The 119611-nt window shown below is 32.0% G+C and overlaps 10 protein-coding genes across 11 annotated transcripts; 6 read left to right on the plus strand and 4 right to left on the minus strand.

Moving 5' to 3' along the window:
• Window positions 1–8616: 8616 nt before the first annotated feature.
• On the minus strand, window positions 8617–9538 carry LOC130449582 (uncharacterized). The gene is made up of 3 exons (XM_056787511.1): window positions 9458–9538; window positions 9184–9381; window positions 8617–8991 (listed from the first exon to the last, which is right to left on the minus strand). Exons 2-3 carry the CDS (start codon window positions 9358–9360, stop codon window positions 8752–8754), a joined length of 417 nt encoding a protein of 138 aa, XP_056643489.1. The 5' UTR covers window positions 9361–9381; window positions 9458–9538; the 3' UTR covers window positions 8617–8751.
• A 9468-nt stretch (window positions 9539–19006) lies between these two features.
• LOC130449855 (neuropeptide SIFamide receptor-like) lies at window positions 19007–35069 on the plus strand. Its single transcript, XM_056787897.1, has 6 exons — window positions 19007–19085; window positions 24017–24116; window positions 29154–29436; window positions 32046–32362; window positions 34655–34847; window positions 34987–35069. The coding sequence occupies exons 1-5, from the start codon at window positions 19007–19009 to the stop codon at window positions 34815–34817; spliced, it is 942 nt and encodes a 313-aa protein (XP_056643875.1). The 3' UTR covers window positions 34818–34847; window positions 34987–35069.
• Window positions 35070–38739: 3670 nt separating this feature from the next.
• On the plus strand, window positions 38740–44622 carry LOC130449466 (uncharacterized). The gene is made up of 8 exons (XM_056787299.1): window positions 38740–39147; window positions 39215–39340; window positions 39570–39700; window positions 40224–40324; window positions 41111–41260; window positions 43312–43543; window positions 44083–44275; window positions 44535–44622. The coding sequence occupies exons 1-8, from the start codon at window positions 38914–38916 to the stop codon at window positions 44583–44585; spliced, it is 1218 nt and encodes a 405-aa protein (XP_056643277.1). The 5' UTR covers window positions 38740–38913; the 3' UTR covers window positions 44586–44622.
• An 8031-nt stretch (window positions 44623–52653) lies between these two features.
• LOC130449856 (proline-rich nuclear receptor coactivator 2-like) lies at window positions 52654–55321 on the minus strand. Its single transcript, XM_056787898.1, has 2 exons — window positions 55147–55321; window positions 52654–52877 (listed from the first exon to the last, which is right to left on the minus strand). Exons 1-2 carry the CDS (start codon window positions 55319–55321, stop codon window positions 52654–52656), a joined length of 399 nt encoding a protein of 132 aa, XP_056643876.1.
• A 1156-nt stretch (window positions 55322–56477) lies between these two features.
• On the plus strand, window positions 56478–59356 carry LOC130449625 (non-homologous end-joining factor 1-like). The gene is made up of 5 exons (XM_056787570.1): window positions 56478–56736; window positions 56791–56994; window positions 57113–57251; window positions 58614–58746; window positions 59151–59356. The coding sequence occupies exons 1-5, from the start codon at window positions 56593–56595 to the stop codon at window positions 59263–59265; spliced, it is 735 nt and encodes a 244-aa protein (XP_056643548.1). The 5' UTR covers window positions 56478–56592; the 3' UTR covers window positions 59266–59356.
• Window positions 59357–61283: 1927 nt separating this feature from the next.
• LOC130449619 (glutamyl aminopeptidase-like) lies at window positions 61284–83943 on the plus strand. Its single transcript, XM_056787562.1, has 14 exons — window positions 61284–61372; window positions 65524–66173; window positions 66542–66850; window positions 67409–67592; window positions 69221–69383; window positions 71499–71580; window positions 73609–73783; window positions 75123–75312; window positions 76475–76752; window positions 78181–78362; window positions 80529–80702; window positions 81313–81459; window positions 82377–82446; window positions 83683–83943. The coding sequence occupies exons 1-14, from the start codon at window positions 61355–61357 to the stop codon at window positions 83899–83901; spliced, it is 2841 nt and encodes a 946-aa protein (XP_056643540.1). The 5' UTR covers window positions 61284–61354; the 3' UTR covers window positions 83902–83943.
• A 2253-nt stretch (window positions 83944–86196) lies between these two features.
• LOC130449656 (post-GPI attachment to proteins factor 2-like) lies at window positions 86197–91511 on the plus strand. Its single transcript, XM_056787605.1, has 5 exons — window positions 86197–86548; window positions 86600–86761; window positions 86925–87030; window positions 88401–88622; window positions 88675–91511. Exons 1-5 carry the CDS (start codon window positions 86378–86380, stop codon window positions 88818–88820), a joined length of 807 nt encoding a protein of 268 aa, XP_056643583.1. The 5' UTR covers window positions 86197–86377; the 3' UTR covers window positions 88821–91511.
• A 99-nt stretch (window positions 91512–91610) lies between these two features.
• LOC130449655 (surfeit locus protein 6 homolog) lies at window positions 91611–95147 on the minus strand. The gene is made up of 2 exons (XM_056787604.1): window positions 94934–95147; window positions 91611–93978 (listed from the first exon to the last, which is right to left on the minus strand). Exons 1-2 carry the CDS (start codon window positions 95040–95042, stop codon window positions 93200–93202), a joined length of 888 nt encoding a protein of 295 aa, XP_056643582.1. The 5' UTR covers window positions 95043–95147; the 3' UTR covers window positions 91611–93199.
• A 279-nt stretch (window positions 95148–95426) lies between these two features.
• Window positions 95427–102744, plus strand: LOC130449654 (alcohol dehydrogenase class-3). Its single transcript, XM_056787603.1, has 7 exons — window positions 95427–95943; window positions 97031–97274; window positions 97336–97556; window positions 99395–99611; window positions 99708–99974; window positions 100429–100567; window positions 102652–102744. The coding sequence occupies exons 1-7, from the start codon at window positions 95926–95928 to the stop codon at window positions 102692–102694; spliced, it is 1149 nt and encodes a 382-aa protein (XP_056643581.1). The 5' UTR covers window positions 95427–95925; the 3' UTR covers window positions 102695–102744.
• Window positions 102745–103237: 493 nt separating this feature from the next.
• On the minus strand, window positions 103238–111392 carry LOC130449658 (uncharacterized). Of its 2 annotated transcripts, none has more exons than XM_056787606.1 (9): window positions 111212–111392; window positions 110470–110891; window positions 108890–109153; window positions 107458–107732; window positions 105845–106448; window positions 105481–105658; window positions 105274–105422; window positions 103938–104141; window positions 103238–103496 (listed from the first exon to the last, which is right to left on the minus strand). In XM_056787606.1, exons 1-9 carry the CDS (start codon window positions 111303–111305, stop codon window positions 103257–103259), a joined length of 2430 nt encoding a protein of 809 aa, XP_056643584.1. In that variant the 5' UTR covers window positions 111306–111392; the 3' UTR covers window positions 103238–103256. The 2 variants fall into 2 exon arrangements, with proteins under 2 accessions (XP_056643584.1, XP_056643585.1); XM_056787607.1 differs by having other exon boundaries at window positions 110470–110819; window positions 111212–111360.
• Window positions 111393–119611: the final 8219 nt, after the last annotated feature.

Genomic DNA, 119611 nt, shown 5'->3' on the forward strand with positions numbered 1-119611 from the left:
ACACTATTTAAAATCATAAATATATAATTTTATTTATATAATTGATATATATTTTATAAAGTCATTGGATCTCACTTATATGTAATCATACTTCGACGAAAAACCATTTTGTTTTGAGACAAATTCTGGTGGTAGTCTTAATGTCAGAAAGTGACTTTCTTTTTTAGAATGATGATTTTTCCATTAGTTCTTTCTCTAGAACTCCTCACTACACGTAATGCCTTTAAACACATCCTAATAAACAGATTCAATTTCTTCCTCATAATTTTAGACACTCTAAAGGCATAACAACACATAGAAAAACCCATTTTCGATTACCTTACTTTTACCCAAACACATAAAGACTTAGATCTGGCAATAAGTCATTTTTAAATACCACCATCCTTGAGTATTAAGCTTTGAACGCAGGAATTGCTGCTATTACAGATTAAATAATGGAACATACGATTTTATATGACAATATGAATTTGTGGAAAGAACATGTGGACTCTATATCATGATTTCAAGTCGGTTTAAGTGAACTATTAAATCTTGTTGTTACTCTTTGGGTGCCACATAGGATTAACGATGTCCAAAATGCAGAGCGAATAGAATCAATCGTAAAGGAAATGTTAGAAACATTGAATAATAATGGTTATCGTTTTCGAAGCGAAAACATCATACGATTAATGAAATGGTATCACAGAGTAAAAATAATGGAACTAACGTATAAGTCGAATGACAGTCGATAGATTGGTAAAAATAGCAAGGGATAAATCTCTTATTGGAACACGGAGTGATGGAGTGGAGGTGGAGTGATAATCTGGAGCGAAGATGAAGGTAGATATCGAAGAAGGAATAGGCGTTTAACCTATTATAGAAAAACGAAGAAAAGGAAGAGTAAAGAAAGATTTACGTTTACATTCCAAGAAAGGACGAGCTTCAAGCAAGATAATTTTCTTAAAAAAAATGTGGTGTTCTTTTATCTGTAAGTATATCTAGCTTCACCTATGTATGACTTAGCAATGTAATCATTATTTTCATTCGGGATCATATAAATTTTCAATAATGAAAGAGGAGACCGAATGGCAAATAAAGAATTAACATATGGCTCACGCAGCTTATTCCACTAATTGAAAGAATCCCACTCCATTCTCTTCTCGATCCAAAGAGCGATATGAGCCATCGGTGTCAAATGGTAGAAACAAATTTATGAAGGTTGAGAACAACTATTCTGAAGGAAACATACAACAACAATGATTATGCTGAATTAAAAATGAAACAACAGTTAAAATACTTCACCTTGCTTTAATTGAATCAATATTAAGGTCTCCTTGGATGGAGTGGAAGTCTTAATTGTTGTCTAAAACAATTAGAAGTATTGCCAAAACCCAGGGTGAGTCTACTGTATTTATACAATCTATAGTGAGCAAAAGGTGACATTTTTCTATGTGTTTTTCTCATAGCCATATGAAAATCAATCACGACTACCATCATATTTACTAAAATTATTTCAAGCCATACAAGATGTCCTAAAAGTAGTTAAACAAATCGAACTCACTCATTTTTTAATGGAAAGCCGTATATTTAAGCACATTTTTAAATTCTAAATGAAAAATTAGCTCAACTTTGAATAAAGTTTCATGTACCCACGTTTTTTCTTTCTTGAAATATTCTACTTTTTGTGGAAATGAAAAGTTTGCATAAAAGTTTAATCCCGATAAATCCGTTTAATTTAGATAAGTGAAGTTCACAACAATTCTTTAGGATACTGTGACCATAAATTTTGTGATATTTGTTGTTTCGTATTAGGATGGTCAAATATTTAAAGTCATTTTGAACAGTTCAAACATATTATTTTGAATTGAACACCTCATATGTTTTCAATGCATTGAGTAGCACCGTTAATTTTCTATCGCATGATATTTTTTCCAACGTAACAAATAGACCTGTTGTTCATATTTGAGCCTGTCATTTTAGGTACCATATTGTTTATTTCGGTTAGATAATTTGGTTTTTTTTTGTTTTTATTCAACAATAATACTTTGTAATAACATTTTGAAATGTTATTACAAACAATATTCTCTTCAGGAAAGAATTGACATAATTTTAACCATGCCGTGAAAAAATCTTTCTGGTCTCAAGGATATTTGCACAAAAATATACGGAACTTAACCATCCCCGAAAGTTCTGACATGATGTCAATATTTTGTACTACAGAAGACGATATCGCTTACCACCGATGAAGAGATTGATCACTAGTTAAAAATCTCAACAAAAGCACCACAAAACTTACCAGACATACAGCTATAATTCAAACCAGGCCAGTATTCTTAGAAAACTCAAATCCCGTTCTAATCACATTAGGGAGAGAGAGACACGTTCGATGGTTTTTATATTTTAAGTTTGGACCTAAATTTTCTTCCGATGGAATAATCATATTCCGATACATCAGTATTCATACTTTCACTATAGAATAGGCTTTTGCTTGTGAATCTTGTGAATAATGATCTTGAAATTGGTCATAACGATCTACGAACTGATGCCCCATATACCATATTCCCCAAAATTGGCCCCAGACAACTTCTTTCCGTTTTTATATCGAAAAAACGTAATTTTCAAACGATTTAAAGTAGTTGGAGTATGGTTGAGGTAAGGGTGTTAAAAGAACTATATTGGAAAACACATATAACTTTTCCAAATTTTTTTATACAATAAGTACATATCGACCGCCCTCGGGGTACACATAGTGCCAGCTGAACAACATATGTATCCCATCGGAACGAGTTAAATATATGTTTATTGCGATTTTAGCGACCAAAGTATTTTTTATCTCTTCCCGCTTCCCAACTTTCTGTTCAGTTCAGAATGAAATAATGGAAACAGCCATGTTATGATGACCTACTCAATATTTGAATATGAATAATTTTTTGCATTTGCTCTTATAGCAATTCTGTGTTAAACTAGGTTACTGTTCTCTTATAAACGCCACAAAACCCACCAGCATTGCTTGTTATATTTGCTCAAAGAAACCTTACCACAATAGCTAAAGACCTTCAACCCTTTTGTGTTTTGCAGTTTCAGAAATAATGTCACAGATTCCAGTGGCATTGAATGAATAACTTGAAATATTAATCAAATGTTCAAATGCTTAATAAAATTTGTGACACAAAATACACAATGTAAAACCTTTCAATTAAATCTTTCATGAAATTATTTCAAAACTTAACGAAATGATCTGTATTACTCAACGTTATTTAGTTTCTTATAACAATATTACATTTTTTTTATTACTTTATATACAGGGTGTCTTTGAAATAACGACATGCATCTAGTGTGGAAAATATGTCGATGTTTACAGGGTATCTCATAGCTACGTAACATCCCTCTATAAGATGGCTGCTACTTAAGTTTTGACATATGGAAACACTGTGAATATGTTAAATCATTATAAAGTTTCACATATTTTATGGTGAAAATACTCAGAACGTGTTGTCGTAAGAGTGCTATTTGAGTTGTTTACAGATACTTGAAAGATTCATCTTGGTCAAAAAATAGAATTAAATCGCGTACGATGATTTTCTATGACTTTCGACTTCTAGTGAAGAAGCACCATCTCAAGTCACAGTGTTTCGCTGGTTTTCCGAATTCATTTGGGGTCGCACTTCGCTACAGGATGAATTTCGTGAAGGTCGAAAACATCGATGCTATACGTGAACTGATATTGTAAAATCGGCATGTGATGTACCGTGAAATTGAGGCATACTCGCATAGATTCAATATTTCATGAAAAAAGCTCGTGTTGATTGGTGCAAAGAAATTCTGAAAAAATTCAATCGTGGTTCTTCAAAAGACATGACGGGTGAACGAATCATGAATCTATGCTGTATGGGTCTTTCAATATGAGCCAAATCCATCAAAACTATCAGGGAAACAAATCGCAGAAAACGAATCATTCTCCATCACGACAATTCGAACTCTCACACATCAATTCAAACAAAAACGTTTCTCAACAGTCATTGAATGGATGGGTCATTCGCCGTACAGTACTGAGCATCCAATGATTTCTTCTTAATCCCGCAGATCAAAAATATATTGCGAGATCAACGTTTTTCACATCTGAAGACGCGGTTGATCTTGGTGGATGATATTTTTAAAAACAATAAAGTCATATCCAATTATGAATAATTGTTAAACTTATGAAGCAACCCTCTCATTACCACATATTTCAAGTTCCCTTATAATACCCATTTTTACAACACGCAGTTTTTTTCTATTTATTTCAGATAATGAAAAGATATATATAAATTAGTTAGAGTTTTAAAACATTCTTATTCTAGCCATGATCTCACCATTTGCGAATAAAAGTTTATGTCATACGAAGATGTTCCTCAAGATGTTGAGAAATCGGTAAGAGAAATTATAGGAATGCAGTCCATTACTGGTGGACAATGTTTAAATGATGCATTTGTAAAGGAACATGTTCCTCAAAAAAATGCAGTTGTAAAAATGCTGGAATATAATGTAATTCCAAGAGCCACAATAGCAATTCTTGTTTAAATAAAACTTTTTTCATTATGAAATTTCTATATGTTCCTTTATAGTTGTATAAAAATTAACTGTTATAATAAAGAAAAGTATGTTATTATAATTATTTGTTTGATTATTATCGTATTGGTCCTGAAAAACTAGGACGAAAATTGTATTTAGGAATATTGGGATCATAAACTATGACATATTATATAATATGCAAAGAAAAGTATGTTTTGTCATTTACATTTTTTATTTAAAATAGTTTTCGTTATTAAAGACTTTTGTATTATGTTTATTTAAATAAATATTCTCTTACTGCAACAATATTTTTAATTTATTTGTACCTATTCCAACATTTCTTGAAACATGAACGTAAAAGTATACATTTACCAAAACGTGAAATGTACAATATACATTATATTCACATATCTTTAGGCTACCGTAGAAAAGAATATTTTTCTTGTTTTTTTTTACCTTCAATGGTTTGTATATGCACAAAGTTTGTAAGACATTTGTGTTTAATACAGTCGTAATAACAGCAATGTTGTGACACCGAAAACTTAGCCTAACTTTGGATAGGTAATTGTATTTGCAGAAGATTGAAGACTTTAAAATAAGCCATGGTGGATTAAACCTCATAAAATTCGTGTAGTTTTATTCTTATTTTATCAGACTTCTATAAAAAAATAATACAAACATGAATCTTGCCGTATAAACTTTCTAATCAAACAAATGTATAATATGAACCATACCTACTTTAAAGTCAAAAACTTTAACCCCGATTTCTGAAAATATCCTTTTGATCAATAAATTTAAATTAATATTGCTATTGTTTAACTTCTTTTCAATCATTTTGAAGCAATAATAAGAAATGTGTAGTAATTTTAAGTGATTTTTAATGAGTAAAAAAATAAAAATAAAAACATTGCAATAGAACCAAAATTTCTTAAAAATAAAATTTGCATTCTAAACAATAATGTTCCTTTTTTTAAAACGCTAGTATATTTCCGCTTCTGGATGTAATTGCTGCTAACATTATCCTGGGAATGCTTTCAATTAGGTGCTGTATCATTTCTTGAAGTATGTTCTCCCATTCCTCTAATGCCGCTTGCTGAAGCTCATTTAAATTTTGAGGAGATGGATTTCGACGACGAATTCGGCGTTTTAAAATATCCCAGGCATGCTCGATAGACCTCATATCTGGACTTTAATTACAAAAAACGGTCATCTCGAGGAGTTAAAACTGAAGGACGTCCTTGGCTTCCTATAATAATGTGAACCGGTCTCTCGAAATCTTTGCATCCATGTGCCAATGGTTCAACCATTATAGTTGTGTGGGGTACGCTAAACAGATTTGCCACTTCACGATAACTTTGTCCCTATCCCTGTCTCAACTTTAACCCACCTTTATTGACTGGTGATTACTGCTGTCCACAAGTTGGTACAACAAAAGAATGAAAGAAACATTAAAATAGGCATAAAATTAAAGTTTTTTAACAAACCACAAAAACAGTTATTTTATTGCTAACATTTAGGATACTTTAACTTTTTTTGATAGAAAAAAAAAAAGAAACCCGAAAGATTTTGATATTGAAATAAAGGGTAGTGCATTATTACGGCCACGAGTTTATATATCTAAGAGTTTCATCTGTCGAAATTTCTCAATATACGTTTTTGTTTTTCACATAAAGATATAACAGTATCTCTTTTTGTTTTTCATCTACTTCATAGGTTTTCCCACAGCTTCTAAAAAGAGTTACTGTATCTTTATTATCACTATACAAAATTGCCATACGTGAAAAGCGTTAAAACGAATTGCCCAAAATATTCCATTCAAGCTACTAAGTGCTTACGACGCTTTTTTTTATGAATGTATCCATTGATAGTCGGTTCGTGAAAGTTGAAAGCGTAGTAAGTTCCTCCTTAAAATTTACATTTCAGCCATATAAATTCAATAGAAAGAAGGTATGTGGTGTGTCATATTAAGATGACAGGGGATGATTAGATTTGATAAAAAGGATACGTCGGAGTTTTTCGCGGAAATAAGTTCAGTAACCTCCAGAAAGTTTTATATCGGCTGTCTTAATATCTAGACACAATTTTTTGCATCATTTGCAATCTGAGAAATAGTTACATTAAGCAAATTGGTTGTCATAATCAACAAGATATGTAGGAAATAATCCATTGACTATTTCCTCTTATTTACAATTTTACATAAATTATTGAGTTCGGTATTGGGGCTATAATATCCTAAATACTAAATTTATGAGTCTTTTGAAATCCATTAGTTCTAAAATCTAGTAGGAACGTCACATGGTAATGTCTACTTAGCCTCTGCCGATTGGGTGGCACCATTCGTTTCCTTGTCCTTTCTAGAATTTCGATGTTGTATTTGGACGCTAGGCCCCAGAAATGTATCCCTTAGGCTTGTTCCACACTTACCCGACTGTCGTCTAAACGATGTCGTGTACACGATACTACGGACGAAGAGTATACGAGAGACTACTCACTTGATCGATAAATGTCGGGGTGGGTTAAACGACACCCGACTGTCGTGCTATTGGTGAGGGAAAGCCGACACCCCCCAGTCGAGAGCCGATGTCGGCAGTGTCACAGTTTGCTATAATTTCTACTTTTCCTCGCAGAATTGTTGTCATTCTTTATTTCAAAAGATTTTTTGTTTTTCAACATGGAAATTGATCTCGAGCTCCTGATACAATTAGTCCATGATCGCCCGATTTTGTGGGACAAGACAAGAAAGCTCCAACCTCGACTCTATTAAAATTGATTGGATGAACCCAGTGCATCCTGTTTTCTCCTCTTCTTCAAACGCCTGTACAGGATCATTAATGCTAGTAGCTTATTTCGATCCATCACTCAACGCGAACCTGTGTCGAATGAAGGTCTGATGTCGGTTCCTCGACAGTCGGTAAAATTTGAAAAGATCCAACTTGCGTGTCGGCGTCGGCCATAAGTCGATTAGTTGTCGTTTAAACGACAGTCGCGCAAGTGTGAAACAAGCCTTAACTCCATATTGGTTACAGAATCGCTTTGTATACCAATAAAAACCAAGTTCTTGGTTAACATAGGATAGTTTTTTATGGTATAACACTTTTTTTAAGGTATAACAAATAACTCTATAAGAAGGAATCTAATGTTTAATCACACGATCTAGGAGGCCAAGTCTGATCACCGAAATGAGAAAGTGTAGAACCTAAAAATATCTAATGCAGTAATTGAATTGTGTCATGGTCTGCATGGCATGTGGCACGGGCTTGTTGAAACCGCATATTGGTCACATCAATATCATCCAATTTCGGCAAAAAATACTGTTATCATGTCGCGATACCGGGCACCAATAACAGTCACTGCTTGATCAACCTAATTTTTAAAAAAATTTGGTCCAATTATGCCTCCACCCCAAAATTCACACTAAACAGTGACAAGTCGTGGATACATTCGTTTTTCAACAACCACATGTGGGTTCTCAGAACCCGAACAGAGGTAACTTTAACGATTTATAAACCCATCAAGATTAAAATGTGCTTCGTCGCTTAGGATGATTTGGCTGGAAAAATCAGCATCCACTTGTTAATGTTCAATAATTCATTCAACAAATTCTCTTCACTGTACATGGTCATTAGGCTTCAGTCGTTGTGTTAATAGAATTTTATAAGCATGCAGACGCAGATATTTAGTGAATATACGCTGTAAAGAGTTTCTTGAAACTAGCAATTTTTGTTCACTCTCACCGGTTCGATATTGACATTTGAACGACTTGTTTTTGGACGACCAGTGTTTTTGGTATTGCCAGCGGATCCAGTCTCCCGGAATTTTTTAATATTATAATTAAATAGTCCATTCCAAATGACTAACTAGCTATTTTTCTCCAATAGTTTACAAAATTTTTTGCAATTCTGCAACTATAATGAAAGAGGTTGTAAAATACTTTATTCTATTCCATATTACACATTTATAAGAAAATTTGTCTAAAATTAAAAATGTTTTTTCTATTATGCATTCCATTCAATGATACATTGTAAATTGGAAAATAGAGATTTCACCGATACTGAAATAACGATTCTTGAAAGATTTATGATGATTTATTAGATATTACTCTTTAATACAAATTTACAATAAATATTATATTCTTGAAGATATGAAATGATTAACAGTCTTTTTTTTATACATCAAAATAATATTATTTAACCTTAATTAATTTTAGAATATGTGTTTATATTAAGAACTACGTACAGAACTAGTTACGTGGTCATTTTCAGAATCAGATGATGTTTCACAATTTATATCTTTTTCGGCATCTGTATCGGTATCTTCATCGTTTTGTTCTACATCAGTAATCTCATCCATGTTGCTCTCATTACTATCATAATTATCTGCAGTTTGTTGCCAAGCTAAGATAATCTTAGCTTTATCCAAATCAGATATTGTATATTTAGGATTCGTAATATCTGGAAAAACCTGGATTCAAATGAATTAATCTGTTTACAAAATACTCTGTGAAAATATCTGATAAATTTTCTTTCAAATTTTAGGTTATAATTTTTTTAAAGCTATCCATTTAACACATGCCTAATAATTAAATAAATTAAACCTCAGTATTTTAGGATGTATCTATTATGAATTATTTTTAAATAATTAACAAGCAAATACCTTTTTCTCAAATCGATTTTGGAGACTTTGCCAACTTCTACCTTCAAATAAGTTAGAACGGGAGAGATCCATCCAAAAATTTTTACCTCTCAAAGTATAGAAAAGTTTTGTTTTTACTATCCATTCCAGTATCAAATTATCTTCCTCTAATGTATAAAGTCGCCGAGTATTAATCATAATTATTTTGGCGGAATGAAACTAAAAAAGAGCAGATTTCATCAATGTTAATTGATTGAAAAGTTGGTTTTGGAATAATGAGCACTTTGAAATTTACTTTCCAATATATTTTTAACCAATTCTCAAGAATTTTTTGGAAATTTAAATGAATTTAAATGTTAAATGTTTTTATTTGTTTGATTACAATCATAGATAAATAACTTATTTATAACTTCATTAGCCTTTTACTTGTTAAGATTAGTAGTCACAAACCATCGACAATATAATTTTCGAAATTTTGCAATTGTTGTCACCAGTGATTTGTGTCTTCTAAAATATGAGTGCCAAAATTAATGAGGCCATAACAAATTTCATTATAAATTAATTAGTTTGATTTAGATTTGAATAAAAATACATTAATGAATAGTGATTCATTTTAATGTAACTGTTATTTTGACAGATGTAAACAGTGATTAAATCGCAATGAATTTGACATTATATTCTACTTCTCATTAATTACGTCATATTATGAGTTTGGCAGGCATAGAGATGCAGGTGTATCTCTTGTGGAAGAAAAGTTTGGATAGTATTATGTTGAAACGTCAATCAAAAATATAGTTTTTCTACGACCGTGCGTTTTAACCCACTTTCCCGCACGCATTTTAGTTTTGAAAGTGTCACTTTCCCGCACTAGTGCAGGAAAGTGACATTCTTCAAAGGAGAAACAACTGTCAAACCACCCGGGTTTGATATCAGTTGCTGTGAAAACCCAAGCGTGTAATTGTTAGTAAAACGTCAAAGTGGTTCAAAACGTCTTGGAAGTGACCGAATAAGTACAATCTTCTTCTAAATTAAACCACATTAAACCGAATCCGATACAATAATATTAATGGATTCATCCGACGAAGAACTTCCCGAAGCCATTTTGAAGGCTGCAAATGAAGCTAATTCCGAGCTGTTACCTGCCAAATCTAGACTAAAGTATGAGAAGCAATACGACCATTTTGTTACATGGTATAAGAAGAAGAGGACCAAAACTTATAAGGAAGAGGTATTTCTGGCGTATTTTTCAGACCTAAGTAAGGTTTTGAAATCTAATACATTATGGTCCCGCTATTCGATGGTAAAAAGTTTCTCTGTTCTACAAATGACTTAAAACTGTCACCGTCATCGTCATCTTTATGCGACCTGCAACCGATGCCATCCTCACGACGTCATCCACCTTCCAGTTGAAACCAAATAACTCCACTGGACCGGTAATTCTTACTAGTCTACAGAATAAAACAAATTGTGTTTTCAATATTAATTTTTATAATAATTAGTAGTTTTTAGTTAAAATTTCGTATATTATTATGTTTGTTGAAATAAAATAATTTTTGAAAAATTGGTTGGTATACTTTTTTGTATATACGGTCGTAGAAAAAATAATGTTCCTAACTCATGCCTAAAGTGTCTTTCCCGCACTTGACCGCTCCGCGTCGTTCGGGACAACTGCAGTCGCGTGCGGGAAAGTATCACTTTCCGCACTTGTTAGGAAAATAACTATTTCGTATGTCACGTCAGGCGCTTAATTATTTCCTTTTAAAAAAAAAACTTTTTCTGAAATGTTTCCCGAACATTGTAATTTGATCATTAGCGCAATCAATGAGCATTTTTACTAGGAGTCTTGCTCACTAGAACCTTGAATTGTATAGGGGGTGTCTCATAAATAACGTTGGTTTACGATGTTCACTTTGTTTTATAAATCATCATAAGAAAAAAACTCTTAAGTTTTAATTTAAGTTCTAACACAACGTTCAGCAAGCTTTTTGAGATCATTTCTAGGTCTTTGGATTCAGTTTTTTTCCCTTTCGCAATGGACCAGTATAAATAGTAATCTGACGAGGAAAGGTCCAATACCATCAAGTTGTGTGATCTTATTCCACGTAACTTTTGCAATATGTGATTTAGCTTTGTCTGTAAGAGAACTCACTTTCAGATAACTTCACACGGATATTTTTTCGATAAAACCTCATACCTACGTACAGTTATCTACTATATACTTCGAGCATCTGGAATGATTTCAGTGTACACCAAATCTCCATAATCTCAGTTAATTCGTGTAGCACTATTCGACAATTTTTATAAATCTTACTCAATGATTTTAAATGTAGATGTATGGTATCTTTGGAAGGTAGAAGGGAGTCCGATAATCAGCTAGTGCTAGCACTAGGTTGGTTTTTAACGACATCTGTTGTAAATTCAATATCCCACGAAGATGGACGTTCGAGCGCCGATGGTATGCATAGCCTACATTTTTTATGACTATTCAATCCATGACTCAAGTTTTTTTTCTTTTACTAAACGTTTATTTGTATGAATTATTGATTCTCGGTTCATTCACATCGCATAGAGATCCTTTTTTTGTTGGAATTTGTCTTGTCAAATTGTTTTTATTGAGATATATAATACCTAAAACCTACACAGTATCCTTTATACCGACAAAAGAAAAGAAAAATCTAACTAAAACGTTTTTTTTTTATTCTGCGGCCGTTGCCCCAAGATATTCTCTGGTAACACAATCTGGTATCCATTTAAAATTATTCCGAGTGCTGTTTGCATAAATTCTCCCGTTACAAATTGAGCAAAATCGACATCCCGGCATCGTGCAGTTTTGCCACGACTTTACGAATATCGAACAATATTATAAGTCTTTCCATATAAATAGGTCAGTATTTGAAGGTGGTTTATGTATAAAAAATACGTCGATTTATCCATATCATAAAATCCAGTGGATTATGATTTCATAATAAAGGATATTGCAATTTTGTTTTCTCGATTGAATGTACCGTTTTTTCGGGATAGAATTACTAAAATTGTGTTTCAACTTCTAACAAGTTTGTTTTATTCTTGTTGAAAGTAGAACGTTCTTCAACCTAACCTTACCATTGTGTATGTTGATTGGTTTATAAAAAATACCTTAGATTTTATGCAAATACAAAATGCACTGGAATCTCAGTACGTCTTCTCATCAACTTCAGTTTGAGCAATGGCTAATATTCCAATTAATAGAAATGTGTTGCTATGGAAGCTAGACGTAGGGAGAACTCTCATATGAGATTTAACTCTCAAATGTGCCCCTCTGAAGGCAAAAAATAGTATAAACAGTTCAATTTCTTTCCATAATAGCCAGCAATTCGGGCATATCTAAGTTTAAAATAAATACTCTATAGGTATAAAACATGAAATTTTATCGAATCATTTGTACATGAAAAAAAAAATACAATCATATTTTATGGCCAACTAAAAGAGTTGAAACATTCGACTCGAAAAAAGACAAAAAGCGTTCTATCGGTAAATAAAGTCATGACCAGAATATTTGAGTGTAAGGGTGTAATCTAGAATGATCTATAAAAACGTAAAACGATAACTTATCGATATTATACTGATTCGCTGACATGTTTTGATGTCGAACTTAAGGAACAACAAGCACATTTTTTGGAGAAAAAGGCTACGATTCATCACAACTGTGCTTCTGTCCAGTAGTCGATCGCTATTGTTGCAGTAACCAAAATACGATATGATTCATAGTCTCGCTCACCATGTGCAACTGATTTGGTTCCATGTGAGTGAAAGAGTCTAGCTCAAACATTCTACTTGTCGTACTCCTTCTGTTGTTTCAAATCTTCCCAGTTCCATGTTGTAAACTAGTACCGCTATTTCTTCTGCAATCTCTCTCAATTATTCTCATATACAACAAAATGACATTGGTGATTGAACTGGATATTAATAGTGGGGTCAAATTTGGCCTGTTTATTCGTTATTGAATATTTCTGCAACCAAGTCATATCAATAACTTCTGTTTCCATTTCTACATTTGGTGTTTCAAAGTCTATCTTCAAGAAAAATTAAGGTATCCATAAAAATATTGGCTAACAACAAAATTATTTTTTCTACTACTGTGTGTAAAGTACGCATTTTGGACTCACTTTATTTCGCGTAAAGAAATATACAGTAGCGCATGAAAAAACGTATTATTAAGGTCTCCGTGAAGTGGCTAGAGTACGAGGCTCACATACGGGAGGTCCCAGGTTCAAGTCTCGCTGATGCCTTTTTTCATTTTTCTACTTATGTAGTAATAATTATTCTAAAATGGCATTTATATATGCCGAAAAGAAGAGTCTTTTGTTTTGGTAATTTGTTGTAATCTTGATTAAAATGTTCAAAATTTTAATAAAATATATAATATATTTTATAAGGAAAATTACCATTAAACTTATGTATTTTGATAAAATTTTCTTTAACAGTAAAAATATTGTATGCAAATCGTGTGCAAAGGCTTTTTTTCGGCTCATGGGGTTATCGCAATATTCACATTCGTCGAAAAAAGGCTACTTTACACACTTGTTACATAAATAACTATTTCTTCGATTGCTCTAATGCAATTCATTATAAAAAAAAACATGAAACTTAGCCAAATATTAGAATTCCATTATAACCGGACATGGCCGGCTTCATTTCGGGGACGAATTCTTAACAATATATAGTCGAAATAGGTAATCAGAAGCTGATCTCTTTGTTCAACATTAAAACAGAACTAACCAAAAATATCTCAATTTCCTAGATAAAGTATTGGAAGGATAGATCTGTAATGGATGATCTTGAAGAGACACAAAGAGATGTCAGTAACCCTTAAATCTGTACGCCATTGTTATCAACTTTATTTCTGTCAAATGTTCTGTTATAATGTTGAATATTTAAGCAATTGAAACAATACGTACAACAATAAAAAAATATCTATTCTTTTACTCTGATAGAGTGATATCAAATATCATTATGACCCTAAATTCCTGTTTAAATTTTCCTCTTTTTTGTATACCGCAAATAAACACGTAAAACGCGAAATAAATCAACATGTAAAAGGTACATTATTTATGTTGATATTGTCCCAAATACCGGGCTACATTCTGTAGTATTACGTACAGCTGGGGTAGTAGAATTGCGGGGGCATACTAAACAATATAGTAAAACACATTGCGAATGCGTCGTGACCCGCGTCTTCGGCTGCTGACCTGGTTTGGCTGCGACCGGCCTCTTCCTGTACAGGTGCTCATTTTCAAACATTGATTTATTATAACCCACCACGTCATCTTGTCATCGTACCATGCTAGCCAAGTTGATAGATGGAAAAACAGATATGGAAACATTTCAAATGAATTATATAGCTTTTATTTCTTCTTATTTACAGGAATATCCCAAAAAAATAAATTGTTTGTCATTAAACAGTGGTCTTGGCATGTATGTGAACCAAAATAAACACACAACGTTAATTTATAAAAGAAAATGGATAATGGGCTTGGAAAATTGACAAAAAAGTTTATTCTTTCTCAACGATACAGTTAATCTTACAAGAATGGTGTTCAAGTCGATAGTATTAGTATAAAGAAACGTATAAAGTTTAGAAGTCTCCGTCCGAGATCCGTTCCAAATAGGTACTAAGTCATCAGCGCCGATTGTGTAGAAGAGCGTCCGGCCTATTAGGCAAAATGCAAAGTTGATTTGTTGATAGAAATGGAGCAGGAGTTTTTCGTGGTTCTTTAGACAACTTGCCTCAAATAGATTCCTTACAATAGCTACTTATTTTATCAAAAATTTCGATTTTATGACTGTAAGATACCTCACAACGAACTAGTTGAACAGACAGATTAGTAACATGACGTATTCGTGGAACAAAAATAAAAAGATTTTATGTTCACGCAACCCCTTAATTTTGAATGTTAAAGTTTACACAAATATATTATAAGTAATTAGTTCAAAAGAAACAATGTAAACTAATCGCCTATTATGATAAAAATTTATATAAAAAACATCAAACTTAGCCAAATATTAGAATTCCATTGTAACCGGACAGGGCCGGCTTCATTTCGGGGACGAATTCTTAACAATATATAGTCGAACATGATGATAGGTAATCAGAAGCTGATCTCTTTGTTCAACATTAAAACAGAACTAACCAAAAATATCTCAATTTCCTAGATAAAGTATTGGAAAGATAGATCTGTAATGGATGATCTTGAAGAGACTTAATGCCCTTATAATGGAGCAAAATTTATTGAATCTGCTTTATTCCAAGAATTGAGAAAAAAAATAGTTAATAATGGTCGATATATCTCAATTGTTGCATCTAAAGTAAACAGTTAATCTTTGAGATTTTATGTTTTGTGTTACCCACTCTGTATCATGAATTGAACGTACCAAGCTTTTCATTCAACCTCCAATTTGTAACAGTCAAAAATCTCTGTTCGTAATATTTTCATTCACATAATACCAGATGATGAATTCATTCAAAATGAGTACGAAGTACTGTTACCATTGTTACCATTTAATGAAAATATAATAGTTCATCATTCATTTTTATCATTTTTACGGTAGAATTTTATGAATTTCAATTGTTAAAAGCCCAGTTATTTTTTTTTTTGTTTTTTTTTATTTTCAAAAGTTGTGCCACTGGCATTGTGACAAAAATATTAGGATTTGTGGGGTTTTTAGCATGCAAAATAAATCATCATTCGTAAATTTCCCGGTCTTTAGACCATTCACAGATTCCCCTATTTTTATTCTCAGTCTTTTTTATATTTTTAAGGGCATTGCTCTCTAAAGTGCGATTTTATAGAGATGAATCAAAAATGTTTTGGTGAACTTTAACATTTTGATGCTTTTTTAGTGAATTCCTTATTTCTTGAAAATAAGTTCCAGAAACCAGTTGTTAGTAAATTGGCTGTGAAAAATTATTGTACCATTTATTATAATCCAAGGACAAAATATTTAAAAATCTACGGGGTGTGTGTGAGCATTCAATTTCATAAAAACTTGGTACCTTCGACTTGCTGCCAACTTATTTTGAGTCGATTTCTAGAATCGTATACGAAGAGTATAAAAAAATTAGCTTAAGGAGTGGCAGTTGGACGAAAAATTGTTTTTCTTATTTTTCAAGATGTGAACTATGGAATAGTGGAAACGTTCATTCAACCCAAACAAAAAGCTCGATAAATTACTTTATTAATATTCATATTTTATTATCGACAGCCTCCACCTGTCACTTTTGTTAAAATTGAATGTCGTCAAATTCCTAACCTCACATTTTATTTGATATTTTGTGACCGGAAAAAATGAAAATAACAAAATTAATTAAAGTAAACAAGAGAAAAGTGGTCAGTGGAGTACTGGCAATATAAAGTTTTTTTAAAATTTGGTGCAATCATAACTGAGAAAATTAATTTTTAAGATGTAAAATAGGCACTAAAAAGTTAATCAAAAAAATCTATATAAACCTCAACATTAATTGTGCCTCCAAAAAAATAAGGGCCAATAATTTAATTCCTAATGATACCAGCCCAAACGTTCACTTTTTTAGAATATTCAGTAAGGGCCTTACACATCCAGTAAGGGTTTTCTCTGCTCAAATATCTACAGTTCTGTTTGTTAACCGTTCCCTTTAAATGAAACTGCGGTCATTCTGTCTATCAACAATTCACAGAGTTCTGGACTTCTATCAGCATCATCTTTATTCAACTCCTGAACCAACTGAATTTTGTAAGGGTGGTTTTTCCTTACGCAAAACTCTCAAAATAGATGATTTATTACATTATTGTCGGTGGCAAGTTCTCGAGTTGTCTTATTTCTAACATTTCTACCTGGTTTTTCAATATTTTTTTCATGTCCAGTTTGACGAAAGTTTCCTAAATGTAGACTTCGAAACGTGTTGACCGGGGTATTAATTATTGAAAATTCAACAAACGTCTTTTTGAGTTCTTTTTTATTACCACAACTGACATTATACTGACATCTTTTAGTAACTTTGAATACTTAAATGAGAGAAGCTTACTAGATTTATATCAATTGTTCATTTGGGTTTTTGACTAATATTTCAGTATCTTCAAAGATCTATTCCTGATGTTTAGCAGAACAGATACGAAATACCTGATTATTTCTAAAGTATATTCTAATAAACCAGACAATATTGGTGATTTAAAAATTAGTATAACGGAAGAAATTAACCAAATAACACCTGAGATTATATAAAATGTTATACGAGAATTCCAAAATCGCTCCGGTTATTGTCAAGAAGTGAATGGTGGTCATTTTGAACATTTAACTTAATTGTAAAGTACATTCTAAATATTATGCGACATTATTATCTTCATTCTACGTGAAGTTTTGTGATAGAAACATTATCAAAGTTTTACATCTTAATAATTAATTTCCTCAGTTATGATTGCACCAAACAGAGGACTAAAATCCCTTTCCAACAAGGTGCCAGACGATCACCTTTCTTATTTAAAATTATTTTCAAGGGGTTGCTGGATAATATTTTCATACAGTAAATTGTCAATTTAAGAATAAAAATCGGCCTGTTAATGATTTTTTTCACATAGTACATAATAACGATAAAACTGAATTCACTCCATACATATGAGATCAGAATTAATCGTACACTACATTAGTTTCTACGAAATTTGAGATAGTTTTTTATTAAACAAGATGTTTAATCCCGCAATTTCATATTATATCAAGTATGGTTTTCTTTTTAAAAAGTTCTAAGCTGATCTGAAAATCTGAATTGTATTATTTATGACTCTAGTATTTTCAGCCCCCAATATAACGACACCAATTCTATATTGCCTCACAAACAACAGGAATAAAATGAGATATAGTGCTCTCTAAAATAGTGCAATTAAACTGGAAGCTTTGAAAACTTTTTCCTGTAGTTAAGTACTTCAGGATTACAATGAGTTCTTGAACTGCTGATATCACATTTCTCGAAAAAGATTTTTCATTTATTGTATGTTTTATTTTTCCTAGGAGCTTTTCAAGTGTTTCTTGACCCATTATCGAATAGTTTTTGTATGTTTCTCGTCCAATACTATAACTAACTTGCCTATCATCAACTGGGTGCTCTTTTCAATTCATCAGTCTCGAAAAGCAAGACAGCAGTGGATATAATTATTGCCAATGCTCCACTGACCACTTTCTTCTTGTTTACTTTTATTAATTTTGTTATTTTCATTTTTTCCGGTCACAAAATATCAAATAAAAACTTCTAATTGTTGAACATCTCTTTCCAACGAGGTGCCACACGACCCCCTCTGTTATTTAAAATTTTCGAGGGGATACTTATAATTCAGAGGGGGTGCTGGAGAGGGATAATATTTTCATACTAGAATTGTGAATTTGAGAATAAAAATCGACCTGTTTCAGGTTGAATTTTTCACATAGTACATAGTAACGCTAAAATTGAATTTACTCCAAAAATATTATCACCAAAGATAATATTTTTAATCAAGTCTAATCTCTGTTTTAATTTAATTAATCAAGGTGATGGAAAAGAGAAGTTTCTAAGCTGAAAGGTCATTGATCTAAATGGGAAAGATCAAATGAATACAAAACTTCCTGTATTCCACCATTTTTCGATAGATAAAGAGTGTGAATTATGAGTTTTATGTGCCGTATTTCCGGTTATTCAGTTCAATGCGATGTAACTCTGAGTTATTGGTTTCGGTAAATCAAAAACAGCAGAATATAAGCATATAACTATACTTTTTTTGTTCATATTTATTATTATATTAGCAGATTTGGAATTTTGTATTATTTTTACCATGAAAAGAAAGGAGACAAAATGAACTGCAAAATGAGTATTGGATTAAAAGTATATAAACGGGTGTTTGACAACAGATTGATAAAAGAAATAGAACCGCGGTTAGAAGAATGTAAGAATGGGTTGAGGAAAGAAAAAAGTATACATGACCCTATCTCTACTATACGATGTGAAGAATAGAGAACGTCATACTGTACCAAACATTTATAGATGTAGAAAATATTTCAGTACAAAGAAGGGTCAGGTCAGAACCTATAACATACAGACAAGCTATTTTCCAGTGAATAAAGATGTTAAACAAGGTGCAGTTTTAAGGGCACTACTATTTAACATCTTAATAGACAACTTGATAGATTAAGCGAATAAAAAGACAACTAAATAGTACGTTGGTTAGAGAAACTTAGAACCATACCATTTCTCGAAATATTCTTTCGCTGACGATGTCGTGATGTTTGGCAGAGGGACAACAAAATCTACCAAAAATCTCCTACTATGGAATAAAGAGTAGAATGATAAATATTTGTTAAGGATTTCGATAAGTGGAAAATATACAGGGTTATCCATTTGAAATAACAAAATGTTTCTTCTTGCTTTGCAAACCAGACCTCCACAGCTTTTATTATTTTTTGAATGGCAACATGAGATTTGTGTGCAGGGGCGTTGTCCTGAAAAAACAAAACATCTTTGGATAGCTTTCCGCGTCTTTTTTCTTTAATTTTTTACCGTAGAGTGGTCAGTAATATCGAATTGTAATCTCCAGTTATTGTTCTACCTTTATCCAAAAACATAATTATTCTATGGCAATCCCAAAAAACGGAGGTAAGAACTTTTCCAACAGATTTTTGGACACGAAACTTTTTAGGTCTTAGAGAACCAGAGTGACATAATTCCATCGATTGTTGCTATGTTTCTGGATCGTAGAAATGTACCCAAGTCTCATCCATAGTAACAATTCGGCTTAAGAAGTCTACATCGTTTTCAAATCGAGCACAGATCGGACGCGATGCTTCTACCCTTGCACGCTTTTGGTCAACATTCAAACATTTGGGGATACATTTTGCAGTAATTTTTCTCATGTCCAAATTGACGTGAACTATATGATGAACGCTTCAGGTATCCGTTTTAGCCCAATTCGACGGTCTGATAAAATCATGTCATGAACTGCATCGATATTTTCGGGGACTGAAACAGAAACTGGCCTTCCCTTCTCGGTCATCATCTTCAATGGAAAATTTACCTCTTTTGAAGCTTGCAGTCCAATTTTTCACGATCGCATACGAAGGACATTGATGACCAAGGGTATTAAACATATCTTCGTAAATCTGCTTACCTCTTAAACCTTTTAAATACAGTTACCTGATGATGGCTCGATACTCCAATTTTTCGATTTTCACAATTCCGGTGGACATCTTTTTTCTTTTAATTTATTGCGTCACTCTGGTTTACTTTTTTGACGTCAAACTTTACACTTACACTTCTAATAATTTATTGTTCGTTGCTATGGTAACGCAATATTTTTTTATGCATGGAACTGGTCTAGGTTATCTAGATATCAATACATCCTCGTAGTTTAAGAGCGACTGTGATAGTAGGTAGGTGGCACTCTCGTTAGAGACTAATTATAGACGAAGGCATTCAATTTATACATGAGCGATAGAAAATTTTAAAGGCGGAAATCAAAGATTCGAATGAAATAAATTAGTTAGCTTCATTAAGACAGTGGTCAAAAGAGGATCCTAAGGAAAGCAATAACACGCAAGTATTGCTGAATATGTTTTTACCGTGCATTGAACTTAAAACACTCGTATTGTTGATGAGTTTCAATAAACTATACGATATGCTTCTCTTGTCACTGAAACCACATTTTAGGAAATTTAATTTGAAACATTGTATACAAACCATGGGCCACAGTAGAGCGTCGAATGGTCGAATGTGAAGCGGGAAAATGAACTGTTCATTTATTTACATATTTGTATGAATCATCGATTTGAAAAATGAATATTTCCTTTAAAGTTGATAGCACGCCGTTGTTATTGATACACAGTTGTAATAAAACAAAAATTCAATACACCGTCACTTCAGATGATGAACGTCCAAAGTTATAACCTGAGAAGTGTATTTAATTGATTCGACGGAGAATGCAGACAGAGGCAATCCAAAAAAGTCTTAACAGTAACAAAAATAAATAAAATACGGTGCTAAGCATATGACTGAAATATGGTTACGATTATAACATTTTTCTCGAAAACATTTTGAAATGAATTTCTAAAGAAATTATCGACATGAAATTTTATATGAAATTCGGATCAATGTGCAAATTTCATGTTATCAAACTCTGACGCCTCGGCAAGTTTATTATTTGTGAATCAATAAAATTTTTATGGTCCCGATGATATTCACTATCCAGCCTGAGGACCCTAACGATTTGATAGAAAATATCTTAATGCCGGAATTGACCTTCACGTTTCGATATGATTCATAAAATAACTCTAAACCGTATCCTGTAGGGGTTTAACGGACAGTTCAATAATCTCATGTCTGAACCCTATATATCGAATGACCCAACTTAAACTTGTACCCCCTGAACTTCTGGAAAATGAAGTACAGGTTGATTTTAATTTACAAAGGGCTATTTAGGAGGATTTTATACTTCTTTTTTCATCCCTCTAGCACACTAAACCTAGACTTGATGAGCAATAAACGACAATGCACTTGTTTTCTTTGTCTATTGATTTTAATAAATTTACACACATTGTAAATTATTTCGTGATTTTACTATTAATAACTTTTTCAGAACTATCTACTGACCATATCAGAATTGTGCTTCCTCGAATGGGGTAAATTTCCTGTTGATGTGAAGGTTTCAATAGATGTATCCATCTATTCATCATCAGATTCATCTGTAAATATTAGGTTCTTCCATCCATTATGCGTAATGATAGCAGATTTCAAAAAATTATTTCAAATAGATCGACATAACTCCGATACAGGTGATTTAGAAATAAGTTTAGCTTTGGAATCGGTATATTTATCGAAAAAATCATTAATCCATTTAAAGCGATGGTCCTCCAGAAAGAAGTCGATCAAATATCAATATTAAAGTAATCCGTTAGAGTGGAACATAAGTTCAGCGTCCTGGATAAGAATTGAGAATTAAAAGAGGTTTCTACATCTACCATCTGTGTACCCAGTGTAATTTCGGTTTTGTAGTAAAAAATAAAACATTTTTTGTACAGAGAATAGTTTTCAATCAATTTTATATTTTTCATTTTGCTCAATGGCCTTCTGCCATCTTTATTACAGTTGCATAATTCCGCGCTCATAAAATTTCTGCTCCTTATCAGCAAAAAACTGAACCAGGTGTAATTGAAGGTCATCATCATTTGTGAAAGTTTAGCTATTCAAACAATTCTGCTAACTTCAAAATAAATGGTAATCAGATGGTGCCAGATCAGAGCTGTATGGGGGATATGGCATCACTTCCTAGCTAAGCTCCAATGGTTTCCCACGAGTTGCCACAGATGTATGAGGCATTGCATTATCATGGTAAAACACAATCGTTTTTCTTAGATTGCTCTATCCAATTTCCTTAAATGTTGACAGGAAACATTAGAATTGAAAGTTTGGCTCCTTGGAACACCTTTGTAATCTCACCAAACTGACATCATAAGCTTTTTTGTTGTTTTTCAGCTTTCCATGTAGTTTGTACTGTTTCATCGTGATCGATATCGAACTATTTTACTGTACAGAACCCATTTTTCATCACAAGAAAGGGACGGTCTAATTAATTTTAAGGTGCATATCGCAAATGTTGATTCTTTGTGTTAAATGAATTTCTTTCAAAATCGTGAGGTGCCCAAATATCAAGCTTCTTAACTAACTCAAAACATTTTAAGTGTCTTTCAATTGTTGTGTGCGATACATGTAGTTACTCATCGCAATCTCTCTTCAATTATGACTGTGATTTTGTCATCATCAACTCTAGTACCGACCATAACGTTGCTCATCTTTGAGGGAAAAATCTCCAGGACGGAATTTTTTATACCAATTCTGCCACGTGCGCACTGTTAAGCAATCAACAACATCAACACCATAAACTTCACATATTTTTTTGTCAGCCGCAGCAGCTTTCTTTCCTTAACGAAAATAAAGAAGTAAAATAGATAAAATGACAGCACTAAGATAAGTTATTCAAAAAATAAAGGCTCTCTATTAATAAGAAGCGAAAGTACCTAGTTGCCAATCTTATTAATTCAATTTACTGAAACCTAATGATCATAAGCAGTGAAGGATCTTCTTGAAACGAAGTAATGACCATAAAATATTGGATGTAAGCAAAAGCGCGAAGAAAACCATTTTCACATTGATGGCTTCAGTGCAGATTTTGGGCTGGAGGCATCACCCGACTATATTTTTTGGAAGTAAGACTTGGTAAGCAGTTACTAACACTTTTACTGGTTATCACATGAGTAAATTCGAAATTGGCTGATACTGATGTGACAAATAAGTGGTGTCAACGTGCTCCATAAGACATTTCCTGCTCGTGTACTCTCTTGTTGTGGTCATAAGTATTTGTCCCAATCTTTGGTTATTTTGATACGAAGGTTCATCTGAACACGCCCAGAACCACCAATGAGTTACAGTAGAAAAAGAAATGCTGTTTCAAAGAAATTCAACGACAATTATTATGCAGAAAAGTAATGGAAAATATTGACAAGAACACATACATATCAGTAAAGTAACCCTATTCTACGTACTTGTATTTGATTAAAATCTTGTTCAATTTTGCAGCTATGAGTATAGTAATAGAAAGTTTGATGCTTCCAACATTAGTTGCTATTTTTGTCTTTTGAGCAATCACATTTGTGAACATATCTTCACAACTTACTATTTCTCTTAGGTTTAAAATCACTAATAAATAAGGTGTACAAAAAAAATCTGATAAATATTGACAATATTTTTCTATTTCAATAAATTTCTTAATTCTGTTCGAATATTCTTAAGATATGTGATTACATTTCCTCACAAATCATTTTGTTACAGCTTGGATACTTGGCTGGTTGATGTGCAAAACAGTACCATATATACAGGGTGTTTCTGTAGCCGCATCAGTATACAGCTTGGTTGCAGTTTCATTAGACAGGTAATTGTTTAATTAATAAAATTATTACATCCCAACATCCCAACATGCATTTCGCATGTTGGGACCTAATGCTATATTCTATTAAACAAATCATCCAACAATTGGTAGTTTTGGATTCTGTGTAGGAATTTGTCTACACAGAACGCGAGTCCGCAGGTCGATCTTGTTGATGCGATGGTCAGTCTGGAACCATGGTTGTGTCAGCCTTTTAAAGATTGGAATCGGTTCTTGAAGCTATAAAAAAGTGACTATCTCCCTTAAAAAGCTTTGGCGAAAAGGGAGGAAATATTGGATCAACTAAATTATCTAGAAACATCCGTTTTATCGGAATTTTGAGGATCTGTGTTAAAACAATCTAATATAGTCTCTAAACTTTTACAAGGTGTCGACGCATATATAGAGGTAGTTTCCAGGCTTTAAGAGTCACTCATCACTTTCATAGAAACCAAAAAGGGATCTTTTTGATGCTTATGAAGAAGCTGGTAAAAAAAAAGAATTCAGAAGCATTCACAAAGTCACGAAGGAGAAGTGTTGTTATATGGACGTGACCGTTTTAGAGTTAATACCTTCTTCGCAATATACGACCCATTCTTGTGCGAGTTAAGAACTTCTTATGACGCAGTAACCGCCAATTTAGGATTTTTATGCAAATTGGATACAATGTTTAAACCGGAAGTGATAGATAACGCCATAAAACTCTTTCGGACGATTTATAATTAAAACAATTATGGACGTGTGAAAACAAAATGAGTTTAAGACAACTTAATCCATTTATTAATAAAAAGGATTTGAAGGAAGCATTCCCATATACAGAAATAACTTTACTTATATTTTGTGCACTGCGGAACGTTCATTTCCGTTCTTAAAAGAATAAAAAGTTATCTACGTGTCCGTATAAATGAAGTAAATTTAGCTATAATTAAATAACTCAATTCACCTACTTGCTTTTTAAAAAACAATTTATTTAGCAAGCTGAGTATTTTATAATAATTCAAAGTTATAATTGGTTACACTAATCAAACTGATGTACTAGACGAATATCAAATTAAATGAACAAAGAATTAGTTTTACAGGTTTCTTCATATATTAGTTCTTATCTTAGACAATAATAATTAAATAATTAGATAAATATATTTATGGTTAATTATAGTCACATTAATAATAATTAAATAATAAATAATTCAAGTATCATCTTCCTTAAAGGGGTTAAAATTGAAAATCTATAAAACTGACAGAAATATGAAATACAGACAATTTATAGTAATGGTAAACTTAATGAGGTTACAGTTCATAGTAATAAATAAGTAATTGATTATAATGCGCCGCTGTGATAAGGGTTGTTTTGGATTATTTAACTCTATCATTAATATAGAAGCTGACTGTTTCTATGAATTATGACAGCGTTATTGACGAGAATCAATTTGTGGATCGCAAAAAAATGTAAATATTTAATAAATTGTGCTTATTTTTTTATGTTTTTTTTAAATACTACCCAGCGTGCCATTTGATATAGTCAAAATATTAGAAGACATTAACTGGACGATACCCAATAAAACTAAATTATTGGATTTTGTATACTATTTTGTTTTTATGGTGTTATAAATTGTAAATAACGTAACTCATGAATGTAATAATAATTGGTTATTCAACTTGGGTTTCAATAATGAATAAACTAAAAACATACCTTTATACAATATGCTTAATATTTCGGCATGTGTAAGTATTACCTACCACAAAAAGTTGCATCAAAATTTTTTCAAATAATTGAGGCCACCAGCATTACTCGACAAGTATACAGATGCGTGGTCACTCCAAATTAACTTATTATGATGAGCGAATTATATTACTCATGGAGATGCTTTTTGTAAAACAAAACAAGGGTAGGGAGTAATCCATCTTCAACCATCAGGAGAGAGGGAGGAAGACTTGTTGGTTGATTCTAAGAAGAATGCGGGATATGGAGATTTCAGAAATGGTCCTGATATAGGAAAAGTTAGCTCTGCAGAGCTAGGATTGTAGGGGATTATAGGAAGGTAGTGTGGTATCTACTGAAATAATGGGATGGGAACAGGCTCACCAGGTTAGAGAAAAGCCGCAGAAAACCTGCAACATTTACGATTTCAAGTATCAGGAACAAAACTGTATGATTCATGTTTATTCACGTGGATGATGAAGACATGATAGCATGTAACTCTGACAGTTAAATCACAGAGAGATGAAATCGACTCAAGCCAAAACGAGAATGAAAATTATTGAGTTTCATTGTTAGTTTTAATGAATTCATTGGAATTAATCAAAAAACTATGCTACAATGAATTATTCATCAATCAATTTACTCATACCAACATTTCCTCCATTATTAAACTTTACATTTGTTATCAAAATACTCAAAACAAGCTTACTGCCGAATAACTTAAAAAACGTAATTTCCTTCCAGATGAAAATTTATTGGAGGTTTGTTAACATGCTCTACTAAATAATAAACTAAATACTAAACTAAATAATAATCTGTCACTGGTTTCTGAACACGTATATAGAGTAATATCAACACAAGTTATTGAAATTTAATTGCAGTTGCGATGTAGGAAATTTGGACGTTCAGAACTCGGTACTGATATTTCAATCTCTTTAAATTGAGTGTGAGATCTAAAACAAATTAATTTCTTCTTTGATGAAGTAGCTATAAAACAGAAATTACGACACATTATTTTAACTAAAAAGTAACAGGCTGATTGGTATCAGTATTGTAAAATATTGTAAAATTAACAATCTATGAAGAATCAAAACTAAGACATCTATAGTGATCAACAACAAGGTGTAATAGTGCTTACATATTGAAAAAAACTTTTTAAGAAAGAAATAAATGGAAAAGTATCAATTAATTCTGATACCGAATAATGATAAGAAATTACAAATGGAACTCTAAATTTTACGGCTTTCGTGTGATAAGAATTTCCCCTACACAGTTACTGTAAAACAAAATTATACAGAAAAAAATGAATTATTCATTTTTATTATCTTAATTACAAAGCGATCGAATCACTTAGAAGATTAGTATGCTCAAAGCTTAGAATGTGTTGTAATGAAATAAAGAGGAGCTATGTTAATCGGTTCAGTTTGAGCTCGCGCGCAAACTTGAAATTACAACGGTGGCGATAATTAAATCTAGACGAACTTCTGAAGTTCTCTTTCAAGTCTTAAATATTTCAATTATGTTGAAATTCCTACTATCACGGTTCATTTTTCTTAAGAATTTTGAGTCGAAGAATTCAGTGAACTTGAGCAACGATCCTTTATCTATATTAACATTACGTAAATCTGATATTAAATATTAATGAAAGTCATGATTGAATATCTAGTCATAAATAGATCATAAATCCAAACCATTAAGACTCCAGTAAATGTTAATATTCAACCAATCTAATATTCTCATATTATTTTATAGTTGTAGTTAGTAGGGGAGCCCAAGGGTCTAAATTGGGACTCGAGTACCGTGGCGACCTATTGTATTAAAAAATTTAGATCATAACAAAAATAGAAGGTTCTATAATGTTTTCCCTTTCATCGGTGGCGAAAGTGTCTACTTTACATGTTTTTCAGTTCTGTGAAAAATCCACAGCAACCCCTTTCGTGACTACTCGATAAATGGAAAATTTATTCACTCTACTTATCAAATCGATGAATATTTTCCCTTTTTTAAGCATTCGAATATAGTTAAAATAACTTGCTGTGTTTGTATATCTAGATTTTTATCAAATTTATCAAATAAATCTCACCGAGGTACGCCACTGCTTATCACAGAATGTCTCTGGCAGGAGTATTTCAGAGAAATTGTGTACAAACGCCTTCCGACAGCTTCGACAAATAGAAATGCATTTATTTTTACGATTCGATGTTTTCATTGATAAACAGTGGGGCTGATGAGTCCACGTGGACTGACGGTTTGTAAAATGTTTACCGAATTTTATACGTGAAGTAAATATTATTTTTCATTTCTGCATTTTGTATGAGTGCCTTGGGTATTTATGAAGTATTGATTGTTCCTCGCATAATTGAATTAGGACAAACTTAGTTTTTCCAACAAAATTGACAATACTACCGGCAAAATAAAATTTTATAACAGTACTATATTTAAATGTGCCCAGCTGATAAAACGATCGACACTTTTTGTTCAATCACGACAATGTCCCATTCCAAATAAACAGAATTATCGAAAATATTTGATATGAGCACAGTGCAATGTAAAGATAAACTTTATATGCACCATAATTGATAGTCAACAACAAATGAAAAACCAACATTAAATTTTATATTTTAGTGTCATTTTTACCCACTGAATGTGTAGTCATGTAGCAGATTTATCTAAGTGAGATACAATAATAAACTTGAGCTTCAGTCATCTGCGCAAACTGAGTATATGACTCAAAAAAAAATTCTTATAAATGAGAAAATCCTTATTTTGGAATACTCCCACGTATATTGTATTATACAGGGGATTTAAATTAATTTTCCAGTCACTACTATTACAAAATCAGTCAATTATTTGAAAGGTTTGTCTAAATACGATGGCTGACGGCACAAAAAATGGATGGAAAATTGTGTAGAATTGCATTAAAAAAACAAAAAATAAGAATGTCAAAACATTATCATCTTCATTTGAGCATTCATCGTCGTACTGGGTGAGACAGAAAAAGGTTTAAAAAAAAGGAAAAAGCATGGAGGCGTGGAGTCGAGAATATAAGTTTTCCTTCATTTGCACACACAATATTTTATCAAGAATTTCAACAACCATGGCTTGTAGTAATAAGTCTGCTTATTGTGCATAATTCTATGAAAGAAACAAAAAATCAAAATGTCAAAACATCGAAATAACGAATTATTACTCAATAATTCGTTATTGTTGATTTCTTATCATGTGATATTTCAAATTGGTAATATTTTTGTATGTAAATGTCTGTTGAGTTTTGAAATAACGAGATTTGACTATATCTGTTTAAAGAAGCCTTAATTGTAATTTTTCTATATTTTTGCTTGCAGATTTTTAGCAATATGGTGGCCGTTGAAGTGCCAAATTACGAAACGTCGAGCAAGAATCATAATTATTTTCATATGGTTTGTAGCGTTAACAACGACAATACCTTGGGCAATATTTTTCGACTTGGTGGTAATTTTTAGTGATGCTCCTAACGTCCAACTATGCATCGAAGTTTGGCCAGAAGAAATGAATGGATCTCTTTATTTTTTAACGGCAAATTTACTATTTTGCTACATTTTTCCAATGATACTCATCACAATGTGTTACGTCCTTATCTATATTAAGGTAAGTTGTCATTATCCAAGAAGTTTTGACGCACCGATCATCTAAATAACGAAACTAAAAATAAAATATGAAAATAACTATAATTAAACGTCTTTATTGGACTAATATGTTTAGAAAATACAATTTACAAAGTATATAATATACAAATATTCCAACAGGAGTTCTACTTCCAGCTGCTTAACTATGCAAAAGATTTTCATACAGTCTTAACTCTAGATTGATTAAATAATAACTAAAACCTAAAAAAGATAAAGTTAATTACATATTTGCTTCCTGAACAAAATTGCTCTGAAGAAGACCTGGAGCAAGTTGTTGCAGGGGTAAGAAGTTACACGCTTTTTTACTGGGATTTCAAACCCTTTGGTGAACATAATTAGACTCATTTGTTTTCTTCTAACTTCGTTCAATACATAAAAACGATTAGTGAACAGCCAAGCGTCAAGCTGCTAGGTTGGTGCAAATGTCTCGATTTCAACCAAGCAAGTAAAAAAATCTTTTACGAATTTTTTGATTCCTGATGTCTATGTTTTTTATTTTCTCAAAATTTTTGACCTCAAATATTGATAATATACCTACCTTTAACTTTCAATACTCTTTTTTATATCCGTTAATGGTGACTTCAATTTATATTATAAAACATACCATGGCAGGTAGATACAATTTTTCGGGGTAAATTCTCTTTGTCACTGTTGTTAACTGTAAGAACAGTTTGAATAGGAACAAAGGGCCTATTCCTTACAGTTTACTGTATATTTTAGTTAATGAATAAATGTACAGATTCTTCCCAAGGGGATTTTCCAGCTGGAATAATTTTGTTCAGGTGCAATCCACAAGACCCCTAGAAAGGCAAACGCCAAGCTATCTATGTGTACAAACCATTAAAGGACTCCCATCGAATTTAGTTATTATCGAGTTTTAGAGGCTATAAAACTCATTTGGAGGATAAAACTAAAGTTTTCTCAGTGTTCAAATAGAGCCCGTTCCGTCAGAACAGGAACAGTAATGCAATCTTTGCCATTATAGAATGTAAAGTTTCTAAATCTGGACCACTCCGGGTGACACTGGTGTCGTCTGCAAATGAAGTGAATTCCTCATTAATTCGTAAGTCTATGACATCATTAATGAATACCAAAAAAAGAATTGAACCTAAAATCGAACTCTGAGGTACACCACTGCCAACTGGTAAATTACTTGAAACTTTACAACTAGCTCGTACCAGTTGTCTTCTACATTCCAGGTTAGATACAAACCATTTTGAGGGAACACCTCAGATGCCTTAATACTCTAGTTTGTTGATCAAAATTTCATGATCAACACAATCGAAGGCCTTAGCAAAATCACTAAAAACCGAAGCTGCATAAAATGTATTATTGAGTGAGGTATATTTTTCATTAAGTGTCATTAGTGCAATTATTAGGTAGGAAACCAAATTGTTTAGCTTTCAAGATTTTATGTTTAAAAAGAGAAGACATCAGCCTTCTTCTTACCACTCTTGTGCAAGGGGACAATTATAGCTGCTTTTAAACAGCTAGGGAAAAGCCCCTTCTCTAAGAATTCGTTGATTAGATATTAGAAAACGTTTATAATCACTTCTGGAAAATTTAAAAATAACTTAACTGATAACCCATTGATGTCAGAGGACGTCTTGTTTAAAATGCTGAGTATGGTTTGCTGTAGCTCAAACGAAGGAACGAGGAAAGTGAGAGCATTAGGATTTGGAGATATTTTAGAACTAATATTCTTTCTAACGTTCACAAAATAATTGTTAAGTTCGTCTGGGTCGAGTTCAATAGATGTTTTGTTCCTCAAATCATTGATATCAAACCGAGTTTCTTTCGAGGAATTTTCTGCTCTAGAGATGCGATTGTTGTAATAGTTTTGTTTAATAATTAAGAGTATTTGAGATTTAATATTCAAGAATAATCTCATTTTCTTGGATGAAGTACGTGTCCCTTTCGTAGTGCATGATTTATGATTATTTGTTTCACGAGGCTGAAAAGGAAATGCTGTATTGAAGCACTTGATAGTTTTATCGAGAAAATTCGAAATTTTAAAGTCTATATCTTCAGAAAGATCAATCCAAACTTAAGTTGTGAAATTTGGTGAAGTTTTATTCAGATAAAATCGTCACCAACTGTGTTGATGTTGGTGTAGTGGTAACGTTCACAGTGTGTTCAGTATAAATATCACCAAGGGTTCTATAAATTCCAACTTACATGTCAGTGTACTTCAAAACGAATTTATGAAGGCTATAGAACCTTGACCATCTATGCTATTGCTAAATACAGTATTGAAATAAGTTACTAATGACGTTTGTGAAATAACTTTATAATTTAATCATACATCGTCGGTGGCTTGAGGTCTGAGACCGACGCAAGGAATTAACTTTCGGCTCCTCAAAATCAGCAAATTTCATACAGCAATGATGGAGAAGCTAATAATGTAATAGTGAGCGATACCATCCAGTGGTCTGGCAACTTCTACGTATACGGGATGCAGCAATATGAAAAACAATAAACAATAAACAATACATACTCCTCCAATTATAAACCATAATTTTATGTATCAATCTTTTTTTGTGTAAATTGATGTACACTCTTGATTTTTAGGTATGGAAAAGGGACATTCCTACAGACACCAAAGATGCTCAAATGGAAAAAATGCAACAGAAATCTAAAGTGAAAGTAGTAAAAATGTTAGTAGCAGTTGTTATACTATTTGTGATCTCTTGGCTACCGCTGTATGCCATCTTTGCCAGAATAAAACTTGGAGGTGAAATTGAACCGTGGGAAGAAGAGATTTTGCCTATTGTAACTCCGGTGGCGCAATGGTTGGGAGCATCTAATTCTTGTATCAATCCTATATTATACGCTTTCTTTAATAAGAAGTATCGAAAAGGATTCGTTGCTATTATTAAAAGTAGAAAGTAAGTTTGAATTCTTTCTTCAAAAATATTTGTTCTCAATAGGCTATACGACAATATTTAGAAATATGTTAATCTGTTAATCACTAGATTTAAAACGGCAAATTTTCAAGAGAGAGAATTTATTTAGAGAATAGCCCCGATATACGAAAACTTTTCCTCTGCACGGCTGAGAATGTGGTGGTTTTTACAAGCGGTTTCTTTTTGTGTTTTCATAGGTATCAGTTCACTGTTTGTGTATTCGCCTACCCCCGCATTTGGAGTTAATTTTAAAATTAGTTAGACGAAAATAATGGGGCGACAAACCAAACAGCTGGTGAGTCGTTATTGTAGGGCGGCCATTTAGATAATAAACGAGTACATCAGATTACAGGAAAACCTGCAACACCGACGATTGGTCGTAGGCTGGGAGTCGCGTAGGATGCCTATATAAGCGGAATATATCTAAAAAGATGTGTAGAAAATGAAAAACCGACTAACCTTATAGTCATTTAGAATATTTTATCTTCATATTCTTGAAGGAATTCACCAATATTTATTTTTTTATGTCTTTTATAGCGTTTTATACCTTTTCTTTTCAACTAACTTATTCATTAAAAAATATATACACGTTTATTTATTATTTGGTTCTATTTACAAGAAATTGGCAATTATGGAAGATACGCTAGTTCCTGATTATATTTCATCATTTTTGAGGTTATGTTGTCCTCTGAATATCCTTCAACAATTGACCTATTCCATCCAGCATGGCGCTCCAGCTTCTGCTAACGGTTGCCGACATTCTACGTACGCAATGGCCAGTGTAGTTTTCGAGGTTTTCCAAACTCAAATATTGAACTATAATACATTATTTATAAAATGAAAATGCGGCCATGTGGCTGCAAAGATATATAATTCCTAATAAATTTCAAACTCTTCAGTTTCTCTCCATCAACAATGGTGGAAACTCGTGTCACATTAAATTTGTTTTATTGACTTTGGTTTGAAACACTCACATAATTTGTGATAACTATAAATATTAGATAATATTCATATTTACCATTCAAGACTTCTATATTATGGAATACGAGGTCTGGCTATTAAATAACGGTTACGAAAAAGGGTTTTATTATAAAAATTATTCTACATTCGAATGCTTCACTTCAATATACTCCCCTCCCCTCGTTACACACCTTTCCATACGTTTTTTCCATCGATCGAAGCAGTGCTGGAAGTCTTCTTTGGTGACGGCGTTTAGGAACTTTGCCGTTTTTTGCTTTACCGCTTCCATCGACTCAAATCGGGTCAGTTTCAAACCTTTCAAAGAAATCTGGGCAGACCCGTTGACGCAAGAGCTTTTGGACAGGAGTCAGATTTTTTGGAACTTCGCACAGACTTTTGTCATGTGTAATTCCTCGTTTAAATTTTTCTAGCCGTTTCTTTATCGACAATCATCCGGATGCTCTTTCGGCGATCTGCACGCACAATTTGGTTGATTTTGGTCACTGTTTCCGGAGTTGAAACAGTCACAGAGCGACTTGGACGCAGGTGATCTTCAGTGTTCTCTCGGCCCAATATTCCAAATATGGAGGAATCTGGGCCTTAGAAAGGATTGAAAGCTGTTGCGGAGCATATAGCTTTTTGGTCTTCAGCTCCAAGTTTTTGTGTCCAGACAGGACCAAATCCTGAGCCGCAGTGCCAGCCTTTTTGGTAAAAACAGCAGCTTGGATCTTTGCTGCATTAAACTCATATTGCTTCCACCTCACTCCAGAATGTGTCCGAGAGCGGTATTGATGGTGGTGATCTGTTGCTGCCTACGGATTTGGTTGTTAGCTGAGTTTATTGGGGCGGCTAATTCGAAAGACGACACCAGTGTACCATCGTCTACAAAGGTATTGATCGGGTTTGCAGTTTTGTCGAGTAGATCGTTGATGTACAGGAGAAAGATAGTAGGTAACAAGTTGCATCCTTGGGAAACACCAGCGTTGACCTCGAACCTTTCTGAGGCGAGTCTATCGATAGCGACATTCCCACATCAGTGTCGGATGAATCTTCTCTCTCAAGAACATTTTACAAATACTTATTGATAAATAAAAAGTCCATTTAACACTACAGATTGAAATAAATATTCACAATTTCAACTATGGGAAAATATCAAGTAAGGAAATGTTAGTAAACGATGTGATTTTAATAAAATTTGTAACATAGATATGTATTTGAAGAATTCTTGAAAATTGGATAATCATTAAGCCAAATTATTACACTAAATATAATTTGAACGCAAATTGTTTCTCAAGGACCATCTTCTTTTTTTAGATGTTGTGGTAGATTGCGATATTATGAAACAGTAGCGTTAATGTCATCATCTACCAGCATGAGAAAGTCCTCGCACTTTTACAACAACAATTCGTCGACAAGAAAGATACCACCCACGCAAGATAATCCAGTTTCGTATATTTATAATAATACTGGGGTCTGAACCCTGAAACGGTCTACCCCCGTGTAAAAGGTAAGTTTTATCTGTACTAATCTGATAAAATATTACACATGCTTTCTCCAAACATATTCCTTCTTACTCAAAATTTGACCAGCTTCAGCTTGTTTGTCTGAAACAATAAATTTTGAATAAAATAAATATTTTTTTCTAGGGCTTGGTTTAACTTGAGGAAACTTTGCTCACATTTTCTCGAGAAACAAAACAATTGGTCCACGTTCGACGATAAGTCAGCGAGGTTGTTGTGAAAAAAAAAATCGTTGTAAAGTAGATGTATTGAATTTGTCGAAAGTAAGAAAAAAAATGAAAATTTGTAGTTGTTAAGAAAACCAAGGCAGAAATAAATTGGTAATAATTGTAAGCTTGTGGCAGAAATACGTAGAAAATTCACTTTTAAAGAATAAGATATCTTTTTAACTATATTATGCATCACCTAAAGCGTGTCTTAAAACTCGTTATAATCATAATTTCCATCTTCTTTTTATTATATGTACGAGAATAATTTATTAATCAATCAACAGAGTAAAATAATATCTAATTTCACCAGACAACAAACAAATTATTATGGGTAATATAATGTGATTCGTAATTCCTAATAGAAGAAATAAATTTACGAGTATTGTTTTGAAAAATTCATGAAACTCCAGTTTTATTATCAGCACCAAGAAACAGGATTTCTTGAACCGTTTCACATGTGTCCTATATTCGGAGTCCAGAGTGTCTGTAAACATTGCTGGTTCCCATCTTCCTTTGTAGCGCTTTTCAATTGTTGCGATATCTTAATAAAAGCGCTCTCCATGCTTGTCACTTGAAGCGCCCACATGTGAAATGTGTATTTTCAAAGACATATTACATCCAATTTATAATATACCTTTCGCATATTTTGATGTCAAAATATTGAAGAAATCCAGAGAAGTTTCCAGTAAGACAAACGCCATCCTGTCTCCTATCTCTTTTCCAGTTAAGATGGTGATGAATGTTAAATCTTTAATTAATTTCTTGACATCTGGTCCAACAAATACACCTTCCTTTTAGTTTTAGTTTCAAAAATTTGATCTTTATCTTTGGCTTTTACAAAATGTTTTATTAGACCTAATATGATATTCAGAGGTGGTGATATTATCTTTTCGGGGTTAACTAAGGGTTCATTTTTTGCCCAGAAACGTAAACAGTTCTTGGCGTTATTGCTCTCACGTAATGTTCATTTTTCCACTCGCACAAAATACAACAGTATTTTGTGTAGTCAATTTGTAAAATGAAAGCAACAACTTTCAAATCTGCATAGATTAACCATTGGTATTTGCTGTATTCTATCTTCTCTAACACTAACTTTATAATATCGTAAGTCTATTTTAAATGAGCTCCGTAAGCTGAAGGTAGTGATGGAAATTTATTTCTGTTATGGAATCAATGCAAAGTCTCCATTCGTCTGATCTATGTTCATGACACCAAGCCCTCAATGTCATTATAGTACACTAAGTCGTCCTCTTTAGAATACACAACACATGAGCTGTGATTCCCGTCTTATTCAGATTCAGTCTTCAACTTAACACTTCGGCTTTGTATTTTGACAAAACCAAATCTCTTACGAAATCGTTAAGCTCCAATTGGTTAATCAAATGCGGTGCTTGAGGACTGACAGATGCTGTAATTTCTGTTTCTTCTTTCACTTCCAAAGAAGACTTTGCGGTAATAATTGATGATAACTCTGAGCTACTCACAGAATTTGACGGAAAATTGACTGTTTGATAAAAAAATATATTTTTGACACGCTACCAACAAAATGGACAACAGATTTGGTTCGAGTAATTTCGAGTGTTGCCTAGTTCCTATTTCTGCTGCCTTTTCGCGTAGATTCGTCGTCGAATAGTAAAAAGCCAATTATTTGCTCAAATCTATCTCTGTTCCTGAACCACTTTTCTCGGGTTGATTCTTTCCTACACCTCAGTACCTCAGCTTTAATCAGACTGCCTATATAAAACTATATAATACAACCTTCTCGACCGGCAACCAATGTTTTTGTTTGTTTGGACTTTTTTCATTCCAGTTAATATAATATCTGAGAGCTTCTTCATTGGTGTAAAGACAAATTAACTCTTTCATTCATCATATTTGCAAACAGAAATCTAAACCTCCACGTCAGAATAGGATTCATGGAATGTTATGTGTGGTCAGTACTGCTGTACTGGGTGGAAACCTGGACCTTGAAAGCTCAAATGATCAAAAAACTTGGTGCATTTGAGATGTGGCTCTATAGACATATCCTGAAGATATTCTGGACTGATAGAATCACCAACGACGAAGTACTAAGACGCATTGGTTGTAAAAGAAAGCTGTTGACAGTTATTAAACAGAAATCTAAAGTTTCACGTCAGAATAGGATTCATGGAATGTTATGTGTGGTCAGTACTGCTGTACTGGGTGGAAACCTGGACCTTGAAAGCTCAAATGATCAAAAAACTTGGTGCATTTGAGATGTGGCTCTATAGACATATCCTGAAGATATTCTGGACTGATAGAATCACCAACGACGAAGTACTAAGACGCATTGGTTGTAAAAGAAAGCTGTTGACAGTTATTAAACAGAAATCTAAAGTTTCACGTCAGAATAGGATTCATGGAATGTTATGTGTGGTCAGTACTGCTGTACTGGGTGGAAACCTGGACCTTGAAAGCTCAAATGATCAAAAAACTTGGTGCATTTGAGATGTGGCTCTATAGACATATCCTGAAGATATTCTGGACTGATAGAATCACCAACGACGAAGTACTAAGACGCATTGATTGTAAACGTCAGATTAGGATTCGTGGAATGTTAGAGAGTGGCTAGATAATTATTGTGACATTCTTCAACCGCCCTTCTATTTTCGACTATATATTAGACAATAAATAATAAATAATTCTCGTACTTGAAAAAAATCGCTTATATTTTTAACGCTGTCATTATTTAGTTTCCTATTTGGATGTTAGAATAAATTAGATATAAAAAAAGTACCTTTAATAACAGTACCTCTGTCTATACTTATTATGTGTTGTAAGGATGTGTCAGATTAAGATAAGCGACTGTATTTTTAAGTTTGAAAATTAAATACGCTTAAAAAGAATCTAATAGTTTTAAAACTGCCCAAATATATGAAAAATATAAGTATAAATTATGTAAGTCATTTACAAATGACACTGATAAGTGAATGGAAATAAACGTGTGATTAAAACAGTATTTTTATTTAGAACCCTCCAGAAAACAATTTTTTTATGTCAACTATTGTTCGAAAATGTATTTATCAGTCTTCACTGTATTGAATCAAGTACATACATCACCAAATTACATTTATATATCGTTTAAATGGAATGCATCTGTTTGTTTTTGAACGCAAAAAGTGAAAAAAAAAAATAATTTTATTAATGGATGCGAAGGAAATTCTGATGTAGAGAAGACAACATCAAAGTGTATCAGCTATTGAGTTTAAAATTAAGGATGGATAGCTACCATCTATGTATATAGATGGACAGCACGTGCAACAGAAGTAGTCATCTTAAATATCCAAGTATGACATATTTTATTTTGAATGTTGGAGAGCACGTGTTTGCTTTTGGATATTTTCATTTTTTTTTAAAGATTTTTTGCGTTTTAGTTTTGTATTTTTATAAGTATCTAGTAGGATCGATTAGAATAGTGACTTAAGTATTAAAAAATTAGTATTTTAATTACAAACAAAATGGTTATATATGAAGCTTACAGCTGCTCTAACAATCCTAAAATTAAATCTTTAAGAACCACTTTTCAAGGTAAGTTGTTTTTTCTGTATTCACACAATAGTGGTTGTGATTACATATAAAAAGCGACTGCGATAACATAAAAGAAGAATTAAAATTTTTTGCCGAATCTTGACAAGATATGTCATGATTTGTCAATTGTCAGACAGTTAACCTTTAAAAAATCAAAATAAGATTGGTGATCGGTTGTGTATAAAAATTTCATAAGCAAACAATGTCAATTCAGTTAAACAAAAAAACGACACATCTTAATGCTAATAGCTGACAAATAGATCATATTAAAAATCTGCACAAACTTGGAACATCCATGAAAGTGGTTTTAGAAAAATCCAACAATGATAGATTCTTCTTGAACAAACTTAAAAAGTCACTAAAAGTGGTGTTGAAAAGAAAAAATATAATAGAATTTAGAAGAAAGAAAGTTTTATTAGAAAAAATGGACTTAGAAAGTGCGGGGACTAGTAATGGCATATCTCCGAGAAAGAAATTTAAGCATAATATTGAAAAAGATTTATCCAAACGTGATTTAGCTAGTTTACCAGTGAGTGGTGCCGACAAAACTATAAATAATGTCAATACAACGTTAAATAAAATGTTTTTATTTTCAGAAAGCTGTATTACAAAGGATATTTTATTACTTAGATGTGCAATCAATCCAGAATTGTGCTATTCTCTGCTCAACCTTTTACAATTTATCTAAAGATAATTCCTTATACAGAACTTTGGTTTTGAATGTATGTATATATACAATTATTTTCACTACTAAAACCTTATTAATTAATCTATATTAATATTAATAAACTTTAACTATCCCAAGCATTACCTTTTCCTATTCTTGAGTTTTTCTTCAGTAATTATTAACTCCTTGTATCCACCTGTTATAATTTTCCGGTCTTTTATCTTATTTAGATTACTTATTACCTTTGAAGATTGCATAAATTATATTACAATGACTACTTTCAGTACAACACAGATCCACAAGCTATAAAGTATCAAATTTCAAAAGTAACCCAACCTCACACACTTGAAATTGAATATAGCAGTCAGTTAAATAAAGAGGAAGATACTACTTGGTTTGATAGCTGTATTATAAAGTAAGTATGTAATAGAAACAACATTATGTTTTAGTTTTTGTTTAACAAATTTCATATAACAATGTTTATTTAATAACAATTCACAGAATTCACAATTCTATAGGTTATTTTTTTGACTTAAATAGAAAAAAAAACCTCGCCTATGTCCTTGTGAGATTTTTCCAGTGAGAAGATCTCATACACACCTCATTTTAGGTCTGTTAGCCTGTTTCTCTTTAGTTGTATCTTCCTTACATCAATGGTTGGAGTATATAGAATAGAGGCAGTCACATTTCACTATATGTAGATTAATTTTCACTTTGACAGACCACCCCAAATTTTGTCGAACACTACACAATTTTGGGGATGTTTTTACCTTTCTGTCATAATAACATCCCTACAACTTGTTGTACCCGCCTTGGTACGCTTCTGAGGGCATAGTTAGTGTATTGGTGTGGTGATATGAATATTGTTAATATTTCCAGATATTTCAACTCAACTACTGAAATGTTAGTCATTTATATGAATTTATATTATGTTTTAGGGTATTAAGGAACTGTGGGGATAGCATTGTAACACTAAAAATAGAAAATTGCAGAAATGAAGAGGTATTAATGCATATAGGAGAATGTATAAATGTAGAAAGTAAGATCATATTTCATATTATTTATGTAATATATCAAATCATCAGTTTTGCTTATTTTGATTGTAAATTGGTGTTTTTTGCATATCTTGTAGAAGAGATATTCCAAAATAAAAAACTGCCAAAGGGGATGCAGATTTTCTTCAAAATAGTAAAGGTACTATAGCAGCAAGTGGGCTAGATTCAAAAGAGGCTCCAATTCTTTCCGACTGACACTGCCCAGATATCACACAAGTGAAACATAAACAGAAAGATGGAGAAAAAATCATGACCAATTGTCCTACTACTATTGCCAATTTCAATAGATTTATGGGAGGAGTAAATTTGTCTGACCAAGAAATATACTTATATGACTTGGACAGAAGATCTACAAAGTGGTGGAAAAAGGTGTTTTATAAACTTTTAATGACGGTGGTTGTGAGTGTACATGTAATATTTCAAGAAGTGAAACATAAGAAAATGCCTCTTGAAATTCATTGTCCCCTTAGCTGAATCAATGATGGCCTAGAAAAAGAAAATGGAATTGTCAAATGAAAAAAATCGGGTCTACCTTCAAATGCAACAAAACTTTTCACTGTATTTTATATCGTTGGACATATGTTTCTTCTAAAAACACCTTTGGGACACATATGTCCTACCCTAAAATTTTCACAGGAGGGGTAGAATATTATTATTTCTACGTTATTTGACACTTTGAAGTTATAGTTTACCCCTTTTTTTTGAAAAATTAAAAACTTACATGAATTGTTATACTCAAATTTCTTTACTAATTTTTGTTTTATTTTTAGGGTTAATTTTATATAAGTGCAAAAGTAGCTTCAGTTCTTTGCTTTCATTATGTACATTAACTAGTATACAATTTTCTTCCTGCCATTTTCCACCAAAAGTTGTGAGGGAAGTGATCAAAAATAATCTTGATTTGAAACATCTCCATTTATGTAAGTATTAGACTAATGACAATCATTTATGTTTATTATAATTTGATAGATTGCAAAATATTGTTTGGACAACATATTATAATATTTCCTTATTTGTCAGATGATTCCAATTTTTTATCAAGCAAGTTACATAACACGGGGAAGACATTACAATATTAGAAAAAAATGGTATGGAACATAGGAATATTGATGTAAAATTTTTGACCAACTTAACTGTTCCCCATACCACTCTTGATTTCAGATAAATATGGTACTCGAAGAGTACACATGTTGTCCACAGAAATTATTTTTCTTAAAATATTTCTCAAATAAATCGACATAAGTGCTAGGAAATTGAATAGATTTTAAAATAAACTTATCTTAATAAGGGCTTAAATAATTTACCTTTTTCTTCCAAACAATATATGTAGAAATTTATTATACCTTGATATCTTTTAGCTGGTCTGTAATTCTTATGACACACTGGCTTGCACTTCCACTAATGGGAACGTGAACAGTGTGCTCAGTATGGATTTCACCAACGGTTCCAGAAGTTCCAATTCATCTGCTTTATTCTACCCAAAATTAGATTATTTGTTCTCTTAATTTGTAGCCCTTTCAAAGGCATGTTTTTGTGAATAACTTTAATAAAAAATAATTTTAATTTAAATGGGATAGTATCATGTGTATAATTAACAAGACAACGAGAATACCATATGTTTGATATTGCTTCCAAGAAGGTAGTTGGTATTTAAAAGCAATGGTAAATATCACAAACAATTGTTTAAGTTCAGCAATTTGTTTGAATAAACCTTTGGTTTTAGCAGAAGGACCAACATTTATTGCTCTATTTTGCTAAATTACTTTGATGGCTTTTCATATAGTAGTTTACACGAATTTTTTAATAATTTGACCCACAGTGTATTCTGTACAAACTGGCCTATCTATATGAAGAGAAATAAATTAATTATTTGTTCATATGAATGACTTCTCAAGATAATAGTAGGATGAAATTAATTGGAAAAGGAGGAGAATATGATAAAAACAAAAGGAAAAATAATTTACGGCTCATCTGAGTTCGGAAAAGTAAAAGGGGTGAATTTTTAAGGGAAAAAACGATTCATCCCTTTACTTGATTCCTGGCAAAACTACAGGTCCTATGAAAAAAGTCAAATGGCAAATTGTAGGTATTAAGAAGATTTACAACTTTTGTATTTATGTTAATAGTTATGATGGTGATGATGGAAACTTTGCAGGGAGGAATTGGGGTTGTAACCTAAAGATTCTAAGATCAGTGTATATGGCAATTGTGTCACATATGAAGCAGTAGTTTGGGGTACTACAACTAGTCTGAATACCACAAGGAACAGTCTCTCAAAGGTACAAAGACTGACTTGCTTATATGCAACTGGGACCACGAAATCTTACCCAATAGCTGCCCTAGATTTGATTCTAAATCTCGTACCTATCCGCATGGTACTGGAAAACGTGGGAGAGAAAACATCACTTAGAATGTTCATAGACGGGATCGTCAATGAAAATCCATTCCTAAATAATGATCAACCCTGGGACATGCCTCAGGACGTTATATCGAAAAAGTTTAGCTAAACTTGGTTTTTAGAATTTTTCTCATATATTTTGAGGTTATGTGAAAATACTATAAATACAAAAGTTGAAGATCTTCCTATTAACTACAACTTTGCTATTTTATTTTTTTCCATAGGTATTGTAGTTTTTCCGGAAATCGAGATAAGCCATTTTTTCCCTCAAACACTCACCCCTTCCCGACCTCAGATCGCCCGTAAATTATTTTTCCTTCCATTTGTATTATAGTCTCCTCCTTTTCCAGTAGGTTTCATCCTATTTCTTTTTCACTTTTTATTATTTTTAAAGGCTTCTACTCTGGTCTAATACTTTTTTGTTGGATTTTATAAAAAGTTTGTTAATGTTTTATGCCTCTACATTTATCGTTGTGAAATCTGAGGTGGTCTAAACAGTTAATTTAAGTTTTATAATAAAGATCTTGATAAAAAAATCTTAGTTAACATTTTTTGTATAAATTTATTTTGTAGCGAACAATATAAATGTAAATCCCAATGAGATATGTGAACTTATGTCTAGAGAAAATGTAAATATGAAGGAAATATATTTGAGCGAGAGGAAAATGTTGAAGACGAAGAGCCTTAGGACGTTAGCAAGACTGACTAATTTAAGAAAACTCGAAATGATCTCCGGTCCAGGTTTCGAATGTAATCCAGAAGATTCTTTGGAACTTCTAGCTGCCGGCTGTACATATCTAGAAAAGTATGATTTCTTCTATTTAGAAATTCTGCTAAATTAAACAAATTTACTTAACTACGTGTAACAATTCAATTTTGATATTAGGAGTTGTAGAAAAATAATTACAATTCTTTCAATACATCGTGTTGTATAGCTTTAGCGATACTTCAATCAATTCAATTTTTTAGTTAGTTTTGTTTAGTATTTCAAAAATACTAATTTTTGATGGCACATAATGGATTAGTGTTAAAATTTATATAAAAACATTTACTTTGCAAAAACTTAAATTACTTTTTTGTAAAACTAATTTAATATTGCTCACACCTGTTATAGCTTCAGTTGTTTACACTTATTTTCAATAACTTCCCGCAGTTAATTTATTTAGTGCTTAGTCTAATTTGCTGTGAGCTTATGCCATATATTTTCAATGGGAATCAAATCGAGACCATTTGTTGGTCATGAATAAACTTTTGCGATGTTATTGTTAACCCAAAAAATTAAATATTGGTATATAATAAAAGCAAATGATGAAAATATCAATGTGTATTTTATTTTTTTTTCAGATTATGTATTCACAATTGGAAGGAAATAAACGATACGAATTTCATCCCTGCCTTAAGAATGTTCAGCCAGTTAAAGACATTAGAATTAAGAGGGACAAGTATAACTATAAAAAGTTGCAGAGAAGCTGCTCTTAGTTTGCCATTATTGGAAACTTTGGACGTTGTCAAATGCCAAAGGATAAAAAAAGCACAGGTAATAATCGATATTCTATTTTGTTATTTCAAAAATGATACTTCTTTGTGGTTTGTACATTATTTTGTAACAAACATTTTTATGAATTTTCCTCAATGAAATTTTTAAAAATTATAAATACTTTGTTAAAAGCTTAGTGGGTTGAGGGAAAAATCTCGTCATAATTTCAAACCGGCTCTTTTTTTGAAATGAACTTAAATACATTACTAATTATTCTATAAATTCTGAAAATTTTTAATTTTTTTCTTTTTTTTTTCAGTTAATATTGTTAAGGAAAGACTTTGAAGATATAGAAATACCCTTAGGATAAGATTTTTGTACAATAAAATAAAATTTTAGTTTTTTAATGAAGATTTTTGATATATTCTCGTTCCTAGAAGCTCTTTAATGGTAAAATTTGTGGAAGCCAAATTACAATATCACTTTTTACCTCGCAACGATTAGCAAAAATACTACAAAAGAGTAATAATAGAGAATAACAAATTTTTCTGTTATTTTTTTACCCAAATTTTTCTAAATATTTATGAAACTATTTTGGGGATCTCGATCATACATTATCTCTGTTATAAAGTAAAAAATTATTGATTTTTATGATTGTCAATGAATTATTAATACATTTTATTCGAGTACTTTGGGACAAAGATAGGAATGTGTGGCATGAAGTGTGTCTGGAACTACTGAAGGATTTCTATAACCTTGAAGACTGCAAAAACAATTACTTTGGTAGGATACAAATAATTATAATGCTATTGAATTGATCTTAAATTTATTTATTCATTTGTTTTAATAACTAAACAAAAGTAACTGAAACATCTAAAAGCATATAAATAAAAAGCCAATCATCTATAAGGTTAATGCTTATGTTTTCTGGTTTCCTGAATCTGAACTCTCAGATTCTTTGCATTTGCCAGGGAATGCTTCCAACACTTGGCATGAAGTACCTGCAGAGAATGTTTCTCACGTTGTTGGCTTTCAAACCTCCTCTTATATTGCTACCCATCTCTAGCTCCGACATAATTATGAAGCACAATACAGGTCTTGACAATAACTGTAGTGAAATCAGGTTGTACATTCATGGGACGTTGGGCTTTTTTTTAACCATTTCTAAGTGGGTATTCTTAAAGTGCATTTTCAACAGTCAAATGGGACCAGCGTATGGTCCCAACAAATGTTTATGTAAGCCAAATCTGCGTCAGCAATAAAGAAATAAGGTACTTTCGGGATTACTGGTACTGGTAGGCACATCTCTTCCGGTAATTTATATGAACCACTTAGAATTGATTTCCACAGCTTAGTATCTTTGAAAATAGATGTCACAGTCTTTTCTATAACTTCCAATGTTACCAAACATGTAATGAAATGATTTAGCTCATTCTGTGCAAAATATATGGTTTTATAATTAAATGTATTCCCAATACCCTTTGCTTACCCTAAAGTTATTGCCAGCATTTCCACAGGTTGAATAAAATTCCTCATAGTCCTGGAAATATCGATTTGTACAAAAAGTTGGTACTGGCTCATTTCACACTCTAGTTCATTTTCAATATTTAGCCGCTGTACGCTTTTTTAAAGGGTGATAACTACCCCTAATTTTAAAAAATAAAACATTTTAAACCTTAACATGGATAAAATTTGGTTTGGATTAGTTAAATAAGGATTGTTTTATGTTGTAGGATACTATTTCATAATATTTCAACCCTTAATAACATAGCACTTTTAATAATATAAGCTACTTAATTTTAATAGAAAAAAAAGTAGAATTCCATAGAAAAAAAATATATTACCACATACATTAAAATACGTAGTCAAGTATTAGATACAATGAAATTTACAAATCGTCGTCTTCGTCCTCCTCAAAACCCGTAAAATGTTCTTCATAGAAAACGCGTTCGGTAAGCGAGTATCTGTCAGGGCATAATTTGCAGTCACTTTTGTGACAGGTATTAGTGATTGAATAATTTATTTTTCATCACAGTTTAAATAAGGATTTTCATTAACTACGTCAGTTAATTCATTGGTTGCTGTTCTATCTTTGATTTAAGTAAAAGTGGATTCATATGTCAGAGATGAGCCCATTTTTGCAGTGTAAACTGTTATCATGCAATTGAATTGAAATCGATGTTATCATTATCTTGATATTTTCGAAAATTGTGTCATTTAAAACGCACAAAAGATAAATTTATTATATATCATAGAAACTCTTTTCCACACCACCTTGGAAGTACGCTCATAAATGCATTTATAAACGGATCCCGGAGGTAGAGTTCGAGGCGCGCTTTTTTTTATGTGGTATCCCCTTTAGGCCTAATCCACATTTATTTTGTATGTATGAACAATTTAATTGAGTCTATATCTGGTTAAATTAGTGATACCTGCTGCCTGAAATTTTTTGAAGAAACAGAAAATAATTTTCAACATTGATTACTTTTAGTGTAACGTAATATGACACAAAAATGATTCTAATTTTGAAATTTAGTATTTCAATTATGCAACAGCTCACTTTAGATAAAAATTAAGTTTAGTTAAAGGTCGTATTAAACGAGATTAACTAGTGAAGGAGTAAAATATTAGATTTTAGTAAAACCTTTATTCAACTCAATATTTCTGACTACGAAAGAATCAATTAAATTGTTCAAACTTACAATATATATATATATATATATATATATTTTCAAAGAACCAAATACAAACATTGATATTACTTGAAAATACTGATTGTGAGAACTAAAAAAATTTTGATTTCATCTCGAAGGGCAAGATAATAAAATGAAAAATAGAAGTCTTAATTTGGGACACTGGGTATGAGAATTACTTCATACTTTGAAATAACAGCATTGCTAAAACAATCTGATTGATTATTAAAAATAGAATAACGATAATAAACATTGTCACTAGCTTCGAAACAATACAAATATTAATAACAAACATTTTTAATGATATTCTACCAAACAGGTATTTTCAATAGGATGCGTGTTTCGTTTATAAACGTACCATCTTCAGAAATAATAGTAAGTTGTCAAATAGTGAAAAAAAGTAAGTGTTAAGTCAATATAAAGTGTATTTGGAATATAATATTCATAACAATTTACAATTGTTGAGTTTTTTTCACATTGAATATTAGTTTTTCATTTATATTGATATAAATGATATGTTAAGGAAACTAGTCAAAACATCAATTTGAAAAATTGTTTTACTTGCTGAGACATACAATAATTTTATACGTTCTGACTGTCTTAACCACAATTTGGCAAATGAATTTTGAGTAGAAACAATTGAAATGTTCAGTTTTGAAAAATCTCTAAACTAAATTGTGGAGAAACTACCAAAATTAGTTGTTTTGTTGCTTGTTTGTAGTAATGCAACCATGTAACAAAGCCAATTTTAATCAATCGTTTATTTAAGTCCACGAGGAATGAAAGGTATTGACAATACCAAGCTTCCCGTTTACTGGAGAACAAACAAAAAAACATGGGTTATATCTGCTATATTAAACGACTGGTTTTAAAATTGTTTTGTCAAAAAGTATTTTACCAAAAAAAAACAAAATAGAAAACGAAGAATCACTACATAGTGAAATTTTAATAAATACATGTAAAAAAGTAAAAAAATAATGATAATTCGAAAGGTGTAACTTTTGAAAACTTTACTAAAAAAAGTTGTCGGTGGAACGTTATTTCAGATAGCACCAATAGCCAATTCGATGTAAACTCTCTTTAACAAGAAAAAATAAACATGAAAATCATATGCCCTGTTATTTGGGGGATTACTGTAATAATAGATGAGGTAATATTTGGTTATGCTAGAACAGCAAATACTTTAAAGTGAGAAAATTCCACTGTTCGAAACAATATGATGATTAAATGAAAAATCTTTTAATTTCTGACAAGTTTCCTTAAAAAAAAAGTCTAATGCTCCAAAATATAAAGTTTTTCATTGCTTATGACAAAAATATATTCTAATTACTGGTATTACGTTTCATTAGTTTTAAATAAAATTAATTTACTTAGTATCACACTGGAGATAAATTAATTTGCCTTCTTTTCATTTAAACTATTAACAATTTTTTTGTACTATTTTACAAATTTCTTGCTCCTCTTTTATGGTTAACAAAATATATTCCAAGAACAATGTTTGTATCAAGATCTTTTTAGGCTCATTTTAATAAATTTGATCGGAGGCATCCCCATAAAAAGTAAGAAGATAATTTGGAGGAAGAGAGAAAAAATAGGTGGGATAGAAGGAGAATTTTTACACAAATAATATTGCAATAACAAACACATCAACAATTTTAAGTAGAAGTTGTGCTTATATTATACAAATTAGAGGGTACATTGAAAAAAATGTTTTCAACATTTTTTTCAATATACACTCTATTATACAGACTTATAAATAATACTAAATAATGTTTTAGGAACATTTTTAAACTTAAATTAGAATTTTGACTTGTTTGTTATCTTTATATAAATATATTTACTTTAGAAGGGTGTTGTTTTGTGTAAAAAGGGAATAAAGGGATAAGGACAAAGGTATCACAGATGTTAAGGTGAAGATAAGATGTACATAATTACTTTTGAAATTATTACAATATTGCAAATGCTGAAAATAAAGGCATTTCAAAAAAAATTAGTGAACAATGGTTGAGATCCGAGATTCTAAAACTAATAAATCTAAAAATAAACATTTATTATTATTAGAGATCCTACTTTAACCGCCAAAAATAAAGTAAAAAATCTATTAACTCTCTCTATATATATTATAAATCATTATCCAGAAAAAATTACTAAAAATTAAAGAAAATATAGAAATGTAAACGAGTAGAACCTCTAACTTTTATTAAAAAAAAAAACTAGAAATCACCGATTGATAGTATTATTGCACATCACTACAATTTGTGAAATATTGGAAATAAAATTACTTGAGACAATAAGAACAATTCAAAAACAAATATCCTACTTTTTTTAATAAATTTTTTAATTTTTTTTATACTTAAGAAAGTTTTGATATATTCTTTAACATATTTTTTGACTATTTTCTGCACTTAAAACATTTACAAATGCTCTAGATAGAAAATAAATTTTTTTCATTAAAATGTTAAATAATTATCAAAATCCTTTCACAACTTTTACAACATCTAACACCAATTCCACAAAAAATTAAATTGAAAAAAGACAAAATGAAACGAAAACTGAATACGTTCAAGTAATTTTTTTCCAAAATATCCAACACAACATCGAATGATGAGTAAAATCTCAAGTTTATCATCACAACGTCATTTTGTAGTCTTTTGTAAAAATCAAAAGTATGCAAAAGTTAACGCGTGATCATATACTCAGTTAAAGCTTCGTTTGACTTAAAACTACCTTAAAATCTAGAGTGATTATACATTTGTACTGCCTTAACAAAAATATTCGTCTTTAATTGACGATTTCAATAAACCGTTATGCTTCTGACAAACCGGAAAAGATAAAAGCGCCCTTAGCTATACAATTATATTCAAAAAAAAATAAATTATTCCAATATCCAACATGTCTCTATAATACTCGATTATTAAAAAAATCAGTACTGCTGATTACCATCAGCGTCAAATATTACCGAGAATGTTAGGAGAAATATATAAAACATTTATAATTTCACAAATAAATTCCACCAAAAATATTCCTGTTCAAATTGGAGATCTTACAATCATCAAAACCAACTTGCTTTGTCCAGCAACGCCAATCTCAACACAATAATGGTAAAAATAAACCATGAAATGAGTTTACTTCAACAGTAACCACATTAATTATGTCACTGATTCAATAACGTAAAATTTAAGACACCAGTCAATCAATTCCTTGATTGGCTTGTGTTTTAAATTTTTTGTGCCCACATTGTAGAAAAACATTATTCGAATCCCATAATTTTTAAACTTCAAGCTTGAAATATTCAACAGTTGTCACTCCACAGGGTTATTGAGCATAGAAAAAAGCTAAAATATTAGAAATCTTCTGCAGGACAATTGCACCAGTTTTAAAGGTTGTCTTGATATAAAATATTGAAAAGCAACATTGAAAACTGAGCCAATCTGAGTGTAACTTGGTACAAGTTGCATTTTTTCTAAGTAGAACTAGTTACAAACAACATGAGTAGAAGGATAAACGATACAGATATAATGGTGGAGCCTAGCTGGTTTTTAAACAATGATTGTAATGTTTTGATCTTAAATACGAACAACAGCTTAATCACAGCGTAGGTGGAATATCTACCACCACTCTGCACCAACACTATACACCCTTCGATAAACGAGTTACAGTTTACAAACTACCTTAATTCAAAAACTTTCCTTATCTAGAGACAGTGTATTTATGAGTGGTTTTCAGTATAAACAAAGCTTTGTAACAAAATAAAAAGTTAATGGAAAATGGGATGGTTCATTGAACTACTACATTGAGATAGTTATACAAATTTTTACACTTACGGAATTCTAAAATTGTTAAATTGTAGATGTATTGGTCTAAGGGCGCTAATTTCTTAACTCTTTCAAATTATCACACACTCGATCTGTTTAGAGCGAGCTGCTCAAAATTACGAGAAAAAAAAACTTAAATGTTATACTCTTACAATTTTTAACAGTTGTACAAAATCACATTTAGAAAGAGACTAAGTCGAATGTTAAAACATCTACAATCTAAGCATCTGCGGTTATCATAAACGCAGACGCGTATATCACAGCGCGGCTGAACAGGACAATCATATTCACGATTCTACCACATGTAAGGGTTTTCTTTAGTATGTTCAAATTTGGTGTTATACAAAAATGTACTGCAGTGTTTTAGAGAATAGCCAATACAACTCTAAATAGCCTCAACTGCTTACTCAGAGTATTCTCACATGGGGAAAGTAGAGGTACTGGAATAGACCATAATAGAAATAACCAATCATCGCTGTGCTTTAAGATTCATTTCTCTATGCTACCAAAGAATAAAAGTGATATTTGAATATATGAAATCTTTTAACCGATTTGTATAAATATATATTTAAATTAAATTCATTCTACTGATGACGGGAGACTAATGTTACTAATATATACATATTTAGAAGCGCATAGTGCCTTCATTGACCGGTAGCATACAGAAAAGTTCAACAGATAATAGCAGTGATTGGTCTATTCCAAAATCTCTATCCTCCTCATGAGACCATACTCTCCAATAAAATTTGCAGAAATATTATGTAAATTTCGGATAATTGAAACACAATGGAAATTCAGAAAATTACTATTTATGAAATTCTAATACATTAAACATTTATCATCCTTAAATGAATTTTCTGAGCATCCATAGTTCTTGCCACATCAAATTCTTAATCTTCAACAAAGATCATTTCCGAAAATTACAAATTATCACTTGTACACTTTAAAAACATTTTATCTGCGTTTTTTGTACGTTTTTTTTTTGTTATTTTTCTAAGGGGAGCAGATAAAATGTTTTCTATAGTTCTTAAATGAGAGGAAAACTTAGCAGAGAGCAATTTCTTTTTAATATTCTTGCATCTCGCCTAAAAAATGTTTAAGTCAATTTTTTTCATTTGAATGAATAAAATTTGGGAAACATCTTGCATTTTTAAAAATGTAATAAGTACATTTTCAATAGATAATAATTATAGTTAATTAATATACAAGGTATATTTGAAAATTATCAATATCAAAATTTACCAACAGAATTGATTCTCAGTAAAAATTGGAAAAACGTTGAAAAGATGACTAAAGTGGTCTAATCCTTAATCGCCTTACTTTGTTCCATATAATTAAACCTAGAACTAATTAAACCTTATTCTATCATTTGTCATTAATTGGGAAGATTCGAAATTACTATCTGAAATATTAAGTGCATTCCATACCTAACCAGCAACTATTGTATCTTGTTATTCAATGAACATAAAGGTGCTAATTTTCAAATATACCTTATATATAATTTTTGTACACAAAAAATTTGTTCGATACTCGAAATATGTGGATTTCTAAAAAGATCATAAAATAAAGTCAAATGATTTGTAGTAGTTGCATTGGCAAAGAACAAAATGAGTTGTAGTAGAAGAAAACCCTAAAATCTAATCTAAAAGTGCTCTCACTGTACTTAATGGCACCTGTAACTTTATAGAACGCATCAAAAAATAAAAAAAAGAACTTCATAGAAGTAACTATCAAGTTCTATACAATTATTAAAATATTGTCGTGTTCACTCGCTAACCAATCAATCTTAAAATTAATCACATAATTCTCTGGATATCTTGTTGTTCACAATCATTTTTTTAGCATCATTTCTTTTCTCTTATCGCAACAGTAAATATAAAGATCGTCTATTATTTTTTGCTGTTGCAATTAAGGATTTTTGCTCAGTGGGTCAGGCTTGAACCTTTAGCAACATTTTAAGTTGCTGTGTTACGTCCCTGTGATCGGAAGATGCAGGAATCGCTAAATGCGAGTGGAAATTCAACCTCGTCGGTCGGAATGCCTGCGTCCAATGTTTCGGAGGCAGTGGTAGAGCCGAAGGCAAAGGGGGCTCTGAAAACTTGCAGCCAGCATAGTGGCCTGCCACCAAACTGGGCGGTGTACGAGAACCAGATCCTTAAAAAATTTATATAAATAATAAATAAATTGCCACTGGGTAATTCACCTACAAGACAGTTTATATTGCTTTGAACCATTTGCTCACTGTAAAATTTTACAGATTGCAAATAAAAGAACGGCTTAAAAAAATTGGCTTTGTAAAATCACTGTTTTCTTCCTTTCTTTTATTCCGCCAATTGTCATATTGGAAAGTGGAAAAGAGGAACAGAGCAATTACATTAAGACATGATTAAATGGAATATTGAAGTATAAATATAACGCTAGAGTTAAAAAACTTAAATTACAATAAATGTATCTTAGACACTAATTTTCAAATACCTTATGTAAATAATATATTTCTAATTTAAAGAATTCATGTTTTTATGGAATTATAAATTAAATTAGTTAAATATCATTCCTCAAATCCCATGCAGGCACTTTGACCTTCACGTAATTTAAAAACATCCCATTTCTTTCTTCACTGTTTATATTTGATACACGCCTTTTTTTTTCAAAAAAAATATTTCCTCTACTCCGTCTGGTTCTTAGTAAAGAGCTATACGTAAGTGCTCACTGTCCTGATACAATTAACTGACACAAAGCATGCGCATTACGACAACGACAACTTTAATTTTTTTTAAGATTAAATTAAATTGAACAAATATTTATATAAGGTGAGCAATTATCAGCGAATATTTATCGATCGGGCATAGGTGGAATTTTTTATTCTTTTCGCGAATGACGTGCTAAAATTCCCAATGACCTTGAAAAACTTGAAACTCTCAATAAAAAATTTCCTAATGCTTATTAGTTTAATTCTTTAATTTTGTGAGGTTATGAGTACAAAATACATGAGGTCAGTCTGTATTTGAGGTACTGCTTTGTTTAGAACATCCTTGTTCTCTGTTTATGGAAATATTAATCACATTATTGCGGCAATTTCCACAGTGGTGTTTCATTTTTGGATCTGATATAAAAAAATAGGAAAAAGCAATGCTGGAAGTCAGTAGTGTCCTTTAGACGATGAAACACTGATAGACTGTGTGAGAAGCTTTCCACATTTGTATAACAAAATGGACCCATACAGGGAATTACTATTGGTTTACCAGTAATTTATAATTATTCTTAATTTACTGCATAAGTCAAAAAATTACCAAGAAAGTTTGGTTTAATGTTAATTTAGTTTTAATTTTGGCTGCATAAACCAAGCTTCACCCTTCCATTTCTTTTTAATAAATACAAAAAATGAAAATAACATAATTTTATAGCTATCACTTATTGATTCCTTTTATATTTATAGTTGAATTCAATAACAGAAAAGGTAATTTCATAATATATTTACCAGTAGTAAGTAATCACTACATAAACAATTTTATAATGTGACAAAAAATCGTCACATTTTAATGAATAAAGTGAACGACCTCGACAGATAAGAAGGATTGAAGGGGTTCATATAAGATTAATGATTAAAAATAAACTGTAAGAATGACAATCAATACTAAAAATTACTTTTGCCAGGAAAGATATGAAAATACATTGCATTCTATTTTTGATACAGTGCAACTTAGTTTCACTAGAAAAATCAAGAAGACTTCAATGAACAAATTCACATTAGCAAAAACTAAAATAAATAAAGTAAAAGATATGAAAATATATTCAAAGAATTCTAATATCAAGTCCTGTTCCAGTATCAAAGATTAAAATTATTCAAAATATTAATTTCTTATGTTATATACTTTATATACTGTTATAAATTAGAAATACAGGGATTAAAAATTCTGAAAAGAATTATATTTGAACCAAGAATGCCACAGTAAAATTGAGCTGTCAGGGAGTGACACCACATATATGGAGAAGTAAAGAGATGTGATTTTCTAAAATTATTCAACTCATAGCATTAGAAAGCATCCTGGCACGACATAGGTAAACATGAAAAGCCTTATAATCAATAAAATACAGATCTTCTAATAATATAGTACAATTAATCATCAACATGCTAGGTATTCAAGAACAAAAGTCTAAAATGTTTAATTTTTAATAACAAATATTCTTCTATAAATGTAATAATTATATTTGTAAAATAACTATCTAATTATCATTAGAGAATATTATTGATAGCACTAAAAGAAAAAGGGAATTAGTAGAATCCTTAAAATTAATTTTTTAAAGGGAAGTTTGAATAATAAAAGCACTAAATTTAGTAAAAAAAAAGTAGCAGAACAGATTGTAGTGGAGTAATTCACAAACACGTGTTTGTATAATTGAGAAATAAAACAAAAATAAATACCATTAGGTGAGTGTCCCCTTGTAGAGTTCAGCATTTGAAAGGAAGATTCTCCTCGTTTTGAAGAATTCTTGGGGTAAGTGCCCTGATGATAATGAGCTTTGGAGGGATGTTTAAGAGCACGTGAATTTATACCAACTATTCTTCCACCCTCTGAGTGTTTCATAGCCATTGCCATATTGAGCAAAATTAATTTCACCACAAAGTCCTTTGTCTTTGTTAAATTAATCGATTATCAACACACTATATTCACTTTGTATCTGCTTTATCACAGATTATTAAGAAGAATTTTGCGTTTAAAAACTATCAGTACGACGCAAATTTTGCTCGCTTTCACAAAATGGACGATGATAATAAGTAGAACAAAAACAAAGAACAATCAACTACACTTCACATATGTGAGGGACTTTCTCTTTGTCTTCGTTATTTTTCTACGCAGCTTCTCACGTGAGCCTATACTACTAATAACAAATAGTTCACTCAACTAATAAACACTGCTTTTAAACGCAAAATTCTAAAAATACTTCCATATCTGCTTTCTAGAAATTTTATTTATATCTGATCGACATCACCTTCGTGGGCATATACAAATATCCCCTTCTCTTACTAATGTCCCACCAATCCAAATCGTCAATAACGTTTACATCTGCCCTACCTTTATCGATTAATAACCAGTTTTGTTGATGTCATATGTTCTAAAGCCGAGTTTAGAGGCTACGAATCGCTACGATTTCTTATATAAACAGGATATTATAACGACTTTACTAGTTCGACGACTTCTTTTTCGTTTTCTGTTGTTTTATTTCGAGATGTGTATTCAGTTGAATGCCATATAATTTCAAATTTTTCGAGAGTTTTCAACTGAATCTATTGAACTATATTGAAGTTTTAGTTGCTTGTAGCCCTTGAAAACAAATAATTTTCGGACCAAAATAAAAAAAGACATTACCTAGACCAATATAAAAGGAATTTGATCAGTTTGCAAACGACAACACTGATGAAAAAATGAATGCAATGAATAGTGTACACGATTCATAAGAAATAATTATAAAAAATGGATCATTTTCCAAAATCTGGGCAAGGTGTGGATGTGTATATAAACCTAATTTGATACTTTAACTGATTGCATTTTTTGAACAATCAGTGCACTGCACCTTGCTTTCTTTTCAAGAACCACTGCAGCTCTACTTTCTCCTTGGACTTTAATACCACAACAATACTTTATACAATGCAGTCAAGAATAAATATGGGAAAAGAAAAAGTTTTATGTAAATGTAACGTGTAAACTATATTTAAGTGGTGGTTTATCAGGCACAATAATTCTTCTTTTTCCTATATTTTCTTTGACAACATGAAATGATTAGGTTAGAATTTGAAAATAGTAAATATTTGGCTTGAATAATTGCATTAATTTAGAGTCAGTAAAAAGTATTTTAAATATTTCCAAGAATGTGGAAAATTTTTATTGTTAAAGAAGATATTTTTATGTTAAAATTTTTTAAGAATGTTAATAATTATGAAATATTTCTAACAGATATTAATAAAATTTGGTCCTGTAGGATATCAGAAAGTATATTAATCGAAAAATTTAAGGTATATTTAACTTTTTATAACTGTTGTTATTGTTATGATCACGTATACTTTTAGGAAAACAATCCGGCAATTGAAACTGATAATGTGGAAAGTTTAAGATATACTTTGATGATGTTGAATGAAATTGATCAAGGGGAAGTTACTGTTACTATTCAAGACAATATTTTAAAACTAAAAATAATAAAATTATCAGATTTCACAACTTCTAAATTTAAAATGAAATTCGGACTAGAACTCCATGAGGCTAAAAATGAACTGGTAACTAACCTAATACCTAATAATTTTTCAAGGCATATATTTCAAATTTGGGTCATGCAAGAATATAATTATATGAAATAATAGTTTATCAAAGGAATGAGACAATAATTTTTTTAAGTTTACAAGAATTGTAACAGTGCCTTTAGTGAAAACAGTTATTCTCTTGGAAAAACAGCAACAGATGTTAAGTAATTTATTGAAAAAGAAAGATAGAGAACTGGAAGAATATCAAATGGATAAGGGAGAAATTTCACGTGGTATGTCAAAATTGTAATATAAAATTAATGAGTTATTATTTAATATCATGAGTCATATTATTTAAATTATTAATTCCAACTTTTTTGTTGCTTTTAAACTGTATATTAACTATATCACCCTATACCCTAAGGTCTATGGGGGCATGTTCCCAGGGGGTGCAATGCCTAGAAAATAAATATTTAAGAAAATATCTAGAAATAGAAATAAATAGCCACAACTTATCATTACACACTGTATGGAGTTCATATTTATTGCTAAAAACAATAAAAAAAATTTCAGTAACAAATAAGTTTATTGAAAAAAATAATAAATTCGTAGTGCATATATAAAAGCAGTTATAAAGTAAAAACAACTCAGATATATATTAAAGATAAGACTGGGACTTATCTATGGAAATCCCTGAGAGCTGCAGCCCTCAACTGAATTCCCAGTTGTTGGAGTTGAGTTGAATTTGTTTCTTATGGTGTTGAGGTTGAGTCATTTCTTTAGAGCGGCTGCAGCAACAATTTAGCAAAAAAAACCATCTACACAAATATCAAACCTTTTTAATTGTCGATACTGTAGTGCCTATTTAGATTTGCTTTATTTTGCAATTTTTACAGACTCCAAAAACTCATTATATTGGGCAGAATTCATACAGCATGAATTTGTGTCTTTACGTGATAATAAATCGCTTTTCATTAAATCACTCTTTAAAACAAGAAAATTTATCTAAATCAGTCTTCCTCTCAAGCTCCTGAACGGCACTAACGACTGAATGTTGGAAAATTGTAGTTTTAACCGATTAATTCCTGAAACGCAACGTACGCTTTTCAATTTGCGGACTTTATCTACTGTCTTTGGATAAATCTAACATTATCCGGGTAATTACACTACTATCCTATAAAGCCTGTAAGTAGTCAAAACATCAAATTTTCATCTGTCTTTCAAAAATTATTTAAAAAAACTAATTTTAAAACAGAAGAGACCTAAAATCAAGATGATTTAGAAACATGTATCAAATAGCGCAGACATTAGTTTTTACTTCGATAGTATCTCTGCCTAAATACGACTGATCCTTTGCTTCTTTATGCTTCTTGGTATAAATTTCTTCCTAGTTTCTCAAATTTCTCCATATCCTTAATGAACACACCTACACTTACAATTACATTGTCTAGCCCTTCAAACCTTTTATAGGGCGCTGGTTCTTATTTGGTTTGAAAGACCAGATAATATAATTGTGAGTTAGTTGGAGTAACATTATTTAATGGTATGTTCAGTATAATTATGATTATATTCAAAATATACGATTAATATTAACCTTAAATTCATCCTAAATCAACTTTTCTTCTTCAAATAATTTTTTTCTGAAATGTTTTCAGCTGATTTAATTACCGAAAAGTTCCAACAGGAAATGCTAGTATCATCCAGTGATAGATTAATGTTAAATGTGTTTGGAAAATATACGGATGAAATTGCAAAAAAATATGGTTCCACAGAAGAGAAAGTTCCAGAGTGAGTTTCAAGCATTTTTATACTGCTCTCATTGTATTTTCCAATCATAAATACCATTTTTGACCATTTTTAATTCACTTTACATTTCGTTGAGTGACCCTCACGCTCATGTGACCTGACACCCTGTGATTTCTTCCTGTGGGGCATTCTCAGTGACCGAGTTTTAGCAAGAGGACCATGTATTCTTCCCTTTATCTGAACTGCAATCGAAGAAATATTTGAAACTTCACGCATAGCTTGACATGCATGGCCGGATCTGTCTTTCTTTAATAAATTAATTTTGATGCTCCATTTTTTTCTCTTATTACGACTTCTATATATGAACAATAGTTAGCTCATTTTTATTAAACTCATTGTTTATATTATTTTCTAGGACTAATTTTATTAATTCATTTTTGTTATAGAATTGAGGTAGAATCTTGGAACGCTGTGAAAAAGAGAAGAAAAATTTATAATAAAGAAACTGCAGAAAAATCCAAATGTAGAAAAATTATTTATAAAGGTGAAAAGTCTACATAAATTATCAATTATTATTATTGTATATTTTTAATTATTTTAAATGGATATATTTAATAAAAATTTCATTATTGTTGTTTTTTACCGATAAAAACGATGGACTGGAAGTTATATATTGGCAGATCCGACTGTTTTCAAACCAATTATAGAAATAAATGAAGAGCTGGAACAACATCTGCCCACAATTTTCAACATAAAATCATCAATCGAACTAGGGTATAGAAGGAGGGAACTAAAAAAAATTCAAAAAAGGCAAATTTAGAACTTTTTTTTAGAAACTAAATCCTCAAAACTCATTTAACTATGTTGGTATTGTGGATTAGGTATCGGCGTATTTATGAAAAATAATTAAATACGTGAATAATTGGAAGATTATATTATTTATATTAGAGTTTTGGAGGTATGTTATAAACATATATAAACATCATATATGATAAAGTTTTCCCTGGCCCAAATTTTTTTGTGTTTTCACACATTTTGTTCTCTTCTTTATCTTTTGAATTTATGCTTTTATGTAGACTGTACAAAAATGGGCAAAGGGTTTTAAGGATACTTATAAGAGATCAAAAATAATGCTTTTGGGTGAGATCATACTTACTTATCTGCTATGTTTATTTTCTCATAATTGTATGCCATACGTCCACACTGGATTGAGGATAGCCTCATATACTAGTAACTTGTTTTGAATGGTTAATTCTGAGTTTCTACCAATTAACCACTAGATCTGCCCGAATTTATGTCCCAGCTGCTTCTTTTTGGTAAATATATGCTTTTGCCAGGTTAATCGTCTGTTAAGATGAACGTCTAGATATTTTGCATCGGTAGCTTGAGTTAGTCTTCTCTCTTCATTGTGAACGTTACATGAACAGGCTTGGTTTGATTTGCTTTGACGCGAAATTTTTTTAAACAAATATCTATTTGATTAGGATTATTCTGGAGATTTCGAGATGCCAGGATTGCAGTTTCTTGACTTTAGACTCTAATAAGGCTGATAACGTGATACTTTGGAAACGTCATTGCAACAAGTATAAAATTTTCATACCGAATTTCCTACGAGCTTCAATTAATTGCCGTACCTAAATTATTTATCGGCTGCGAATGAAAAAGTCATTTTTTGTTCGAGTTAAACTCAAAAAATTCACTTTTTGACCAATTTCAACAGAAGAAGCCATAACATTAATTTCCTGGAATGATTAAAGAAACTAAAAACCACGTTTCTTACTAAAATAAAATTATAGACAATTTTCTTCAATTTCCATATAAGTAATTATCTGTTTCATAGTTGTTTTTATCCAATTAAAAAACATTCGAATCAAAATATTATTTTAATTTCAAAATGCATATTATCACGTAATTCTATTTTCCTGTCCGGCAACAGGTGCTGTAAAAACAAAATTAGTCGAAAAATCATACAGAAAAAAAAAGGACAGATGGCAGATGGTTTCAACTTCTACTTTAAAACCTTTGAAGATGATGTAATATCAAACAATGCTAATGTGTTAAGCCCAGTTTACGGTAGACGTAAACTAAATGCAGTGACGGATTCAACCTTGCTGCCGCCCTAGGTCTCTCTCGATGGACCGCCCTTTCACTAATTTTGATCCAATATTTTTATTTCAAAATAACTTCATTTTATTGAATTATAATTTTTAAGTATAAGTAATAAACATCGAAGGTATTTGTAGATAAATTTTCCTTTTTAAAACGTCGATTATATCGTTTAAATTAATTTCTTGGACTAGTTGAACTTCAATAGGCAGCATTAAGTCTATCTTGGCCTATGCTTTCGCTTATTTTTTTCAAACTAGGAAAAGATCTTTATCCTCGGGCAATCGTACCTCGAAAAATTTATTATTGATAAAAAATATAATTTAAATAATTGTATATGGCCTACATAATCTATTAATAGCACATTTTTTTATATAATTTCAAGTAGTTATGTCTGTTTGTCTTAAGGATTTGATAATCAAATGCCATAATATCGCGTAAATATTTTAATCTGGATTAATATATTCGGCGTTAGATAAATAGAAGTCTTTAAATAGAGATATCATTGATGGATCACTTTATTATTACCTGAACTTTTTATTAGATGTGGTTATTTTTGAAAGTAAGTTTTGCAATGATTTTTATTACTTTTTACGTTTTAATACATACTTAAGTAATAAAAAGAAATGAAAGAAATAATAAACAATTTTGAGTTAGATATTTATATAGTGGAAATCCGAGCATTTCTATTCATTATCATCTTCAATATCCTTCTTATCACTACAATTTTATATGCGAACATCCGATTGTTCCTTCCAAGAAGAGTGCCGCTTTCTCATTCTCATTCTCAAGCTTCACGTTAAATCTATTAAATATTTATCGAAATATTCAATGTAATTGTCATCACAAAGCAACTGTGTTTACAAATTCCCTTTAATCCCCTATGATTGATAGATAATTGGGGATTGAGTTTTAGGGAGGTTTGTTCTTCGCTTTATCCCAGGCGATCTGATTACCTGGATGCTCCGGTGTTTCACTGTCTTCCCCACAAAAGCTGCAGTCGCCGGTGTTTATTTCGTGATGGTGTGTCTTGATTTCAGGTCTCATTAGCTTATTAGTATTAAACTTCAGTGCAAAACCCATGTAAGGAAGTAAATCGTTGATAATTGCTCAATAACAACTATTAAACATTAGAAAAATCTAAAATTCTTGTAGATCTTGTTCTAAATTTGAAATTTCTATTGAAAATTGAACGCCACGTTCGAAAATTGTGATATGATGGGTTAGGATCTTCTATCAGCTGATGGGTGATCTACCTGAACCCAAAAGTCCTATCAAAATATATTTTGACAGTGACAATTTTCATAATTATATAAATCAATATATCACCTACAACATTAATATCAAAATAAAGATCTGTTTTCAACCACATTATATATAAGTTGTAACTATGAACAATTTAATTGAATATTGCCACTTATATATAAAAATTATTTATTGTGATTGAAAATAGATTTTTATTTTGATATTCATGTTGTAGGTGATCTATTGATTAATCTAATTATGAAACTGTCAGTGTCAAATTATATTTTGATAAAGACCGCAATAGGCTTTATTTGTTTTGTAAATTAAACTTCACTCAAGTCCTTCTGAAAACTACGAGGTCTGGTTATTAAATAACAAGACTGTGCATCTAGAGGGCGCCTTGTATCGTTAGTGCGCTGAATATCCAGATATCTTGTCTATGCACGTCCCAAAACACGTTTTTTTCTCACTATGTGTGACGAAAAATAGGAGCTACGTATATATCTAAAATTTCTCGGTAAATGAAAAAAAAAAACTCCAACTGAGAGCTGTAAATTGTTGCAAGAGGCCTATGGGGACAATTCTCTATCTCGTGCGCTTGTTTTTAAGTGGTTAAGTGGCTTTAGTTGAGGGCCAAGAGAGCAAATCAAAATTCAAGGCTATATTGATCGTTTTTTTTTTCGACATTAATGGTATCGTGCTGACTGAATGGGTTCCAAAGGGTCATATTGTCCACCGAACTTACTATTTGTAAGTTTTGGCAACACTGCGAGAACGAGTTCGTAAAAAACGGCCTGATTTTGCACCAGGACAACGCGCCTGCCCATAACGCGCTATCTGTGAAGAAGTATTTGGCCAGTAAGCGCAGTCCAGTGCTCGAACACTCACCGTACTCACCAGATTTGGCACCATGCGACTCATTTTGTTTCCGAAGATAAAATCTGCTTTGAAAGGGAGCCGATTTGAGTCAATGGAAGCGGTAAAGCAAAAAACGGCAGAGCTCCTAAATGCCCTCACTAAAATAGACTTCCAGCACTGCTTCGATAAATGGAAAAAACGTACGGAAAGGTGTTTGGCGAGGGGAGAGGAGCATATTGAAGGGGAGCATTCGAATGTAGAATAATTTGCTTTTGACCATCATAGACGCAATGGCAGGTTTTCAACGACAATGAGCCTGTGGATGTAATTCTAGGAAAACTTCCAGAAATCGACTCCAGACTTGTTAGTTTCTAACGTGAATTTATAAATAATATAATTCAAGAGCGGAGCAAACGGATCAGTCCTCGTTAACACCAGCTTCTGTCAATTTTTTGCATGACAACATCAGATTTGTGTGCAGGAGCGTTGTCTTGCAAAAATAATACACCTTTGGATAGCTTTCCGCGTCTTTTCTCTTCAATTTTTTCCTGTAGAGTGGTCAGTAATGTCGAATAGTAATCTCCAGTTACTGTTCTACCCTTATCAAAAAAATCAATCATGATTACTCCATGGCAATCCCAAAAACGCGATTTGAGTCGATGGAAGCGGTAAAGCAAAAAACGGCAGAGCTCCTAAAAGCTCTCAACAAAGAAGACTTACAGCACTGTTTCGATCAATGGAAAAAACGTATGGAAAGGTGTTTGGCGAGGGGAAAGGAGTATATTGAAGGGGAGCATTCGAATGTAGAATAATTTTTGAATCTGTATTTGTCCCTTTATTGAATTTGCTTTTGACCATCATAGACGCAATGGCAGGTTTTCAACGACAATGAGCCTGTGGATGTAATTCTAGGAAAACTTCCTGAAATCGGTTTCTAACGTGAATTTATAAATAATATAATTCAAGAGTGGAGCAAACGGATCAGTCCTCGTTAACACCAGCTTCTGTCAATTTGGCAAATTATATGCTTCATAAAAAGCTAATTTTTATCAATTTTATAAATAGAACTATGCTATACTATGAAATTTTTAAAATCAATCAATCAAAAAGTTTAAAATTATCTGAAATTTATGGTATTTTCATTATAGATATTCGACGCGATCGAGAGGATGTCTAGTTTGATTATCTTCAGTAGATATGAATTATTTAAGTAGTCGATTTTTTTATACCCAAAATATTTCGTTTACTCGATTGTTTTTATGCCAATGATACAATGAAAAATTACTCGTGTTATCGCATGCCTTGATGATTTGGGATCTACACATTAACGCATTTATCGGTACCACAACTCACTATGGTCTTTTGAAAATGTATAAAAGTTGTCATATATGAGAGATTTTCTCACAAAAATCATCTCGCCCTATATAGATTGGGAGCTGGCTTCAAAAAACAGGGTCGATTGGCGCGCGCCAATTCACCTTGTAAACTGGCGGCCCCAACTTAGTACATGTAACGTGGGGTTTAAACCCCAAATAAGAGCGGTGTAATAGTGCAAGAAGTTTTACAGGCCGGAAAACCCTGGTAAGAAATGATCGAAAGTACCGGAAAATTCATCTGAAAAACTTCATAACGTGCGCGCTCAAAACTTTTTTATTAGTTTTTTGGGGTCTCAACTAACAGCAGCGGGATAGTGCAAGTTTTGCAGGCCGGAAAACCTCCGAAAAAAATTGAAAAAAATCGGCGTTTATTTGAAATGAAAATTTTTCGTATTCGCCTTAATGCTCAGTATTGAGTAACGGCTCGTGGTGCCCCAAAAAACTTTGAGGCAAGATGATGACATAAGAGTGACATTTTTAATACCATCTATGTATTGATAATTCAGGATGTCATGTACACTGCAACCCAAATGTGTGGGCCCTTTTCTCATGATGGTCAGTGCTTAAAGCTACGCAATTGATAATTTTCTATTTGGTATGCCTCCAGGTGTAATATTTGGAGTTTTACTGTCGCACTTCGAAAGAACTCTTTCTTTACGTAACAGAATCTGCACATTGCATCCTTTCCTTAACTTAACATATTCAGGTGTTCATTGTGGTGGCAAGGCTCCTCTCAGTAATCGTAGATTGCTTCTATTTGGATTTATATATATATATATATATATATATATATATATATATATATATATATATAATAGATCTTTGGGTACAAATTTCAATGAATATCTTTTCCTGTCTCAACCCCTTTAGATTATTACAGTGATTGGTTATTTCTACTTAATTAATTTTCTAGTATTTTCTCTATTGACCTAACCCATCATTAGACCGTTCTGATGAGATCCAACAAGATAGAAACTAGTCAGTTCATTACAACTTTCTCTTTGCAATATCAGGCCAAATAGAGTCGATATGGACAAAAGATTGTAAGCAAATATTGTGGTACTTATCCTCTAACTTATATATTAAAAAAATTAAGATCCACTTGTGACTTTGTAGCTTCGGCTAATATTATTTCATAAGCTTTTCCCAATTGAATTCAGTTGTCCAACGAAATGATATATTGGAGTTCTTCTTCCACAGTTCTATATTACAATGTGTACAAACTTTTTTTCAGGTTCAGAATATGTTCATTCCAGGAGTTATATTTCTTCTAACATCAACAACTCTAGCAAATCCTGTATTTGAAATTATAGCCGATGATAATAATGAAGACGAATATGCCGGTTACAGATTACCATCCCACCAAAATCCCAGTAATTATAATTTAATTATAACTTTGAACAAGGAATTATTTGACGGTACCAAAGTTCAGTTTAACGGTACTATTGAAATAACATTTAGTGTCGATAAAGAAGTTGATTACGTACAATTACACGCACCAATGCAAATTGACGAAATAGAAATTACTCCTGGAGATTTAAAAGTGACTGAGACTACTTTGAATGCAACCACATCGATTTTAACTATATTTCTAAGTGATTTTTTATCCGCAAATATTGACTATACAATAAAAATAGCTTACACTAACAACATAGAAGAGGAATCAATGTTGGGACTATATAGAAGTAGTTATGTGGATGAGAATGATGTAACTCATTATTTGCTGACGACACAATTTGAACCTGTACATGCTAGGCAAGCTTTTCCTTGCTTCGATGAACCGAGTTACAAAGCGACTTTCACTATTAGCTTGCTTTATCCTAAGGATCAAGGATTGAATGCTATTGGTAATACTCCTATAGATGGAAAACCAATAATTGAGAAGTGAGTAACCTTTTTTAAAGCAGTTTACCGTAAACAAATGCTCTTAGAAATTGTCTCCATAAAAACATAATGTAAACTCCTTATGAAAACAGTACATAATTTACATACGAATTATATGAGCGCATTCGGCAAATTTCAGAATCTATAAACATAGAACAGGACTGACTTCACGGTCTATATCAGTAAAAGAGTTCGTAACCATATCATTTTACGTAATATTCATAATTTAAGAATTCTTCTAAGTCAGAGAAGAAGTAGTAAGCTCTTGAACATTCATGGCTTTGCTTCATTGTATAGCGTCAGTAAAAATCGTACCTACTCGTAATAAGTAGTGAAACATTAACTCATTTTAAGTCGTTTATTTTCAGTGACTATGAAAGGGTAATTTTTGAGAAAACCCCAAAGATGTCGACTTACTTAATAGCTTTCATAGTTTCAAAATACACTTGTACGCAATCTCAGAAAATAGAGCAAAGTTTACAACACTTGATATGCTCAAGACCCGAATCGGAAACGACGAGAATCTTAGCTTCCGATTATAGTACAAAAATTCTCGAGACACTTGGAACATTCATGGATATCAAGTATTCTACAATGTTGGTAAAAAAAATGACACAAGCAGCGATACCAGATTTCAATGCAGGAGCTATGGAAAACTGGGGATTGGTCACGTATAGGTAAACATGTCATTTAATTTGTTCTCTTTTTTTTATGAATGTATTATTCCTTTATATTTCCTCACTCTTCCTTTAGGTACATTTTTATTATACATTATACCCATATTAGAATCGTTCTGTAACATTATTCCATCAATCAATTGATGGAGAACTGGCTTTAAAATTATTTTTGTGAGTCTTCTTTAGGAAAATCTTCTTGTCTGCGGAGTTTAGATCTTCAAAATAAAACCCACGACGGAATTGAATTACGGCCTGGAACAAGTCTGTGAGGAGGAATTTCAAAACGAGTGCGGAAGGCACGTTGTGCGGCAACAATTGAGCGATTGTTAGAAAAGTAACTCTCAACGGCGAACGTCCGTTGCTCTCTCGACCAGAGCATGATAGCAACTGACTAGAGAGGGGACAAACTTAGGGACTTCCCCCTCCGTATGCGCTCCCTCCCTCTCCTCCAACTTACCACTTTGACGTTTCGATCTATTTATCTTTTCTTTGTTACTCGTTTTTGATAATTTTAAATATTTAACCCTCATTGTTTGATTAGTTTATACTATATTTTAGGGAGAGTTCGCTTTTGTATGATCGAGATGAATCTTCTGATATGTATAAACAGGGCATTTTGTTAACAATTGCACATGAATTCACTCACCAATGGTTTGGAGACTACGTGACGTGTGATTGGTGGGACAACATTTTTCTAAATGAGGGATTCGCCACATATTTCGAATTCTTCATTCTTTCACGGGTAAGTATAATATTTTTTTGGGGATTGACAAAATATTGGAGAAAAATGAAAGTAAACTGACTAGCAAGATGTAAGTTATCGAATTTTCATTTGGTTGAATGTTTGAATCGCCTTTTTGGGCCTTACAAAATGAATTTCGAACTCACCAGGTGTCCCATTTAAGTGACTGAGAGGGATTGAATTGACGTGAACTGGTCTATTTATGAGGAAAGTTTCCAGAAATACAAACAGATCTTTCGTACTATAATGCAGCATTAACAAGCGAAGTCATAGCCAGAGGCAATCGCAAGTTGTCGGATACGAATTTTTCGTCTTTTTCCTACCGGTCTTCTAGAGGCGGCATATCAATAAATATTCCCATGCCATGGAACTACCATTATCCTAAAGAGTCAAATATTTTTTCTAAAAAAAAAAATATTTTAACCTGTGAAAGTATCTCCAAGACCCCTTCGCACATATATCATACCAACATGTGTGAATTTTCTAGTTCCATCCCGTTCATCGAATTGAGCTACCTACTTCATTGGCGTGTGAAATAAGCCTTAATTTAGTAATGAGAAGTAATTAGTTGGTACTACAAGAAAAGAATTTGTCTAAAATTTATAATTGAATTTCCAAAAAATTTTTTTCTGTGAAAAGTGAAAAACGGATCCGAAGATTCTGTATGGATAATGCCAGCAATACGAAGAATAAGCACCGATTGGGCAGGAGACTAATGCACCGAACTTTAACTGCATATGTTCGAGAGAAGTGAAAAAAGGTAATTGTAATAATGATCAAGAAATAGTCGACTAAGAAGATGAGAATCAACAATGAAGCAACGAATTCAAATTCCTAGCAAGAAAGAATTCTAAGCAACAGAAAACGAATGAATATTTAGACTAACCTGAATCTGAAAAATAGGCTTCGCGAACATACTTGATACTTGCCAAATCGGAAATCAAAGGAAACGATGTAAAATATGAAGAAAAATCAAAATTCGTTTAAGAAAGTTCTGATCTGGTATGATTTTAACAATAAGGTTATCCAGATTGTACCTAGATCAAGAAAAGGGAAGATTCTGAAAGTCATATTGATCCGCCTCACTAAATTAGTTGATTTTGCACGTCAAAATCGCGTAGGAGACAATATAATGTTTTGGCTGGACTTAGAATCCTGCCATTATGCAAGGGTAAATCACAATCGGCCTCATTAAAATAACATACCTTTTGTACCAAAACTATTCTTCGATTATCATCATGCATCAAACTTCAACACTGGCTACTAAGAACTTCCAATCTGTTTCCAATTAAACATATCTGAATTGTGATTGGAACCAGGTTGTTGATTTTGCAGTACCCATCATAGATTTAAGCAGCGCTTTATCATGAAACTTATCATGAAAACCAGACTTATTAGAACCAAGAGACCTCAATGACTACATAAAGCATGACAGGTTTATAATAGTCAGTTTTAACAGGAAGTTGAACTAATGAAGTTGAGTAAAAGCACTTAACATGTCTACCAAAAAGTGATAAAATTTAACGAACATATAAGGCTATTTCACAACTGTGTTATTCCGTTTTTCGCTCTTCTTTCCACTCCCGGGGTCGCTATCTATTTTTGAAAATATTCAATTTGACTTTCAGATGGACAATCTACTTACTATGGAAACGGACAAACAATTTATTACAGGCACGCAGCAATTGGCTTTACAGGAAGATGGAACCGGCAATTATAAAGAAATAACTGCCAAAGCATCTTCTCCAGCAGAAATAGCTGCGAAATTTGATATAATAGCTTATAATAAAGGTAAGTGTCGGGAAAGGAAATCAATAATTAAGTATTATTCTCTGAGATTAATATCAGTATATTCTGCTGTCGTTTTGGTCGAGAATTATTTAAAAATGTAGTGATCACTATAAACATATTGGTCTACATTTTTGTTTTATCCTACTCTTGAAGAAAAAACCGTTCTTTGAACCAAATGTTCATCCAAAGTAAAGCATTAGTGACAAAAGTAAATATTTCATTTCTCCAGTCTTACATTTGGTGTCAAATTTTTCATTTTGGTTCGACATTTTCTTTAATTGTCATATATTCGAGGTTTGTCTTGAAACAAAATAAACGAGATATATCAACAGTCTACTTTTGAGTAGTTCAGCGATGCTTCAACCTTTTTAAACCTTCCAAATAATAGTTGTCGTCTTCTTCAAAATAGTCGTATGGTAAGGAAATAGGAGAAAGTTGCTGGGAGCTAGGTCTGGTGAATATGACGGATGGTTAAGCAATTCAAGGTGTAATTCGTAAATTTTAGCCATGTGAAAAAGTGTTTGGTCCTGTTTTCTTTCAATTTGGTTCATTGCAATTTCTTCCATGCCATTATCAAGTAAGGATGGTATTGCTTTACGTTTTTGAAGAAGATTGTTCATAATTCCATGACTATACCAATAAATCATCAATTTTCCGGTCGATAAAACCGTCTTTGCCTTAACGGAGCAGGAAATATTGTTTCTCATTTTTTTCGATACCTGAAATGCCAAAAGAGTAGTACTAGTAGAAGTTTCTTTCAATTTGATGAGTAGAATTTGCTCATAAGGGTAGTTATCCAGTATTAAAATTTTAGTATGTGAAATATTATTCTGAATATTAAGTTGTATATAAACAAGGGTTAAGCAATAAGAAAAAGTACAGAACATTGCGCGAGCCAGTTCAATCGGTTTCATTTAATGTAATGATCGTTCAGATCGTTACTCCGGCCCTGCAGAGGAGCAATTCCTCTATCAGGGCCCACTCTAACAAACCCTTCCTCCTATTAAAATTTTCCCTATCCTACCAAATTATGTCCAACGAATGTCTCTCACTCTCCCTCTAGAAATCGTTAGCAAACAGACCAAAGATCAACAGTGGGGATTTTTGATTCCCTTTCTTAAAAACGAGAATTCAATTTTACAAAAATAAAATATTTCTGGATTCTAATCATTGATGTAAAAAACTGCAACAACTAACGAGGAATAATCTCAATTAGTACGACGATGAAAATGATGGTAATCATATTAGAAAAAAGCTATACAAGAGCCATTTTTTTTAGTTGGTAAAGTTCTTTTCGATATGAATGCCCGGTTTGAAAAAAATATTGTACGTAATACGTCACGAAAGTGGTTTTTTACTGGACTTGCAGGCTTTGCCCACTCGTTCAGTAAAAGACTTGTTACGTAATAGTAGTTTACCTACAAGTCTTACAAGCCTGCGAGTCCAGTAAAAAACCACTTTCGAGACGTATTACGTACAATATTTTTTTCAAAACGGGCATTGTTGTGCCATTAACACAATCAAATGCATCATTTTGAATATCCATTTTATAATAAAAGCCACGCTTTCAACTAAACGTCAAAATATGTCCAGTTTTAAATAATACAAAACTCGGTTACTATAGAAACCAATTGACTAACCATATTATTATTTTTTTTATTAAAGATGGGCCGGAAAATAAATAAAAATGAGTCCGGTAAAAGCTTCTACCGGACTATCATAATAATTTTCTGGCTTGGTCCGACTACACCCAAATAACAACTGAAAGAAATTTGGAGGGTGTAGTCGTAGAAAAATTTAGACATGGGCCCAAGAACTATTAGTTTTTATACCATCGTCGATATCTTCTTTTTTGACGTTTGATATTTATTTATCATGGCATGGCATTTAAAGCTGAGATACAAAATGATATTAGACAACGTGTTTGTTGGGTTTGGGTATCAGCACCCATTCTGAAGGACGAGCGAGAATTATCTACTCGACGCTCAACTATAGAGTAAATTAATTTAATTCTATCTCGTAGATTTAGAAAATATAATGACTGTTGTTATTTTTATATCTATAACAAAAATTTAGATAAAACAGAAATATTTTCAAATATTCTAATATTTGTAGCTGGTAGTATAATTAGAATGATCGAGAACATTATAACAACTGAAAAGTTCCAAGCTGCAATGCATAATTATCTTCAATCCAAGTGAGTAGAGATAATAGGGTGGTGATGGTAGTGGTGGTGGGGGTGTGTATTTGAAATATACTACAATTGTAAATTGATAATTTTGAACTAATATGCTTCAAATATTCGTTGCTTACCTTTAAGTTGATGACGTTTAGACACTGTTTAGTGACTCTCCTCAGATACAGCATCGAATGTTGGGACGCAGCCTGAGGTAGCGCAGCTTTTGACGCCATTAGTCTGCGAAAATCTATTAACAAAACCTGCGGTTATTATTCGTTGTTTGTACTTACTTAATTTGTTTACAGTCTTACACAAGACACTATAATAATTGACTTATCACTAATTTTATAATTAAATACTACTTTTGTACTTTATTTAAAGTCACCGGTTACTTTTTACTATTTCGTTCCGTTCCCTATGACTTTGATTTACCTACATACTCTCTCTCACTGCTGAAGATACACGAATGTATACCAGTGGGGAATTTCAGAAAAGTAAACAAACAAACAAATTTAAAAAACGGTCTTCCTAGAAAATACTTTTTAAAAAGAATATAAACAAATCGCCGCTGTGGTCAAAACATGTATAAAAACAACATCAAACGAATTCCGAGAACCAGTGCATCCGCCAAACTGTAGACTCTTCATCAAAACCGAAAAGGACCGGTTTGACGGTTCGTGTAATGGACGAGTTCGTTACATTATATTTCGAAGCTAAAGTTTTATATGTTACAAGTAATATTAATCGTGGTATAATTTTTTTATTTTTCATCACAATATTCTTTCTGAAGGATAAACTCTAAATAGCTTATTTGGGACACATAATGCGTGGTTACTGGCTTAGTATCCTCTAGTTGACTATGAAGGGTAAAGTTGAAGATCGTAGAGGTATTGGAAGGAAACAAACTTCTTGGTTGAAGAATGCTAAGAGAAGCAGGACAGTTATTTAGACTCAAGGTAGAGAGAGTTTTGCCACGCTGATCGCCAACGTCAAGGGGTCTTATCAACATATAATTTGATATTGATTATTTGCATAATTATGTTAATCAATAGATCACCTACATCGTGATTATCAATCTATCTCAACCATTCGAAATAAGTGATAATGAGTCTTATTATCCTTCGTGATTTGAGGCCAATGTAGCTAATTGATTAGAGCGACAAGATTCCGCGACTTGGCTGCATTAATGTGTAAGCTAATGAATTTCCATAGTGAGATCTAATTTTTTTATGTGAAAAGCATGCACAAGACTCTCAAGTAATTCGAGTGGTGCCTGCCGTGTGGAGATGTCTGTGGAAATTGATATTGAACTTCTGTAGGCTGTAGTGTTAGGAAAAGATGTTCCTTGGTAGCTGGCTCCACAGGCTTGCACTTCTTTAAAGAAATTAGTCCCGATAAATTGAAGCTCTGGAAGTCTGCAGGCGAACTATGTGTTCATCAGCCATGTCTTCCTGTCGAGTAGGTCTTGTAAAAACTGCTCTAGGCAGGATTATATTAGACAGTTCGGAGGTGCATTTGCTGTGATAGTATCGGTAAAAAAGAGTCAGGTCGGCGACCTTTCTTCTATGCTCTAAGCCATCCAAGTTTGTGGTCAACTCTTGATCGCCTATAAGTCGAATTGCTCTCTTCTGATTGAGTCAAGCATCTTTCGTGTATGCTTGGGAGCCGAGCTCCAAAATGTGCGAGCAGTATTCCAAAGATGGACGAATCTGCGCCTTTTAGAGGATAGGAGCTGCTGGGACTATGGTGTAAATGTATCACCTAAAAGTAGTACTAAGTATTTTCGAAGTGGTTGACGAGGAAAATCAGTTTTGGGAACTACTGGTGTAGGCTCTATAATTTGCAGATAAGTTCTCAACTTCTGTAATTATGGTATTTCTCATGTTATTTTCGCATTCATACGAAATATGGATAAAAGTTTTCAAAAAGTATTGTACATCTATCATTTATTTCATGATTGTAAAAATTTCTACTTGAAAAATGGAGAATTTTTGATATATGGAAATTCCGCAACATATGTTGTAGCTTTAATCATTTTCAATTTAGTGCTTTCTCTACTGCATCACCAAAGGATCTTCTAAGTGCCCTAGAAGAACAAGCACCTGTGTCAAATTTACCAAGTGGTATCACCTTCTCTGAAGTTATGGATAATTGGTTCAATAAACCAGGATATCCATTAGTGACTGTAAGCTACGATGGGGAGAATGTTGTACTAAAACAGGTAATTCTGAAGAATTTCAACATGCCTTTATTTAGTTTCATAGTTGGTAAACTGAATACTGAACACTGTGTGGCGAGCCTTTCGATAACGAAGTGACCGAAGAAAAGCTTTATGCCTCTTTGATCTCAGACATGAGATGTCAAATGGGATATTCCGTAGCTTGTCTTACAGATCCATTTTTCTTATATTTGTAACTTCAAAAACTGCTTGATCGAATGATGATGTGGGAAGAGAAATTTTGGGTTTATAGCTGGACGTTTATTGTTAGGAATTCCAAGTGAGCCATTCTTTTATTTAGCAGCTACGATAATAGACCAACAGTGAGGAGAATAGGAATATTGAAAATTACTTTTGCTGAAAGAAGAACAATTCTCTGTAATGACCACCTTAACCTAATAATAATACCAATAAAGCGCAAAGGTGAGGTACATCTGGTGTTTGCTGAGTAGTATGAAATAAAGGAAGTAGGAATTGTCTCTGAAATTGTCAACAATAATTCATGTTGAAAGGAGGAAATATACGAATGCTTAAAATACTTCTGACAAACGAAGAACTATTAAGAAAAATGTACAAGGACGAGGAATTACGAAGAGCTACTGATCAGAGTAAAATGTTTTATTTGGAATATGTTGTCAGGAGGTCTTTGAAGTATCTGAAACTGATTCCTAGCAGAAAAATTATAAACAATGATTCGTTTCGGAAGCATTAGGAATGCAGAAATATCCTATTGCTACATATGCATCGGACCAACGAAGAATCGTTAAAAAAATCAACAAGGATGGAAATTGCTAAAAGCTACTAAACAGAGAATAATGGTTTATCTGGAATATATTTACAGGAATTGGTTGAACGATCTCCAAACCGATTATTAGCAGAGAAATTTGTCAACAATGATTGGGTTTGAAGCATTAGAAATGTAGATATGTATATACGAACACGAATATATTGGACTGACGAAAAAAATACTAAGGAGATTGGATAAGAACTGAAAAATAGAGAAAATGGCTTATCTGGGGCTTATGTGGGACCTTGAAACTGATAAACAACAAAGTTGGGGGCTAGAGAGGATTGAGAAAAAAAATTGTTTCGTTGCATGAAATCCTTTGTTGGCATTCAGTATAAGAAATACAGGATAACACCTACAGCCTTTCAGTTTCAAGATAACGTTGATAAAGAAGAGTACGATATTTCAAAGTAAAAACCCTCTTGCAACAATATATATATATTAATACTGATTAATATATATTTCTATAAACTTTGTGACTCACTATCTCTTTTTGTTTCTTTTGATTGTTTGAACCATGTTTTTAATAAGTATTAATCTGTTTTTATAATACAGGATAAATTTTTATATTTGGGAGCCGACTCAACAACAAAATGGAACATACCAATTACTTATACATTGAGTACAGATGAGAACAAATTTGAAAATGTTGCGCCGACAGATTGGTTGACCACGAGCAGTTTAACTATACCGTCTCTATTGAAAGACAATAAAACATGGATTATTTTGAATAATCAAGAAAGCGGTGAGTAGATATTTGTTTTTAAATAGTTGTTAAAAATACTAACATTACCTTTCTCACATGGCTGTATTGTGAAACAAAATGGGATGCAATTGGTGGGTCACTGGGTGATTTACAAGTACAACGAGGTATAACAATTTCTGTGGTTTTTGAGTTCATATAGATATATGAAGCTTCTTATAATTATTGTGATGCTGTTTACATACGACAAACATCACAATATTTGAAAAATTGATCAAATTATTATACTTAGCACGAAATAATAACAAACTGATGCATTTGATCACGTCTCGAGTTGTTTCGTTCATATATTGATTATGAAGTTGTTTCTATGGGTATGTATTGTCGAGAATATGTATTGCACACCTTCATTGTGTTATATCTGGCTAAGTTCTTAGTCAACGCTTGTGATATGCGCGTATTCCAACAAACAGTAGGAAGAATGAACCGAAAAATTTATTCCTTCCATACTTTAACATATATGTGGTTCTCTATATTGTAATGTTGAAAAATCTAAGTTTATATCATTGGAAGATTCGAGATATAAACTAACACTGGTTCGAAAGCTAACAATCGTAAACGTACAGCATCTTCAAGAAACAATGAAGCAATTCTCCTTTTCATAAAGAGACTAGTCTTCACAAATATAAATTGATTTGTAGTCAATAAAGTCCCTGGATATCTTCGAAAAGTTGACACAATGTTGTTTGTTTCTTTGTTGCTATAGGCAAGTGAAAAAATAGTTTTTCAAGTGATTTAACATACAAAGTATTAGTACATTCGGGTACTACACCTCACTTATAAGTTTAAAAAGACATTTAAAAACAGAAAAACAAATAAACACCAAATAAAACCATTAACTGTTCACAAGCTTACCATATTTGTAATTATCTTCCATAAACACTGGTATCTCCAAAAGATGATGATCTATATCTGAAATTTTTATCCTTTTTCAATTAAATAACGAAAAAATTGAAAGCACAAAAAATTTTTTTGTAAACTTTGCAACTTATAGTGTAAAAAAATAAAATGCCACCTCAACCAAAACAATTCAATCGACCATTTTCCGAGGCTGAAACCCCTGGCACTCCACTAGATAATATTTCTATTATTTCAAATGAAGGTAATCAAATACTGAATTATATTATAATTTATATATTTTCAGCGTATTACAGGGTTAATTATAATAAAGATCTCTGGGATAGGATAGCTGCAGCGCTTATGAATAATCACACTGAAATTCACGTTCTAAATAGGGCTCAAATAGCAGACGATTGCCTTAGTATATCAAGAGCTGGATTACTCAAATATTCAGAAGCTTTAACTATTCTCAAATATCTTACCAAAGAAATGGATTATTATCCTTGGTCATCAGCTTTGAATGGGTTGATTTTCCTTGTAGACAAGGCTGGAGAAGATTCCGAACTAGGAGTCATGATTAAGGTGAGTTATTGATTTTTACATTATATGAACTAAACAACAATTTGGAATATAAATTCGAACGCTTTTATTGTATACTAAAAATAAGTTACGAAAACAGTTGAAATTATTCGTTGGTGGTGAAAATATTTCAAAAGTATTCCAAAATGAAGGAAATCACATGTTTAATATGGACAAAACTTGGAGGGTGTGAAGGCAAAGGCATGAAAACAACTTTTCAAGCGTCCATGAAGAGTTGGTCTTTGGGTTCAAAAGCTTCTTCAAATAATTGCTTTGGATTATAGAAACGTACAAGGATTTGTTAATGGTTGTCTTCTATCATTCATCAAAGTGTCTCTTTCGTCAAGCATAATTATTAGCAATTTTTCCAAAGGTGTTAATAAAATGGCTTGAAAGGAGAATTGGATGCAAGCGGAATAAATACATTGGTCGTCAATAGTGGTTTTGTTGCTGTAAATATAAAATTTTTTTTATTAAATCTTCAATTTTAACTTACACTACGAAAATAAATACAACAAATCAGCCTACATTTAAGGAATATTTTATTGGATTTTGTGAATGAGAGTTTTCTCAGCTCACATTACCTTTTTCGAGTTAAATTAATTTTTCAACTCGTTTTCTTACTTCTATAAAATCCCATTTGATACTATATTGATAAGATTGTCGATTTTCCTTAATCTAGCGTCTCCAGTTGTCCTATGAGGCGATAACGCCACGAAAGGACTTCTGCAAGTTTTCTTAAAGTGTTATAACTTAAGTTGATACATTCAATATATCTTTGGTTATAGTCTCTTAGCCTCGATCCCTGTAGACTGTTCCAGTAACTGTTTTACATCTACGCTCTTTTAAAGTGTTTCTCTTATTGTCCTGTAGATGATTCCACAAAAGAGATCAGATCCTACAAAGCTTTATCTGCTGCTACTTTAGCAAGTTCATCAGCTATTCCATTTCACTTCACCCTAATGCATCATGGAACCACTGGAACCTTTATTCTTTTTGTCCTGTGCATTAAACCTCTCAAGCCATTCCCAAATCAGCCATTGAAACTCACAGCTTGGTTGGTTATTGGTGATGATCTTCTGTTTGACATAATTTCTTTTATTGCATATATTCTGCTTGAAAACTTCTTGGGGTATAACGCAAGCTTCCAGAATATTTGGTTTTAAGCCCGTACACTCCTATTCCAATCCTGTCAACTGCTTTGGAGCCATTTTTAGAATGGCGTATTGATCCCATTTACTTCTACAGCTTGGTTAGGTGCTTGGGGTTTATTATTTCTCAAAGCTGAACGTTTTCTATATTTCGTTTTTCCCTAATGGCTCCTTCTTCGAACATTCCAAGATAGTGACAAAATTTCTTGAGAACATAATAGTTTTAGTATACATAATATACAGCAATAAAACTATTTTTGTTTTAACTTATTTTTTGTAGAATAAAATACTGGAGCTGATGGAAGGGGTTTACAAAACTATGAGCTTCGGTAATGATAATAGCGAGCATATTTATATCATAAAAAGGAATTTAATATTAAGAAATGCCTGTAGATTTGGACACGCTGATTGTTCTTCAAACTCTGTCTCGCTGTTTCAGTCATGGAAAAATAATGGAATCAAGTAAGCATATATTTTATTTTTTAACATAATTATCTATCACATATAATATTGAATATAAATAATGGTAAAGGTAAACAGGTATAGACGTTAACTTGGTTTTCGCAACAGTGTAATTGTGAGTGCTGGTGTATAGTATAAACAATGTATTCAGTTTGTGTATGGAGACTATTACACTACTATCAAATAATACAGAGGTCGGCATAAGCCAGATATCGCTCTCGAAAAGTCGGAAGGTATCCACGCGGAAGGTTTGTTGATCCGACTACATGCCGGGCCAAAGTTTTCTGGAAATGCTCGAAGATTCACGTGCGCAAATGGATAACGATCCAACCATTGCGAACATCCATCATTCCATACCTTAATGTTAGGATAGAGAGACGAGGATTCGTTGAGTGGCCCACACTGTCATGTGACCTGACATCCTGTGATTCGTTCCTGTGGGGCCTTGACAAGGACTTCTTTTTTGCCATAAGACCTCGCACCCTTCTCGATCTCTAAACTGCAATTGAAAAAAAATAACTTGACATGCTTCGCCGGACTTGCCTCTTCGTTGAGAAATGTTTCCGTAAATCATGATGAGCATCAATTTCCTTCAATTCATTTTGACGCTGCATTTCTTTCTCTCAATGCAAATTTGTTGCCTGGCAGAACATATTTTTTATCAATTCAAGAAAAACTAGTTTTTGTTCTATCGCCAATTGCTATAGTCATCAATCTTGGTAAAAAGGATATTTTCACTTTTGAAATCTAACTCGCGTACAAGATGAGCACCACGACAAGCACGATTGGTGTTAATAAGTCGAAATGCTTAGTAGTACTCCTCCTAACATATAGGAGTCGCAACCACAACAGACAATCTGTTGGAATTGGAATTTATGCAACCTCTGGGGTTATCCATACTAAAAACTCACGCTACCACTAAATCATCGTAATTACACTCTATGACGCGTGTTCGACAACCAAGTTATCGTCTTCAGAGACTGAAGGTAAACCGTTTGATGCTACGTTCACGTTTTGACCCACAAAAGCGAATTCCTGATAAATTATTCTATCGTTGACGAAGAAGGCGATAACATTGCTTCGACCTTCGTCTTTTTGGATAGCAGGAAAAACTGTGAACGCCATTCCGTCGATTACCGCTCAGAATTTAGATCGGACTGACAGCACCAGGTTTCATACACTATGACGATGGTTCGCAGAAAGTTCATTATCACCCATGGTAATAAAATTCCCAGAGGCTTCCGTTCGTTTCGAATCGAATAGCATATGCAGTACAAATGAGAAACAGATCTTCTCCTTCGCAAATCTTCTAGGATGGTACAATCCTTTCGCTATCAATTATTAGAGTCAGTAGAACGAATTTGGAAACTGGAGTAACAAAGACAAGACGATACTAAATATAAAAAAGAAATTAGAACTAATGACAAATAACAACGTTAAGTGTCACGTAACTAAACAAAATAGAAGACACAGAGGAATGCTGGAAGCCGAACGACTAGCGAGACTAGAACACAAGACGACGTAATAATAATAAAAACCAAAGATGACATCAGAACAGAACAATCTAGATTGGTGCTAGAAAAGTGGGACAACGAAACTACAGGATGTAAAACATAGAAAATTATCAGAACAGTAAAAACAAAATTACCAGGCCTTACATGGAAAACGACACAACTACTTACAGGACACGGACACATGAATGCATATTACAATAGATTTCGCCAACAAATGACATACCACCATCAGACATTGACAGTACAGACACACGAATGATCAGCTGGATAAATGAATTGGAGGAAACTATGATAATGGACAACGACGACGAGTAGACAAAGACGAGACATCGACAGAATGACATAAGTAAAAGTAAAATTAACAAGATGGCGTGGTAGTTCTTGGCCTCATGCAAAATGGTGGGTGGGCCTTTGCTCTCGGTGTCTGGAGCCTACACCCTACGAGGTGTGGACCTCACACAGCGGAGGCATACACCACAGAACTCATGCCTGTAGCAGGTTTTTCATGACAGACACGAGATTTACAGCTAGGTGGTTGACATGTCTCCGGATATTTTGTACCTTTTTGTGAATACTTTTAGGTGCGGTTTGGAAACATCTAATCTATTGTTATCTATCTTGAATTAAACCAAAAATATTTTTATTTCTTTAGAGTGGACAGAAATCTTAAGAGCGTAGTCTATTGCAACGGGTTGAGATACAGTAACAACCCAGAGGAAGATTGGAATTTCTTGTGGGAAAAGCACAACAGTACAAAACTTTCTTCAGAACTAGATCTAATTGAAGAGGCTCTAGGATGTGCTAAGAATATGAATATATTGAAAAAGTAAGTATAAAATCCTCATTTTATTCCATATAAGTAGTCTAGCTTTCACTTACTTAATTTCTTTAAACACTTAAACTAGACTCAACTAACCTATAGCTCGAATATATATCAGAAAGGAATTTCTAGAATTCTAGAAAGTAAATAAACAAACAAATAAATGAATGAAAGGGCTTTTCTACGAATCATATAGAAAAATATAACCAAATCCTCACTATGATAAAAACATATACTGAACAGGACCGGCTTCACAGTCCATATCGTGGACTAGTTCGTAACAATATCATTTAGGTGATGGGCGTGTTCTTGTTCGCTGCTTGTTTTTTTATTTCGATTTTTTCAATTTGACAATGAATATGCATCTAAACTAATAGATTAATCAACATTCTTATTTCCATTCAAGGCATGCACTACAAGTATATAATCTAGGTGTTACTTTTAATCCATCCTAGGTTTTAACGTTATGAGATTAACTATTTATTGTCGCTACAAGCACAGCACTCACTCTGCTCTACACTGGTTTTTATAAGCTTAACACTATTCACATTTTAATTTGAGTGAACCATCGTGTTAGTTATGTAACAATGTAAGTTTTTTGTTATTAATTTTTTAGGTACTTGGACTTATCGCTTGACGAATCGTCTGGTATCCGCAACCAAAATATCCAATCTATTTGGAATGGGATTGTTCTCAGAAATTCTTGGGGGCTACAAGCTGTATTGGAGTATTTGGCAGAGAAGCATGAAAAAATAAGACTTTCGTAAGTAATTGCACTTTTTTGTTCATAGCTTCTCGGTTAAATAACTATTTTTTAATATACAATCTCCGTCTTTTGTTTAACATCCGATAAACTATAAATAAAAGACAAATTCATATAAAACAATAATTTTATTACCAAAAGATTGGTACTTTTTCGGTTATTTTTCACCGAAGAGATTGAAACATTTGTCATATCTGTGGACAAGCTTTTCAAAGCCTTCTTCAAAGAAAGTTGCCGCCATAACAGACCTTGAAACTTCTGGAAATTCCGTAGACAAAGCAGTAATGGTGAATCTGCGGTTTTCTTTAACCATTCTGTCAACTCGTTGAACTAGGTCATCTGAAACTACAGATTTGCGTCCTTGGCCCCCTTCATCTTAACACTTTTGACACAATTTACGTACAACACCATCACTCATGAAGTTTTCCCCATACGACTCACTATGACCTTCAGTAGAAAACGAACCACACTTCGCAATACAAACTTGGCGGAAGCATCAATAATGACGGATCAATGTTTACGTGGCTGTAGCACAACGCCGACTGACGCCTGAATGTCAACAGTGTGTAGTGCGAGAACTTCGCAGTCGCTTACAGTGCATGCCTGATTTCTTCTGCTCAGCGTCTGCACGGAGCGATCGGAGGTTGAAGAAAAAACGGCCCTCGTATTACGAAATAGCAAGAATAAGTAAGTATATCAGCTAGAACTTTATAAACGACTGTGAATGTGCTTTAGAAACAGATGTAGAAAGCCTGGGTAACATCAACGAAGGGTGCATAGCAATATCTTTTATCAGATCACGCCGGATTCTTCTAGTGACTCTATGGTTGGGGACAAGTTTTTTCGCTTCTAACATTAGTTTTTGTCTCCTGAGGAAGATATTCTCAAACACTTGTATGGACTGTTTTTTTTTCCAGTTACCCAGAAGTACCAAGTTTATTGGGAACTATAGCTAACAAAATAAGTAATAGTGAGCAGCTTGAACAGGTAAGTGGATTTAAAATAATGTTAACTACACTGACAAAAAGTATATATGTCAAAGAAAGTACCATAGTACTGTGGCAAATGACAGTTAATTCAACCATACCTAAAACTACGTGTGTCGGTACTATACGTATACCTCACAACATTTAAAAAGAAATTAAACATTTCACGTTAATTCCAAAGAGTCAATCAATGAAACCATTGAAAAAAATTTTGTTTGAAGTTATAAAGGAAACAAAATGTAGCTAAACCTTCAAACTTTTTTATACGCGCACCATATCGAGGTGGCAATCAGTGAGATCTTCAAGTGTAGAAGAATACCAAATATTTAGCTTTGGTTCCGACGATCAGATCAATACGGGGTGTTCCACGACGAATTAAAACTATCTGTATATGACAAAATACTAATAGTAAAATCATGAAAATTTTTACATTTGGGTTTTCGAATACGATCTTTTTAACTAAAATATTTTCAAAGATGGCCGACTTCCGGTTCTACAGGAAGTTGACTGTAACTTTGTTATTTTGAATAGAACACCCTGTATATTAATACATTTTTGAAATCTATGTAGCATTTTAGTATAATATTGTATGAAAACTATTTTCAAAAAATGCATACTTTTTGAGTTATTAATTTTTTTGTAAAAAATTTGACCGCTGCAGACCCTTATAAATTATTTTTTTACGAAAATACCTTTAAAGATATGAAAATGGTTTCTATTCGGTTTCTTTTTGCAAAGTCAGACGTATTTAAATCTATATTGAAAAATTTTTCATTTTATACAGGGTGTGTATAAAAAGTGTTAAAAGTTTAACTTTTTATCTAAAAAATAAAATAGAAATTTAGAGGTGGACTACCCTTAAAATTTAGGAGGATGAAAAATAGATGTTGTTCGATTCTCAGACCTACCCGATAAGCACACAAAATTTCATGAGAATCGGTCAAGTCGTTTCGTAGGAGTTCAATTACAAACACCGCGACACGAGAATTTTATATATTAGATAATATTGGCAAATTCCCAATTTTTTCATTCATTTTAATAGTACGTCCATTTGAATATCTAATGGCACATATCACGAAGGAAAGTTTATGGAAAGTACAACTTTCCAAGGGCGGTCAATGGTGGTCGGCAAACCCGACAGTGGTCAGCAAATGAAACGACAAGTTTTCAATCTACCTTTTTATTTATTATATCTATAATATATTAGATTTTTATTAGATATATTGTACGTTTTTAGTTCAAGCAAATTATCCAATCTGACGGAATTGATGAATCTTACAAAGCTATTGGCCAGAAGTTAATCGCATCTACAATTCTCAATTTGGGATGGTTGGAATCAAACAAAGACGATTTAACGAACTTTCTTTCAGATTACCAGGCTAGTAAATCTCCAAAATTGGTAACTTTGTCACCTATATTCTTGATTACTTTCACTTTACTAAAGTTATTTATTTAAATTATATTGTAATTATTTGAACAAAATATATAAAATTTCACATCTAGTGTTTTTATTTAAACCTTAATTGTAAAATTGGGAACGCACTACAAAGGTCGGTTTAAGTCTGACAACACTGTCGAAAATCAGACAGTTGTGTCTGTGTCATGATAACACGAATGGCCGACAAAAGTTCAGGCTGTGTTTACCGAATTTCAACAACAATTTCCGAACTTGCCGCTACCAAATCGTTCAACAGTGTGGAAGACGCACCAGAAATTCTTGAAAAAAGGCTCGGTTGCCGACGCGCCGCGCTCTGGGCGAACGGTATCTGTAACAACTTACAAAAGTGTGACGCTGGCATTAATTGAGCAGCCGATCCAATCTGCAGTGCAGGTATCGGGAGAACTCCAAATAACCGATCGTTCTTTACGAACAATGCTGAAACGCATGCACTATCGAGTTTATCGTCCTCGTCTCCTCCATGCACTCAAGATGATTTCGATCGCAGATTGGAATTTTGCAAGTGGTACCGTGGATACAATCAGGATGATCCGCAGTTCCAGCACTCCATTTTGTGGCATAACTCCATGTACCTACTGGAACGACCATTGAAGAAGAATTAAAACTGCCTGGGGTGTGTATGGGCAGGTATCTATGCGGGAGGTCTCGTGGGTCCGCGAACTTTTATGAGGGTTACGTGACGGGTCAAAGTTACCTTCACCGCACTATGTGTGTAGGAGTACCTTAATGCTCATTTTGGAGAATAAATATAGAGACGAGGATCCGTTGAGTGGCCTGCACGGTCATATGACCTGAGACACTTTGATTTCTTCCTGTGGGGGCTTCTCAAGGACCTTTCCGATCTCCAGAGTGCAAATGAAGAAGAATTTAAAACTCTTTGCAGACATCTTGACATGAACCTATCTCTCCATTGGGAAACGTTGCAGTAAATGCATGTATCATTTTGACGCTAAATTTTTTTCTCTTATTGCAAATTTGTGATTTCAATTTCTCGAAATCTACATATAAAATAATAAAAAACAAAAATGTAATCAAATTGCAATGTGAAATATGCCACGGAAACATAAAGAGGAATAAAATTGTGGTGGGCCACGTCTCGTAGATTATTATCTCCATTACAACGTCGTCTACACCTTTATTTTTTCCTCTTTTATTCTTTGCCTGTTCTCTGAGTCCACTGGATGCCATGAAATAGCTGATTATGACATACTCGTAGGTAGAGATCATGATCACACATACAAATTTTTAAACGCAGTAGCGGGGTGGGTTGATTTCACGAGCGATTCCTTATCTCACTCTGTGGTCGCCAGGTCGGCGTTGTGATCGAAGGTTGTATAATAAACGCATGCGCAATGCAGCTAAACGACCAACAAAGTATGCAATACATCATATGTTAATGCCTTCAATCAATGTTGTAACTATTCTGAGGACTATCAAATTAGGAAACACTCGTTTTCTAAGTGTTTAATTATAATTAACAATGTTTCAATCAGAATTAACAGGAGTTTGCTCGTTTTATCAAAATGTCAATTGTCACATGAGTCGAAAAAAGGTCTTTAAACACGAATCGCATACAATATTTTTTCCACTATCGAAAACTTTATCAAAATACCGAAGTTTACTGGAAATTTTCTTCACCTAGTGAGTTTAATTTTTAATTAGAAGAAACTATAAGGCTTTTAATTATTCCTTATAAAATATATTATATGTCTATTAATATTTTGAACATTTTAATAAAGATTAGAACAAATTAACAAAACAACAGATGAATTCAATTATTAACAATACCAATATTAAAGGTACTCTTTGTGAAATCATAAATTTATCAACTCTTCCCTACGGCATTCTTGAATTCGATCTAAAAATAATTATTACTATATAAGTAGAAAAATATAAAATGGTATAAGCGCGACTTGAACCTGGGACCTCCCACATGTGAACCTCGTACTATAGCCACTAGGACCATAGACCTTAATAAAAATTTCTTTACGCACTTCACGCACGGTAGTAGAAAAAGCTTTTTTTTTCATCGGCAATATGTTACTTTACGCATAAATAACTTTTCTCTCATATTTTTCATTTGTAAAGTCACGAAGATAACCTATACATACGAAAATTTTTATCATTGTTCGGGCACACTCGAGTAGATTCCAAAAACTCTATTTTTTAATCACCTTCTTGAAATCTACCCAACGCTACATTTTCACGAAACCGTGCTTGTACAAAATTCAAATTTCGTTCAATTTTCAAAAGTGTTGAGGGAGCGGTAACTGCATACCACATATAATGGATGACCATTGATTTAGAAGAAGTAGACGTCGCGTCGGTGCATTGAATTTGAAAATGGAGTTGTAAATTTTTTTATTATGTGTAAATACAAGAAACTTTTTAGATATAATGTAGCTCGAAATCGGCATATTCAAACCTAACATGTATTAACATAGATTGGATGGATTAATTTAATAAAATAGAAATGACTTCCGAATTAGAACCTAGAAAAGAGGAGCGTTTTCTTGTTCACTACCGTCTTAGTTTCAAGCAAGTTTGTCTCGTAACAGTTTCATTTCCCTTTTTAGCACTGATTATTTGTTTTATTAGTGCATATATTTTTCAATATGATGATATACATGAAACTCATTGTCGGGTAAGTCGTTACTTGAAATTGAAAAAATTAGTTATCAATTTCTAATTTTAGGTCTTCAATATCGTACCATCGATAAGTGCGATTACTGGAATTAGTCCCCAACGTTATATCTGGAGAATCAGTATTGCCTTTCATGTAGGACCAAGATTAATAATTTCAGCTGTGTATCGGGCATATCATCTAACTTTAATCAATCCGTTGGCTCAAAATGAAGTACGAATATTTTTATAACTAAGTATAACTCAATTATTTCAGCTACTTGCTTAAGAATAAAAAAGTTTATATGTACTGTTACATATTTCCCAAAATTTGAATATAATGTATTGTTCATTTCACTAATTATTTGCTTCGCATATTATTTTCTATACATTTTTAGGTTCAACTGAAAGCACAATTTTGGTTAAATATGGCTTTTTGGACAAATGTGATTGAAACTGGAGCTCTCTGTGGCGTTACTTATATATCTAACAGGGAAAATTACGGTAAGTTTTATGTATTTCTAATTTATATTTCAAATAATTATATAATATCAGATATCAATTCAAAATAAATTTTAAGAGTCTGGTTGATATGAAAAGTATCATTTAAGAATTTTCTTGTAACTTTCTCATATTTTGCTTTACTTCTACTCCAAGAGCTTTCAACAGGTTAAATCTGGCAGTTTCTTCATAATTTCTACATTTTTATAAGCACAAGTTCCCTATATCTGAATGCAGGTACTTGTACATTAATTTAGCATCAACTAGACATATTTAGATAATGCTGCAACCTCAATCCAATCCAAAAAAATAAAAGTAGTAGTAGTCTGATGTTTCATCTGTGAACTTAAACTGATAACGGCTGAGCTGCAAAAGAAAAATAATTGAAAAAAGTAAAAAGGAGTTTGTGCTCTTACATAACATAAAAAAACAGAATCCGTGTTTTTAAAAGACAACTGGATAAAAATTTGATATTCTAATCTCTCAGTTCCCCCAAAATAACAAATGAAAATTATCTAAAAAGAAATGCAAATGTTCTTCAATTATTTAGAGTAATAAAAAACTATACAACTGAAAAACAGAAAATAAGAGCATAGGCAACATAAAAAATATATGGGCTTATATGCAGACTACCTAGGTCCATAGCCTTGTAATTTCTCTCCACTTCTTTCAGTACCTCGCTTTTTCTCTCCAGCTCTGGATGTTTTTTCTCTAAGGTCTTCTTCCACTACTTTCCTCCACTGTTTTTTGATCTACCTCTTTTCCTCTGGTATTTTCCATGCAACTCCTTTCAAGAGTCTGTCTACTTCCTCAAATTCTATCAATTTCTCATCATGTTTATGTACTTTGAAATTGTTGCTTCCACATTTATTCTTTATTACCAGCATAAGCTAAGCAATGGTAACTTCGGTTAAATATCATACCTTTTTCTTTTTCTTGTTATTGATTTTTACTGTAGTGGCTCTGACGTCTAATGTCATCTTTACTAGCAGGCAACATAAAATAGGAATTTTCAATTTAGAAAATTTTGTAAGCAACATTTGAGATGGTAAGAATTGATAAAAATTTTTTTGAAAATCCCTACTATGCACTTTATAGAAATATTTCATATTTTAATCATCTTATCAAATGAATTAATTTGAAGCTGAAAACTGATTTGTAGCGATTTGAAGCAATGCTTTATATTTAAAAATGAAATGAAGCAATTAGTTGAATAATTGTTATAAGAGTCTTTCATAGACAATTAGTATGTTGTCACGAATCCTCTAAACAATTAAGAATGTTTCCAGGTTCTCTGGAAGAAAATAGAAAATTAATATTACCAAGATTACCTACTAAATGTAAGCATATTATCTTTTTTTTGTTTTAAATAGCTATACATGAAAAATTCTTCATAATATTCATGGTAAGCAGCCTCGTACATATGTTAGCTTGTATAAAAGGTATAAAAGCTGTGGGAGTGACAAGGAACAAAACTGATGATGATTTGACAAAATGTCTACAACTTAAACAAAATCTTTTAAACATTTCTTTATTAATGACAGTCGGACTTATTGGATTTTTTCTAGAACACAGACTACTATGTCATAGAATGGGTAAGTGTATACAATAATTTTGGTTTTTTGATAATATACGTTGAATTTTTAGCTTTCAGTATGTTTGCTCTGTGCGAGTACATCATAGCATTTGCCAACATGGCTTTTCACGTAACAATAATAATGGATTTTCCAACAGAACATTTCATGGTTGCAACAAAATTGAATAACCAACAAGAAGATGCGAAAAGTCTCTAAAATTAGCAATACACACAAAAGGTTGAACTTTTCACTAATCATTTGTACTTGGAATCATTTTGAAAAAATGTCGATTCATTTTTTGAAATATGATAATAAAAATTGGACAACTACAACTGAAGAGTGTTATTACTTAGATCAATACAAACAAGTATAAATGGATATAGAGAGAGTAGGATCTTCCTGCTACTAAATGAAGAAACCTAACTAGAGGAGATGCTATAGTTGTCCCAGGAATATAAATATAGAGTATTAACTGGAGACAATAATATCAATAACATTAACAGGCAGTATACTGCAAACTACTATATTTTGAAAAAAAAACCATCCAGATGGATGTGTAACAAAAATTAGTGAAAAGCACTGTATTTATTCAATAACTGCTTCCATATGTAGACTGATCTAATCAAGAAATTAGATAACAACTAGATATAATTTCAATTGACAAATGTTTAAATATGACTGAGGCTGTTCTTCTACATCTAGTAACACTTTTTCATCACATTCGAAGCTTTCTAGAATTTTTGGTCTTTCCAGTTTGATATGAACAGGTAACCTGTGCTAGACTTGAAGAACCAATTTATAAGTTGAATGTAATGGTACCAGAAATTCCAACTGAAGTTTTAGTGATTTGATAATATATTAAAACACAAAATATTACAGATTAAACATAGAAAAACAGCTGCCAATCAACAATAGTTGTTTAAATATTGCACAGCACGGTTTTTAATGCATATTTTTCTCAGTATTATTCGAGAAAAAGTGTTTAAAGTTTTTAATTCTATTCAAATTTAAAATTAAAAAAAGTTTGTAGGTAATACAGATATTTGGAACTTTCTACTATTCTACTGACAAAGAAAAGTTTCCTGCGAAAAATATTTTTTTAAATTCTAGTTTCACATGCTTTTTTAGCAAATTAGTCATTATAATAATACTAAAATTCCGTTATCATTGTTTTTTCCCATTAAAAAATCATTTTGACATAGTATTCGAAATGTGTGACAGAGGGGTTTCACATACAAATATGATGTGTCTCTCTGTGCCGCTTAACATTACAATTTGATCTTTCTCAAAATCAATCAAAGAGAAACTTTCAATATAAAATTCTTTATTGAATTTACGAAAGATTCTCATTAAAATGGTGTACACCATAAGTGGGGAGCCTCTTTAGTATTAGAGGCCGCTTAAGCTGATTGCCTATGAAAATGATTTTTGTGAAATTATTATAGTTTTGTATAGGTTTAATCAATTTATTGCATTATATAGAATAAATAAAATGAAAAATCGCAAAATTACAGTATAAAATATTTTTTGAATCTCTTAGTGATTTTTTTGACTTTGTTTTTTATTTGAAAGTAATTGCATATTTGGATCAAGTTTTGTAACAAGTAGCTTTAATTGATCCTCTGAATGTATAGGGTGTGAAACACAAGATTGTTGATTTTTGGATTATATAGGGTGTACCAATTTTTCAGTATCGACATAAACTTTGGAATTTTGAATGGAACACCCTATATTTTATTGCGTTTTTTCATTTAGTGGTAAAAATTTCATGATTCCGACATATTTGATTCCCGCACGGTTTAGTAAATATTCAAGGTTATATAGATTTTGGAAAATTCTTGTATTTGCATAATTCCACAAAATAAAAATGACGCTAACTGGTATCATTTCCAAAATGAATTTATAAACACAAAACTCAGGTTTACTGAATACCCCATACTGGGCATCTTTCTTTTAATTGTATGAGATTGAATTTTGTAAATAAAATCTCATTTCACATTTTATAAAAAACCATATACTTTTATTTTTTTTACAAAATCTAAAAATTTATCACTTAGATTGTCGATAGAAAAGTAGAATGCTTCATTTGCATTTTTTGATAATAAAGTTTGCACATGTATTTCCGGTAGAAATAGACATTCTTTAGAATCTCTGAAAAAGTAATGTGATATTCCTAATATTTCCTGTAAATGAAAATTGTTCATCTCATGCCAAATATGATTACAAATTCTTAACTATATCTCCATTTTTTTTTCGGTTCATGTTTCCAGGATTGTATTCTCATATATACTAAGCGGTCCATTCATAAATTTACCTAAGCAGTACCTATATCAGTATTATTAATTTGAATCAAATATTTGTTCTTTAATAAATGTGATAATAAACAGTAGTGTTGAAACTTTCCAAAACACAATGTACAGTTTCGATTTCCTGAGTTACTTTATAATTTATAAAATTTTGAAAAGTTCCTATATGTAACCAATGTCATGCTAAACGCACTGTGTACTACTATTACATAAACATAATTAAGACTGTCTGATCCTTCGAGCATTCAATGGGTCGTTAGTTCACATCCGGCTCGAAGGACCAGGTGTTGTAGTAGTAATCAGTATGTTAATTACCAACGTTTTCAGAAATTTTAACTTAGTAGCAGTTTTATCATAGAAAAATAATGTAAGCACAAAGTTACTTAATTATCATACACAGAATTTTTACTATTGTTAAAAATATTTGTTTTTCAGTATAAACTAATTATTTTTTATTAAACACTGGAATATAAAAATTGACTTCTTAATTTATAATAAAAACTGAAATTTTATTTCAAATTTCATTTTTTATATCATAGAAATTGTTTCTTGTATTTCTGGTCATTTTTGTAGTAAAAGTAATAAATTAGAATTATTAGTAGTAAGTTTTTCTCATCCTTATGGTCCAAGTCAACTTTCTAGTTTTCCTTACAATTAATACAAATTTTATTTTGATATTGGATTTGAACAAAAATTATATTATCACTATTCATATTTAACCTGATACATGTGTAGAGTAGATTTTTTAATTCACTTACTTCGTCAAGGCCTAGTATTGCCAAATGGCCACAGTAAATATATAATTTTACAGCGCGAATTTCAAAAAAACTTAGGAAAGATTGGATATATGGCAGCATATATATTTACTTGGATGTATATTATGTCTGATGAGTAGTCATAAGGCACGCAAAGTTTCGATTTAAAATAATAGACAATTTTTTCACATTTTTCTTTTCAGGCGCTCTCTTCTTTAGAGGAAGCTCTTCAAATTGTATATTCTGATGAGTTACCAGTGGACTCAATAGACATTGAACCCCCGACCCAAGTTCTCTTACTGATGAAGAATTGTGGGATGAAGATTACAAGGATTGTAAAATAGATATGCTTCCTAGTCGCCAATTAGCAGTTGACATAGAATTGGTCCTACTGAAGAAGATATGAATTAGTGGGAACTAAAACGTCCTCTAAATGCTTCCAATTCTTCATCAATTGTAAGATATTCGTTTGGAGTGTAGACCTCTAAGCAATTTTCCACAAAAAGGTCAAATATTGCTCTTATAGGGGCAAACGTTTCCTTTCCTCTCGGCGTTGTTATCAAATCGTAAACATTGAAGTAATAAGCTGAACCTCTTTTGGCACATTGTTGCTCTGTAAATATAAACTCCCAAGCCATCAGTGGACCATACATCGTCTAAATTTTGCCTCCCCTAGCAGAGCTTTCAGTTCATCTAAAGTCATATTCTTTAGAAAATGAATAATTGTATTTTCAGATCTTGTTATTACCTTAAGTTTTTGTATTTCTTAAGCCATATATGCCAATAAAATCATTATCGTGTTCCTCAGATTCATGTATATCATCTTCATTTATTTCTTGTTCAGTGTCTGAGCCTGCAGATCTCACTTACATAGTCTTCTGCTCTGAGCCCGATTCTATGTTTGAACAAGGTTCTGTTTCCTCCCATAACTTCAATAGACGCTTTTGTTCCTCTTCATTAGACATACTGAATAAAATAAATAGAAGATATGGTGGGGTATGACACCAAACTATTTATAAACACTAAACGTACCGTGGGGTGTGAGGTGGAGCCGGTAATAAACATGCATATATATTACGACAGTTCACTGTATACTGAAATAAGCACGTTGCTGCACATAGACAAGACTAAAACGAAGATACTCGACAACTTGCGAAGCTTGTGTATGTTAGCCCATTGATATAGCATTTTAAAGTTAATTGGAGTATGCCAGGTTAAAACTAAATTCGTTTGCTGTTGTCATAGGGAAATAGTTCCTGGAATGGTTATTCTTCAAAGCAATAGTAATCATTTCTAATCTCATGAAAGTAAATTAACTGGACAGTATTTTTTTATTTTTTCTGTACCATATCAGAGGACTTCTCAGATATAGTGTTAAATGATATTATCAGTTCATTGGGTATTTGGAAATATGGAAATTGAATGAGGTGAATATAAGATAAATATAACAAATTATTTATATCAACATATAAAAAAATTCATATGAAAAATACTAATAATTAGAATTGAAAAAAATCAACATTGGTGAGACATTTTAGAAACCAGCAATAACTTTTCCTTTTTTTACAGCCTTTTGAAGTTTTTTGTTCTTCTTTTCCTTTTTCCTCTTTTGAATATTTTCTGTTCTCTTCATTTGTTTTTCTTTCTTAGCTTTTTCTACTTTTTCTATTCTTTTTTCCCATTTCTTTTTACTGGACCTTTGTTTTTGTTCTTGTTTTTTGACACTTTTTATTAATAAATGCGGATCATCTTTGACTTTCTGACCTTCAGCTTTTGCTAAAGCATTTTTCCATTGCGATTTCTCCTTAATTTCTATTGCCTTTTCAGCATCACCACTTTCTTTCAATTTCTGTATAGTTTCATTTTCGTTTTCTAATTTCTTAAGCAACTTTTTTGGATCTTTTTCTTGTTTGGGTTTTTTATGCTTACCAAGATTATCAAAATCGAATTTTGAAAATACAATTTTATCCTCTTTATTAAAAATTGGTTTCTTTGGGTTATGTTCTAACGTGGGTTTTTTTTCTTCTGTATCACCTTCTTCACTTTTTACTTCTACTTTTAATGCTTGTTTAGCAGCTCTTTGTAATTTCTTCTCAGCATTCCTTTGATCCTGCTGGGATTTCTTCTTTAATCGATTCTTTAAACCTTTTTTTGTTAATTTTTCCTTATATGTTTGTTTCTTCTTGCCTCTTATAGCATCTAATCTTTGTTGAAGTTCAATCAGTGACTTAGCTCTCGATGTTTTATTTTGAGCTGATTTGAAAGGCAATTTTGAATTTGTATCTAAATCTTCATCGTCACTTATTCCAAAATCTGAAAAACATAATTCTCGTTAAATAATAAATAATTACTATAAGTAAATACACACAACAGAAAAGACAAAAGAAGAAGTATTATATACTTTTATGAAAGAAGTATAATATGTAATTACAAATACTTTTTATGTATATATAAATATTAATATTGACAAAAGATTATGGACAGTCACACTCTTCAGAGGAGATGATGTGATATAATATTTGTCAAAAGTAATTTAAAGAACTGCACATATTTTCAAAATTATTTCAGAAACTAATAGTAGAAATAATTTATATTGATATATAAATATTTGTGTATAGTATAGTAAAATATTTAATATTAGGTTAATATCAGAGACCAAGAAAAGAAATAATAGAGAACTAGTAGAACTAAGAATTTCCAGAAATTAATTCTAATTATCCATATTTACTTTACCATGTTCTAAAAGAAAAACGAAAAAATGGTGGAAATTAATAAGAGCAGTAGAAGCATTAATTTATACTTCATAAAACCTTGATGACAGTATAATTAGAAACCGAAAAACTAAACAGAATCCAGCATATAAAGAAGTCTTAAACAATTATGTTGAAAAAAATTAATGATAATGAAGGTTGTAACAAAATAATACCTAAAATGTTGCAATGAAATATCATGCAACATTTAATACTTTCTTACTCTAATTATTTTTTTAAAGAATTTTTGAGAGTATTCTAGAAAATATTTAGAAATAAAAATTTAAGAGAATTCACAGGAGTCCAAAATGGGTTCAGAAGGTAATGAAGTGCTCAACATCATGAGTCTACAATATAATAATTTTGAGATAAAATAGTTTATTTTGTTTACAGGACTTAAACTGGAAACGAACTCCATTGAAATTTTTTAATATAATGTTTTAATTGCGTAAAATATTGTTAGAAAATAATATTTATGGGTTAAACATTTTGACAAGATTGATAATATATTTCTCTACCTTTTCTTTCTGGAATACAAGATTTTTTCAATAAGTCTGTTATGAAGTTGTTTTCAATTTTTAAGCACTGTTCCAAACTTTTAATGTCCATATTGTCTTTTAATTGCATTTTAAATTACATATAACAACCGTTAAATTATAAAAATATAACCTAATAATTTAACACATGTACGTAAAGTGCGTTCATCTAAAATGTAAGAGTGGAGTTTGTTTCGTAATGAACTCGCAGAGATCATAGATCAACCGTATCAGAGAGACTACTATTACGTTCGTCAGTGTATGTTTGTAAGCGTCACTACACAGATAACTTATAATTTATTTATGGTACTCCCTTTACAGTGCGACAGAATATCTAGTACATTTTATGCTAGATTCACAAAAAACTTAAACATTTATTCGATAATCATAACATGGAATACTGGGAAGAATAATAGAAAAAGTAATTATAATTAAGATACTATTGCGTCCCACACTGTATGTATGTAAGTAGTACTACACATAGACAAATGATACTTTATTTATGGTACTGTCTATAAGATACGACAAAATATCTGGCGTATTGATTTTGTTACTTTACATAGACAATTTTAAAAGATTATAGAGATAAGTGGAAAATGAGTTTTTTGGTCATATTCAAATATTACGCATTAATTTATATTGAATTGGTCGTGCATCCATCAAATCTCATAAATTTCAATTAAAATAACTGCCCTAGCACAAATAATTAATGCCCGTCTATGAGTTTCTAGAAAATTCTTAGCCTCACGTTTACAAAATCAAATAATTTAAAATACAAACTATTTTATGATAAAAGTTCAGTTCAGAGGTCGACCTTCAAGGTTATAAAAAGCGATAAGTGATTAATCAAAATTGAATATTTTATACTGTTATTTTTATCTTGCAATTTTACTCTACTTTTATATTAGTAGTGCAAGAAGCAAGTCGTCGATTAATTTTCCAGTGTAAGATATACAAGTATTAACTGTTAGAAAATGAGCACCACAGGAAAGGTAAATGAATTAATGTTAATTGTAACTTTATAGTAACATAACCCATAATTTGTTTTTCACATTTTAATTAATACATTGTACATTGTTTGAATATTAGTAAAATGTATCGTATAATTAAAAGCTAACGAGTCTTTACAAAGAGATTACATTTTAACTTCCTAACCTATTCACGTTAAAAACGGGTTTATCAAAAAAATTGTTTTTGAAAGTCAAATTTGCTTTGAATGATATTGCCTAATTCATTATATCATCCAATTATCAGTCTTATAATTTATTACGTAACTCTTACAATGTCACACTTTGTAGTAAGCAGCAAGTATATCCTGAATGACTATTATAATTCCAAATTTATTAAGTTGGATTCATAAACATACATAAATAAAGGGACTTTATTTTGGAACATATTATAGAAACTGGCAGAGATTTTGGCAGTTTCAGATTGAATAAAAATAATAAATATCAACGGTAGTTTGTACTGCCTTTTTTTGAAGATTTAGAAAGGAAAATTTGTTATGATGCAAACAAAAAACTCACTAGAAATCTATTTACGTCAATAATGAATTAAAGTTATAAAAAATATTGTTGAGTAATAACACAAATTAATGAAGATTAATATGATGAAAAGGATGTTTCTATTTTGTATGGGTTCCAATTTAAATATAGTTCCTTGCTTTCAAGGCTTTAACTATTGTAATTTTCTCCCCTACACTTTCGACTGGGCTTTTCCTAAAAACAGGGTTTATCTCTATGCAAATTCAGTTTTCTTTTCAAAGATAGTTGTGAATCAGCTACAATTTCTCCAGATATTATATTATTACATTACCAATATTGCTCATAATCTATTTTCTGAAGATGATAGTACATAAAAATAACTACAGTAAAATCTCTATAATTCAAAAGTAAAGGGAAATGCAAAAAAATTGGAATTAACGAGTTTTTGACAGAACAAGAACTTCCAGATACATGATTGTACAAGTCTAAATAATTCGACATACTGAGTATTTAGAGATTCAGAGGAAGGAAATGATATTTTTTTTCGATTTAACAAGGCTTAATTGTACAGATTCCACTGTATATTATTTTGAAGGTCATAAAATGTAAAGCTGCAGTTGCTTGGGGTCCCAAAGAATTACTTAAAATTGAAACAATTGAAGTTGATCCACCAAAGGCACATGAAGTGAGAATCAAGATCATATACACTGCTGTTTGCCATACTGACTCATACACTCTTAGTGGACAAGATCCAGAGGGTCTTTTCCCAGTTGTTCTTGGTCATGAAGGAGCTGGAATTGTTGAAAGTGTTGGTGAAGGTGTTACTAACCTCAAGCCAGGTAAAACAATTATTCTAATTTAACATTAATCAATCAATGCTTGGATTATTTTGTTTTCTAGGTGATCATGTGATTCCTTTATATGTTCCTCAATGTGGAGAATGTAAATTTTGCAAATCACCAAAGACAAATTTATGCCAGAAAATTCGTGTAACTCAAGGGCAAGGTAAAATGCCCGATGGTACTTCTAGATTTAGGTGTAAAGGGAAAGAGTTATATCACTTCATGGGCTGCTCAACTTTCAGTGAATATACAGTTGTAGCAGATATTTCAGTTACAAAGGTGATAATATTTTAATTATAAATAACATATCAACTTCTATTGTGTTTCAAATTAATTTGATCTACTAAGTTAATTCAGTGTAAAAATATATCTCACCACAGCTCTAATCGTGTCATAAGTAAAAAAAATTGAAAGTCTCCTTTACTTTACAATTTGTGCTAGAAAACTTGAAAATCTTATCTCTCATAATGTCCCTTAAATAGTTACTATTGTGGTAACTCTCAGTTTTCGAGAACCCATCTGAAAAATGGAAAATAAAGTTACAATTAATTTCAAACGCTTATTACTCGATAATTTCTTTTTTTGACTTTTGAGTGGAGGATATCTACTTCTCTCATATAGGTAAAACCAAGCAAAGTGTGTCAAAAAAAAGGTCAATAATTTTATGAAAAACACATTAAAAAGCTAAAACACTGAATTATCTCCTTCAAATTACTGCATTTATTCCAATATTGAATATATGACTGGAAACATTTGTGGAAAGCTTTTTTCCAATGGCTTCCATCTGCTGTATTGTGTGGTTCTCATTGTTTGGAATGGTGTCAAAATGTTTCCCTTTTAGTGCATTCTTTTATCTCCAACAAGGGCAGAAGCCACATGGTGTTATATCTGTGAGAAAGGCAGATGAGGGCAAACTTGCTAATTGAAAGCAACGTGTGAAGAAGGAAAAACTGTTGGCATGTTTGAACAAACAAGTTTGTCTACCTGTGAAGCATTTTCATCTGTTTTTAATTCCAAATGACGTTTTAACTCTTTCTCGTCCCTAACTGACTCTTTTCCACTCTTAAATTGCTTATACCAATTGTAAACAATTCATAATCAAAGTTACAATATCACTATATACAGATTTTAATATATATTTCGTTAGCTTTTGTGACACTTTTTCTCAACTAGAAACCAAATTTGAAGTATTGTTCAAGATCTGCAAACATATTTCACTAAAGTGGCTGTAGTAGCAGGGTGACAGACTGTAACGGGTGCAAATTTGTCATTGCTTGTTCTAACACAAAAAGGTCTGAATATAGTTGAAATATATGCGGCATAAGTAATTCACTCTTTTTTTTATCATACTTCATATCTATTTCTAGTTCGTTTGAACTACTTAGTTAATTCCAGGGTAAAATATTGATAAACTTAATTGATTTGAGTTCAATCTCCTCAAGTTATTTTAAATAATTGTTGATTTAATTTTCTATTTCAGATTTTTTATCACATTTCATTTTTACTATTATTTGGTTTCAACTTCATTTGAATTACTTAGTTAATTCGAGGTAAATATTGGAAAACTGAGTTGATTTAAATTTAGACTCTTAACTAACTCAATTTAAGTATATTGGCTGGTTTAATTTTCTATTTGATTTTTTTAAATTAAACCTTATATCCACTTCTATTTTCTTTTAAGTTTATTTGAACTACTTAGGTAATTCTAGGTAAACTATTGAAACACTGAGTTGATTTAAAATCTTAACTAAGTCAGTTTTTACTTAATGACAGGTTTAATTTTCTATTTAAGATTTTTTTAAATTAAACTTTATATATCCTTCTATTTTGTTTCAAGTTTGAACTACTCAGTTATTTCAGGATAAAATATCTGAATTGATTTGAAATCAAACTCTTTACTAGGTCATTTTAAGTAATAGCTGGTTTTATTGTCTATTTCAGATTTTTTTTAATTAAATGTTATATCTACATATATTTTGTTTCAAATTCATTTGCACTACTCAGTTGATTCAAGGTGAAATTTTATATCTACTTCTATTTTCTTCCATTAATTTCGGGGTAAAATATTTAAAACTGAATTCATTTTAAGTAATGGCTTATTTAATTTTCTATTTAAGATTGATGCAGCTGCACCATTGGATAAGGTATGTTTATTAGGTTGTGGAGTACCTACAGGTTATGGTGCTGCCCTCAATACTGCTAAAGTAGAAAAAGGAAGTACTTGTGCGGTTTGGGGGTTGGGTGCGGTAGGTCTAGCTGTTGGATTAGGATGCCAAGCTGCTGGTGCATCAAGAGTAATTGGAATAGATTTAAATCCAGCTAAATTTGAAATAGGTAATCTGATTATATATATTTTAAAAAACTGTTTATGTCTGTAACTAATTTCGTTAATCCATCATACTTGAATATTGAAACTGTTGTTGTTTCTAGCTAAAAACTTTGGTTTCACTGAATTCATCAACCCAAAAGACTATGAAAAACCTATAACAGAAGTTCTGGTGGAACTAACTGATGGTGGTTTGGATTATACTTTTGAATGTATTGGAAACATTCATACAATGCGTGCTGCTCTAGAGTCGAGTCATAAAGGATGGGGTGTTTCTACCATAGTAGGAGTAGCTGGTGCAGGACAAGAAATTAGCACTAGACCTTTCCAACTCGTTACTGGACGTGTGTGGAAAGGAACTGCTTTCGGAGGTAAATTTTTGTAAATAAGTTTTGTATAGATGTTTAAATGTTTCATCTTTGATTTACTATATTATTTTATAATAAATAGTAGGTAGTAAGTTTAGCAACTTTTTTAGTCCTATTTGGTATGCTCTCAGGTGTTCTGCTATGAGGACTTCAAGTTTGAGTGGAGGTGTTTTTTCCTCTTTCAAAATTTTTATTTTTATACTGCTGTGTCACCTTATATACACGACAGTAACATTATACCTTCTATTTTTTGTGCTAAACAGCTGTTTTCATAAAAACATTAGAACTACCCTCATTGACTTGCTCTCCTGGTGTCCATAATGATAGGGCTAATAAAATTACCACCTGGTATTAGTTTAATTTGTTTTATTAGGCCTGTCTAAGAATTTTCACTTAGAATATATTAGGATATGTATTAGACAAAAATATTATGTGTATAAGTAAATGTTATTTTTAGGATGGAAAAGTCGTGATAGCGTACCTAAACTTGTAGATGAATATTTGACCAAAAAATTGAAATTGGATGAATTTATTTCTCATTCCTTGAAATTTGAACAAATCAATGACGCTTTTCATCTAATGCACAAAGGAGAAAGGTAAATTGAGTTTCATTTTGGATTTTTTTAGAAATTGTTTTTATAATATAAAAACAAGTTTATGTATTTTTTCATGAAAATTGTTGGGTTTGGTAAGGCGCTCATTACATTAAAATATAATCTACATACAAGAAGAGAAACGTTTTTAATTTTTGTGAAGAATACCAAAAACTGAATGCGTTTTAAATTTTCCACAAACGGTATCATGTTTTTGTCAATTTGGTTGGTGATAAAGAACTGAAATATACTTTTTAATGCAATGAAAAGATGGAGAAATGCTACAAGTAATTCAAAAATGATAAATACTGGGATTAATTAGTAAATATATGAAAAGGAAAAGAGGGAATACTAAAAAAAGCTTCCAACAGCAGGATTTATAGGAGTTGATAATTCAATAACAAGAAGAAAGAGAATGAATCAGTAGCGACAATAATAAAAGAAGAACCAAATAAAGAAAACTGCACTATAAATAATTGGAAAAGATGAAATGGGGATAAAGATCCCATTCCACCTATAAACAAACGAGGAAGATTGGACAAGATATATAAATAAAATTGTAAACAATACACTAAATGACACATAAGTAGAAAACATCTTCACAATATGGGATATTCACACAGATAAATAAAGGTAAAAATAACCGACATATACAATGGAATTTGTATTGTGGTAGTTGACCTATAAAGGTTTTCAATAGTATTCAAAAAGAAATATTTCAAAAATGAATAGTCAGTAAATTACTAATAAATATAATTCAAATTATAAATGAGAAAGTAGCGTACAAAAAATAGTTTAATAATTGATAAAGGAATTAGAATCATTGTTTGAAATAAACAAGTAGATAAGGACTAAAGGAAAACACACATCAGATGCAAATCTTAGGTATTAATAATATATAAAATGGAACAATCACAGTGACGAAGCTAGAGGAAAAATTAGAAATAAATTGAAAGTAGCGTAGCTCAAACTACTGAAATAGTAATGCATAGTGATAATGAAGAACCTATTAGTCAAGGTGATATGGGAAACTGAAATAAATAAGATTTGAAGAATACTAACTAAGAAATGGAATGTAGAAATACCAGCTAATTGGAAAGAAGTATATTATTACACACTGTTTACTTCTACACGAAAATTCACAATTACACTATCTGGCGTGTGTTGCGATAAAGAAGGTATCACCTCTAGATATTGAAGGTAAACCTTTACCTTTTACAACTTAGTTTGGTAGAAGAGGGCTGTAATTCAGAAAAACTAGGCAAAAAAATTGTATCAATTACTAAAGAATTATCATCGCTAGACCTTCTGTTGGAGTTTTAAGCAGATTAGTAAGCAACTAAGTATGATTTATTGTACAGATTTTTTTGTTAATAATTTTTCTTTTTTTCAATCACCGTAAAACCGTACTGATATTTCATTCCCTATCGAAGCATATTGCAAATGTTATAGCAAATCGAATGGGCTATGAAAAGAGTGAGGTTGGCAGATTGAATTAGAATAACATCAGAATTCAAAAAGTTTTATAAATTTGGGTTGTTAATACATGATTGAAACCTCGGTGTGTTACAATGTGCATATCAAATAGAAGCTTATTAGTTTGATTTGTTGATAATTTATATTTAAAATGAAACATTTAATAAAAACTTTATTACTTTTATAATGCAAATATTTTGACTAGAATCTGTCATTAGATAAAAAATAGTGAAACTAGTCGAGTAGAACTTCATCTAAAAATGAAAACTATCACTTTTTTTGAAAATTATTAAATATCAAAATGAGATAACTTATTTTAGATGTATTTTTTTATGAAGCATTATAAATAGTTCTATATTATGTTTAGTTAACAAACAGAAACCCAGCATTAGAAAATATTTTCACACATACTCATATTTTTTAGAGTAAACGTTAAAAGTCGGTTATATCAATTATAACAGGTAACTAAGATATTTGCTATTGAAACAGTCATTTATATCTGAACTACATTGAGCAACCCAATTCTTGAAATTTAGGAAAACTTATTAAAACTGTTGAATTTAGTCTAATTATGGAAATAGTAATGTTTATTCATTGTTTTCTTTTTTCAGCATCCGCTCAGTCCTTGCACTTACACCAAGCAGCAGCCTCTAAAAATATATTTTTTATATTGTTTTTCAATAATAAAAATTGTTTTGAATGGTCATTTTATTTAATTTCATACTCTTATATGCGCTTAAACAACATTATATACGGGGCGGATTTAGAATTTTAGCGCTCCTAAGCCCAATAATTTTTTCTGCTCCTTTAGTCTGGTTAATGTTATTTTCGTAGAAACCATAACTCAAAAATTATTACCATTTATATGTTTATTGCTAGAATACTGCCCTAGTATCAGTTTTATCATTTTTTGAGAAATTTACTTGGTTTTGGGCTTAACAAAATGCTGTCTTAAAACAATTGGCAATTTTATGTCTTAAATAGTGAGCTCACATACGTGGGACTGACACAAAACAATCCAACCCGCAGAGCATTTCCGTTACAAAGCATGGCTATTGCTGCTGCTATTTCCAATTTAAGGTCCACAAACAAGAACTCAGTACAATATGTGATTTTAAGTTATATTTGATAAAGACTAAAAGAAGTCAAAACGTCAAATATACCTTAAATTAAATAAATAAATATAAATAAACCATATAATTATGTAAAAATAACTTTATTTGCCTGTAATCTTTTGAGCTAATACTTGACACAATCTAGAATTTTTAATTAATATTAAACGACATAGGAATTCTTTATCATTTGCCAAATGTTTCAAAGATCGATCAGTGAGGATCTTCACTAAAGTTAATCCCTCTTCTTCTTTGAAAGAATCTGGAAGTTTGGCCAATAATCGGCAGATTTGATTATTTACTTCCACTTCTAATTCCAAAGTTGAATTGTGGAGTATTTTTTGCTAAAACATATAAATTGGGTTACAATTCATCACAAGCAAGAAAATCTCGAATAGAAATATACAAAGTGCTTTATGTTTCTATTTTTAAACTTATTAAATGGTAACTGTTTTATTTTTGTTCCACAATAGCACGGAGTAAATATATTTATATATTATTTTCTGAAATACTTTTTGAACTGTTATATTTTGAGATTTTGGTGTTTTTAAAATTCTTATCAAGTCAAAAGATGTGAACACGCCTGTAACAGTTTCTTTCACTTTGCTTCCATTTGACACTGAAATCACTAATAATTAAACTGCAGGTCACTAGCCGAAGAAGCTGTCTAACAACACTCAAAAATCCATAGCAAATATTCTCAAATTCAGGTTCGACCATGCCTAATGCACTTATGGTATCAATTAACTTAAATAAATACTGACATTTACAAAAAAAACATTTACCTGTACTACTATTCCATAATTTCTAACACAGTTTTTCAAAGCTAAATATATAGACTGATTATTACTAACATCCTGGGTCTCAACTAACTGAGATAGTAATATCATGACATCTGTGAAAAGTTCCATACATTTGTTAGTTCCACATTTTTCAATAATATCTTGAGATATAAGTAACCATTCTCTACAAACTGCTGGAGGCAATAACTAGAACGGAAGATTTTCTATTATTTAATTTCACTGGGGATGTGAGGGAAATATGAAGGATGGTTGATTGTTGGAAATATGTAAACAATAAATGGAAAGCACGAAAGATTTCATAATAGTGGGAAAATGTAATACTACTCAATCACAAAAAAAGACTAAATGGAAAACTACAGAACAATATGTTTGCTTCAAATTTCATTTAAAGTTTATACCAGCGTTTTATAAATAAAATTGAGAGAATATCTGGAAAATAATATTCATGAACTCAGAAGACTGATAGAAGAGAAAATGCAAGAAGAATACATAGATTTGAGAGTGATTTAGTAAAAAGCGCGTATGAAACAGTGAGGAAAAATACTGTGAAGTAGTTGGGAAAAAAAAGTCTAACTAGAGTTTAATTGACGTTCTCGGAATGCATACCTCTCCCTCTGTTTATATTATTATGTAATCTAAAATCCGGAACCAATATTTTCCCAGCTATTCCAGATTTACGATGTTGTACTGTATACAATAACTAACTCTTAATTATTTAAAACTATTTCGAACATAATTTTGGTTTTGTATCAACCTTGTCTTCGCGTTAATTCAACTCAGTTCAAATTAATATTTCTGACCTTCGAGGCTAATAACCACCACAACCAATTAAAACTCAGTAAATTGTAGACATTGGTAAATATATCGAATGTGGAAGTTCAGAAAATGAACAAAACGAGAGTTATGATAGTGAACAAAAGGAACGAATGTGATTAAAAAAATATAGAAATCATTTTATAAAGACTACATATATAGAACCACTCAAATAAATAGACACAGTCTCATTGGCATACTTTTCAGGGATAAGATTATGGTTTTGGCGAACGTTAGAGTATATTTTGTTATGGATGTAGATCATAAAATGATAAACCATATTTTCAAATTCAGCAAATTTTTGTTCGGTAAAATTGTAAATAGTACTGATATGCCCTTGTCAATATTAAAAAATAACTTGTTTCAAGCAGAAACAAGGAATAGCAACAAAATTATGGCAGTAACAGAAACCTACAGTTATTTTATGGAAAATTTCGGCTAAATAATAAAATTTGGATTAATTTTGCTAGGATCTGTTCAGTATTAGATTTGGATTCATATTTACCTTCAACATGGTATTGACACAGTTTCCATAATCTTCAATATCAAAATTGCTACATACATTTTTAAATAATGACAATTCCTTCCCTCCCGATATAAGACATAATTTATAATATTCAGTGAAGTTGTCTTCATTTGGAACTGATATGTCAACTAGAATTTAAAGAAATGTAATTAAAATAAACGTTAGCAGTATTTTTTATTTCATCACCTTCAGAATCATAACTTGGTTTGCACACATCCAAACAGATATCTACAACATGTTTGGTGATTTGTTGTTTAAGTCCATTAAAATTTAGAAAGTTACATCGATTTTCATTCATAATAGTTAACAACAATTTAGTAATATCTTTAGTATGATCGACAATAGGCAATAATAACGTTTCACTCTAAAAAAAAACCTATAAATAATTTAAAACATGAACTAAATAAAATTAACTGTGCTCTATCACAGTAGCATTAAGCTCTGGAGTATATATTCTTACGGCAAATCTAAAAAATTAATTCTATTTTATATAATGCAAGATAACTAAATTTATATCTGTGGTATTACAATTTAGATCAAAAATACCTACCAGAAACATTTGAAGTACAAGATCCAGTTTCTCCAAATTTGTTTCCGCAACATATTTGTTCACCATAGGAGTTAAAATTTTTAGCAGTATATCTTCGCTATTGAAATAATTAATTTCGACGAGAACTGCAAATAATTCTTTATATTCATCGACATTTTGGGCATTAGGCGGTGTATTGTTAGCCACTGTAAACAATAGATTAACGCCCATGTTATTAATTTTGATAACTTCTTTCAAACATTTGAAAGTAACTTTCAAAATATTTGCATAGAAACTATTCTTAAGACATTGTTCATACATATGTGTAAGAACATCAGTAGGTTTCTGCAAGAAGAGAATTAAAATGCTTTTTGCTAGTTCTTCTACACAAGTACATTCGTTGACTTTATTTAATAGATCTATCAATTGCTTTGTTGTGTCCGTTGAACCCAAATTTATAATTTTATTCTTATAAAAATGTTTTGTTATCACTAGTGTTAGTTTTTCTAGATCTATGTGGGATATACATTTTATTATGACTTCAACGGATTCTTTATCGTTTTTATGAACACACCAATTTAGAAGGATGGAAATATCTTCGTCGTCACATAAATGAGACCATTTCCTAAAAAAAAAAATATGTGACACATATTTTTATAAATATAATTACATGATAATATGTTATCATCACTACACATGTTCTAATATTTTTATGTGAATTGATTTATTTTCTAGCCAAAATCATTGCTATAACTTTTTAGTTAAATTTTGGACTCGAATACTGATATTACTCACAATTTGAAAATACTTTGGAATACAAAGCAAACATTCAGGATTCATAACATACGGGGCAGTGGTTTGGTGCACCAGAACTAGACTGAACACCAAGAGGAACAATCTTTTGAAGGACTGGCTTCATATATGTAACCGTGGCCATGACATCATACCCAATAGCTGCACTAGAAGTGATTCTAAATCTTCTACCTCTCCATATAATATTGGAAATCGTGGCAGTAAAGTCACTCAGTATGTTCAGACAAGGAATTAACAAGGAAACACCGTTCTCTAGAAATGACAGGCAAAGACACTCCTGGAAAGCTATAACCTAAGATCTGCCGAATGTATCAACCTTGGCAAGAGTAACCTACAAATACTAACAATAGTCCTATTGGAGCACTGTCGCCTCAAAAGGACACCTGAAGATGCTAGACAGATTTTGTTGAGCAGAGGACGAAGCCTTTAACCACATTCTCTCGAGAGTGTATGATATAGAAGACAAAGATCTTTGGCAGCTATGGGCAACTCACACTTTAAAAATTTCTAAGAGGTGTGTTGTTAATAAATCATCCATATACACTGAAGATCCTCATTATTACAATGTTCAAATAAGAATCTAGAGTTATATAAATATATTTAATAATTAGCAACACTAACACTGATATACAGTCACAATGAAAAGGAATTTGCAAGCAACTGCAAGATTTTAATCAAGCGATCACAGAAATTTTCTGATAAGATTCTCCAGTGGAAATTTGAGTCTTCTCTTATTTGCAAATGAATTTTTTAAGTTCATGGTAAAAAACTTTGAAGAAAATCTTGCAGAGGAAGCGTAAATATCACCTTACTATACTCACCTGACGCATTCTCTTGATTCTGGATTATCGAATATTTGAGTTCTTATGAGAGCTTTAAACCAGTTCTTTTGATCAGCATCTTTCTTATTAATCTTTTGAATGATTTTATTAACATCAGCTTCGTGTATTTGTTCAGTTAAAGATTTAGGTTTTCTTGCAATAGATCCCAGTACAGAAATTAATTCTTTAGCTTCGGGAAATTTTTGATACATCTCTAATACTAAGTATGCCTTGTTTGATACTACTGTCTGAAGGACCTCATCTTCTATTTCAGTCTAAAAATTAGAGAAATAGTAACTAGATTCAAAGTTTTTTCTCAAAAAAAACATATTTCACCACTCCAATTTTCAAAACTCTTTTTTAGATACTTTTAGTGGACAACCTCGTTGAAAAATCTTGGAGAATAGAATTTTCAAGACAAGATAGGAGGAATGGATAATAACCCCAGAAGTTATTTCATAATATATAAAGTGTAACGACCTTTAAGGTTCATTGTGACTTCTTTCTTCACAATTACTCCATATGTAGCTCACTCTACAAGCTCAGAGATCTACCGAGTATCTGGAATGACTTCAAACAGATCATATCCTCTACATCCTCTACATCTAAGTGATCAGGAGTTTCTTAGGTGCGTCTTGATAGGGTAGCGTTGTATTAGAAAGACAGGGAGGAGGTATAGTATATTTTTACTTCAAGTATTCACAAAATCTTTCAAAATTGTTGTAGTGATCATGGAAGAATCCACGATGTTCTTTTTTCTCTTAAAATTTTTAATTGGCAATAGATTTTCCTGTAGAGATTTTTTCTATTTTAGTCTCCAGCAAATTTCATTCAATTCTGCGACTCTTGCAGCAAGACCATGACCAGACTAAGTAAAACTAAGACTACATATGAGGCTAGAAGACCAAGACCAACACTAAGCCGACCTTGCTACCAAAATTCAATTCTAACGAATATAATGGAGCAAAAATATTCTTTGAGAAATAATTAACGACAGATTTTCCTATAGAGATTTTTTCTATTTCAATCTTCAGCAGAGATCATTCAATCCTGCGACACTTACCGCAAGACCAAGACCACATATGACGCTGCAAGGCCAAGACTAAGCCGGTCTTTATCTTGTATTTGCTCATCAGTACCTCTGTTGCTACTAAAATCAATTCTGAGGAATATAATGGATCAAAAAATTCTTTGACAAATAATTAGCAACAGATTTTCCTGTAGGGATTTTATCTATTTTACTCTTCAGCAAAGTTTATTCAATTCTGCTTTTCTGTGTTTGATTTTTATACTTATATACAACAGTATAAATGTTAGTATTATAATAAAAGTGTTATAATTATATTATTGCTATGAAACATGGTACTGTGTTATTTTGATATTGCATCTATTACTAGGTTAACACGGTTAAAGTGATGGAGAAATGTCTTACCTCTGCCCATGTACAGAAAACATCAATAGTGACATTTTTAATAACGGAACAACATGTTCTCGTCACATTTATAATAAACTGTCTCAATACTAAACAATTCTGATCACATTGAAGAAGTAGATTGAAGAGGCTCAACAAACACAATCCCATATGATTGTAGATTTGATCTTTTTTCCAATTTTTTATTTGATCTGCATATATTCCAGATAAATTTAGTAGTATTATTTTTGTAATTTCACACACATTATCTAAATGTTCTTCATCCTGAAAACAACAAAATTGAAATTGCACATTTGTAAAATTATTTGAGCTTGACAAAATAATGGAGAGAATTGTCAAAAAATTGTTACAATTTGTAGAAAAAAGTGAGCTTGTAAAAACTAAAAAACAAACATAAAAATAACTAAATAAAGATACAAATGAAATAAAATTTCAATATACAGAAGAAAACCACAATGAGTAACAAAATTATAGGTAATAATAATAATTAGTGTATAAGTACATAGCAAAATTAAACCAGTATGCAGCATGCCCGGAATTAAATATTATTATTAGAATAGAAGGCACTTTGCAGTAAATATGCCCTTAAATTATTACGGAATGTGGGAGAGATTATATCGATTTGATTTCAATTGGCAAGTGATTGTGCATTTTTTTGCATTGTAAAATTTGAGCCCTCAACTAATTCTGAACGTGGAGTAGGTAGGTAAAGGTCGGGCTCCTCCACCCTCAACATCATTGGAAATTACATACTAGGAAGGACAATAATTTCAACAATAATAAGGTATGTAAAAGCACAAAAACTAAATTGGGCAGGACACATTATGAGAAGGAAATGTACAGAAATGGTGAGGAGAAAAACACTATGGATATCTGTATGGCTAAGAGGCAGACCAAGAAATACCAGGTGAAACCAAATTGAAGAAGATACAAGAATCCTAGAAATAGTAGACTGGAAAGCTAAATGCAAAAATAGAAAAGAATGGAAGAAAGCAGACAGATGAAGTTAGTACAAACAAAAAACTATAACACAAGAACAAGGGGAATAATCCACCCCCATTAAAGGGATATGTAGGGTAGGCGCCCCAAGCGCTAGCCGTAATCAAAAAAATTAAACGTTATGATGAAGATGATCAAACACTGCAGACTGATGAAGTAAAAACTTGTAATTTACAATTGGAAACTGATAAAACATTTGTGTACAAATATTCTAAAAGACAGCACATGATGGAAGAGTGGTGCAGGAATTAGTAAGAAATGAAACAGAATATCATCGGCTTAGTTCGTAAGCCACATAACTAAACATGCTATGTTTATTATACGACCATTTGAACTTTGAAATTAAAAAATTCATATCTAAAAATGGGGCGACAACAGAGTGCAAATGGTGAAATAGGTAGTCGAGAATTTGGATATTTCATATTTTTCTCACACTAGTTGTACAATATACTCTTTCAACTATTAATATTAGCACAAAATTATATATATTCATGTTATTGTAAAAAAAACAAGGAAAAACTGGAATATTAGAAATATTTTCTTCTGAGTACACATGTTCTAAATAAATTTTAAGTAAATACCTTTTTGGTGAAAGTAGTTTTTGACAACTTATTCACTGTGGTTGTTAAAAACATTTCAGTATACTCCAACATAACATCTGGAGTAGATTTTTTTAAGCATTGTAAAACTTCATCTAACAACTCTGCACTATTGCTGATTGGTAGTTTTTCTATAACAGTGCAATAATATTGGCACAAATCCAGACCATACACAATGTTTGAAAACAGACATTTGGACAATGGCACAGTTACATTTATAAGGTGAGAATACTCTTCCATATCTAATGGATGTTTGTATGAGGTATTTAATGCCAGGAATAATACTATTTCTTCTAATTGTTTATCATACAATCTATTTGGTTTATTATCATCTGTAATATATTTTTTATTTTTCAAGAATTTTTGAATATCTAACATAATGTTTAAAATCACATCCTCATTACCTACAAAATACAAAATACCTTTAATTTTGGTATGAAATATAACTTATTGTTTTAAAATTATTTGAATTGTTTAATAGAACAAAATTTTAACATTAACACATTAAAGGAACATATAACTAAAAATTAAGCAAGTTTGATAGAGAATTATTGAATGTAGCTATTAAACACAACATTTACGCACGTAAAACAATAATAATATTGAAAAGCAAGGGGGCTTGATCCAAATTACCACGACAGTATAATATTTGAAAATGTTTTGAAATTCACCAAAAGCACAATTCCAAACATTTTCCAAATTAAATTACCCATTCAAAACGTACCTCCTTTGTAATTAATCCTTGTAAATTCTCCTGTATTTTTCATCAAACGCGATAAAATACCCTGTATACATATAAGATCGCTGGTTAATTCCATTTTTTATTTGCAATCTTAATAAAGTACTGGTTATAAGTCCTAGTTTTCGAATACTTTTATTGTTTACCGGTATGACAGAATGAACCTATTTCTTCTTTTTTATTTTTAGTTAGGCTTATGCAGTAATTGCCTGGTGAGCTATAAAACTTTTATTTTTTGTATGCAAATCTCACCAATAAGGTTTAAAATAAATATAGTTTAAAAAAACTAAAAAACACGCCTTTAAAGAACAACAATAATACTAGTATTTTTCATTCATTATTGTTTTAAGCTTATTTTACAAATTATTTTTAACTCTTTATTAAAAATTTTGAATGAAAAAAACTTTTCTTTAAAGCGTGGACGAGATTTGAGCCCACGACCGGGAAATCCGGAGGCTGACGCCTTAGTCCGCTCAGCTAACGAACGCAACAATTTTGGTGGGATATACTTACAGTGATAAACCACAAAGGAGACATACAAACAATCAAACGAGCTCACAAACCCACATGTAGATGGAGATTCAATTATATTCTTCTGATTCAGGCTCGTCAACATACACAGTTAATGAGAAGAGTACCGTTCATTAATACTTGGCATTTGAAGGGCTCAACAGCTGCTGCTCTTTTTCCTCTTCCTCTCTCTTATTTTTTTATAGATTTTGGGTTAGGGTCTCAACTCTTTTCCTCTTTGTAGCTGAAGGTAGTGGTTTTGTTTCACTACCCTTGGATTTATGCACCAATACCTTGGCTCTTGCTTTCTTTGGTACAAACCTCTTTGTCGAAATAACGTAGATACCATCGGAATCTTGCTCCACTGAGTTCACATTTCAGTGGATCATCTGTTCTCCCTGTTTCTCGTGAGGTATTCTAACTTGAGAGGTGGATAGTTTCTCAGTTTTTGCGGTTTGTCCCCGCTATTTTTTCTTTCCTTTTATTGTCTTTCTTTATGGTTGCTATTGGCTATTGAATGGTTGATCCACCCCAGCAGAGCCTCGCATGTCGGACAAAGTAAGGTGCGACCCATTTCATCAGGGGAATCGTTCGAGACAGCAATCACCCTGCTGCCATTCAGTCGTCGCCATGATGTCTACAACCTTAGATTTTGGGGATGTTTATCGACATACCGGTCTAGATTAGCTAGATTCAGTTTTAAATGGGTCACCACAAGAAGGATGCAATCGAATCACATATAACTATCGTATGGGAGTATCTAGCTGTCGTGCTGGCCAGTTTATGGAGGTGCAAAGTCTCCATCCTCCGTGTACAACCTGGCTGCCCGATGATAGTCTTCCTTCCGTTCAGTTTTATCCCGGCTGGAAAGATTTCCAGAACCTCTCGACTCCAAGTTCGCAAAACGTTCGCAAGCGAGTTATATCACTGCATTAAGCGAAAAAAAAAATCGATTAAAAATCACCAAACAATCACATGTTTATAATCCATAGATTAAACACAAATTAACAATAAGGTTTAGCCAATCAAAGATTGTGAAACGTTTAAATTCCTCCCTATCGAGCGGTCTAGAGATCTATAAAAGTATTTAGCTGCTGCCGCATTTTTGAACTTTGCGTTATAGACATATGATTGTTTGGCGATTTTTAATCGATTTTTTTCGCTTAGTGCAGTGATATAACTCGCATGCGAACGTTTTGAAAGACCCCGTAGATACAGAAATGAAAAAAGCTTGGTCGTATAGGAACTGTTACTTTTGATGTATAGAGCGAGTTTAGGAACAGTAAAATAAAATTTAAAACGCCTACACTTTATAGTATTATTATGTTCATTCACTATTTTTTCAGATAAAAATCCATTTTTTAATAATAAACTTTTTCCATTTTGTTATCGTCAACATTTCTCATTTAAACCATTTTTGAAGACTAATTGTACCTAGATTTACGCAATAAATTTTATTCCTCATTTTTCAAGGCATTTTAACTTGAGTGTGGGTTTTAAAAAAATTCACTCAATTTCTTTACGCAGTAAAATTCGGGATCGCCTGAAAGTTGATATGGTGCCTGTCTCTCTAAGGACCACTCTCCACTATTGCATTGGCCGAGTGACTTCGATTTTCTTAATAACATTTTTTAGATGCCAATATACTTATATTGAAGCTCCTTAGAAAATATTTATTGATTAAATGTTAAAGCGGAAGTTGGAATTCGTGTGGGATGAATCCGATGGCAAGAATTATTCGTTGGCAGTCTGCTGTAAAAGGATAAATAGGAGCTTAGAACAAAATTTGAAGTTTGTGACATGATATGTAACTTATAACACGTAAAGCTATGAGATTCGAACATTATACTCAATAACTCGCTATTTATAAATAACTTTTTATCCACTAGAAAATATCAGATTAATTTTTAATTTAATAATATCTATCTATCTAATATCTAATAATAAAGGCCAGTTATTGGGCCCAAATTAACTCAAACTCACCAAGCAGCGCGTCTACGATTAGCCAAAGAGCACCTTAATTGGATTCGTGATCAATAGGGCTCCATTCTCCAATCAGAAGAACCACCCCTGTAATCGCTGACCAACTATTATCAGTTAGCATCCAAACATCAACTGATACATATCTCCGTTGATAACAAACAAGAATTTTACCTGAAAATGAACACAACATGAGTCAGTCTGCTGTTTCCAGAGTTTACCGTCGTGTCGTTACCAAGAGACCGGTAACTTTCATCGAAATCGCGATTGCGGAAGGAAAAGTTGCACATCCAAGACAGAGCATTCATTCGTTGCTCAGAGAAACGCAAGCAGTGGCTGTGAGTAGCTGGATAATCAGAAGAGGACTTAAGATAGCAAACCATGAGCTAAAAATGCCAGTTATTGGCCCCAAATTAACTCTAGCCCACCGAACAGTCCAGTCCGTCTACGATTTGCCAGAGAGCACGTTAATTGGACTGACGATCAATGGGGCTCCGTTATCCGTTAAGAAGAAAGCACAGTGTGTCTGTTTGATAGCTATAGAAGAGGACGATTCTACGAAAGAACTGGAGAAATATTCGCGGAGTGTTGTTGAAAAAAAAACGTGCTTTTAGAGGAGGTTTTTGGATGGTTTGGGCGGGCATTTCAATGGAAGCAAATACTCAATTGGTTTTTATCGTAACTGGTGGTGAGGCGGGAATCACGTCGTTCCTTACAACAGTTTCATTGGCGAAAACTTCTTCCTAATGCAGGACAATGTCCGTCCACATACTGCAGGTTCCGAACGGCAGTATTTACAAGACGTCGAAATTGTCAGCGCGTAGCCCTGATTTGAATCCTATCGAGTATTTATGGGATGGACTTAAGAGAAAAGCTGCTATTAGGGCCAAGGGAGGGAACAATTTTGACAGATTAATTTCAAATAATTGTAGTTTTGTTTTTTCTTTACTGTTAACTATAAACCTTTATCATTGTTTAAGATTTCTTTTCGTTTGATATGTTTCTTTACAAAAAAAAAACAATATAGATCACTCATTATGGCTTTGAGATGCTTTTGACCACGAATCGCTTTTTTGGCTCACGAGTAGTATTACCATACATTTGAAAACACGGTCATTTCGTTAAAAAATATGAAACCCATATCTTTATTGTGGTAGAAGTGAGGAAATTACAAATTAAAAAAAATTGTATGTGGAGCTTTACCAAAATAAATAACCGTTCGAAGGAAAAAATCTCTATGATATAAGTAAATCGTTTCATCAGATTGTAAGGCTCGCCTTATGTCAATTCAATGTTAGAGGTCATAAATAATCATTTGTTACAAACTCGTCCAAGACATGGACGGTGACGCCGGTCCTGTTCAGTAATAATGGAAGTCTAAAATTTGGTGATTACGCCGAATACGTCGGCGTTTATGGCCTTCATTAGATGTTTTTATCACAACGGCGAGTTGATCATATTATTTTTTTAGAAGTAGTTTCTAGGAAAGTGTTTCATTTATCTCCCTGTTTATTCATTCTGTAGAATTTCAGAGAAATTCATTTCGAGTATATAAACTAATTTATTTAGCAGCTAAAGTTAGTTTACAATAAAAATTCGTAGTGAACTAAACAAAATAGAAAAGTAACTAGTGAATTTACATAAATTAGAAAAGTAGTTAATAGTTAATTATATAGAGTTAAGCTTAGTCCAATGTTTAAATAAATTAAGTAAGTGAAAGACAGTGTATAAATTTACCCCACCGTTGAAAAATAGTTTAAATAAATTAGGAAATAAAAAAAAGATTACACATTGAACAATGAAGAGAATTATTCTATATTTGGTAAAGCATTGTAAATAGACGTAGAGTCACCAGATTGTGAAAATCAGTGTCAGAAGTATTATATAAAGTTCATTTCAAAAGATATGAAGGATACGAGTTTTCATAAAAAAGTTTGTATAGTATATTTAGGCTCTTTTCAGTGAATATCAGATTAAAAATTTTCATATTTTTCACGTGTTTGAGTAAATTAATCTTAGTATTATGTATGTAATCGATACGTCTTCCAGAAATTGTTAGTTTTCTATAACAGTTCATCCAAATTTTATTGTTTTCATTTCTAATAAATTTAGTGTCAAGCTAATGGTTTTTCCACATATTGTCTTTTTGTAGTAAACTGTATATGACTACTGAAACTATTGAAGTAAAATAATATCGATTTTATCACTTCACGTATTTTATTAATGCCCTTCCGAGGATTATAAATTTCTATTGAAACCAGAAACTGGCAATTTCTGATTTTATCATCTGAAAGCTTTACTCTTAGCTTTATAATGAGTCGTCTACGAGGACATATTGAAAAATTCTGAGCCTACTATAAAACCAAACAAAATTTCAATGTCGAAATATTTTATTACTCAACATATTCTCCTCTTAATTGGATACATTTATTTCAGCGAACCTGCAACGTCTCTAGACCTTTCAAAAAAAAATGTTTCTTCTTGCTCTGCAAACCAGACCTCCACAGTTTTTATTATAGAAAATTTACGACCTTTTAAACTTTTTTTCAGTTGAGGAAAGGGATGATAGTCGTACGGAGCCAAATCTGGTGAATAAGGGGGTGTTCTAGTAATTCAAACCCTAAATCACGAATTTTTTGTATGGCAACATGAGATTTGTGTGCAGAAGCGTTGTCTGCGTCTTTAATTTTTTCCCGTAGAGTGGTCAGTAATGTCGAATAATAATCTCCAGTTATTATTCTACCCTTATCCAAAAAATCAATCATGATTACTCCATGACAATCACAAAAAAAAGCAAGAACTTTTCCAGCAGATTTTTGGACACGAAAATTCTTAGGTCCTGGAGAACCAGAGCGTCTCCATTCCATCGATTGTTGCTTTATTTCTGGATCGTAGAAATGTACTCAATTCTTATCCATAGCAGCAATTCGGTTTAAGAAGTCTACATCGTTTTCAAATCGAGCACAGATCGAACGCGATACTTCTACCCTAACACGCTTTTGGTCAAAATTCAAACATTTGAGGATCCATTTTGCAGCAATTTTTCTCGTGTCCAAATTGACGTGACGTGACGTGACGTGACGCTGCACGAATCTTTCTCCTGTTCTTTTGTAGACTCGTCCTCTTCTATAGTTATTATGCAGACACACTCTGCTTTGATCTAAACGGAGAACGGATCCCTATTGTTCGTCAGTCTAATTAACGTGCTCTCTGGCAAATCGTAGACAGACTGTTCGGTGGGCTCGAGTTAATTTGGGGCCAATAAATCCTCTTCTGAGTATCCAGCTACTCACAGCTTGCGTTTTTCTGAGCTCTTGATGGACATGAACACCAGTGAGGGCCAGATTTCTCATCGATGTGCTGACAATGAATCAGTTATCTGTCTCGGATGTATAACTTTTCCTTCCTAAATCGCGTGTTTGATGAAATTTACCAATCTCTTGGTAACGACGGTAAACTCTGGAAATAGTAGACTGACTCATGTTCAGCGCACTAGCCACTTCTAGCTGACTCTGGCCTCGTCGCAAGAGGGTGACCGCTTGATCAGCTTTATCATTCGTTGTGTTCATTTTCAGGTAAAATTCTTGTTTGTTATCAACTGAGATATGTATCGGTTGATGTTTGGTGGCTAACTGTTAATAGTGGGTTAGGTAGATAACATTGTATAAGGGTCAGTTACCCCTAATTAGCATTTTTTGAAGCAAGTATAAAAAAATGGTTAACGATTTGTTGTTAGACTGTGAGAGCAAAAAACATGACATTTTTTGAAGCTTATACTATTAAGATTTGAGATTTTATCAAAAATAAAATTCTGTGTTCATCTTTTGTGTCAATGACTTGCGATTGTCAATTGAGTTGTTTTTTTTGCTCACGAATATATATAAACGTGACCATATAGTTCTAAAAACCATGGAAACATGGCCATTGTTGTGTTATTAACAGCAAGCTTGATACTACTAGGTATGTATTGTGTTAAAAAATGTATGATAATGAAAAATGTGTATTATATTATCGCGCTTGGACCGATCTCTAATAGTCTACTCGTGCGATAATTTCAAACAACGTATGTCCATCATGTATCGTGAACACAGCTGCTGAAATCTTTTGAAAAGTTGAAAAGAAGTTTAAAGTACATTTCCGTATCTTTTTGATACATTATACAAGTACAAAGCAGAAATTGGTCGCAATTATCAAAAAATTTAACATCATTCACGTGAAAATGTTATTCGTTACGTTATGCCAATTGAAAAAGTAAAATCGATATGAGTAGGCAACGACAAGATTTAAATAGCCGATTCTGCTTATGAATATTCAAATATTAATTGGATAGTCATATGATTAATCCTCCATGACACAATAGAAAGATCCATGTAGTCGTTAGTGGAGTGTATAAATCGAATCGAAGCATTATAATGAAGAAGCTCGAACTCCCAGCGTTAGGGTGTTAAATTTGTTTTAACCGTCTTCGTCGTGAAATCTACCGAATATCGCATATCAATAAATCAAAACTCTTCGAAGTATGACGTAGTTTTGGATTAACATTTCTCTCTTAACGGGGATAAACGAGAAGGATATTTTGTTGTGTAAGAATTTCAACAAGAATGAGGATTTCCGGATGATCAAGCTACGAGCATTACTTGTTACTTAATATGTAATTGCTGGTGCAGAAACGGGGTGAATTACAGTGCAAAATGTCACATTTGATAAAAGAGATGGAGTCGTGGTTATATAAGACATGAATTTCAGTTGAGTATTGAGGAATATTGCTCTTTTGAATGAGAATTAAAAGTCGTATCTATGATGGAAATACGTCGATTTGGAATGGAATTTCATACACTCCATAGTGTTCATTGGATATTTTATCTTTGACGAATCTGATTAGGTGAGAGAGTTTCTGATGGGTTCGCAAATTGTAAGAATACCGTGGGATTTGAAGATTGTACCAATTCTTTTTGTTATACTTTCAACATAAAGGCAAAGGAACACTTGTTATCTGTCAACAATTCTGATATTTCCTCCACCCTTTTCCAACATCGTGTCCATACCTGATACACAATCGATTTCAGTAGAACCAAAACCATCGCCTCACTCCCCTCATCAATAGTCCAGAATAATTTGAAAATCTATTGAAATATAGAAACATCCAAACTGATAGCCAGAGATTAACTAGGAAACATCTTATTCGCCCACTTCGTTCCAATTCCACTTCGACACAACATTTCCTCTAAAGCCCCTTGAGAAGCCAAACTCCAAACCTTTATTTCCCCTTCCCCCAATAATATACTTCCCAAGCGCGCCAAAAAGACAAAACCCGCCAATAAGTCCAGTTAGCTCAAGACCAGCACTAATAGTAAGCATTATATTTTTTATTTCTATTTAATATATTCATTTCTTATTTTTTGTTTCAGCTTTTCATTTCCTTGGAAAAATTTCAAGGATTATGCAGATTGCGGCCTTGTAATCAAACAAGAAAGGAGTGATTCGTTGTGTGGGGCAGATCTATTGAGACGACGGAATCGAATCACTTTATACTAATGAACGAATAACCACCATATCTTCACTCCTCTCTTGACAATTGCCCCAAAGTGGGAGCCGAAACGTCGATAATTTTCTTTCAACTTTGTTGAGTCCATGAATCTAGTTCTTTTAGACCGGGTAGTCATTGAGTGGAAAATAGAGGGAAAACACCTGGGACTCATTCTAGGTACTAAACTCTTCGGGAACAAACATGAGGAGATAACCAGTAGAGCCATGGAAGCCTGCAGAAGCTTCGTGCTTCTTAATTACAAGAGCTAAGATCGGTTGGTAATGTGAAATCGAACAAACCTCAGATAAACAACTAGATAATTTTCGATGTACAAGAAGAAATTTATGAAGTACTAATTTGAATCGAGC

The sequence above is a fragment of the Diorhabda sublineata genome, chromosome 10 (assembly GCF_026230105.1).
Source record: "Diorhabda sublineata isolate icDioSubl1.1 chromosome 10, icDioSubl1.1, whole genome shotgun sequence".
Lineage (NCBI taxonomy): Eukaryota > Metazoa > Arthropoda > Insecta > Coleoptera > Chrysomelidae > Diorhabda > Diorhabda sublineata.

Excerpts from the sequence above, each read along its gene's own strand:
- LOC130449582 (XM_056787511.1), bottom strand. The coding sequence starts at position 9,360 with ATGATTAATACTCGGCGACTTTATACATTAGAGGAAGATAATTTGATA. Across the intron at positions 8,992-9,183 it reads AAAATCGATTTGAGAAAAAG|GTTTTTCCAGATATTACGAA; the intron begins GTATTTGCTTGT and ends ATTTGAATCCAG.
- LOC130449855 (XM_056787897.1), top strand. The coding sequence starts at position 19,007 with ATGAGTATTGGATTAAAAGTATATAAACGGGTGTTTGACAACAGATTG. Across the intron at positions 29,437-32,045 it reads ACGTCCTTATCTATATTAAG|GTATGGAAAAGGGACATTCC; the intron begins GTAAGTTGTCAT and ends CTTGATTTTTAG. Across the intron at positions 32,363-34,654 it reads GCTATTATTAAAAGTAGAAA|ATGTTGTGGTAGATTGCGAT; the intron begins GTAAGTTTGAAT and ends TTCTTTTTTTAG.
- LOC130449466 (XM_056787299.1), top strand. The coding sequence starts at position 38,914 with ATGAAAGTGGTTTTAGAAAAATCCAACAATGATAGATTCTTCTTGAAC. Across the intron at positions 40,325-41,110 it reads AGAATGTATAAATGTAGAAA|GGTTAATTTTATATAAGTGC; the intron begins GTAAGATCATAT and ends TTTTATTTTTAG. Across the intron at positions 43,544-44,082 it reads GGCTGTACATATCTAGAAAA|ATTATGTATTCACAATTGGA; the intron begins GTATGATTTCTT and ends TTTTTTTTTCAG.
- LOC130449856 (XM_056787898.1), bottom strand. The coding sequence starts at position 55,321 with ATGGCAATGGCTATGAAACACTCAGAGGGTGGAAGAATAGTTGGTATA. Across the intron at positions 52,878-55,146 it reads AAGGGGACACTCACCTAATG|GATCTGGTTCTCGTACACCG; the intron begins GTATTTATTTTT and ends AAATTTTTTAAG.
- LOC130449625 (XM_056787570.1), top strand. The coding sequence starts at position 56,593 with ATGTGGAAAATTTTTATTGTTAAAGAAGATATTTTTATGTTAAAATTT. Across the intron at positions 56,995-57,112 it reads ATGAGGCTAAAAATGAACTG|TTTACAAGAATTGTAACAGT; the intron begins GTAACTAACCTA and ends AATTTTTTTAAG. Across the intron at positions 58,747-59,150 it reads ACAGAAGAGAAAGTTCCAGA|AATTGAGGTAGAATCTTGGA; the intron begins GTGAGTTTCAAG and ends TTTTTGTTATAG.
- LOC130449619 (XM_056787562.1), top strand. Across the intron at positions 67,593-69,220 it reads AATTCTTCATTCTTTCACGG|ATGGACAATCTACTTACTAT; the intron begins GTAAGTATAATA and ends TTTGACTTTCAG. Across the intron at positions 81,460-82,376 it reads CATGAAAAAATAAGACTTTC|TTACCCAGAAGTACCAAGTT; the intron begins GTAAGTAATTGC and ends TTTTTTTTCCAG.
- LOC130449656 (XM_056787605.1), top strand. The coding sequence starts at position 86,378 with ATGACTTCCGAATTAGAACCTAGAAAAGAGGAGCGTTTTCTTGTTCAC. Across the intron at positions 87,031-88,400 it reads ATCTAACAGGGAAAATTACG|CTATACATGAAAAATTCTTC; the intron begins GTAAGTTTTATG and ends TGTTTTAAATAG. Across the intron at positions 88,623-88,674 it reads ACTACTATGTCATAGAATGG|CTTTCAGTATGTTTGCTCTG; the intron begins GTAAGTGTATAC and ends TTGAATTTTTAG.
- LOC130449655 (XM_056787604.1), bottom strand. The coding sequence starts at position 95,042 with ATGCAATTAAAAGACAATATGGACATTAAAAGTTTGGAACAGTGCTTA. Across the intron at positions 93,979-94,933 it reads TTGTATTCCAGAAAGAAAAG|ATTTTGGAATAAGTGACGAT; the intron begins GTAGAGAAATAT and ends TATGTTTTTCAG.
- LOC130449654 (XM_056787603.1), top strand. Across the intron at positions 99,612-99,707 it reads TCCAGCTAAATTTGAAATAG|CTAAAAACTTTGGTTTCACT; the intron begins GTAATCTGATTA and ends TGTTGTTTCTAG. Across the intron at positions 99,975-100,428 it reads GAAAGGAACTGCTTTCGGAG|GATGGAAAAGTCGTGATAGC; the intron begins GTAAATTTTTGT and ends TGTTATTTTTAG.
- LOC130449658 (XM_056787606.1), bottom strand. The coding sequence starts at position 111,305 with ATGGAATTAACCAGCGATCTTATATGTATACAGGGTATTTTATCGCGT. Across the intron at positions 107,733-108,889 it reads TTTTCTGTACATGGGCAGAG|ACTGAAATAGAAGATGAGGT; the intron begins GTAAGACATTTC and ends TCTAATTTTTAG. Across the intron at positions 106,449-107,457 it reads GAATCAAGAGAATGCGTCAG|GAAATGGTCTCATTTATGTG; the intron begins GTGAGTATAGTA and ends TTTTTTTTTTAG.